At 44.6% G+C, this 121896-nt stretch overlaps 1 protein-coding gene across 7 annotated transcripts; it reads right to left on the reverse strand.

Annotated features, from left to right (window-relative positions):
- Nucleotides 1-60949: 60949 nt before the first annotated feature.
- On the reverse strand, nt 60950-119134 carry PAPOLA (poly(A) polymerase alpha). Of its 7 annotated transcripts, none has more exons than XM_044918323.1 (22): nt 118269-118401; nt 103415-103588; nt 102947-103013; nt 99345-99426; nt 97477-97586; nt 96755-96808; nt 94163-94274; nt 93366-93455; nt 93137-93275; nt 91529-91601; nt 90088-90208; nt 89054-89138; nt 84016-84069; nt 83377-83496; nt 81759-81868; nt 77387-77508; nt 73492-73634; nt 70734-70834; nt 70285-70505; nt 67121-67183; nt 65182-65256; nt 60950-63117 (listed from the first exon to the last, which is right to left on the reverse strand). In XM_044918323.1, exons 9-22 carry the CDS (start codon nt 93220-93222, stop codon nt 63022-63024), a joined length of 1470 nt encoding a protein of 489 aa, XP_044774258.1. In that variant the 5' UTR covers nt 93223-93275; nt 93366-93455; nt 94163-94274; nt 96755-96808; nt 97477-97586; nt 99345-99426; nt 102947-103013; nt 103415-103588; nt 118269-118401; the 3' UTR covers nt 60950-63021. The 7 variants fall into 7 exon arrangements, with proteins under 7 accessions (XP_044774258.1, XP_021535507.1, XP_021535506.1 ...); XM_021679832.1 differs by lacking the exon at nt 118269-118401 and adding an exon at nt 118922-119134 and having other exon boundaries at nt 60971-63117; nt 70734-70831; XM_021679831.2 differs by lacking the exon at nt 118269-118401 and adding an exon at nt 118922-119134 and having other exon boundaries at nt 60971-63117.
- Between the last annotated feature and the right edge of the window lie 2762 nt (nt 119135-121896).

The raw sequence follows: 121896 nt of genomic DNA on the forward strand, positions 1-121896 counted from the left end.
TTACCTGGGCGGTCACCGAGGCCCCCGCCGACTCTGAAGAAAGGCTTCTCTGATTCCATACCCGACATTCAGATCCCCCGAGCGGACTCCACATCTCCAGCTGACAGAGATTTGAGGACGGGCACAGAAGCCCTTCCACTGGAGTGAGGCCTGACCTGGTCTTCTGGCACGCTGCCCAGCGCTAGTCGCGACTCTGCCCACCCTGCAGCGGGAGGCCAGGCCGCACGACTGCTGGAGGGACCTCCACGATCTCAGTGCCCTTGACCGCACCCCACCGGGCCCTTCATGCATGCTCTAGGTGTGCGTGCCAATGAATGCCAATCAGCCTCGGAGGGCAAACCCTATGGAGATGCCGGCCGAGATGCACCAACTCTCTCGGGCTTTCTTCCCATACCTGGAAGGTGTGCTGGTCCACACCTGGCAGCCGTGTGTGTGTGTGTGTGTGTGTGACTTACACACCAGCGCCAGGCTCTGAGCGAGACCCTCCGCTCCCACTTCCTCCTCGGCACACCCGCGGGCTTCGGGCTTCCCAGAAGGAACGCAGCACCCTCTCCCTGAAGCTGTGAACGGTCTCTCACCCCCCATCCCAGGCGGCAGCTGGACTTCGGAAGGATCCAGAGTCGTTCCTCATCGAGGAAAGTGCCAGTCTCCACTCAGATCACCTCGCCCTCAGTCCCACTTCAGATCAAAGTGAACTTGAGAGACTATCAGCTATCAGCACAACCAACTGGATTTTGGGGGGTTTAATAATCTTACCTGGAGGTCCCTCAACCCTTTGTTAGGCTTGTCTTATAATAGGGCCTTAGTCCCTTCAGGCTGTAACAAAATACCACAGACCGTGTGTGCTCTATAAACAGCAAACTTTTCCGTCTCGTGGTTCTCGAGGCTGGGAGTCCACGACCATGGTGCCGGCATGGTCAAGTTCTGGTGAGAGCCCACCTCCTGCTGCGTAGCTGGTGCCTTCTCTCCGGGTCCTCCTCACACGGTGGAAGAAAAGACCAGGGCTCTCTCGGGAGCCTCTTTAATAAGCCACTAATCCTATCATGGGGCTCCACCCTCCTAAGCCCCTCCCAAAGCCCCCACTTCCTACTATCATCCCATTGAGCATTAGAATTTCCACGTGAGAATTTGGGGCTGGGGGGAGTGCAAACACTCAGATCACAGCAAGTGTCTACGACGGGGTTGGCAAATGTTTTCTGAAAAAGGCCAAATAGTAAATATTTCAGGCTCTGTGGGCCAGCCCGTCTCTGCGCTCCGTGACTCCCGCATTGTGGTGCAAAACACCCGAGACAATGTGTAAACAAATGGGCATGGCTCTGTTCCAATAAAACTTTATTTGCTAAAACACACGCCGCAGACCAGATTGGCCCACAGGCTCTCGTTTGCCAACCCCTACTCTAAGAATACAAAGAAGAATCGATCTATCTGTGGGGGGGTGTTGGGAGAGGGGACAGGGTCTCCTCATGTCTCCTGAAAGTTTGTAAAGCCAGACAAACGAGCCCTTGGTCAGAGCTGTCACTCCCCAGGGAAACCTAGGCCAGGGAGTGACTTCTAACCCCCAGCTCCCGACAGCACCGACCGCACCCACAGCCCTGCGTGTGGAGACCTGGGTGTGGGACCACTCTCTGCCGCTCGCCGGTGCGTAAGCCATCCACGCTCTTTGGTCTCCTCGCCTGTGAAGTGAGAATACTGGGGCATATATGCCCATGGTATCGTTATAGGGCTCAAACGAGATGGTGAATGGGGAAGTGCTCCCAATATCATAGACCCCAGAACTCCATCCCCTGCTTCCACACATTCAGCAAGGGCTAGCGGCCCTCCTCCCCAAACAGCTCCTACATCAGTCCCCTTTGCTTTACTGTGACTCACTGCCCTGGGGTGGGGGCCCTGTCGCCGCTGACCCGGGTCACTGCCTTGAGCTCCTCAGGGCCTCTCAGACCTACAACCCTACCGGGTAGAGGCCAAGGGCTCCACACCATAGCCCCCCAGAACTTCCCGGGATCCCAATAATGCTGTCCCCTTCCTGAGACCCTTTGGTGACTCCTCTTCACCCTGACCTGTCCCATGTCAGGGCAGCCATCCTCAGTTCCGCCCCCCCCCCAGACTCATCTTCTATTTGTGCCCCTGTCCCCCACGGTCAGACCTCCAGGCCTTGACCTGCGCTGGTCCCCCTGTCTCTAGGGCCTTCCCCCTGCTTAGTGAAGAACAGCTCCCTTGGCCCATGCTTTCCTCCAGAAAGCCTTCCCAAGGACCTGGGGCCAGTAGGGGTGACACCTGGCTTGCAGGACTGCCCTCAGGGTTCACAGGGGGCAGCAGAGGGCTCCACACCGGGCGGGCCTGGAGTCTACTCCCCGCTGTCCTCAGGACCGCCCTGCCCTGCCCTGCCCTGTGCCGGGCTGGTCCCGGCCCCCTGCACCCAGGACAGCAGAGGCTGGGTGGGGCGCAGGTTTGCCGAAGGGGAAGCACACTGCTGGGGCGCTGGGCCCACCCGGTCCCTGGTCACACGGCTCTGCTCTCTGTGCAATGGGGTAATAATAATCATGCCTCCTGGGGCAGGGGTGCATCACCCAGGGTGGGGGGCCCAAGCCTGCCCACTGCACTCTGGCCTGGGACGCACCTGTCACACCTGTTGTCCTCCCACCCCCCCCACCCCCCTACTGCAGGCAGGCCCCTCCACCACTTCCTCTCCATGGGCTGCTGGAGCCGGGCACACACACACACACACACACACGGGCTGCAAACTTGCTTCCATGGGAAGCAGGCATCCAGTTCTCCTTGCGGCTGCAGGGGTGCTGGGGAGGCCTATTGGTGAGAGCTGGTCTGGGGTCTGCACCCCTCACCCCCACCTTCTCCCCGGGTGTCCGGCCTGCGCCCAGCCCTCTACCCTCCCCTTCCTCCCCTTCCATTCGTCTCCCCTCTCCTCTGCTCTAACTTCTGCTTCCTCTCCTGTCTGACACCATCTCTCTGTCCCTCCTTTTGTGTCCTCCCCTCCCTCCTTCCCTTCCCTTCCCTTCCCCTCTCTTCTCTTCTCTTCTCGTCTAATCTCTTCTCTTTTCTCGCTCTCTCTCTCCCTGTCTCCCACCTCTGTGGCTGTTTCACTCCTATCCATCATTCACTCCCCTTCTCTACTCTCTGTCCTGTACAAAGAATTTTCTCCTGCTGCCTCCAGGCAAAGTTGGTGGAAAAGAATGAATTTTTCATTTGTTTTTCCATTATTCTGCTCCTGTACCCAAGAAAGTGGAACTCAGGGCCTTCCATCTGTGACTAGAGATACACCTTGATCTCCCAGTTTGGTTTTGTCATTTCCCCATGAAAGCAAGCCCCACTCAGGAAGTCACGCACCAGGCCCGGGGCATTGAACAGCAAACCGCGGGCACATAGAGGGGACTTGGCCTGGGGACTGGGGAGCTCCCTCCGGCCCAGTCCCCAGCAGGAGGGCAAGAACCTGTTAGAAAAGCTCTGAGTTTCCAAGGATGCAGGAGCTGGAAATCATGCTTCTGGTCAAGGATGCTGGCTCTGTGCACACTCACACACGTGTGCATGCTCACACGTGCACACACAGGCACACGCTGAAGGGAGATGGTGTGCAGGTCTCACCTGCCTCTCTGACAGACACGTGAAGCAGATCAAGTTGTTGAGTCCCCGGAGCCAGTACCAGGAGGAAGACCAGGACCCCCCTGCTGAGCTTCCCTTCCTTGCTCTAGTTTCAACAGAAAAACTGAGCCAGGACCAGCTTGATGAGGAAATCAAAGGCAGGAAGAATGTGACCAAAACTGAATCCTCTTACAACCTATGGCCCCTGATGCACATCTGAAACATAGAGAACATGGCATTCCTGAAAGTTCTCGTGACCGGTGTTTTACTAGATAATAAAGGGGAACCTTATCTTGACCATAGCCAGGCCTCGTGTGAACCTCACTTTCAGCAAACACAAATTCCTCAGAGACTTCGTTACCCCTCACCCCCCCTCGCTAATCAGTCCCTCCTCACAACCCCAGAGCAGCTCCTTCTGCCCACGGGTCCTGTCCCCGTGCTTTAATAAAAGCACCTGTCTGCACCGTGAAACGTCTCGAGAATTTTTCCTTGGCCGTCATGCACAACAACCCCACGTTAAGCTCCCCTTGATTTCTTTTCCGTTTACCCCGAGAATGTCACAGTTCTCCCTGCTCCTCCATTTCCCAAACTAGGACCTGGCTCCGTGCGACTGGATCAATTATCCCGGAGTCCAGTGGGAGCATCATGGGGACATCCAGTGCCGCCCCACGGGATGGGGACTGTCCTTCGCACCCCGTGGCTCTGTGCCCACCTCCAGGTCTCAGCTTCCCTGGCATCTGCAGCGAGAATGTTCCCCCGCCGCCCCATGCGGACAAACAGGTCTTCCTCATTATTCCCGATCGTAGATCTGCCTCATTCCTTCTTAGCCCCTCCATCAATCTGGATTGTTTCATGGACTTGTGGGTCACTTGTTGATTGCCAGACCCCCCACTGAAAAGCACGCCCTGTTAAGGCAGGAAACTTGCTGCTGGTGCAGCACCTGGCACCTGGTAGTTGGCCAGTCAGTATCTGCCGAATGAATGAATGAATGAGATCATCTCTACAAGCTCCTGCGGTTATTAATGACGAAACTGAGGCCCCAGGAGGACAAGCGATTTGCCCCAGACTGCACAGCCAGGGGGGGCTCCAGCCCCTCCCTGTGCCCTCACCCCCACCCCGGCTCTCTCCCCCCTCACCAAGGATCCTTCCACGAGAACTTCATACCCACCCGCCTGCTATCCTTAAGCCAGGCCCATATTTCCTTTGGAGTAATAATTAAAATAACATATTCACCAGCTGTTTTTTTTCCTGGATTTAATCTGCCCAGGCTCTGATTTGCATATTAAAAGCACTAATTAGCCCCTCCGAGTGCTCACGGAGAATGCAGTAACTGGTCATGTGGTCCCTGAAGACCATCCCCAGCGCTCTGGGCTGGGATTCGGATGTGGCCGAGCCCTGGGCAGGGAGGAGCCTTTGTGTCCCTTGCGTTTGGGGACCAGAGTGCCACACGGCTTCATCCTGTGGCTTTTCTTCTCTTTGAAGTGTCGTGTTTGATCTGTTAGCTTGTCTGTCAATTTTTGTTTTAGCACCTTTGGAATGTGCATTTGAACCCCTCCCGGCCACACCGGGGCTCAGGGCGGGAAGGTGGGCAGCGCTGGAGGAGTGGCACAGGGTGAGCCCCGAGGCCCTGCCAGGCGGGCTGTCTTCCTCCCCGGGCTTTCTCCCTCTGCCTCCCAGCGAGGAGGAGAGGGGCAATTCCAACATGCCGGCCCCTTTAAATGACTCCTTTACTGGAACCATACAAAGGAATAGCTAATTGCTGTTGTTATTTCCTTAAAAATAAAATCGGGGGTGGGGGGGAATGTGTGTGCAGGGAGGGCGAGGGGGCTGTTCACTAAAGCTGTCAGCCCATGAAGTGGGATTCTGGGTGGGCCTCCGGCAGACTGCATGCCCAGAGGTAGCATTCAGCGTCCCCCAAAGACAGCTCCGAGTGTTCTGCTCCCCCTGGGCTGAGACGTGAGATGGGGACCCACCTGCTCCATGCGAGGCTCTGGGAAGGAAACCGAGGCCTCGCCCTTGCAGGAGCTGCCGGGGAGCTGGTCCCAGGATTTCAGAAATTCCAGCCTGGCATGCCATGCCGCTCCCCCAGACCCTGGGTTTTCACAGCATCAGCCCCTCCCTGGAAGGCCCGGGAGCCTGCGGGGGCTGGGCCACAGCACAGAGAGCCAGATGGCGGCTGTGTGAGCACCAGGGGGCAGGGCCAAAAACCGTAAAAGGGAAGAAGGCGCTGGCAAGAGATCCTCTTTATTTCCTCCCCCGGCTCGGGGTGGGCTCCAGCTCCGACGGCTGGAGCTGCTCGGGCTTCAGGCGAGAGGGGGCAGGGGGCGCAGAGCCGGCCAGAGCCAGGCCTACCTCCCCGACTGATCCACAGCCCCTGCCTGCGGTCCCTGCCCGCCGTGTCCTCACCAGAGTGGGCGCAGGGGCCAGAACACCCCGCATCCCTTCCTCCTTGAGACGCTCCCACAGCCTTCCCTGTCCATTCCGGTACTTGATCCAGATCCGCTCGCTGGGCGTCTTGCCCGCGCCAGACAGGGGGGTGGGAGATTGAGAAGGCGGCTGGGAGGGCGAGACATGTGACCTTGACTCTGTCTGCAGCCACATCAGTTGCCAGAGGAAGCAGCCTAACTAGAGATGCGGGCTTGGCTTTGAAAGGAAAGTGTCAGAAATGCAGGCAGGAAGCTTCAAAGTCAAGTGTATATCTTGCAGTCAGCACAAAGCCTATGGGGAAGGGACAGGGAGAGGAGACAGAAGACTGCAGCTTAAGAATCTGTCTTGACTTTGGCAGGGGGATCACCAGAAACTCAAGGAAACATGGAGTCAGCTCAAAAGTTTTGCATCTTGCAGTCCAGGGACTGCGGGAGAGAGAGAGCGCCAGCACACAATGGCAGCCTGAGATCAGGTGGGGGTTGGAGTCCTCCCAGCCGGCGGGGGGCCTCATGGAGCCGCAGAGGGCCTGCACCGTGGGGAGGCAGGGCCAGGGCTTGGGGCCTGAGAGAGAGGTGAGGGTGCTGGGCCACGGGGGCTGCCACGTGGTGCAGAAGTTCCCCAAGGTTGGGGCTGGAAGACTGCAGGGAGGAGGCAGCAGGTGTGAAGAGAAGGGAAAGGGGTGCCCAGCAGAGTGGAAGCACTTCGAGAGTGCAGGCTTGACTCGTGAAGGGTATTCACAGCTTTCAATGAGGCCTACAGGGGATGGAGGGAAGTGGCGCCCCCTGCAGGCAGGAGCACAAGTCTGGCTATAAACCCAGTAGAGGGCAGAGCGATGGGTGGGTGTGCAGGACTCCCACCGGGGTGGGAAACCACCAGAGACACTAGGAGAGCAGGCAGGGGCAGGGGTGGGGAGGGTCAGGTGCTCGGTTGAGGTTTGCTGAGTGGCCCGAGGCCAATGGAGCACCGGGTTCCTGGGGAGAAATGGTAACCCGCCCTCCATCAAGGATCCATGTGTCAGGAAAATAAGACAAAGGACACCGGCCCTTGGGAAAGGCGACAGAGTGAATGAACACAAACAGTGGGACGGACCTCAGCCAGCACCTGGGAAGTTGGTGATCACAACTTACAGAGTCCGAAATTCCTCCAGGAGAGACAAGTGTTCTGGAAGCTCCTTTCCAGGAATGGAGGCTTTCCCCCTAGGCATTGGAATCTTTCCGAAGGGGGTCGGGGAACCCAAATCAATCTGTTGCTGAGAAATCCCCCCCAACTGCCTGTAAGACTCACAGATGGGCAATCCCAAGGACTGGCATAGAAGCCGAGGACAGCTCGACCACATCCGTTTCCTCTGAATATGCTCATCCCCTCCCAGATACACCAACTAGAAAAATCTGGTCTCTATGACCAAAGATCTAGACTGCCACCAAACGTAGGTCACTCTGGGGCACTGAGCATTCTGCTTTGACTTGAGGCTCATGGTTTCCAGGGGCCCTGCTGGCTCTCGGTCCAGTTGTCAGTCAGAGCACAGCCGGCTGGGTGCCCTGAGGAGGACTTAACGCCCAGGAACTGCGCAGAGGTGATGCTCAGAGGTGACTATGGGGGGCCGTGGGGCAGGGAGAGGCAGTGCCCTCCCCCTTGGACTTGAAATTGGAGGAAGCCAAGTTGAGAGGAAGCAGATTCACCCCTCATTTGACCCTGGGGGGGCAGGCAGGGGGTGGGGTAGGGAGATGCTTCATCAGTTGGGACAGAAACCAGGAGACCCAGGCTCAGACAGATGCCCACACGAGCACATTGTAGTTAGAACCGGGCCGAACACCAAGGACAGAGACTGTGCACGTCATGATTTTAATTTCTCCAAAGCAATCTCAAAAAACAAGGGACAGATCACCTTATCTAACCTTTAAGCGGAAGAGAGCCACAAGGGCCCTATTTGCAAGTTGGGCCGATATCTTGGCATTTCATGCTGTGGACCATGTTTTGCTTGGACAATACCACTGGCCCAGTGGTGACATGATTGCCTGCTATAGATGGCATGACCATGTCTGGTGGGGTTGTCTGGAGGGGACACCGGACAGGGCCGAGGTGTGAGGCCTACTTGGAGGGTGCAGGATCTGAGCCTGGGGTCTCCAATGAACTTGGAGGAACGTGTGACAGACACAGCCTGATGTTCTTCATGAGCTCCTGGAACAGCACTAACTCCATGCTCATAGAAGGCCCTGAGGGGATTTCACATCTTGGACACAGAAGGGTTTTAAGGAGCTACAGGAAGGTTGGAAATGGACCTCCCCAGACACATCTTTTCTGAGATGCCCTAATCTCTCCCCCGAGAGCTTCACAGCCTGGCCCAGCTGACCTGGTGCCCAGCACAAGTGGGAGCATTGATCTGGTTCTCCTCCCCAGGGAGCACCATCAGGCATCAAGAACTTGTCCGCAGAGAGGGCTAAAGAACTCTCTGGAGAAGAAGGGCCTAGAAACAGGTAGAACGGAGCCACTCTCCCCACCCCACCCATGAGGACCCTCCCCCATCAGGCTTCTCCTCACCTGGGTAGGTTGGGAGGGATCATGGGGCTGGAAGAGCACTTTGCCTCTTTGGTTGCCTTCCCACCTCTCTCCGTGTTGCCTGACAGCCATCCTTGCTGGAAGGGACTGTGGCCCTAAAGACACCCTGGGACAGCCAAGAGGGGAGGAATCAAGTTGCAGGTGGCTTGGGGTGGGCCAAGCAAGTGACTTGCTTAAGGTCACACAAGCTGATGCAGCTCAGGCATCCAGAGGTAGACTCTGTTGGTCAAAGGATGTCACAAGGCCAACCAAGAGACAAGAGGTAGGCGGAGCTGTGAACTCATGTGGCCATGTTTTCCCATCCACACATGCTCCACTATTCAGTGGCTCAATCTCTCAGTGTACCCCCTAGACCTGGAGAGACTCATCTATAAGCTGACAGACACGAGAGTATTCATGACAGCATCGTCTGTGATGGCAAAATCAAAAATAAAAACACCCATCATTGGGAGACTATAGCGATGAAAAATGGCGGGTTCATGCATTGGATGATGATACGGCAATCTACAAGATGAATGAGGTCTCGATTGACAACTTGGATGAATCAACAATCATGCTGATTGGAAGAAAAATAACTTGTGGAATTAAATGTAGAGTATGGTACGATTCTAGGGAAATTTTTTAAAACGCCAAGATAATACCATATGTTATTTGCCTGTGCACATACCCCTAAAAGTATAGCAGGAAATCAAAGGGATACACGCTAACTGGGTGAGATTTGGTGGCTGTGGGGAGAAGAATGGGCACAGAGGGGAGGCTGGACCAATGGTGACATGTGTCTCTAACCCAAGACAAAGGTGAGTGAATAGATGGGTCCGATCGGTGCACTTGAGAGCCAACTCACAGAGTAATTTCTTTGGCCAGGCCCTCTGATGTCCCGGGATATGGTCACAGCAGCAAGGCTCCTCAAGCAGAGCAGATTGCGACTCTATCTGCAGGACAAGGGGCATGGCAAAGCGCAGGGGACAGAGAGATTTCTGCCTGAACTCTGTGGCTCATGCAACACTCCAGCCCTCCCTGGGATGCTATGGGCGGTCTTCCTGCTCACATGCTCAATATTGCGGATATTATGAATATTGCTGATTCAATACTCACCTATTAACAACAGCACAGCCAAGGCCCTGGATGGGTTCCTTCACCTAGTTCAGTGCTGGGCTCTGGAGTCAGGCTGCCTAGAATCCAATCCTACCACTTCCTGGCCGTGTGACTGTGGACCAGTCACTTCACCTCTCTGAGCCTCGGGTTCTCACCTGGAAGGTGCAAGGAATACTAGTATCCAACCAACTGGTTTTGCTGAAGAGCAACAAAAGCCCACATCAGTGGAGCTCCGACTTTTTGCTTTACGTGCATTATCTCCCTTAATCCCTGTTTAATTCCCAGCCTGTGGGAAACTGAGGCTCAGAGAGGTGACAAGGCGCCAAGGTCTCCAGCCAGCAGATGGAAGAGCCAGGATTCAGACCCAGCTCTTCTGTCGGAGCTGGGGAAAGGAGGGGTCCCAGGAAAGGCCACCACCGGCCCTCCTCACCTCCCCCAGGCAGACCCTGGAGCCCCCTCTGCTGCAGTCATGCCTCTGAACACAACTGTGATGGGTGGCTGGAAGTAGCAGCTCACTGGTAACCAAGAGGTGTCCTGCGCTGCCCAGTCCACTGCCATCTGGCTGTGCCCCACCTGGCCCCAGCCCACAGGGCTCACACCTAGTCCTCCAGGGACCACCTCATGGCCAAACCCAGAGGTGGCTGTGCGGGCCTCTCCCGCCCGCTGCCGCTGAGCCCTCTGCTCTTCAGCTCCCAAGTGGCCGTCGCAGGCTCTCCCGAGACGCCTCCTCGGACTGCATTCAGGCTCCTCTCCACAAACCTGCAAAGCTGCCTAAACCCATCGCCCCGGTCCCCGACTCTCGGCCTCCCCGGGGTGTTCCCGCCCATGCTCACCCACGGCCACAGCTCCTGACCCATGGGACTCCAACCCAGGCCCTCCCTGGAGGTCCAGACCCCCACATGCGATGGAAGTGCTCCGCCTGGATGCGCACAGAAACCCCTGCTTCCTTAGCATGCCCAGGGCTGCTGACCTGTTCTGTCTCCCAGACGCCTGCCCAGAGTCCCCGGTCCGTATACCCCGTCCACCCCCCAAAACGGAAATCCGGGGTCATCCTGGCCTCCTTCCTTCTCATGCCTCACATGGCAAGAGTGGCCAAATCCTGTTACTCAACTTCTTAAACATTGTTCTCACATGTTACCTCTTTCCATCTCCTCTACTTAAGCGAAGCCGCCTCACCTCTCCCTGGACCACTGCGGCTCTATCCTGGGGGGGTGGTTCTTAGTCCGGGTCCCCCACCCTGGCCCTGGTCGTATTCCGCTGGCCAAGGGCAGCCCATTCTGCCACCGACAGGTGGGGGTCTAAGCTGCGTCTGCGCTGTGCTGGGTGCGGGGGCCCCGGCGAGACCAAACACAGGTCTTCTCTCCGCAAGCTCAAAGAGCAGCAAGTAAGGAAAGGATTGCCACCTAAACTACAAACCATGCCAGCAATCGGCACCGTGGGGGCACGCTGCACTCGCTTTTTGCAGGATCTGCCGGCCCAGGTGACAGAGGTCCTCCTCCCTGTCACAGGTTGAAGTCAACTTGCCTGTTGGCCTGTAGGACCCTCTGGGAGCTGGCCCCCGGCTCCGCCCAGCCGCGTTCTGCCCCCAGCACACGCGTAAATCTGCACATGTGCGCACACACACACTTACACACACAAAGAGCTGGCTTCAAACAGGCCCAGCCACCCCGTGGCAGCAGGCGGGGGTCTGTCTCCCTGCCGTTCGGGCCCCGGTACAACATCTTGCATCAAGGATCATGTCAATTTGTGAGCTCGCAAATCGGCACTTAGCTTGCCTGCCAAAGTCCACAGTCCTAAGTTTCGGTGGCAGAAAGACATTGCTGAAAATAATTGTGCCTGGCAGCACTGGGCTGGTTCCCAAAGCGGTCCGGGGCTCCAGCGCACGCGGGATCTTCGGTTGATCTCGGCAACAGCCAGATGCCTCCGTATCCTGCCCAATTAATCTGGAATGAGCTGGACTCTGATCATGTACATTCCCAACAACCTGCTTCGGGAAGATGGACCACAGAGCCTCTTGCCGGCCTCTTGCCCTCCTCCCTGACTCTCCGCCGTCCTCCGCTCACCCGAGGGCCCAGCCCCCCCAGGTAGACGGCACCAGGCTGTGGCAGGAAGAAGCAGTCCCACCGGCAAGCCAGCAGCAGAGCCCCCCCGCGCTGCCAGCCATTAGCCGCCGCCTCGGGTCCCACGGGCCGCAGCAGGCGGCGGGCAGGTTCCCGCTCACTGCCTCTCCCGGGAAGGAGTCCATGCACTGAGCCCTTTCTTGGAAGTGACTTGGGCCCGTTTCATGCGGTCGAAACTCCAGAGGCATTCCCGAGGCCTGGCTTCTGCAGGCAGGGACCCATTTCCCCCTCTTCGGCCCCCTAAAGACCCAGAAAGATGAGAGGCGTCAGTGGGAAAGAACATCCCCAGGTCCCACGGAGGTGAGGGGCACCGTGAAGGCCTGGCGTCTCTGCATCCAGGACAGTATTCAGAGGCCCACTGACGTCTTCCTCTCCTTCCCACTCTTCTTGGCCTCTTTCCTCCAAACCCTCGCATTCTGGGCCCGAGACCTCAGGGGTCCCCTTGGGCGACTGTCCTGGTTGTCACGTCCCCTCGTCCATCCCTGGCGACTCTCAGAGCGAGGAGAAGGCCTGACTCCAGAAAGGGCACCTGGGCCTGGCAGGCGCTGGAAAGGCCCCGGAGCCAGCAGGGGACTCGTTCTTAGGAAGTAAATGACCCAAGAAACCATTCATGTCGTGATCCTCTCAGGAACGCGCAAACTTTAGTGAACTCTCAGACGGGGAGCTGCTTTCAGTCTGTGCTTCTTGTGAAGGTGGTTTGCTCCTCTTTCTGTTTCCCTTTCTCTTCCCCTCCCACCCCACCCCCCCACCCCCAGTGTTTCCACCCCCAGCCAACAGCCAGGACTCGCCACCCAGCTTCTCTTCCCCCACTGCGGCTTGTCCTCGGATGCCTCCTCCAGGCATCCCCCTTGCTGCACCATCCCCACCCTGCCACCCTCACCCCACAAACGCGGCCCCGCAGCCCCTTGCTTCCCAGAGACAGAAGCAGTCTTTGGGCACCCACCTTGACCGAGAGAGATAGCAAGGGCTCACCTCCCACCAGCACCCAAAGTTCTGGTTTTTTCTGGACTGTGTGCATGGAGCTCAGGAACCCGGAGAGAAGTGGGGAAGGAGGCAGGGGAGGAAGGGGATGGGGTATTGCATGGTCCCCCGAGATGACCCACATCAGAGTCGAGCAAGGTTCCAGAGGAGGGGCTGACTCTGTCAGCGGGGCTTCCGGCAGCCTCGCCCGCTGTCCGGGACCCGGAGGGGCTGGCCCCGGGTCAGGCCGTCCCGGCACCAGCTCTTGCCACTGGCGCAGAACGTCCCCCAACAATTAAGCCCGGTCCCTTTGTTTCCCCTGCCCCCCCCCCTTCCTGGGGATGCCACGTCCCACTGTGCGGGGTACGCCAGGCACCCTCCCTGTCAGGCCGTTTCTCAGTGGTACTGCGGCGCCGTGGAGAGGAGCTAATTGGATTTGTTGTCACCTCCTGAAGCTGCCAGGAGCTCACGTCTGCTCTGGTTACGGATGAAGACATCACGGTGACAGGCTCGAAGACAGCTCAGCTGGCGTCCCAAGGCCTCTAATAGAGCCATGTTGATTTAATGTCCGAGTGGAGAGGTGCAGACAAGCTGTTCAAGTTTTCCCTTCCAAACAAAGCAGGGATGTACCATCCGTCATCTGTGGATCAGTAAATAAGCGTCCGTGGGCCTCCAGGAGCTCTTAACCGTCGCCACAAAAGAGTGACAAACGGGAATTTTCAACGGGAAGACGGGACTTTGAAACGGAGCGTCTCTCTGGTTTATGCTGCCCTCAGGGAGCTCGGCTAATTCCGCCAAACATAAATTTTACTTAACTATGTAATTATGAATGAATCCTATTAGCCTTAAAACCGCCCACTCGCTCGCTAAAGGTGCGCCCCTGTGTGTGTGGTCTCTGGCGTGGGGGGGTGGGGGGAGGCAGGGAAGGGGACGTGGAGAGGCACCGGTGGAGATGAGGTCTATTTATTTTCAGGGAAACCCTTCATCCGTTCAGAAGGCATTTAGTGAGCACACTATGCGCCAGGCCCTGGGTGAGTGAGGTACAGCACCTGCATTCAAGAAGCTCACACACAGGTGAGGGGTAGATGCATAGACAGGTGGTTACAGCCCAGGGCAATAGGTGTTATGAAGGAGATAAAAACAGGAGGCAAGGTGACCCTGAGGAGGGGGTCCCCTTCACTTTGAGGGTCTGGAATCAGTTCCCAGTAGGAGCACCTAAGCCCAGGCTCTGCTCTCGGAGGACGCAGGGGGTGGCCTTGGTCACCTCCTTCTCCACTCTGGGCAGCTGGGATCTGTAATGGGGTACACCTGGGGTGACCATTCCCCTCTGTCCAATGCAGCGGGGGTGGGCAGTCCTTTCCTCCAAACCACCGGGGACCCATTGTCCCTTTGGGCCTGCAGAGGCCTCAGGGTTTCAGAGGAGTGGATGGGTCTCATAGGGTCATGGGGGTTGTGGCCCTTGAGGGCTGAGCTCCTGGAGAGGGGTCTGCGGAGGACAGGTCTCAGAGCACACACTGCCGACCCAGCATATCATCCCCTGGCTGCCGGTTACGGTCAGCCCTCTGCTCCCCAAGAGCTCCCCAGCATCCAAATGATCTCCCCCAAGAAAATTCTCCTCTTAGATTGGGAGCATGCCAGGCCACTGACCACCCACAGACCATTCTCAGCAAGGCGGCCCAAGGAGGGGGAATATTGAAAATATTGAAGTCAGAACAGATGCTTTCTGCCAACCAGACATCACCTCCGGCGCAAGCATCTAAATGCCCAGCCCCAGGCCCCTCATCTTGTCCCTGTCCCCATCTCTCCTTAGGGCCTCACCCCACATGCTTCTCCCTTCTTTGGCCCTGATCCTTAATGGCCCACAGGGAACAGTGTCAGAAGGGGCTGAGGGCTCAACAGAAGGGAAGTCCTCAGGGCCATTCCCCACCAGAGAACCATCATGGGAAGGCATCTGCCCCACAACCAAGGAAGCAAACCCTATCAGAGGACCTATAAATAATCTCAGATGACGGAGTGCAGCCCCTGCATCTTGACAAAGACCTCCCAGCCTCTCAGCTGAGCGGTCCCCACCACCTCCAACCATCCCACAGTCATAGAAAAGTGGCCAGAACTCCATATGTCTTCACACGGCAGCTTGGGCGGGAACACAAACTGCTCTCAAGTTCAATGGGGAAGGAGCCAGGAAGTCACCCCGACACCCAGGAGTATCTCCCCAAGTCCGTTCCAATGCAGCACATGATGCCTGGGCAGAGCTGCCCCAGTAGAAGCAGCCTTGTGATTTAACTTGTCTCCCATGGAGCAGTCCTTGGGGAGGAGAGTGGGGAAGGGAAGGAGACAGAGACAGAGAGACAGAGATCTGGACCTACAGGAAAGCTTACAGCTCCACGAAGAGAAGGAAATCCCTCAGTAATGAACAACTAATAAGCTCGGTAACTCAGCCAAACAAAAGCAGAGGAGCGACATAATCAAACAATGGGGAGAGATGAAAACAGATATTGCTCAGCTCTAAGGGAAAAGACTGAAGCGGAAACACTGCTACAGAGTAATAACTAACTTCTAGACAAGGAACAGGAGACATGCTTAAAACCCAAACTGGTGCCATAATGGAAAAGCTTGAGAAAAGTCCGTGAATGCAGATAAAATCAGGAGATGGAAATAACTAGAAATAAGTTAATATCAAAAACAGATGAAGATGGTACAATGTAAGCAATGTGTGTCCTTAAAGTAAACAATCTGGCAAACGGAACTGAAGATGCATTTGAAGAAATAATACAAGAAAATTTCTCATAAATGGGAAATTTCCCATAAATGGATTTTTCAACAGATCACAAAAATATATATACAGTGCTCGGGAAAAGCTTAACTTAGAGCCATCAATATGAAAACATTGCACGATTAAATTCTGGAATATAAAGGATAAAAATGAGCCCTTTGGAGACCAAGATGGAAAAGGCAAATCACCTACCAGGAGAAAAATATCTAGTTGGCCAAAGATCTGCCTACAGACATGTTCAATGTCAGGAAGCACCAGACCACTAGCTCTGGAGTTCTAGAAACACCAACAGAATTATAACCTGAAAAGATGCTATTTAAGTATAATAGAAACCAGAGCTATTCCCAAACATGACAAAATTCTGGGAATGAGACTTGTTGTTGAAATCAACCAGTTCAAATAAAGAACCATAGAAGGAAGAAGTATGGAGAGAGACCCATGGTGGGGAATGGACCCATTTAAATATAGAATTGAAATTCAACAACTGAGGAATTATGATTTTAAAAGAGATTTAGAATTATAAATACAGAACTGGGGGTGGAGATTGGAGGCTGCGTGAGAGTCAGCCTCGGAGTGGGGCGTCCGATTGATGGAAGCATGGGAGGGCTAAGCAGGAAAGCCGGAGCACATGCATTTACTCGGTTCCAGACCCTCACCCAAATGATGGTAACAGAACAAAATATCTACATAGCCACAAGAACAAAGAAGACAGCAGTGATCACACAGTAGATGAGAGATGTCAACAAAATTTTGGAAGATAGACAGTTGATGGATCAGTGGTAATTGACTTAGCACACCAGAGAGCTCAAATTTAATTGATTTCAAAGGGTGGGGAGGAGGAGGGGGGCAACAAGAAGCAAACCTGCCCTCCCCCCCCCCCCCCCCACAGAAGTCTTGCCAGGCTCAGGAGCCAGAAGGACCAAGGACATCTGAAGTCTGGAGGATAAGACAGGACTAAAGACAGGAAGACTGGTGGAGAGTTGGCGTAAGGACAGCAAGATCACCAGATAGGAGGACCAGCTGTCCTGGTCACCTGGACCTGAGGGGGCCCCTCGGGATGTGGGAGTTTGGGTCGTAGGCAAACCAGTTGGTCATCCTACCCCAAGGTCTCCTCCCCATTCCCCCACCCCTACCCCTCTGTGCTCCTACGAAACTGCCCCTCCCACCCCTGGAGAAAGACGGGAATAAAGTTTACTCGGTGGTGAAAATGAACCAGGTGGTATATTCTACAACATCAGGCACAGTGAAGACCCTACTAAAAATGGGGGGCTGAGAGAAAGCTTGCCCGGAGTGTATGGTGGGATCCATGGCCCCCCCTCCTCCCTTGGTAGAACCTCAGCAGCTGGGTTCAGGACCCCAGCCCCACTCCACACACAGCCCCATCCCAGTAGGTTTGGAGATCCCCCTTCGAGGTCCAACAGACCCTGAGATCTGGGAACTCCCCAGGAGAATGACCGGAAGGCCACCCAGCCATCAGCTCGCAGGCCCGGCCCCTGCACCCAGAGCCTCGCTCTTAAACACGGATGGACGCTGAGGAGTGCCACCCTCGAGCGCCAGACTGGAGAAGAGCTTTCAATAGAAAGGTAGAAAAAGGAAAAAAACTATTTACGGAAACAGCAACAGAAACCATCGACAGGGCTACATCTGTTGAATAAAACTGGTTGCTAGTGCAACTATAAAAGGAACGACCAGGAACCAAGAAAGGGGCCCAAGAAGTTAAAGATCGGGCTGAAGAGATGCTAAACTCAGTGGACACAGTGGAGAAAACCTCCGCAACAAGAGAAACGCGAGAAGTGGAGGGAGCCGGGGCGAATCCGACTTTGCGGGAGCCGTAAGGGGAGCTGCCGTTCTCCTCTTCATCATTTTGTGCGCTTTCCAAATTCTCCACCATGGACACGTATGAATTTTATAGTCAGAAGAAAAAATATATAAAGATGCCACAGTCAAAAGCCTGTGGTCACACAATAGGCAGCCTGCTGGGAGCTTGCTCGGGGAGGGGGGGCCGGGAGGGGCTGGGGTAGGGGCCCCCGGATCCATGGGCAGCAGGGGAGAGGGCTCCCCAAAGCTTGCCACCACCCCTCACCACGGGGCTGAGCCTCCAGGAGGCAGGGAGGACAGGCACTGACAGGGGACCATGAGGTGGGTCACTTTTCTCCGTGTCCACAAAGAACAAAGCAAGATGAGCGCTCGGGAGCCACCTGCCAAGTGCGAAAGACAGGTAGCCATGCCTCCAGGTCAGCACAGAAGGTGTAGCATCTCACGCCACGCAGGGAGACTTCTGTCCCCGAACTCATCCAACAGGGATTAACCCAGTCCCAAGCGGAAGGCTGGGCAGACCCCATTCCAAGCCCCCGGCACCCTAACTCACCGGCATTGAGCAGGGGTTGCGGGGGAGCCCAGGAAGGGAAAGGAGGCGACTTCAGCTCCTCTGACGGCTCCTTTAGGCCGGCAAGTATTTTAAGAACAACTTCCAAGGTGGAAGGCAGCAGTGACCTTGGCTGCCATGGGTCACAGTGCCCATGCAAGACAATGGTAGAGTCTGTAGGAGGCGCCCTCGTGCTTCTCAGAGCCACCTGGAGGCCAGTCATCCTCTCTTCCTTCCCCTCCAACCTCCACCAGTCAATAAGGAAACTGAGGCTCAGAGAGTGGAGGCAACTGTCCCGGGAGGCCCAGCTGTGAAGGAAGTACAGACTCCCCGCCCAGACCAGCTACATCCCACCTTCCAGCCTCCAAGCCTTCCCGCGCCACCGCACTTCCTGGGGGACCTCACAAATGACCCACAGAGGCCATAGGCGGATGGGGACAGTAGACGTCAGTCTGGAAACACATGCCCAGACTTTCACCTGCCGCCGGGGGTAAAGGGGGACACCGTGCCCCTTCTTCTGCCCTGTCTCACGGCTCCCCAGGCTCCAAGTGCCCACCCAGCCTGACGCCCACCCCCAAGCCCCACTGCGTCCATGGGACAACCGAAGCCAGAGGTGAGGAGGCCACACTGCCTCCATTCGGGGCTTTCTGCTCAATTTCTGCAGGTGCCTCTGAGGAGAGAAGCAGACCCCACCTGCCTTGAGGCTCTGCAAGGCAGAAGCAGGGTCCCAGAAAGCAAGCATCAATCTTTCGAGCAGAATGCCTATGTGCCCTTAATAAGTCCCCGTGTTTCTTTGACACGGGCTAGAATCAGAGAGCCCGGTGGATCCCGAGGGTCTCTCCTGCTGGGGGCTTTTCTCAATTAGCAGAAAACCACTGCAGACAGACGTAGCTCTCAGGTCTGCCGATGTCCACGGAGCTGTAGGCACAAGTCTGGGGCTGAAGATCACACCTTGTCCGGATCTCGAGGGGCCAGATGGCTCCTGCCATCCCAAAATCTCTCTCTGAACTTTGCTCCTGAGACCCCCAGAGTGTTCTCCGAGAAGCCTTCTTGGATGACCAGAAAGGGTGGGGGTAATTTGCCATGGCCCCTGAGCACCTCCTTGTCCCACTGTGATGTGCCTCCTGGACCAGACCGGGAGCTCCGTGTGGGCAGCCATGGGTTTTAGTTCCTTTTGGATTCCCAGAGCTCAACACAGTACCTGGTGAGGAAGAGCTGCTCGGCGAAGATGGGGTGAACAAGGGACTCTCCAGTCAGCCCTCTCTCTCCTTCCCTGAGAGGTCAGTGGCGAGGATTCCAGAGCCGTCGGGACTCCTCAATAGTCTTGCTGCCAGGGAGACACTTGGACCTCAGGATCTTCCTCTACCTCACACTCCGGGTCCTAGCCAGCGCACCAGAGCCCGTTCCTGAGGAGACTACGCACGTCCCCCACTCTGCAGGAATGTGAGTGCGGGCTGAGTTGGCTGACGGGTCTCCCCACCCTGACCAGTGTCCCCACGTGTCCCACCACAGTGCCCTCCCCCATGGGGCCCTGTGGGCACAGACACCCCAAGAAGAAAGAGTCCATTTGGTTCCTGGAGGAAAGGGGTCAGCTTAGACACTCGCCAGTTAACAAGACAGCTGAGAGGCTCTCTGGGTCCAGGGTCTCTAGAGGAAGGAAGGGAAGGGCGAGAACAGGCAGAAAGAGGGGTCCGACACACGTGCAGCAGGACCTGCTGGACTCCCTCATGGGCGTCTCTCTTCATCGTCCCAGCCTCTGGTGTCCTCTCAGCAGCTCGGTGGCCACAAAGAAAAGCACTGGCCCCTTGGAGCCTCGTCTTTCTCATGAGCAAGTCATCTTGCGTTCAAGCTGCCCAACACGCGGTAAGAACATAGCCAAGGCCGCTCTGTGCCCAGCCGACCCCCGCCATCTTCTGCCTTCCCGAAGGCAGCTTTTGTCCGAAGTCTTTCTTGACCATGCCCCGCTCTGTCCTTGACCCCGTCGCAGTGCTCTGAGAGGGGCCAAGACTGGGCCGCGGCTCCCCCCTCACAGAGCTCCAGTGCCCCCAGCGCCTCTGGCTGGCCGCACCTGCGGGCGCCCTCCCCCAACTCCCGGGGCACCCTGTGAACACGAGGGCTGACGGCAGGCTCACGAAGGAACAACGGGCACGTTCCAAGTGAGAGCCAAGCCACGGCCTCTGCTGGTCCCTCTGAGCTCCTGGGCCCCTCACAGCCTCTCTTCTGCACACCCCCCAGCCCCAGGGAGGGGACACAGACTTGTCAGACTGGCCCTCGAATGGCACTAGGCACATCGGGTCCTTTCATCCGGTGTGGCTTCTGAAGCATGAATGAGCAAGGTGCAGAAGGAAGAAGGTTCTCTCCTCAGTGCAGAGGAAGCTTCTGGGGGACCCTCCTGGGATCACGGGCCCATGTGCTGGCACCAACCCCACCATGCCTGGCTTCAAGGCCTCATTAACAGAATGGAAACATCCATCCTCCCTCCCAGCGGTGCTGATCACCTCTCAGAGCCACCTGGGCCAGGTGTGAGGCCAGAGGTGGCCGCCACGGTGCTGGTCCCTGCGCTCATGGAGCTGACCTACAAGGGGGCCGGAGCGGACGTAACCCAGATAATTGCTCTCGTGATGAGGGCTTTAAAGGAAAATTCCAGAGGTTCTGGTCTGGAGGAGCTGGGGCAGGATGCTCAGAGCAGGCGACAATTAGTGACACAGACAGCCGGGGGCCCCCAACCCCCGGAGCAGCCAAAGGGTAGGACAGGGCAACGAGAGGGGAGGACGCGCTGATGTTCTCAGGTGCAAAGAGCTTGCCACGGAAGGAAAGAAACTGCACTCTGGAGGTGCGCCCCGCCGGGGAGGGCCAGGAGCCCGGAGCCAGGCGGGAGAGACCGACCTGGGCCCGGATGATCTGGGCTTTGTGTCCCCTGGAGTCTGCAATCAGGAGCTGCGGTCACCCGGTGACCCTGGGAAATCCTTCGTCGTCTCTCTGGGGCTCGATGTCCTCACGTGTCAAAGAGATGTGAGCACGGTCGCTCTTTCCATCCCGCGAATGAAGCACCGAGCCTCGGGGACGCGCTGTCAGCACTGGAGGAAGAAGCGGGCCGCCACCCCGCCATCCCCCTGCGGCGCGGATGAGAGGCCCGGCCCGCAGAGAGGAAGGGCCCGGAGCCTGCAGACGGGGGCCGGAGGGGCAGCTATGGGCCGAGCAGTGGGCCGGGCCTGGCTGCCATCCCGCGTCTGACTCCACGGGCAGGTCCTCTCAGCCTCACGTCCCTCCTCCGGGACACAGGAATAATGGTGCCAGGAGCAGGGTGTCGTGGGGAGGAGACATAAAAGCGAAGGCGTGTTTACCAGAGTGCAGAGTGCTGGCTAAACTGTGTTAAACTGGTAAACCACAGCAGCGTGGTGAAGGTGCGTGAGAAGTGAGAGCCCGGCGCACAAGGGGAGTGTCCGCCCAGAGAGCAGGTGGAGGAGGGGCAGCGCCACCTTCCCAGCTGCCCGCGGGGCCCCAGCGGCCTGGGGCCCACTGCTCCCCATGCTTTCCACCAGGTGGTTGGCTGCAATCGCAGCACAGCCCAGAAGCCCCGCACTCACCCCTAAAAAGACAATGTCCGAGTGGGAAAGTCTGGGAGACCAAGTAACCCTCACTCTGACCCCTGACCCTCTGCCCTTGCCCTTGGAGGTCTCTTGCCTGCCTCCCACTGCCCACCACGGGGGACTCTGAGAGACTTCGTTCCTTCCCTTGCTTCCCCGATCACACCCGAATCTGCCATAACTTTCCCCAAAGCTCTAACTAACCACTGAGAGAGGAAAAAAGGGAAATAAACACCAGAGTCCAAGGGGCAGGAATCGGGTCCATCCAACACAGGGCAGGGTCCTGACCCCAGAGAGCTGGCTGCACCCCCATGTTCTCCACCGCCTTGTCTGAGTGCTATTCCGTAGGTCCTACCTGGTCCCACCCCAGGTTGGGATGCTCCATGTCCTGGGAGCTTAAAGCCTATGGGAGATAGAGACCTGTAGCATTTGGGAGGCGCTGGGAGAGCAGCTGGCCCTGATGGGAGGGCAGAGAGTCCCTGGGGGGGGGTGGGGTGCCTGAGCAGAGCCTTTACAAAAGGGAGCGGGGCGCAGGAGGGAGGAGGGTCTGGAGCAGCCTGACCCTGCTCAGGGCAGGAGGCTGATGTCCCTGCTCCGCAGTCAGTCAGGGAGAGCGAACTCCCCCCTCCTCTGCCTTTCCGTTCTACTCAGGACCTCCAACAGATAGTGTGAGGCCCACCCACATGGGGAGGCCACCTGTTGTCCTCAGCCCATCAGTTCACTTGCTAACTTCATCCGGCCATGCGCTCTCAGACATTCGCAGAAATGATGTTGAATCTGGGCACCCTCGGTCCCAGTCAGGCTGACATAAAATTAACCATCCACGTGGTAAACAAGAATGACCTAACCAGGGCACCTGGGTGGCTCAGATGGTTAAGCATCTGCCTTCGGCTCAGGTCATGATCCCAGGGTCCTGGGATAGAGTCCCGCATCGGGCTCCCTGCTCCTTGGGAGCCTGCTTCTCCCTCTGCCTCTCTCTCTCTCTCTCTCTGTCTCTCATGAATAAATAAATAAAATCTTTAAAAAAAAAAAATTCTTTAAAAAACAAAACAAAACAAAAAGAATGACCTAACCAACTAAAGTGCCCATCAGCAGATGAGCGGATAAACAAAATATAAATAGTATAAATGGTATAAATAGTGGAATATTATTCAGCCATTCAAAAAAAAAAGGAAATCTTGCTCTTTGCAACAACATGGGTGGACCTTGAGGGCATTATGCTAAGTGAAATTCGTTGGACAGAGAAAGACAAATACTGCTGCATGATCTCAGTTATATGTGGAATCTTAAAAAATAAAAATGAAAACAAATCCAATCAAGAAATGGGCAGAAGACATGAACAGACATTTTTCCAAAGAAGACATCCAAATGGCCAACAGACACATGAAAAAGTGCTCAATATCGCTCGGCATCAGGGAAATCCAAATCAAAACCTCAATGAGATACCACCTCACACCAGTCAGAATGGCTAAAATTAACAAGTCAGGAAATGACAGATGTTGGCGGGGATGCGGAGAAAGGGGAACCCTCCTACACTGTTGGTGGGAATGCAAGCTGGTGCAGCCACTCTGGAAAACTGTATGGAGGTTCCTCAAAAAGTTGAAAATAGAGCTACCATATGATCCAGCAATTGCACTACTGGGTATTTACCCCAAAGATACAAAAGTAGGGATCCGAAGGGGTACATGCACCCCGATGTTTATAGCAGCAATGTCCACAATAGCCAAACTGTGGAAAGAGCCAAGATGTCCATCAACAGATGAATGGACAAAGAAGATGTGGTATATATATATACAGTGGAATATTATGCAGCCATCAAAAGGAATGAGATCTTGCCATTTGCAACGACGTGGATGGAACTGGAGGGTATTATGTTGAGTGAAATAAGTCAAACAGAGAAAGACATGTATCATATGATCTCACTGATATGAGGAATTCTTAATCTCAGGAAACAAACTGAGGGTTTCTGGAGTGGGGGGTGGGGTGGGAAGGATGGGGTGACTGGGTGATACACACTGGGGAGGGTATGTGCTCTGGTAAGCGCTGTGAATTGTGCAAGACTGTTGAATCTCAGATCTGTACCTCTGAAACAAATAATGCAATATATGTTAAGGAAAAAAAAAAGAAGAAGAAGAAGAAGAAGGTTGCGGGAGGGGAAGAATGAAGCGGGGGAAATCGGAGGGGTAGACGAACCATGAGAGACGATGGACTCTGAAAAACAAACAGGGTTCTAGAGGGGAGGGGGGTGGGAGGATGGGTTAGCCTGGTGGTGGGTATTGAGGAGGGCACATTCTGCATGGAGCACTGGGTGTTATGCACAAACAATGAATCATGGAACACTTCATCTAAAACTAATGATGTAATGTATGGGGATTAACATAAGAATAATAAATAAATAAATAAATAAATAAATAAAAACGAAAACAAAAAACAGAATTTATAGACACCGAGAACAGATCAGCGGTTGCCGGAGGTGGGAGGAGAGGGTGAGCCAAATGGGTTAGGGGGGTCCAAAGGTGCAAACTTCCAATTATAAAATAAAGAAGTCATGGGGATGTCAGGTACAGCATGGGGACTACAGCCAGGACTTGTTTGCGTCTTGGAAAGTTGCGAAGGGAGTATATCTCATCATAAGGGAAATACCGTAACTGTGTGAGCTGATGGACGTTAGCAACTTAGAGTGGTGACCATTTCACACGAGAACCAAGTATCAAATCACTGGGTCATACACCTGAAATAATATATCATGTCATATGTCAATTATATCTCAATAAAAAAAAGAAGGACTTGCCCTGCTTCCTACAGCTTATAAAAGAGTGGGGAGAGACAAATAATACGGAAACAAACAAGCAAGATCATTTCAGATAGGGATAAGTGGTTTGGAAAAAGTAAAACAAATATGGTCACCAGACAGTGGGTGTGGGAGGGGGTCAGGAGTGACGGTAGCCAGGGTGGCCAGGGAGGCTCTGAGGTGACATTCAAGACTCGTGAAGGATGAGACAGAGCCGGGCAGCTGGAACGGGAGAAGGAGGCACCATGCAGGGAAAAGAGCACAGACAAAGGTCCTGAGGCAGGACTGTGCCTGGCTTGTCTGAAAAGAAGACAACAGAGCTCAGGACATGAGAATGACTGGAGGGAGGGGGAGCCGGGAGGAGTCACATTCCTCAGGGCCTTGAGCCATGTGCATCAGTCACTGGTGCTGCCTAACAAATACCTCAAGCTTGGTGGCTTAAAACAACAACAGTCATTGATTTTGCTCATGGACGTGCTGCTTGACCAGGGCTCATAGGGAAGGCTTGTCTCGGCTCCACAAGGATGGGGTCTGGAGAGCTCACCTCCAAGACAACTGGCAAGGCTGGTTTCAGCCATGCCTTTCCACGTGAGCCTTTCCACATGGCTGCCCGGCTTCATCCCATGGTGGTGGCTGCATTCCCACAGTGAGCATCCCAAGAAAACCAAACAGAAACCATGCTACCTGGTACACGATCTAGCCCCAGAAGGAGTGTCTTTTCCACCATAGTCCAAAGCTCACCCAAATGGACAGAGGCCCCACCTCTTGGGAGAGGAAGGTTGGGGTCAGCTTGGAAGAAGTGTGTGGGGGGGATAGGACGGTTATGGTCAGTTTGGGAAAATGCCAGCCTCCCCATGCCGGCAAGGAGTTTGGGTCTTACTGTACATGTGACAGCATGCTGTGGCATGACAATATGACTAGATTTATATTTTTTTATTATTCTACTTATATATTTGAGAGAGAGCAAGCATGAGCGGGGGTAGAAGCAGGCTCCCCGCTGATCAGGGAGCCCGACTCAGGGCTCGATCCCAGGACCCTGAGATCATGACCTGAGCCAAAGGCAGATGCTTAATCAACTGAGCCCCCCAGGTGCCCCAGGATTTGCATTTTTAGAGGACCCTGTGAGCTGCTGGGGGAGAGTGGGTTGGAGGGCTGCCAGGAAGCCATTAGGCTATAGCCATAGTTCAGCCGAGGGATGTTGGCGGCTCTGCCCAGGTGCAGCGGTGGAGATGGGGAACCCCAGGAAATGCACACAGTTCTGTTTACTAGCTCATACACTGACCCAACCCTGATAGGTCAAGGGGGGCTATGCGTGATGTGTTTGGGGGTCGAGACTTTACCCTGGGGCAGCAGGGACCTGCTGAGGGATCCTAAGCCAGGAAGCAATATGATCAGGAGTGTGTTTTAAAGGAAACCCTCAGAGAATACAGAATTTAGGACAAAAGAATCTGACCTGGGTAGTAATGGCCAAGGGAACCAGGTACCCAGCCATCTCATGCGGTTCTGTAAATTCACCAAATGCCAGTGGGCCACCCACTGTTTCAAGCCCTACACCTGTCAGGGAGGCTTTCTCTGGGAATTCACAGAGCTTTGGGATTCTATCACCTTCTTGCCTCTCGGGGACATGGCTGTGGTTTCTGCCCGCCCAGCACTCATTCTCTTTGTATCAGTCAGCATTCACTGGGAGGTGCTGCAGTAACGAGCAATCCCCAGATCTCAGGGACTTAAAACAACAAACATTCATTTCTCCCATTTATTTCACACAGACGGCTCCACGTCTCTTCCTTATTTCCGCTCTGTGTGTCTTCTTTATTTTCAGATCCAGCCTCTATTTTTGACGGCCCCTACCAGAGGCAGAGGGAAAAGAAGAAGAGAGCTGGCAGAAACCCATAAGGTGAAAGCACTTCGCGCTTCTGCTCAGGCATGGCGAGCATCGCATCTGCTCGCGTGGCATTAACCAGAGCCAGCCCCGTGCCAGGCTCGAGGTCAGTGGGGTGGGAGACACCGCCAGCAGGTGGCAGAGGAGGAGGTGCATGATCCTCCGACAGGCGAGGATGATAAAGGGCGGGGGCAGTGATGCAAGCTACCACCCACTCCACCTGGTCACCCTTTGGCCATAGCTGTGGGTTCAAGGATGGGCACATGACCCGAGCCAGGCTGACCGAGTCAACGAGATTCATCTCTTAAGCCTCTTTTTTAGGCTGAAGAGAAAGAGAAGCACTTATTCCCGTTGGCATTGCTGAGAAGGCGGTGTGAGCCTGGAGCTCCCCACTACTGTCTTGGTGCCCCATGAGGACGACCTGCGTCCCGCAGCTACCTGTGGAGGAAGCCACCCTCGGTGTGTTTGGTCACAGGAATGTGCTGGAGCCGTTTGAGCCAGCTTTCTGTCACTTGGCTCCGAGAGTCCTGATGAAGAGCACAATCTACTCAGACCCTGTCTTCCACGACAACAGCTGAACTTGTCCGAGGGTGTGCTTTGCATCTCTAACATGAACTCCTTGGGGATAGAAATGCACGGTGCATATTTTTAGTCATCCTGAGTGTCTAACACACAGCTAAGCACACACTGGGGAGAGAAGCATTTACGGGGCACATACTCTGTGCCAGGCACTGCGCAAGGTGCTTTCACAAGACATAGATCATCCCAACCTTTGAGGAAACCTGTCAGGTAAATATCACTGTCGAGATTCAAAGTGGTGGAACTCTGTCCGTGCCCCTCCCGAGTCAGTAACAGAGCTGGGGCTGATGGTCCTACTGTCTCCTGGGGCTTCCTTTCCACCTCCTTATGCTCCAACTCAGGGTTCTGGCTGCCATAAAGGGGGTGCGTCATGCCTCCCAGGCTGGCCCTGCTGTGACCAAGGGCAATGAGGAGACCAGCCAGGGCCAGTCTGGACTCTGTGGGCAGCAGGTGAGCCTCTCTGCCTTGGCTCAGAACCCTAGGGCTCCCATCCCAATGCCCAGCCCTGGCTTGCCCCCTTGACCAAAGACCCCTGGTCCTCAAAAACAGGCACGAGAAGTTTGTATGCGCTCAATTCAACCACTTCTAAAACCAGCCCATCTTCGGGCCAACCTTCTGCACCTCATCCTGTAGGTCTGTGGGGCTGAACCAATCTCCGGTCCAAATTCTAAGCCCGTGCCAAGCCCCCACACCGCTATTCCCAGGCTGTCTCAAGTCCTCTGCCTTCCTCGAACTCCCTGTCCCCAGCATCCAACCCTCCTACCCTGAGATTATTAAATATAACTCCCATTTGCAGGAAATATGCAAAAACTGTTTATCTTTGGAAACTAAAATATATGAAACTGAGTCATCAGGCAAATTATATGCATCAGTAAGTGGTAAATGTTCAGGGCCAGCAATCCTGAAATAGTGCATGAAAGCCTTCTTGCTACTCCTCTTTCTGCCTACAGAGCACTTTTGAGCACAGTTCATCCCTGGCAGTACAAAGCCACGGCCCATGGAGCCTTTCATGCGGCTCCTGCCCACTCATAGGGGTGCTGGGGGGCTCCCAGGGCAGGGAAAACCCATGGACCACGGCCCCAGTGCCCTCCGTTATTCCCCCCCAGGGCAAGACTGTCAGGACATCTCTTCATTCCAGTTGTAACCCCAAGACCCCTATAGCCTGGCCCCATGGGACTAGAAAGAAGTCCAGTCAATGTTCCTCTTCTTGACGTTGCCTTGGTTCACCTGCCCTAGGGGCTGGCCCCCGACAGCAACTCCTCATACGGTATAGCTGCCCTCAGCCGCCCAGGGAACGACCCCGTCTGCCATCACTGGCCCTCACTGAGGCCCCCGGAGGGACAACAGCTCCTAGCACCTGCCCTCCTGTGCTGGGAACTCACGCGCTCTTTCTCCTCCCACAGACATGCACACCCTGTGCTTCCTTCCCCTCCCCACACACCCGCTGACCATGCACTTGCCCTTGCAAATAAAACATGAGGCCCCAGGCTATGGTGGACCGGATGGCAGGAGCTCCAAATTCAGGTGCCAACTGTCCCCGACTTAGATCTTCTCCGAGCTGTTTCTATCATCTGAGACCGGCTGGTCTTAGGCCCCTGCGGTTCCAGGACTGGTTTTCTCATTCTAACCAACTGGATAATCCCGCCCCTAATACAGATGTTCGTTCATTCATTCAGCAAACACCAGCCGGGCAGCTTCTGCATGCCCTGCGCTGGGCCAGGCCTGGGGGTGCTGCAGCTGCCGCCGGGAGCAGCTCGCAGTCCAGGGCCTGGGGCGCTCTCTGGTGAGGTGCAGCTCAACTCCCAGCCCACGTCTGCCCTCTCAGCCCTGCTCTGGCCACCGCTCCAGGCCACCACCGTCCTTGGCTTGCTTTCTGGCGGAGGCCGTGATTTCAGTGTAGCACAAGAATGAGGATCTCTGCAGCGCCGAGCTCCCATTCAGAGGCCCCACTTCTCTGGGCCTCCGTTTTCTCACGCAGAAATGGGAATCATGAAGACTCCCCAAGGGACACCGCGGAGCGCGTGAGATCGTGCATCATGTTTCGCACAAAGCTGGCCACTGCTGAGCACTCCAGTTGTGGTCATCGCTGAAGGGAGCCCTCCTTGCTGCCCCCAGCACTGGGCCGCACCGACCATGTCATGCTGCCCCGAGACCTGTGGCGTCCCTCTTACTGTGAGCTGCCAGGTCCCAGGACGGCCTCGTTCAGTGGTCTGCTGTCCTCCAAGCCATCCCTCCCAGGTCTGAGTTCTGTCTTTGGCCTTGGTTGTCCTCACTCGGAAACATGGCCTCATCCGATGCCACACCTCGCCCAGCTCAGGGCCTCCACGGAACCTGTCGTACTGTGAAGGGCTTCATGCCTGCAAAACTCGTCTTCCACAAACACAGAAGGCCACTTTCCCCATGCAGGATCGGCCGGGGCGATTGGGGCTGCAAATGACAGAAACGTGGCCTCACATACAGAAGACCCTGAGGCGGCACCAGCTTCACCCCTGGTAGGTCCGCGGACCAGCCTCTGCGTGGAGGGGATCGGGAACCTTGGACCGATCACAACTCACCAAGCCGTGGCCGGTGGAGAAGGTGGGCCCTGAACGAATCAGAATCCGCCAGCAGGGACAGACGAGGAAGAGACTCCGGGCAAGCAGCACGAGGGTGGGCCACACCTGCTCACACCAGAGCTTTGAGTGTGAAGGTCTTCATCTGCTGGCAAAGCACTCTCAACATTTCCTCATGGCATTGGGAAAATGAGTCCTATCAATTGGTAAAACCTTGACTGGACAGGATGCATCAGGCCCAAGAGCCACGGGCTCACATCAGCTCTGAAGGAAGCAGCCTTTTCCCCCCACGGCTCCAGTCATACTCTGGGCCTTGCAAAGTTGTCGTCCTGGAAAATGTCTAAGACAGTCTCTGTGAATCCTTCTCCTCCAGCCTAGGGATTACAACGGACTGGGAACGGAGTCACCAGGGAGGGCGAGGCCTTCCGGGATCCCCTCCCCCCACCCAACTTGCTCCTGGCACCTGATTCACCCCCCAACGACTCACTCTCAGCCCCGCGTCCCTGACTGAGGTCCACTCTCCGTCCCCTTAAGACAGGCTCTTGCACGGCCCTCGCTGGAATTACAGCCTCGGCTAGTGGGACAGCTTGGCTCTGGGGCCGCACCACCTGGGCAGGGATGCACAGCCCAGCCTTAGCCCAGGACCCAGCTCCCACCCCCACCTGGCCTCCATTAACCAGTCCCCATGCTACAGCCAGCTAAGGCCCCCGTTCTGCGGCCATCACCCAGAGAACGATCTGGGCGGCTCCAGGGCTCGGCGCCCAGTCAGGACCCAGTACCTATGGGTTGTCATGGTTACTGAAGGAGCAGTAGTATCCCAAGGGCAAGTGTCAACAGGAGTCAGGGTGTGCTCCCGACAGGACCTGCTCAGGGGGTGGTCCCAGAGGTGAGTGAGAAGCTAGAAGTGGGGCCAAGAATCAGGAACCCGGAGTCAGTTGGGAGCAGGGAGATCGGGCCCCAGGCTGTCTTGGTGTCCAGCCATAAGAGGACAGGTGCACCCTCTTCAGAACTGCGTGTTTCAGCCTGCGACTGCCACATCGTGGCCACTGGTGCTCTGTGGCTCCCTCTTTCTGGAAGTAGCCCCCCTGTACAGGGGCTGACCCTGAGGGGTCACATCCTGTGGTGCCCACCCTCCCCCAGGAAAGACACCTGGGTGGCTGGGCTGAAGACTCTGCCCCCCGGGATATGGAAACTGAGGCATAGTGGTGCCAAGACTTGGGGGCAGGGGGGACCAGAGTAAGTGGAGTAAGGACAAGCCTCCCACCTCCTGCTGCCTGGGTCCCCATGGCGGCCCTGGTTCCTGTTCTTCCTGAGCCAGCACCTCCCCCCATTGCACAAAACACCCCCTTCCTGCAGAAAGAGCTCTTTTGTTGGGTAAGACAGGCAGAATCAGTGTCCACGACCCAAAGAATCTGCACAGACACGGGGGCCTTAACCACACTCTGACTGTGCAGGTGAGAAAACTGAGACCCAGGAGGCCATGGGACTCCTCGGCACCACCCCTCCTCCCTAACATTCCCTAAGTCACGCGGGCCTCGGCACCTTCCGGGCCCCCTAAGCTCAGGCCTCCGCGGCCCTCGTACCCCGCGCATCCCGCGCACTGCGCCCCGGCTCCTCACAAGCCCAAGAGGACACAGAGCCTGTGGGGAAGGACACGGCCTCGCCATCTCTCGTCCCCTCCCCGGAGCCCCAGCCTAGGGGCTTTCCGAGCCGTCGGGGAGAGGCCCTCGGTGTGCCAACACACCTCCAGGCCCAGCCATGTCCCGGGGGGGACGGGAGCTGTAACACCCCCAGATATAGAAGCGTGGAGAAGCAGGGAAATGGCCTCTGGTGTGTTTACTGCTCCCTTAGCCGGAAGGAGTGATGCTGCTCTCAGGAGGACATAAACTCCTGGCAAAGTTGGGTTTTCCATGGTTTGCTGAACTCCTGAACACAGATGTCCCATTTGTGTTTCATTAGTACATCCGCCGCTTTGCGGCTCTTGACCTCTGCACTCGGCAATAATTACCTGGCTCGGGCCCATCCCCTCACCAGCTGGCTGGGGACCTGCTCTGCCCCGACCAGGGCTGTGTCTGCTGTCAGCCCCTTCCAGGCAACTGAACGGCTGGGCCCCTGCTGGGGAGGGGGAGGGGGCCTGCAGACTCGAGCAGACACCTCCAGAGGGAGAAGAGCCTTCCAGAGCCCAGGCACCCCGGGGCAGGGGCAGGCCCAAGGAGGAGGAGGAAGGGGAGGAGGGTGGGAAGGGGGAGGAGGGAAGCCAGAGAGACAGGGCAGAAGAAGGCTGGAGGAGGAGCCAGGGAGGAGGGGGAGAGGGGAGGAGAGGGAGGGGTGACGGGTGGAGGCCCAGGCCCTGGTGCAGAAGCCTCCTCTCTGAGCCGGGCCTGCTCAAGAGGGCCTGGCAGGCAGGGCTCAGGCCGGATCGTAGCTTCAGGCCTGTCGGGTGCAGCCGATGTGCCCGGCAGCCTCTCAGCCTCAGCACTGCGGCCGGCCGTGCAGGGGAGCTCCTGGAGGGACTTCGGCCAAATTTCAAGGACAGGCCACCTAGGCGCGGTTGAGGGGGGTCAGGGCACCCCTCCTCCACCCCCTCCCCCTCCCCAGTCTCCACTTACAGGAAGCCTCCAAGAAGGAAGGGATCAGGTCTAGGCCCTGAGTCCCGCTTGCTGCTGAGATTCTGATGTGTGATCAGCGAGGATTTGCTGAGAAGCTAATGCAGCTTCAGCTTCGGGCCCCCTCACTTGCCCAGGCCCCTTCCATGGTCCTGAGCCCGATTCAGAACGCATAGTTTTATGAGAGGACACCCCACATTGTATAAACTCCAGACCCTCCCCTCCCAAAAACCTGGATCTGCCCCAGGTATAAAGTTTCTACACCTTTTCATCCACACCGAGGTTTGGGCTCCAGACACTGAAATCAAGAGTAAGTCTCAGGTGGGACTGGCAGAGGCCAAGTCTTAAAATCAGAAAGGCATCAGCTTTGGACGCGGGATCCCTCAGAGAAGGGCAGGGAGGGCAACGGGAAGGGAGGGTCAGCGTTCATTAGCGCTTAATGTGTGCACACGACCGTGTTAAGCACTTGAAATCATCTTACTTGATCTTCCCAACAACCTGAGAGAAGCTGTCCTCCCATCTGGCAGGTGAGAAGTCTGGGCGCCAAAAGCGTGAGTGGTCCAGAGTGGAGCTGGGACCCCAGATCAGGCCCGCGGGCTTTGGGGACCAGGCTTCGCCTGCACAGGAGCTGGGGGGAGGCCCAGGGAACCTGTATGATCCATTGAAACTGCTGGCGTCAGTGAACCTGAAACTCTTCTCATGTGACTAGTACCTGGAAATTACCTGTGCAGTACACTTCCCGACCAATGACAACCTGTCAAATGTCTCTGGTAGTCTCTGTAGACTGCTGGGGTTTCTTGTTCTTTAACTATATAAATGTATGTTTAGAGTTGCCCCTTGAACAACACAGACGTTAGGGGCACCGACCCCTCCTCGAAGTCCAAAATCTGAGTATAACTATAACTTTGACTCCCCCAAAACTTCACTACTAATAGCCAACTGTTGACCAGAAGCCTTACCAACAGCATAAACAGTGGACTAACATACATTCTGTATGTTATATGTAGTATATACTATATTCTTACAATAAGGCAAGCTAGAGAAAAAAGATGTCATTAAGAAAATCATAAGGAAGGGGCGCCTGGGTGGCTCAGTCGGCTAAGCATCCAACTCTTGGTTTGGGCTCCAATCATGGTCTCAGGGTCAGGCTCCATGCTCGGCGTGGAGCCTGCTTAGGATTCTCTCTCTCCCTCTGCCCCTCCCCCTGCTCCGGCACACACGGTCCTTCTCTAAATAAATAAAAAGAAAATGGAAAGAAAGAAAAGAAAATCATAAGGACAAGAAAATGCATTCAACAGTGCTGTGCTGTATTCATTGGAAAAAATTTGCGTATGCGTGGACCACGCTGTTCAAACCTGTGTTGTTCGAGGGTCAACTGTACATCCACAAATTCAGTCTCACTTGTGATTTTGCTGCCTTTTAATACATATATCCCCATGAGTTCCTCAACCCCCAATCCGCCTTCCAGGAAGCAGGATTTCAAGCACAAACCCACCACCACCAAGGAGAGGAGAGAGAGAAGAAATGACCTAACCAATGGTGACAAATTTCACTTTGGGGCCACCTCCCGTAAGTCGGCTGTGAGGCCTGAGGTCCTGTGTTAGAACTGGCCTCTGGGCTTGGCAGCTGAGCTCTGCTAGCAATGAGTGCCCGAGACCCAGGGAAGGAGGAGAGGCAGCTTCCCCTGGCAGGTTATTCGTCAGCCCCTGGAAAAGCTGAGGCAAACCAGAAGGACAACCCTCCAGCCACAAAAATGAGTTTTGGCTTGAGATCTGTGACCAGACCCACATGCCCTCCGGCTGTCAAGGAGCTGGGATTCTAGGGGCCCTGTTAGCCGGGGTGGCCACGGCCAGAGGTGAGCGATGCCCAGCAGGGATGAAGACAGAGGTTCAGCCTTGGGCAGCCGGGGAGTTGGCTTCACCGCTGTGTCAAGAAGTCAGCCGGCCCACCCCGCCCTAGATCAGAGGGGCTCAGCCCCAAGCCCTGCCCAAGGAAGATCCACGTCCACCTCTGTCTCCATCTGTCCCGTCCCTGGGTCACCTCACATGATCCCCCTGGGCTCTGTTGGTATCTATCTAGATGTCCAAAGCAGTGCTTCCCCTTAATTTCTGCAGGAAAACACCGCATGAGGCCTTTGTCTGAGTGAGGGATTCTACCCAAGTCAGGGACTGCAAGGGATCCCAGCAGCAGGGAAAAGAGCTAGAGGTCCTATGGGGACCCCCTGTGCTTGGGGACCACTGTCTCAGGGCTGGGATCAGGGCGAGGCAAACAGGGTACTTGCTTTGGGAGAGAATTGAAGGGGGTGCCCCCAAATCAAGATAAGTCATATTTTAATGCAAAAAGTATTGGGGGGAAAAAATCCATGGTGAACAAAAATCAACATTTTTAACAGAGGATGATTCTTACTGATTCTTCCTTTTGCCTCAGGTGCCAATATGGCTCTGCATGGTTGATCCTGGCTTTGAAATTTTGATATTTTGTTCACCATGGGTTTTTTCCCGGCAATTCTGAGTTTTAAAATAGGGCGTTAAAATACTATTTCCCTTGATTACTGAGATTTGGGGGGCCCCCTTGCAATCTGTGCCTGGGGCCAGCACCTCCTTCCCGCCTCTCAGGAGCGCCCACACTTTCTTCCTCCCATTTTTTTCAGGAGCAGCTGAGCACCTTTCCCCACCCCGGCCCACAAACTCTGCTCCATCTTCCAAGACCTGAAACTTCAACATTCCTCTAGGCAAAGGACCACCCCCTGTGACAGGAACAAGGGAGTCAACGCGGGAGGGAATTCCCATGGAGGTGAGGCTCCTTGCACACCAAGAGAGCTGTTCTCCCAGTTCCTCAGTGGACAGAAGCATCCCCGCGCTCCCGGAAAAGGCTACGAAGGCAGATGGATTGGGTGAGCTGTCCTGAGAATTGAGCTAAAAACCAGAGGCCCGTCGACAGTAAGGTGAGGTCCTGTGTGCCTGGCTACCAGGGGAGCTGGAAGGAGAGGTTGCGTCTCCACAGCCGGTCAGCCGGTCCTCGGTCAGGGTCCTGACCCTGGACAGATTCCCTCCGCGTCTCAGCTGGGTACTGCACCCTCTGGGCAGGACGCTGCAGGATCCAAGGCTGGTCTGGAGCAGGAAGAGGGGTGATGAACCTAGCGTTGCCTCTGGCTCTGGGACTTGGCGGACTCCCCCATGGCTCGCACCGCCCATCTGCTCTTCCCGCCCCCCCCCCCCCGCTGTGTGGGGCAGCCTGAGAGCCCTGGGAACGAGTCTGGCATCCGTGCTTCAGGATTTCATGGGCCCCCCAGACCAAGAGAAAACAGGAGGCCCCATCTGGCACTGGGAGGACGCTGGTTGGGCCAGAATGGTAGGCAGGCCTGCTGGGGTCAAAGCCTACAGAGCCAGGCCCAGCGTCCCAAGACGCACTGTTCATCGGTGTGCGTGTGCCCGCGAGTGCACGGTGTGGACCAGGCACGCGGCCACCTCAATGTGGGGGTGACCATTCCCCATTCATAGCAGAGGGAACAAAGCAGAACCCGGGCCGGAGAATCCAGGCTCCAAAGCCATCTGGGCCAGCGTCCACAGAGCAGAAGAAGAGCTGGGGGTCCTAGTGTGCTGAATAAGCACAGACCATCCTCCCAGAGGGTGGTCCGAGCTCAAGGCCCCAAAGTCCCTCCCAAAGAGGGATAAGCGGCAGGCCCTCCAGGGGCCTCCACGGTGCTAAGGGAGAGGACTCCACGGCCTAAAGGCCTGGGTGGAGTCTTGTCTCTGCTGCTTACGAGCTTTGTCTCTGCAGCTTACGAGGTGCCCACCTCAGGGCATTGAGGAGGCTTCAGGTGTAAAGTGCGGAGGGCGGTGGCCAGCACATGGTGAGGACTCTGTGCCCACCACACTTAGGAGTGTCACGAATGTGTAGGAAAGGCTAGTCTCATCATTTTATTTAATTTATATGATAAATTGTTGCTGCGGCCACCCAGCGTGTTACGTTATTAGAGTAGCCCAAACTAAGACATGCCGAATCTCCCTCCTCTCAGAAGCCATTATCCCGGGTGAAGGAAGGGACAGTGAGGATCAGAAGGCAAGGAGGACCAGGCCATCGTGGTCTCAGTCATGAGCAGAGGGGAGCTCACGGGAGGACCCGTTCACACACGAGGCTCCTTTTGGAGTCGTCCTGAGATCATGAAATCCTAACCCAGGGCCAACAGTCTTTGAAACATGACCCAGAACCAAGAACATGGAAAGAAAATGGGATTAGAGAACACAGTATGCTGAGGATGTGGAGGGCTAGGGCAAGGTCACGTCCATGGCAAGCAAAGCCACCTATGAGCCTGGAACGTCTCGGATTCTGCAACCAGCCTGAGCCACTGAAGACATTCCAGGCTCTTCCTCACCCACATGGCAAGTTCCTGGACACCCGGGAGATGTGTCGGGCTGGAGCCATGAACGGGAGATGTGACCCAGAAACGGCCCAGCACCAGGAACACGGGCTCTGCCCCTTTCCAGCTCTGCCCTCTGGGGGGGATGTTTCACCAACCGGGCTGGGTTTTCTCTTCTGCAAAATGAGAAAAACGAGATCCATCTTATAGGACCGTTGCAAAGGTTAGGAAAATGTACATACACAGCTAGAAATGCTTAGAGACTAAATAATGTGGACAAGGTTCCACAGCGGGTGGGGGAGGACCCGAACACAGGCCTCCCCTCCCCAGCCCAGTGTCCGTCCACTAGGCCACCCTGCGTTCTGTGGTCTGATAATCCCGTCGCTTTATTCATCTGCTCGGACAGAAGTCACAAGCTGTGGTCTAAGAGACAGTTGGTTTTCACAGCATTTAAATTGTTTTATTTTGTTGCCAGCAGCTTTTTAAAAAAGAGGAAATTTCACATAAAAACATGGATGTCCACCTTCCCCCAAGAGATCACAACCTCTCCAACACCGAGCCGGATTCCCACATGGTGACACCTGGCAGGCCCGGAGAGGCCACCACCCCCTGGGGGCAGGTCACAGGCACGATTTTGCCACGCCCCATTATCCACAACTTACACCAGGCCTGCTCCCCACGGCCCCCCGTTTCCTTTCCCTACTGGCCCCAGGAGCATTTGGACACAGGGAATGCAGCCTTTTGCAGGGAAAGGCACTTGCCCCAGAAAAAGAGCTGGGCCTCTCAACACCAGAGCCGATGAAAATTGCAAAGCATCCCTTGAAATGTGTAAACGGTGATTAGCAGGCTGGAGACATGATTTATGAAGAAGGATGAACACAGGAAATGTGCCGAGCTTGGCTGAACGGTGACGTGGCCAGAGATGCACTCCGACCGCGGGCCTCGGGAAGGAGCAAAGTTGTTAGAGGAGCCTGAGGGGACAACTCAGAGACGCAGAACCTGAGCCACGGAAATTTTCAGCTGAATTATCAGGAAACTATCCCTGGAGTCATGAAAGCCTGGGCAGAGGAGGAGTCAATGGGGAGAGGGAAGGAAATGCCTTTCCTGTTTCTGCCTGACTTCTTCTCAAAAGCGGACACCAGATCATTTGGAGGGCACAAGGGAAGCAGCTCTGTGGACTGGAGGAAGGGGCCCCCGGAGGGATCTGACCAGGCTTCAGGCTTTAGCACCCAGAGTCAGGGTCAGCTGACTGGCCTGCCCCAGGATCAGGGATGGTTATCAAAACATGGTCATGGGATCCTGGTTTTGGAAGAACAACCTATTGGGTGGGTGTCTTCATCAAGACTCTTTTCGGTTGCAACAAAAACCCAACTCAATCTGGTTCATGTGAAAAGAAAAATTATTGGTTTCCATAAATGATCATTTCAGGGGTAGTACTATGTCAGGTGTGGCCGGATCTAGGGACTCAATGGACGCCATCAGGATCTGGTCTCTCTCCATCTTCGAACTCTGCTTTCTTCTATGTTGGCTTCCTTGTCAGGCAGCCTCTCCCCTGTGGTAGTGAGTTGGGGACCACCAGCTCCGGGCTCACATCCTGGAGACGTCAGGGGAAAGAAAGCACACTCCGTTCCCATGATCCCTGATCAGCAGGCATCCTGAGATCAACTCGTGTTGAAGCAATGTTGGGTCGCATGCCCATCCCCATAGTAACCAATCAGACTGATCTGGCGGTATAATGCCGTGGCTGCTATCCAGCACCCTGAACCCATCACGGCACTGGGGTGGGGGTGAGATCGGCCCCTCTCAATCCAGATGAGCTGCCTGTGGAGTAGGGATTCTCCATAGGACAATTCATGTTCTGTTTCCAGAAGTGGGAGGGTTGGACCTGAGAAGGCAGAAGCACACAGTAGGGCAGCAGAGCACAGAGGGCAGGGGAGGGGATCTACAGCAACGAGGCAGCCTCTTGGGGCCCACCCAAGCAGAGCCACCACGGAGCCTCCTGGGGCACACTGGAATTTGGGAATGCCACCAGCGGGGCTGCCCCAGGTCTCACGGTGCACTCCGGGATCCCTAGTGCCCCCACCAACCACTGAGGCTAGGATAGTTAACATTCTCGTCACTTGGTGAGGCTGCCTTGGGTTCTGAGTGAAACCGCAGCTTGATGAAGTCAATGCCCGCAGCCTAGAGGAGCCTGGGGAAGCTGGGGTGCAGGGGCTCAGGATTCTACACCCAGAAGGGCAAAGTGCACATCCCAAGGCACCCCCAGGGCCCCCCACCCCTTCCCAGGTAACTGTCAGCCTCGGCCTCGGGAAGGATGAATCCCCTTCTTGCCAATGACCGGCTTAGGTATGGGCATGTGGTTTTAGCCAATGAGAGGCGAGGGAAGCTGGACAGGGAAAGAGGCCTGGCCTTCTGGAAAAAGATGTCCTTGCTGACCAACAACAACAACAACAAAAATCCCATTTGAACAAACAGTCCCTTTCCCACCGTTGGCGTGTCTGGATGGCATGCTTGGACTGGGGGGAGGCAGGCTGGGCAGAGCCGTCGTGCTGAGGGTGGCCGGGGAGAGTCGGGGCTCCTCTGGCCATATTGCACAGTGGCTGAATCAGCCAACCTGGAGCTGCCACCTCGGGGAATCTGTCATGTGACCGAGTCCCCGTCCTTGCCTTTGAAGCTAGCTGAGCTGGGGTTTTGTTCCCTCCAGCTGAAAGCAGCCTACCGAATCCAGGACTGAGGGCAACTTGACTCAGAGCGGGAAGGGACACGTGAGGCCCAGGAGGGACGGGGACCCCAGGCCCCGCTCACAGGAATCCTGGCCACTGTCGTGGGCTCCGGTCACCAGGGGCGTGTCTTACCAAGGATGCCCTGCACTGCTCAGGGGAAGAATTTATCCCTTCTGGGCCCCAAAGGGAAATTTTTTCCTAAGTCACTTCCTTGTGCTGGTTTAAATCAGCCTCCCTTGGAAGGGCCAGGGACACTTCTTTTGTATGTGGTCAAAAAAAAAAAGAGCTCTCACCTCGCTGTCCACCAATAGGAGCAATTAAATTCATTCAACTGCAGCTGTCTGATGGCCACATTGATGCTAACAAACGTGCTCAAAGACGCAGGAGATGCTTTGTACGTACCACTCAAAGGGAAAAAAGGAGACAAAACTGTAGGTACAGCATGATCCCAATTTCATAGACATATACTTAATACACGCCTGTAGGAAAAAAGACTGGCAGGAAATCCAACAATGTCTCACCCTGGGTGGTAGAATTGGGGTGAAATTTGTTTTCAACTTTATATTTCTACATAGTTTTCAAATTTTCTGCAGCGAGTATATATTATGATCATAACCCCCAAACTAGTGGAACATTAAAAGTACTTGGCAGCGCCCGGAGAAAGCACCGGAAGGAGAGAAAAGTCTTCTGTTCTCCCCTTAAGGTCCGGGGCTCCAAGCACCCCCAGGCCAGTGCAGGCCATCCATCCGGGAGCTGCTGGGGAGTGCAAGGTCGGCCCTGCTGCATACAAAGGGGGAAGTAAGAAGCCCGCATTCCTGGGCCCAGGAGCCTCCATCAGATGCACCTCCCACCACCATCCAGGTTCTCCCTGGAACCAAGAGGCAGCAAAGCCCCCAGAAATGAGCCAGCTGCAGAGCTGACCCTACACAGGCCAACTCCCCAGGAGCCTCTCACACTCGGGGAGTTTGGCACGTGGAAGGTTAATTCTCTTATCAAAACTGTACAAAATCCTAATTTTGCAGAGTGGCAATTTGGGGAAAAAAAAAAAAACCCCAGCAATGGGAAAATGTTGGTTATGCAGCACTAGACATTCAGTTCTCAGGGGATCAATTATAAAAACACTCATTCAGCTATTTCTATTCAAATGAACACCTGAAGAGGGGGCCTCAATGGTTTTAAAAGTGTGTGGATATTACTGGATAAATGTTAGTCCAATAAAAGAGATCATCATCCGCTATTTGTGTACATTTAAGTTGACACTAAAAAGATCTTTGTGGAGGATCTCTGGCTGCTTCTTCTTCTGCACGCATCTTTTTATCTCCTATTCCCTTAACACTTTAAGGACTGAAGGAAACAGACCAAATGCGGCCAGTCCTGGGTTTCCTTGTTTTCTCCCTCTTTTTCTTCTCCGCCCACCCCCCACCCAGTGATTAAAGGGACACGGGTGCTGGGAAGGCCACACCTGATGTGGGGAGCCGAGGTGTCTCACACTGATGAATATGTAATGTCCGGCTTGGAGGTGCCGTCACGAACTCATAATAAGAATTCACGAGTCTGTGTCTGAAAACAGACATTTGCATTTGCCCTGCGGTCACAGTACATGGACCATTCTTATTCAAAAATTTATTTTTCTTCATTTTTCAAGGCCTGGAAATATTCTGGGCCCTCACTCCCCACCAACACCCACACAGGCGTGCGCCCTTCTTTCTGTGCTCTCTTTAAACAGAAATTAAGAGAAGGGAGCCCGGAGCCCCGCAGCCCCTTCCCCTGCAGCCACTGGACCTGGGCGAGGGCCCCCCAGCTCCCGGATAGAGACCCCCCCAAACCTGGTTCCAGGAGGTATTTGCGTGTCCAGGATGAAATGCAGAATTAAACAGAAGAGGAGCACAACAAATGGGGGGAGGGCAGGTTGGGGTTCAGCAGACCCCAAAGCAAAGTGGGCGGGCTTCGCCGGGCCCCTGCAGACACCTGCCGCGTGGGCAGGGCGCCGTGCCCGGGGTGCCCGCTGGCGGACGGCATGTCCCCGCCAGCGCAGCACAGAGCATGTGGCTTCTGGGGTGAATGCCCTGAAAAACAGCAGCCTCCTGGTCATTTCTGAAAAACGGACTTTTCGGAAGGGGCCTCTTACAGCCTGAAGCACGAAGTCCTTGGCAGTGCGTGAGGGGGGCGGGGTCGCCCTCTGAGCTACCAGGAACCGGGGTGGGGGCACCCCTCTTCACTCGGGTCTCTCCTCCCTTGCTGGCTGCTCAATAAAGGGAAACGCGCTCGGTCTCTTGCAGGTCAGGGTCTCTGCCCAGCCCGGGCCCCAGGTCCCCAAGGCCTCCGAGCGCCCCGACCGCGTGCACGCCCCGGCCCCGCCCCGGCCGCCGGCGCTGACCGCATGGACGCGGCTGCGTGCCGCCCCTGCCCCGAGCGGCCCACCGACCCGTTTCCGCCTCTCTTGCCCCGGAGGTCCGCCAGGCCGAGACCGAGACCACGAGCCCCGCGGGGCGCGCCTTCCCCCGGGCTCCGCGCGCACGCGCCGCGGCCTCCGGCGGGGGGTGGTAGGGGGCCTCCACTTCCCGGGGGCGGTGGCTCGAGGGGCGGCGGCCGCAGGAGGGGGCGTCGCGCTTCCGGGCCCCTGGCCGAGCCGCTGGTGACGGAGCCCGCGAGCCGGGAGCGAGCAGGTTCCTTTGTGGCCGCTGTGTGGCCGGAGAGCCGAGTCCCCATTGCAGGGCTGACAGTGACACCTGCAGTTTAACGCGCCGCATGTCACGCGGGCGGACGGGCCGCCACTCCTCCAGCCCGGGGCCAAACAGGCCAGGCGGGCCGCGGGTCCCCAGGGAATGGGGGTGAGGCGAGTCAGTTCTCGGGGCCTGCTGAAGGAGCCGGGGAGGCTGGGCACGCACCTGCCGCCCCCGGTTCGCAGCTCGGTGCCTCCAGAACCCAGGATGCCCAGCATGGTGCCTCTGCTCTGCCCAGGGCCAGCATGCCAGCAGGCAGCCCTCTGCCACCATACCCATTTCGCAGATAAGGAGACAGGACCGCAGAGGGGAGAGGCTTGGTCAAGGTCACCCAGAGGGATGATACCTGAGGCTGGTCTCCAGCCTCTGACCACAGAGCAGTGCTCAGGACCGCCGAGGCCCCCCGGCTTTCGACCAAGCCCCCTGCCTTTCCTGGCGTGGCCACCACGGGAAAATGCGCATGGAGCTCTGTCAGAGGTCATCTCTCGGCCACCATCCACTGTCCACCCTCCACGCTCACACGCACGCGTGCGCACGTGAGGGCGGCGGGTCCCCGTCGGAGGAGTCACTGCTCCGAATCCAGGGCCTGGTCCTGAGGCTGGCTCCTCTGAGCCCGGGCTCCACTTTCTCCCTTACGCTCCCTCGCAGAAGTCTGAGCCAGGACTCGGGGAGCCGGGAAGGAAAAGGAAGCGTCGCAAAGATTTCTTTATAACTTTTCTCAATATTCTGCTGATTGCTAGCTCAGTAGCAGATGTGGTATGCTTAATGATGCATAGACAAGAAGCAGCCCCTAATCCCTAAATGAACTTCTTATCTCTAAATATATACAGGGGAAGCTATATAAACTCCATTAGCCCCTCCGCTCTTCCAGCTATCCGAATGGAGGAGTGGGCCTGCTGAAGAGTGGCCGCCTAGGAGAGCCGGCAGGGGTGGGTTCGGGGCAGGGAGGGGAGAGGGCGGGGAGGCAGCGCCTACCGCCTCCGGGTGACGGGCGACCCGACTTCCCGGCCGTTCCCGCAGGGGCATCGGTCGGCTTTCCTGGAAAGCAGCTTCGCCGGTGGCTGCAGCAAGAGCAACGCCACCCTACACAGGCCCAGCCTCTCTGTTCAGTCGTTTCCTGTGAAAGGGGCCCGGATGGTCCCTGCAGACTGGCTGTTCTTCCTCGTCTCGGCCTCTGCAGAAGACACACTTGTGGTGAGATCCAGCAAGGTTTTAAAACTGAACTCTTGACCCGGGGAGTTACCAGAGCATTGGCCCTGGATCTTCTTCACCGTGTGCAGGCCCTGGGCCGGGGCCAGGGAGGGCCCAGGGCCAGTGGGGACCGATGGGAGCTCCAAGTGCAGGTGCGCGCCGGAGGCAGACCCCTGAGCTACAGGAACACGTAGGGGCCCCCGCGGTCGTGCCAGAGACAGGGCGGAGGCCAGCAGTGCGGAGGCTCCGAGGCAAGCGAAGGCCTGGCCTGTCTGGGGCTGGTAGGTAAGTCCAGATGCCCCGGAGGACAGGGGTCATGGGAAAACCCAGGGTGGGGGTGGCGGGGAGCAGGCAGGGAAAGGCCTCCGGCTCCAGGAAAGGAGCTCGATTTGTGTCCTGCAGGAGGTGAAGGGCACCCTCGGGCCTGTTCCCACAGGTTACTACTGACAAACCGGGGCTCCTGCTGCCAGGCCAGGTGGGTGAGCAGGAGCTCGGTTCCCGTTCCAGACTCAAGTCCCAGAGATCCCAAGAGGTCCAGAGATCCCAGGTCACTTCGAAGCTGTTCAGCCCAGCCGGCCTGCTGCACTCGAAGGAAACCCAAAGAAGCACAGCCTGCGGAAAAGAGAGTGAAACCACCCTCCACCCACCCCGTAGCCAAAGTAGAGCTTATGCATATGCAACGTGGGCCCACTCAGAAAGCTTTTCGATTAGTCGCGCGGAGGAGCCGTGGCCAGGGTGCGGAATCTATATGTCACCTTACGCTGCACACAGCTGGGTTCAGACCAGCACTGGTGCTCATATGCAAAAAAAGGCAGGATCTGTATTCATGAGGACTCTCCGGAGAAGCCAGGAGGGGCCGGCTCCTTCTCCAGTTCCACAGCCAGCGAACAAAGGGAGGCCCGTGGGGCACGCCGGCGGGGGGGTGGGGTGCAGGCGGGCAGGCAAGAGCCAGGCAGGAAAGAAGCCCCTGGGTCAGGAGGAGAGGCCAAGTCTTCATCAAATCACAGTTTGGGGAGGAAAAACATTCTTGATGGAAAAGGAGACTTCGAACCCAAAGGAGCTTGGAGTCCAAAGCTCCCCCAAGCACCCCAGTCAAACGGCCTCATTTTCTTGATGGACAAACTGAGGCCCAGAGAGGAGAAATAACTTTCTGAGAGACACACAAGCCGGTTTTAATTTGGGGTTGGGGGCGGGGGTTCCCATGCAAATAGATTTGCATTTCTTCTAACTTTTGTTCAGAGAGGTAAAGAAAGATCCAGGAGATCCTGAGAATGTCAGTCATGTCAAGGCTGTGCTTTTCTGCAATGAGCTGTGCTGAGAAAAAGTGAAGTCTAAAACGTGGTCCTTGCCCCCAAGATGCATACGCACTGTTTGGGAATAAAAAGAATGCTCCTGTTCAGAACAGTTAGCAAACAACTCAAAGTGACCTGGAAGAAGAACTTAAAATAAGAAATACGCTGCATGTTTTCAGAGTAAGTCACGTGAACACGGACCCGCCAGGTCTGTGGGATCCCCGAGCCACGGGGTCTGAAGCATCTCGGGGCCCGGGGTGGAGAGCCGTCAGCCACCCCACAACTACACCCCACATCTACCTTCCTCCCACTTCACTCTGAGCCCCCTCTGGCTCCCCTCTCCAATTCCCCTTCGTTGGGGTTTCTGGGAGAAATGTGCAGAAAGCTCACCGGGGCCGCATGGCTGGATGCAGAGAAAAGACAAAGCTCCCATGGTTCAAAGTGCTTGTCTCTTAAAAAGGCTACTGAAGCCCAAACCAGCCCTCCTTCCCCCCCCCCCCCCCCCCCCAATTAGCAAATCCATTAGCAAAGCAGCTCTGTGTGCTAGATACATGCAACCTACAAGCTAGACACCTCTTACCCTAACGCATTTCCTCACCTGTAAAATGCAGGTAACAAGGCCTACTTGACAGGCTTTCCGTGAGTACAGGGGATCAGGTGTGGACGACGTTTAGCTGAAGTTAAAGGCCTCTAGGATAATCTGGCAGACGTTAGCCATCGATGCCATGTGGGAGCCACGGAGAGCTTGGCTATGCCCCCTGAAGACGACGGGGCCACCTTGGTGCGTGGGCCGTGCGACGTTTCTGCCCAGAGTTCAGGAGCCCTTTCCGCTCACGGCTCCATTCAGAGACTCAGGGCTGATCCAGAGGGATGGAGTGCCCGCACGTCAGATGCCCAGGTGCACAGTTCCCACCTGTGGCAGAGGTGGTCTGCCCTCCCTCCTGAGTCTGCACCCTCTCGTGCCAACTCCACTGGGGACGGTCACAGGGCTTACTCTGAAGTCAGCTGTGCTCCTGGGAAGGACGAACTGTGAAGGCTGCATGTGAGTCCGGCACTGCTCTCTCCTGAACACTCTCAGCATCTAAAGAAATGAGCATCATTTTTCTAAAAATGCATCACAGGCCAAGATAGGGTTGGTTTTTTACCATCACATAAATTACACCTGAACCTCCCTGACCGCACTGGTCAGCCCCGGGCTGTGTTCGCTCTCGCCTTACTCGCAAGCCTGTTTAGCCCCTGTCATTTTACTCCACAGATGCTGCCATACCCAGGGAGGTGGTGAACTGGGAGACTTCAGGGAACCGGCAATTAGTCCTAATCCAAGGAAAGGGTTTTGACAGTGACCCCTGAGATCTAGGAGGATCTTCTAGTTACCGCCCACCTCCCCATTAGCTGGGCTCCCTGTCAGGGTTCATTCACTAAATGACAATAAGAATTGTCACGTCAGAGTCTCTTCCCAGTCAGGTGGGAGAGACCACAGGCAGAAACAGCTCCTGCCTTGAGGGCCCCCCTTGGCTTCCGGGGTCCTCTCCTCAGGGTCCGTCTGCTCAGGACTGGCCAGAGGGTTTGAATTCTGACCTGACTCCCTCCTTGCTGGTGCCCTTGAACAAGACACCGAATTTCCCCGAACGCTTAGGTTCCAGGCAGCTCCCACGGGGCTGTTTTGAGAACTGAATGGGAGCTACAGAAAGTAGCCCCCTTCCCCGCTGCATCGCCCTAAAGGCTCCCTTCATGGTGATGGGCTCCACCATCTGCAAGGTGTGGGACCTCGGACAGGTATTGCACTGCTCTGTGCCTCAGTTTCATGGTCCATCGAACGGGGACTGTAATATGTTCTGCTTCCAGGATCGTGGCTGCAGGCGCTCAGCAGCATCTAGTACATCAAGTCTTCATAAATGTTAGCTGCTATTCCCCCAGTATGTCAGGAGCTCCCCGGGGCAGGAACTGATCAGTCCTTCATCCCTGAACTTGCACCAGCAAGCATCTACCACACATGGTGGGATGTGGCTACAGACATGTTTTAAGACATGAACCCAGCTTTGAAGAGCTCAGTTTCTGGGTGGGGCAGGAAGGCAATACGGCAGGCGCTAAGAGAGGCTTAGCTGGAGGGCATTGAGGGTGGAGGATCTACCCCAGCCTGAACCATCTTTGTGGAGAAGAAGCCATCTCAGCCCAGCCAGGCACAAAAGGGATGGACAGTGAGCAGGTGGACAAGAGTCTCCAGGTGTAAGGAAGAGTGTGCAGTGGCCAGTGGGATGGGGTGCGCTCTGTCTCCTTCCTCTGACACACCCAGAACTCTCGCCAGGCCCCTGGGACTCGGGACGTGCTCAGGGGGCAAGCAGCCAGCCTGCCGCACATCCTCCATCCCGCAGAGGTGTGGCTCCAGGTCTCCAGGGAGGAGATGCGGTGCCCTCCCTGCAGAAGTAGAAGCAGAGCAGAACCAGCCCGCAAAGAGCCTAGGGCGGTGTGTGAGCAAACGGGACAGCCATGCTTGGGCCTCGCTGGATATACCAGGCCAGGCTGCTGTGGGAAAGCGTTACAGCCCCCCTCGGAGCCACGCACATGCCCAGGACCTCAGTGGCTTGGGTTTGGGATGGGTGTTTAGGCGGCGGGGGAGGAGGCGCACACCTGGGGAAGCAGGGGCCAGGAGGTGCAGGGTCTTGCCCGGCCACGCTCCCAATGCCTCCTTCTGGCAAAGGTGCCCAGAGCTTTGTCCTTCCTTCTCTCCTTCCCGCCGGCCCCTGCCCCTGACTCCCACAGCACACCCCCTGGAGCTCCTCTCCTGGCTGACATGTTCATTGTCCACTCCGTACCCTCCGCTTCAGCCTCCAGTGAAGGCTGTAATTAGAACCAGCAGATGGACGGACAGGAGGCATCGAGGATGGGCGCGTCCCCAAATGCCTGTTAGGTTGTTTTTCCAGTGTCTTCCATTCAGGTTACAAGTTGCCAAATGCCTTGGGACTGGGGTGCCCTTTGGTCAAACTGTATCGTCTCCCACCAGGGGTGAGTGCAGGTGTCTCTCCTGTCAGACACCCTCCAGACTCAGGGGCACTGAGAGGAATCCGGGCTTGACCTCTCTGACTACAGGGGTGGGGGGGCAGGGACTGGAGGTCAGTGAGCAGCAGAGCCTGGGCCGCAAGCAGGCTGTGGGCCGGTGGCTGGGAGGTGGCGGTGAGGGCAAGAGGGGGTGCCTGTGTTTGTCTATGAACATAGGAAGAGCTGTTTGTAGCCTTAATTAAATAAAGACTCATACATATTCAGCCTAGCAAAGCTGAGCCCCCACAATGAAGCATGTCCAGGACTAGAAGGTTTTCCGGGGGGACTCTGCAGTGATGCAGGCCCGTACCCGAGGAGGTCACACCATGACCCCCACACACGTGTCGGAATGGAAAGGGCACACTGCTCACAGCCTCTGCTGGCTTCAGTGACCAGCTGCTCCTTCTGCCTTGCAAGCCAGATGAACTTGTGTTTCAGGGACCTGGGGCCCACAGCAGCCAGGGAGAGGTGCTGCCAGCACAGTCCTGGGGGTCACAGCCCAGGCAAGGAGGGGGAGCAGCGCCCGAGCACCCAACTGCAAGTGTTGCAGCTCCGCACTGGGCCCCACGCCCCAGCTCACCGAACGGACCGGAGTCTCCATTAGGACTGTGGGATCTGTAACGCCCACCTTCGTGGGGCTGTGGAAGGATCCAAGGAGGTGGGGTCCACACAGCACTTAGTGGAAGCCTGGCACTCAAAAGATCGGTGTTATTCCCTATTATAGGGCAGGGGGTTTGTCCCCATACACCCAGATCAGGGAAAACCCGGGAGTACTGAATGCTCCAGGAGCACAGCTGAGCAAGGAGCGAGCTAAAGGGCTTGAAGCTGGATCTGGGATGAAATGAGGAGTGTGAGGGAGGGCATGGCAGTGACAGGGTCCCGAGTGTCCCCGCAGGGCTGGTGCCCTTGGCCACCCACTGACCCTAAGCACAACACAGGCATGTAGTAAGCAGTTCGGAGGCAGGATCAGGTACAAACCCAAGAGGGACTGAGCCCCCCACCCCCACCACCTATTAATTCATTTGTGCTCCTTTTTCTCCCCCCTTCTTAGGTCACAGCCTTGCTAAGAGTTTGGGCCACGTCTTGGTCCGTTGAAATGTTTCATGACCCTCATGAGCCTCCAGGGTCGAGCTACAGACCTCTGCCGGTGAACCTAGCAGCGCTGTGTCCATGCTGTTCCGGGCCCTGCCGCTCCACCATCACCACCAGCTTCCTGTTCACACGCACCTCCTTTCCTCCGTGCTCCCCAAGGCCACCGGGAAGCTGCATGCTCCCTCGACACTTCTGGGCCCCTGTTGTCACACTGTGACACACCGGGGCATTTGCATCTCTCTAGCCCCTCTTGTTCCCTGAGCTCCCCAAACTCTGGCACCTTCCCATTCTTCTGCAGTCACCGAGCTCCTTGCTACTTCAGAAACACGCTGCCCCTCTCACTCTGCACCCGGCTCATGCCGCCAGACTTCGGACACTTCTGTCCCTTTGGAAGCACTGGGGTATTGTCCTTCGGAGCCTTGCACTGATGTGCACCTCATCTGTCTGCCACCCCACTCCCTTGAAGTGTGGGCGGCCACAGGACAAGGGCTCTTGGCCATTTCATTTGGCACATACACTCAGGTCAGGGCCTCTAAGGAACGGCAAAACAAAAAAGGGCCAGGGCTTTGGAACCAGAGATGTTCCACCTATTTCTTACTGGCTCCATGGTTCCTCAACTCAGAAGAGTTGTCAAAGCAGCTAAGTGTGATGTCACTGGACATTCAGTGAGTCTCAGCAGAGTCCCTGCCAGCCTGAGTCCCTCCTGTGGCAGCACCCAGGGCACGGGGGGCCGGTGACCATTCGCCCGAGGAGTGAACGCTCCCAGGAAGCAGAACCGCATCGGCTACAATGACCTTATTACACAGCAAAGACAAAGCGGAGAGGGACTGAGGGAAGAGCTGGCTAAGGAGGAAGATTTTCTGAACTTACTTGCTTTTTCCAACCATCTGATAGGGGCATTCATCTCAGCAGGAAGCCAGTCGCCACGGGGAGCAGCCAGAACCCAGTCCTCCCCGGGAGAATTCCGGAGCCCCTGACCACTGCACAGCCTGGCCTCCTCTCCGCTACCCCTTGGGTCCAGACACCACCACGTTTCTGCAGTCCTTAAGGCCACACTCCAAAGGGTGGCTCCTTGGGGTGCACTAGGGATATGTTCCTGGGTTCTTCACTCAGCCTGTTCAACAGGCATGACTGTGTGTAGGGAAGATGCTGAGGACATTAAACTGCTTAATTGGTATGAGCTCAACTACATTTAAAAAAAAGTCTCTAAAAGAAAATATATAAGAGATTTAAAAAACTCTGAGAGGTAGGATTATGATGATTTTTACTTTCTTCTTTATAATTTCTTTTACTTTTCAAGCGTTGCAATGAATAGATATTCCTGTTATGATCAGAAAAAAAAAAAAAACTAACAAATTCCAGATAGCATCAGATTTGCCTAAAATCCAATTCACCGAATAATAAATTTGCTACCTGCCATGTTCACCCAAAATCCGCTCTGTGGACAGGGTTTACCAGAGTCCTGGCACTTTATATACAACGTAATGGACAAAGCCCTCGGCACAAAAAATTCATTTTTAGATACTGATTCCTATTTTTACCTTTTTTCTTTTTTCAACATTACACTACTGTTTTTATCTAATCCCTCGAAGGGTACTTCTTCCTTAATTTTGTGTTTTCAATAAGATTTTTTTTTTCAAATACCTTCAGATAAGATAGTTATAGCACCTCCTGAGCAACCTATAGGGTCTCAGTATTAATACTTCTATTTGCTCTACTGATGATTTTAAATTTTTTAATCTTTTGTTCTAGGAACTTGTGTTCATTGGTTTAAAAAGAAAAATATTTATAAGAAAGTAAGCATCCTAGCTGATATGAAAAATTAACATATTTTGAAAATCCACATTTTAGGCAAACCAATTGTTAAGTGAATTGGGTGTGAATGGGTCAGTTCACCCGAACTAGCCACAGCCTGAGCCGGGCTCACACACCCCCTATCCTTGCAGGTCTCTGCCCCTCCTCACCTGTGGTAGGCCAGCCTCAAGGGCATCCGATCAGCAGAAAGGACTTTGAGCTGTTCTCAAACTAGGAGCCTACACAAAAAAAAGAGTGAAAAACCCTGGCCTTTCCAGTGCTGATTTCCAAAGAGAAATACTAAAAAGCAACATTGTAGAATAGGAAAACACAAGGTGGTATTTCAGGATTACAGGTTCAAATTCCAATTTGCTGTATGACCATCGGCAAGGTATGTCACAAACTAATCCTGGCTTTCTCACCTGTGAATGGGGCCAACATTTACCGTGTCAGTACCAACCTCCCAGCTTGCTGTAACAATGAGACCGATGGCATGACACCAGCTACTGTCAGGAAGTTTCCTGACAGAAGGGTTGGCGCTCTCAGCAGAAGCAGACAGGCCTGCCCACTGTCCCTTCAGAAGCTGTGCTCTGCATCTGTCTTGGCACCAAAGCAGAGAAAGTTTTCTGATGAAGAGGTCACAGCAATTTGAAAAATAAAAAGGGCTTTGCCTGACTCTCGATTTTTTTTCCCTTACTCTGGTCCTGCCCCAGTTTTTTATCCAGAAGACAGCTTTGGGAATTAGAAGGGATGATTTGCAGATACTCCTTCGCAGTCTGCAACTGGCCTATGTGTCTGCCCTCTAACAAATTCAAATTACGTTTAACCTAGCACTTAAAAAAGAAAAATCTATGATTCTCTTTACACATTGCTTACTTGCTAATCTACATAAAATTCCAATAAGAAACAAAGAAATAAATAATCCTAGAATTTGTATGGAACCACAAAAGACCCCGAATAGCCAAAGCAGTCTTGAAAAAGAACAAAACTGAAGGCATCACAATCCCAGATTTCAAGTGATATTACCAAGGTGCAGTGATCAAAACCATGTGGTACTGGCACAAAAACAGACACATCATCAAAGGAACAGAACAGAGAACCCAGAAATAAACCTGTGATTATATGGTCAATTAATCTGCAACAAAGCAGGAAAGAATATGCAATGGGAAAAAGACAGTTTCTTCAACAAGTGGTGTTGGGAAAACTAGACAGCTACATGCAAAAGAATGCAACTGGACCACTTTCTTAAGTGGTTCACACTTACAAATAAACTTAAAATGGATTAAGGACCTAAGTGTGAGACCTGAAATCATAAAAATCCTATAAGAGAGCACAAGCAGTAATTTCTCTGACACTGGCCATAGCAACATTTTTCTAGAGGTTTCCTGAGGCAAGGGAAACAAAAGCAAAAATAAACTACTGGGACTACATCAAAATAAAAAGCACAGCAAAGGAAACACTCAACAAAACTAAAAGACAACCTGCTGAATGGGAGAAGGTATTTGCAAATGACATATCTGATAGTATCCAAAATATATAAAGAATGGATACAACTCAACACCCAAAAAACAAATAATCCAAGACATTTTTCCAAAGCAGACATCCAGATGGCCAACAGACACATGGGAAGATGCTCAACATCACTCATCATCAGGGAAATGCAAATCAAAACCACAATGAGATATCACCACATACCTGTCAGAATGGCTAAAGTCAAAAACCCAAGAAATAACAAGTGTTGACGAGGATGTGAAGAAAAAGGAACATTCATGTACTGTTGGTGGGAATGCAAGCTGGTGCAGCCACTGTGGAAGACAGTATGGAGTTTCCTCAAAATATTAAAAATGGAATTATCTTATGAGCCAGTAATTCCACTACTGGGTATTTACCCAAAGATTATGAAAACACTAACTCAGAAAGACATATGCAACCCTATGTTTATTGCAGCAGCATTTACAACAGCCAAATTATGGAAGCAGTCCATCGATAGATGAATGGATAAAGATGTCACACACACACACACACACACTGGAGTATTACTCAGCCATGAAAAAGAATGAAATCTTGTCATTTGTGACAACATGGATGGATCTACAGAGCATAATGCTAAGTGAGATCAGTCAGAGAAAGACAAATACCATATGATCTCACTCATATGTGGAATTTAAGGAACAAATGAACAAAGGAAAAAAGAGACAAACCAAAAACCAGATTCTTGTTTTTTTGAAAGATTTTATTTATTTATTTGACAGAGAGAGAGACAGCGAGAGAGGGAACACAAGCAGGGGGAGTGGGAGAGGGAGAAGCAGACTTCCCGCCGAGCAGGGAGGCCAATGCGGGGCTCGATCCCAGAACCCTGGGATCATGACCTGAGCCGAAGGCAGACACTTAACCGACTGAGCCACCCAGGTGCCCCAAAAACCAGATTCTTAACCGCAGAGAACAAACTGATGGTAGCCAGAGGGGAGGTTGGTGGGGGGATGGGTAAAACAGGTGCAGGAGATTAGGAGTACACTTATGATGAGCACTGAGTAATATATGGAACTGTTGAATCACTATATTATACACCTGAAACTAATATAACACTGTATGTTAACTATACCATAACTTTTTTAAAAATTAGAAAGTAAAATAAAATAAAAATGAAATCTAAAACTGCAAAAAAATACAAGGGATTCCTGATTGAGAGCAGGAAAAAGATAAGACAGAATTGGAGTAGTGATTCTCTGAGTGTATATTTTAATATAAATTTGTTGAGACTCGTATTTTATATGTGCATAACAAAATTCTTAAAATGAAAAAAATAAAAGCTGAAGCAATGATTTAAAAAATAAATAATGAGTTACATTTTCACTCAGAAACTCAGTGTTAGACAACTTGCCCATGATCACCAGGCCCTGGTGGACAGAAAGATAGGATTTGTCCTTCCTGAGACTGGAGCTTTTTCCTCTAATCACTGCACCAGCTTCACTTCTTAGTGCTAATTAAGCATCACACAACTCAACTCAAACTGCAACTTCTCTATAAGTTATGCTGTGCTCACCACAAATGTAACTACCGTCTGTCATCATGCAGTGCTGTTCCATATCCTGGACTGTATTCCCTTGGCTAGTGGTGGCCTCAGAAGCATAAGGCTCAAGACCTGATGCAAAGTGGGGGATAAAATTGAACCTAAAGGCCAAGGTTGGGCAATATCCAACCTATTAATCAGAAAAAAAATTACTTAACAGAGTTTTGGGGTTTTTTTTCCCTCCCCCTATTACCTAGGAACTTTCAGTAGGGCAGGTTTTAGGCTACTTGCTCCAACTAATGGATACAAAATTTGAAGAAATTGGTGACAGTAACTGGCTAAAATAATTATTTACAAATAAAATTCACCAAGCTGATCTGATACAAACTTTAAACTTTAATGGAATCTAAAACACAACCTCTTTCCCATGTTGGATTTCCTAAATCTTAGCTTGGACCAAAGCTCAAATCGCCACGGACCGTTTTGGCTAACCCAACCAAGAACTAAAATTGTTAGTTAAAACTTTAGGGCTGATGAGCTTTCCAGGGCAAAGGCTGAAATGCTAAAGCCTAGGTCTGAATGCAGCGCTGACGTGAAAACAAGCATTCCTTCCACTGCCACACAGAAAAGGTGTTCGCTAAATGTTCCAAATTACCTAATGTGATAAAATGGCAGTCCAGATGGATGGCTTAATGGGCCATTTTGCTAAATTCAATTTCCAGCATGTGCCAAGCCCGCACAGATCCAGTATCCTATGGAATTCGTACACTAGGGACTAGGCATCCCTACCCCAATGCCACCTCCCCCCTGAAGCAGCAGCTCAAGCCTTTCACTGAACAAAACCCCTAGACCTCAGCTCTTATTCTCCATAGGGCCTTAACCTTCCAGTTGGCTTGTGTCTGTTCACGCCTCAAACACCCAGATGGGATTCTCCTTCTCATCTTCTCCCCATGGTAACCAATATGGCAGGTTTCAAGTAAAACACCACATAAGTCAGAGCCCCTTAAATGCTTCTACTTCTAATCCTTCATTGATGGAAACTCCATTGCTTTGTATGCTACAATCTTGCGTGGTGACCAAAAATTACAAACAAGAATTCCCTAATAATTCTAAATAAAGTTTTCATAATTTCTGTGGTTTAGCAACCAGCCATTCCCAAGAAAAAGGTTAACAAAAAAAAAATGAACGTCCATTGGAATGTAAATTCCATGAAACCAACAACAAGTGTAGACACAGAATTTGAAAATAATTGTCAGGGGCGCCTGGGTGGCTCAGTTGGTTAAGCGACTGCCTTCGGCTCAGGTCATGATCCCGGAGTCCCGGGATCGAGTCCCACGTCAGGCTCCCTGCTCAGCAGGGAGTCTGCTTCTCCCTCTGACCCTCCTCCCTCTCATGCTCTCTGTCTCTCATTCTCTCTCTCGCAAATAAATAAAATCTTAAAAAAAAAAAAATTAAAAAAAAAAAAGAAAATACTTGTCAAATAAACAAGGGGAGGGCGGTATTATTTTCTTTAGGTTTCTGGCCTCACTTTACTGTACATTTATTTCCCCCTTTATCCCAAATGCATTACCCTTTTTAAAAATTTCATTCTTAAGATGTGCATACACATAAGACACCGGAATATTACACAGCCATGTAAAAGGATGAGATCTTGACATTTGGGATGATATGGATGGACCTAGAGGGTATTATGCTGAGAAATAAGTCAGGGAAAGACAAACACCATATGATTTCATGCGTATGTGGAATCTAAAAAACAGATGAGTAAACAAAAAGCAGAATCAGACCTATAAATAGAGAGAGTAAACTAATGATTGCCAAAGTGAGAAAGAATGAGCAAAATGGGTGAAAGGGAGTGGGAGAGGCAGGCTTCCAGTTATGAAATGAGTAAGTCACAGAATAAAAGGTACAGCACAGGGAATACAGTCCAGGACAGCACTGCATGATGACAGACGGTAGTTACATTTGTGGTGAGCACAGCATAACTTATAGAGAAGTTGCAGGGCGCCTGGGTGGCGCAGTCGTTAAGCGTCTGCCTTCGGCTCAGGTCATGATCCCAGGGTCCTGGGATCGAGCCCCGCATCGGGCTCCCTGCTCCGCGGGAAGCCTGCTTCTCCCTCTCCCACTCCCCCTGCTTGTGTTCCCTCTCTTGCTGTGTCCCTGTCAAATAAATAAAATCTTTAAAAAAAGAAATCTTATAGAGAAGTTGAATCACCATGTTGTACATCTGAAACTAATGTAACATTGTGTAACTATACTTTAAAAAGTTTCTTTTTTAAAAATTTCATTCTTAGCCATTTCAAACCCTTCTGGAAATGGAGAATTTTCATGCTTTCCTATAGCCTGTTCGCTTAACAATAGCCAAATCTAAAACTCTTCATTAAAAGTACTACAAGGGCAAGAGGGAGCTGATGGAAAATACCAGGAGTCCTCGCAGCTCATCTTTCTCCCACCCACCACAGCATCCAAGTCTACTTTGTAGGGATTGGTTTACGGGTCTGTGACAGAACAGAACCAACTCTAGGAAACCAACCTGGGGAGTGTGTCCAATAAACTTCTTGGGAGGTCCAGAGGACTACCAACCAACCTGGCCACATAAAATAGTCTGTGAAACGTGCTATACAATTCAAGGACACCAACAAGGCTCACTATACCACGGTCCTGCAAATGTTCCCTTTTATTTCCTTCTAAATCAAAGGCAAGTCGAGAACAATGTAGGATGGCAGGGAGAAAAAAAAAAAAACTTTAGGGTCAGACATGGAGAGAAATTACGACCTTTGACAAATTATTTAAGCTAATTTGTCTACTGTAAATTACTGGTGTATGTCCATGCTCTTTTTCCCTGTATCAGTGCATTTCCAGCTTAACATTAACCATTAACCTCAAGAATGCCTACTAAAAAGAATCTGATATAACCCTAAGGACAAGTTGACCCATTACTCCCAAAAGTACTATTTCACTTGATTATGATATACTCAAAGGTAGGAGTTTGAGCTAATTCCCCTCCAGCTGTCCAGTTGCTGGAGAATGCACGTTAAGGGTTAGATCAAAGTTTAAGGAACGAGTGATGTGCTAATGTCCGTCCTCTGGTCTGGTCTGGCTTCACAGTCTTACTGCACCAGCCATAAAACATCTGCCAGCATATGATTTTACTTGGGGGGAAAAAAAGAACAGTGAAAATTCAGCAATCTGTTTTAAAGGTTTCCTGTTAAAGGAAGTACAGACTGGTCAGAACTTGCTGCTAAAAGGAACAGTAAGACTACTACTGGGAATCAAGGAAACCACCTTGAGCCCAATCTATAGTTTTAAATAGGGCCCAGTAATGGAAATGATGAAATTTGGACTCCCCCTCAATGGAAATGGCTGAGGCGGTCATGGGTAATAATGGACTAGATGTTTCATTAGGTTCCTTCTAACTTTTGAGATCTTATGAACATATTTTTAAAGTTAAAAAAAAAATACCTCGTGATGTATATGTGTGTGTGTGTGTGTGTGTTATATCCATCCACCCAAGAGTTTTGGCAGATAGCAAAAATCATACTTGCAAAATTACCAAGAATTTTCATTGTCAAGAAACTAAAGTGCCCACATCTGGGTCACTTTACAAGACAAAGTTTCCTTAAAAGACATCTGACGAATAACATAATTCTCATATAACCTAGGAGAGTTAAAAAAATTTTAGGCAAAATCTCTATCTTTAAAATCAGTATTAGAGTGTCAAAAATTCTAGTGGACCATCAAGGAGACCACACAAAAAACAGCTTAACTGAATGACAGCAGCCTAAGCTTCTAGCAGTGATAGGTGAAAAATACACAAATTACATTAATTATGACTAAGATCATTAACAACCCGTAAACCAATACTTAACTACAGCTAATGCTTCTTCTTGAGATTGTCAAACTTAACTCAAGATTTTGAGGCTGCTGTCTAGAAGAAACTGGCTTTCTATAGAAACTGTAGTCATATTTTCTAAATAAAACAATTTTACTGAACCAAATTAGGATGAATTATGAGTGTTTTTAAGAATCTGTAAAAATAATGACTGTACAGTTGGGAAGTGTGTCCTATTTGCAAATAATACATCCTGAGCATTCATTCCATGAACTTAAGGATAAAAATGGGAATGGCAAGCAAGTCTAAATTAAAGAGATGTAGTAGTCTAATAGTGCAGTAAAGCTCCTTCTATTAGTCTTGGCACAGTGTCCAGGCACTGTCGGTTCTCTGCTGGGGGTGGCTTTCTTGGCTGTGAAGGCAGATCATGCCCTCTGTCACTCATGGAGAGCAGTTCTGCCCAACTGTCTCTTTTCAACAACTTTATCATCAATCTCTTTATTAACAGATCCACTGCAGTCAGAAAACGCAAACAAGGACCAATTCTCATGCCAGATTTCTGGAAATCACATAGCACCAGGCACCACACAGTGTGAAAGTTTGTAAGGAGGGTGTTGTGCCAAGAGAGAGACAGCATCCACAAGGAACAAGCATAAAGTTGGGACATTTTGCATTATTACAGTAAAATACATATACCTACTTTCTTATGCCTAAAATTTGAAAAGAACCCAAATATCCACATATGTGTGTATATATGGGGATTCAGAGGGGAACAGCAGTGGCACGAGATCATTTTACTCCCCAGAAATAACTGCTATTTTGCATTTCCATAAGTCTTCTTAAAGCAAAAATTGTATTATACCAAAAAAAAAATTTAACGATTTTAGGACTATACGACATTATTAGAAAATACACAAGACTGAGAGAACTGTCTGCAAGGAGCTGTAAGAAACCCATAAAACTAAAATTCTTGAATTATTCAAAATACATATTTTCAGATTGAAATCTGTTGAATCAGAAAATAGCATCTTACAAATTAATTAAATGAAACACTTCTAAAAGGCTTACAGTCTTTTTAAGAAACTTGGGCTTCCTTTTTTTTTTTTTTTTTAAATCAGGTCATAATCACCTAATATGAAATTAAAAGCATCCAAGTTAGGTGAAAACAGAGTATACAGTCTGGGTACTTCCAAATATTGAGATGCATGAGACTCACACTAGGTGATACTTTATCATTTTCACTATTAATTATATTACACTCAGCCTGAGACTTAAACTTAATGGTTTTCCCTCTAATCTGTTTATATTTCTATCCACTGATGCAATGGTTTGAAAAATATTCAACTATAGGTAAAGCAAATTTTATAAAATGTACTGAAGACTATGATAGTATGTAACTGAACTTACACTGTTCCAAATAATGTATTTTTGCTGTAGTATGTCTCAGGTCACTGGTCTTACGGCTGCGAGGTCTGTGCTCAGGTGGAAAAAAGCAACTCTGCTGCTAAGATTGTCAGTGGCAAGTTCAAGCACAGGTTTAATCAGCTGTGGGGCTCCTAGACCCTCACCATTTATTCCATGTTGTAAATCAAAATCCACATGCCCTTAGGCTTTCCCTGGTCAATTCTGGCACCTAAGGAAGAGGGAGGGTTGAGGGTGTAGCATAAATCCATTCTCACCAGTAAAAAACAAACAACACATACTAAACAAAACTCTAAGCTGGGTGGCAAGGAGGAAACTATTTTTGATTTAAGGGATTATCCTGTACCTTAGAAATATCACAGCAAAAAATATAAAGCTTTGATGAAAGCACACAACAGACTACTTCTATTTTTCATTTCGAAAGAGGATCCATTTCCCATCCTACCAGTGCAATTTAAAGATACCCAAAACAGAAGGAAAGTGAATGCACTGTCTTATTTAAAGTATACTTTCAAAGTTAACATTTTAAACAGTTGGTGGTTAAGCTGTAAAATCTAAACAATACCCTGCCCTTTGTAGATACGATTTTTAGCTATCTATAAATGTGAATCATTTTTTAAAAAGGTAATTGCAGGAAGAAAGAATAACTGAAATCACCACCTTTCACACAAACCTGAGCTTTCTGAAATGTGAACTTGAGCACAGCCTTCATTCTACCCTTTTGAGGAAAGGCCTGTGAATTGGGAGATGAGGAAAGAAAAAAAATGCACTTAAAATTCCATCCCGTTCAGCAAAATCCATGTATGATTGATCACTGATCAGCTACAATGATGTTCGCAGAACACTTGAGACAGAAGTATGTCTCTGAGGAAGAGAAGCAGAAGTTGAAATGACTTCCTAAGTATATGAAATCAGTTCTAGGATGAAGTATACGCAACCACTTCTAAAATACATGGCTCAGAAATACTGATGCTATCTTTCCTGCTGCCAATAAAGCTACGTAAGATGTCACAAGGATGTTTAAACTGGTAAGTATAGAGAAAGGATGAATAAATTGATTACACATATATAAAAAACAAACACCACACGGAATTAAACAGACCACTTGTCGCTATATGACTGAAAGTCATGTTTATTAGAGAACACACTTAATATTTCATGTACCAACAAGTTCAGCTCTTAAGACAGCATCCATTTGTGATTCTGGTTTGAAAAAAAAAAAAAAAAAAAAACTAACAGTAAAGGAATAAAGCAGAGAATTAAAAAGAATACCAAAACATACAATTCAGGCTAAAAGCAACTAATTTTCCTTGTGCTGTTCTTTTATTAGAATTAAAATAGGCAAAAGTATATCCAAAGGATTATTCAATGCCTTTTTAGATAAAGTTTCTCTTTTTGCTTAAATGCATTTAAGTGCACGAACAGTTAGCATTCCCAGGGCTTGGTCTACAAGCTTATGTATGTTAATGATTTACCCTTTCATACATCAATTACTACTTGGAGCTGCTGATCACTTATTGCCACCTTCAGTGCAGCCAGAATTAATACTACGCAGAGCTCTAAAACATTTTTCTGTGTGGAGAAAAAAAAACAGAGGTGTTAATTAGAAAAATACAAACTTTATTCCAGAATATACCCAGAGCCACAAAACACACCTTTACTTGTTTTACTAATTCAGCAAGATGCATGAAAAGCCAAAAGACCATGTGGGTGATCAAAGTCAGAAAGTGGGCTATTCAGTCCCATGTTCAGGTGTCTATCGAGGTAGAGGAAGTCCCGCAAGTTCAACTCTGTAGGTGTGAACAATGGAGCAAAGGGTAATTTGTACAGTATCTTCCCTTTTCCTAATACTCCCAAAAGCTTAATGAAAAGTCATCCCATGTTGCAGTCGTATATTGTTTTATATATAATAAAGGTATTAGAATTTGGAATTTCAGGATAATGACTTTAACATCAGGAGGTCCATCCCTCCACTCAAGGCACTTAAGATAGCCATACTCAGGAGCTGGCCATTACAAACATACAAAGCAGTTCCCTCCTAACCCATGAGTTTAGTATGCAATGCTGAGCATCTGGGGGTTTAAGAAAAGCAGTATCTGATTTGGGTTTGGTAAAATGAGAAAGAGAAGATCCTAGCCGGTTTGTGGTCTATAATCCTAAACTCACTGAAAAACAACAGTGCCACCTGCTGACATAGAAATAATTGAAAACCAAAAGCTTTGAAAAGGAAACGAATCAGCAGTACACTGTCTACGTGCATGAAACAAATATACAGAAAAGGCATATAGTCTACATACACAAAATAAATACTGTAGACAATAGGGCAGCTGAGAGTGAATTATTAGTAACTACATTCATGTTTTCCTCCCAAATGATCATTTATATGAAAAATAGTGATCACGGAAGGTATCAGTTAATACTAGGCTGCCACTAACAGCATAAATTAACCAGAAGCAAATCTTTTCTAAATGTAAGCAAAGTAAATTCTTTTGCAAATCTTCACTTATGGCCATACCATAAACTTAAAAGTAGAACCGATTTATCACTGAAAAAACAAGAGAAATAAAGTCAGTCAAAAGAAACCAGCCAACTGTGGGATTGTGCTGTTTTTTTTTTTTATTGTGTTTTCAATGGAGAAATACATCATCTGTTTACAAAATAGCTCTTGAAAAATACAAGGAGTACAGATACTATAAAACAAAGCAAACTCCAGTCATGAGACACTACATACATCATGCGAAAGCAACAGTCTGATCTCCAGGTTATGAAAACTAGAATTAAAAAGTCACTACACAGAAAAGGTCCAAGTTTCCAGCTTGGCAAAACTTGGGTGCAGTTACATGAAACGTTTAATAAACTGAATTTTTTTTTTCCCCAATGTGTAAACAAAATGACAACACTAAATCTGTGCCTGGCAATTTCAATCTAACTCTGAAGCTACACAAAACACACAGACACCTTGTACACTTCACCTGTTAGCATGACCATCTTTTTTTCTTAGGTGGTGGGAGGAAGGGCAAGGTGAGTGTGCGGAGCGAAGATGTGGGAAGCGGAAACACTGTCTACTAGACATCATAAGGTACGGTGAAAAGAAAGCCTCAATTAATGCATAGCCTAAGGGGAAAGACTACACTCCAACTTTGGAAAATTAATTTAGAAGGACAGGGGAAGAGTTTAAGTAACTGCAGTTTAACATGAAAAATGCACATGTGATAAGAATGGAGCACAATGAAAGATTCATAAACATGCTCATCAGAAAATCTGTTAGGTCTGCTTTGTCCAGATTAGGAAAGAATAACTAAGTTTATCAACATCTGGCACCCCTCATACTTCGTGAAGATGGATGCTCTGCTGCTTAATTATGAGGACTTCTTTTCTTTGCAGAAAGGAGTTCCTAACCGATTGATCGGATAAAACAAAATGAAAAAGGAGTAGAGAGCTGACTAGATGCCAAGTGCTTGCTAGAAATGATTTTTAAAATGTTTCTACATGTAAAATTTACTGACAAATTTTGGTCAACCATTTAAAAATAAAAATTAGTTTAAAATTCTTGGAGAAAATGCCTTTTTGCCCACGCTTAAAATTGAAAATCAACTTTACTACAGAGGAGTTCTGTGGAGTGTACAAAATTCCGCATGTCCAGAGATCAAATGGCCGTCCCGGATAGGGCATCATGCATTTTTCTTTTAGTCACCCTAAAGTTTCAGCCACAGGACCAAAATTTAGTGTTCTGTGCCACATGGCCACAGGATCATTGGTTTCACATCATGGCTTAAGAAAATACTGGCATTTTGTTTCTTATGAAATTAAGTTCTACCTTATGCATACAAGCAAAAAGGGAAAAAGAAAAGGGGGAGGGAGCAAAAAGCTTTGTTTCAAAGACAACAGATTGAAGGCAAAAGAATATGGAGCTTTAATAAGCTCAAAGAAAAATATTTGCTGGCTGATCGCTGATTTGTATGCATTCTAAACAATTCTATAAATAAAACCAATATATCATTTCTTAATCATGACCCCATCAAAACCAACTATTTCCTAATTATTCTTTCAATGTCAAATATACACCCTTAGAGTTGACATTTCATTTTTAAGGGTTGCAGCTACCGCACAGGGACTGAACTAGATGTCCTCTCATCCTTTCTCTGAAGTAGAACAGTACGCCACCGCACAATGGTATCCAATTTGAAGACTAATGGTAAAGGAAATTTTTCAGGAAAAAATGAAAATCCATCAAGCTGAAAATCTAAAATTAGTTCTACTTTCTAATAAAAAAATACATAAAAGTGCATCATCGAACAAGGAATTCTTATGCCAGTTTGTATTGCAAATTTTCCAAACAATGCATCAAACATAAACCCAATCCAGATGTCAATTATGGATACAAATATAGCTTGAGGTTTTTTTTTTTTTTTTTTTAAAGGCAGTAATTTTTTGAAATAGTTAATGCAACTGTTGCTAACACAATAATAATAGTACTCCTGGCTTCACATACTAACCTGGACTTCCGATCAAGTGCTGATTAGCCCAGTAAGGGAGGTCACAAAAAAAACCTAAATCCATTTTCAGTCATGTCTAGTCTTGTACCCTCCATTCTCCTTTTTTAGCATTTGAAGACAACAGGTTGAGTTGGCAGATATTGTTTATGGACCCCTGAGGTTGTTTTTACCGATTCAATCTCAGTTTTATTGAATTCTTGATAACAGGAATAGGATTTGCAGGGAGAGCAGGGATATCAGAAAGGTCTGTACTGGATGTTTTCTGAGAACGAAAGCAAAGAACACAACATTGTTCAAAGCACTGTAACTTAAAAATGAGATTTACTTTCCACTGCTTTACTTTCTAAGAAATGGATGGGACCTTACCACAGAAGTATTAAAAATTTAAAGAGAAACAAGAATGAAGTGCAAATAAACATGACTATTACTATAAAACTATCTGTTCTACACTTGTAATTTTCAAATAATAAAATATGAATGTTTTAGCAATACACAAACTCCTAAGTAATTTTAAAATACAACTTTCATAGACACACTCCTCTAAGAATGACCTGTCATATAATTATTAAAGTCATGTTAAACTGTATTTACTTGTAGTAACACTAACAGCTGTGATGGTAACTGGTGCTGGAGCGCCCCCGTGTGGGAGAACACACACAGGAGCGGCAGTTACCAGGACATTATTTTCTGACCCCTATACATTATAAAATTAAATCTATACAACTCAGCAATAATTTAGTTATTCTAAATTTTAGGAAAACTTCATGTTAAAAAAGTTTAAATACAAGGTTTCTTTAACATTCAAAAACAGAGAAATTTTTAAATGTTTTATTATGGGAAATTCCAAGCATCCACACAAGTAGAGCACATTCTATGATGAATCCCATGTAGCCATTACCGAGCTTCGCCAGCGGCCCAACCAGAACCATCCACCGTCCCCCCACCTTCACTCCCAAGCTTACTCTGAAGCAAATCCCAGAGATGCTACCATTTTGTCTGTAAGTATCTCAAGTTATCTCAAAACAATAAGGATTCTTTATTACACACAGCCACAATATTATAATCATCTCCCCAGAAAGAAATATACCTGTTGTATCTCCAAATACAGGGATTTTTTTTTTTTTTGGTAATCAACATCATCACTCTTTTTATTAACTGGGTGATTTTTCTCTCAATGGCTCTACAAATCTTTACATTAGAAATTAAGTTCTACCTCCCCATAAAAATACAAAAAGGCAAATACCCACAAGTACTCATCACCATAGGGATGAACTTAATAAAAGAGAAAACTAGAGAACAGTCCCCCAGAGTAATGTGGCAGGCCAAAAGACACGCAGTCATATCACAGGAGCTCAAGACCGACAGACTAATTTGTCCGTGTATCAATGCCAAGCACATTTCCTCATGTTGCTTTAGTTACTTCCTCCACCCCAAATTCTTATTAGATAAGTTCTGGAATAAATGACATTCCAGAAATTCAACATGATATTTCTCTCTTTAGAGGCTATGAGGGTTAATAGTTAGCAAAAACACATCTTAAAATTATCACATTAAAATGACTCTGAGCCACAAAGCAGCAAAATATCACTGCCTCAGTTCAGCAGCCTCACTGTGAGCATCAATGATCTCAGTGGTCTTGCAGAGGGTCACCAGTTCAACATCTACTTAAAGAAAATATTTACTTTGTGTCAGAATATGACCTAGACTTTGAAGTATACTCAATTTTTGAAAGGGTTCAAAAAGAAAATCATTGTTTCACAAAAATGAAGGGTTCACAAATCAGTATTAAAAAAAAGAAAGAAAGAAAAGATTCTAGGTGCCTACTGTATGTAAGAAGGGACTATCACAATTTCTAGGACAAATGAAAAATAATTTGAGAGAATTACGGGTTACATTAAATTAACAATTGAAAATCAGAAGTAAAATGTGAGACACATTTTAAAAAGAAAAAAATCATTTTAACCTCACAAAAAGATCCACAAAGATGTTTTTTAGTTCTGTCATGATTTAAAATTCACTCACTCTTTGATCTGTAGAGAAAACCTTTATATGAATACTGCATATTATGACTAGTGAGGATTTAAATAATTTGCAATATCAAATAATATATAAGGGGATGAGTTAGCATCTTGACAGTGCAAAACAATGGTTCTATCAAATCTGATGCTCTACCTTTAAACTACAATATACACATTGATAGGCTAGCACGTAACTACTGTTACAGAGAGAATTTTAATAGTCTTCTTGTATATGCTCATTTTAATTCATTACACCACACTAATCTTAACAACATTTACAAACTCTCCTTGCTTTTTGCACTTAGTACCTGAGAGGCCAACAGAGAAGCCGCTGTGTGAATAGTTTCTGATTGAGTTGTACTTGTCTCTGTATCAAGTTGTTCCTGTGAGACAAAGAGGACGGGGGAGGAAAGAGACTTAAAAAAAAGAATAAAAGAACATGACTGGGTTTGGTGGCTAATAAAGAAGACAACTTGGAAGACAGGAGGATCAAGAGAAAGATGGGACCACATCACAAAATCATGTAGTGAGCCTGGCCGCAGGCCGCCTCGCCCTTGTCACATACACATACGTTTCTATTTATCTACTTCATATTTATGGGCATGGCCAGAGTATCTCCTGGCTTTCCAGCTACTTCCAACTTGGACATTTGGAGCAAATAATAATTAAAGACACGCACAGGCACATTACGAAATGTTGCCCAGACAATAATTAACACACTACAAACCTAAGCCCTAGCTATGTGAAAAAAACAAAACCCAGTTAATATTATTAAATAAATTACCTTTTCCAAAGAATAAAAGCTGTTCCCACACCTTCGATTAAAAGTAGAAAAAAAGTCCCTAAAACATTCCTTTTTTTTTTGGTTTCTCCTCCCCTCCTCAATAATCAATGCAGGGATCTATTATAAATATTATGAGAAAATACCAGGAGAACCATGTCATGCCACTGCTCTCAACGTTTTTAAAGCTGTGCACAAAACAGAATACTACATATATACACAAACAAATGAAAATAAATATGTAAAAACCTGAATTTCTATAAAACATATACAGTAATAAAACAATGAAATGTCAATTTTCTCTTATGAAACAGAACGGGGTGAACAGGATGCAGGTAACAGAAATGGAAGTTCAGGCTTTCTGAAGCACAAACTGGGAGTTATGCATCGAGTTTTAAAAGTAAGCATACTATTTGCCTCAGTAACTCCTCTTTCATTAATTTATTCTAATAAATATAAATGGATGGCAGGTATTTACCTATAGTCAATACTATAGTAAGAAAGCACTTTCTTTTTTTAATAGAAACAACTGCTAACAACTGGGAACTGGTTGAATAAAATAGGGTTACAGCCTTAAGATAGCTTATTAATATTTTGTAAATTATATAATCACAGGAATAATTTTTCCTGGTTTACAGAGTGAATAAAGATTTGAAAGCAAAGGCACTGGTATGTATGCCCAAATAAAATCTATAGGCACCAAAAGAATACTTGCTCAAATGTCGATTATGGGAATAATTTTGGAAGAGGATTTCCAAATTTTCTACCTTAAATAAGAGGAAAAAGTTAAAAGCCTTCAGTACATTTCAATTTTTGAAAGAATGATGTTTGGACTCTAATACGGTTTGGCTAAACCACTCTCTCTCATCTCATCTACCTCATCTCAAGCCCCATGCACCCCAGAAGGCTCTTGCCAGAACCTTCTGCCAAAAACTGATTCTCAAAACATACCATACGCCCACCCAAAGAGTAAGATGACCTTCTTATCTTGGACTGCCCCAAATCCTACATATCCTTCAAGGACTACGTCAAATATGACATGGTCTTTCTACAAAGCCTCTTACTGTTTCTTCAGTCAGAAATAACATCCCACTGCTCCTGCCCCTCACCACCCCAGCAGCCTCAATTACTTTGATCTTCTGTGATAATATAATTAATTGCTTCTACCTCTTATCTTCTCTACTTAATTTTAAGTTCTTTTAAAGGCACACAACATGCCTCACTCATCACTTTATTCCGTTCAGTGTCCACCCAGATTACCTTGCATTTAGTAGGACCTCAAACATTTGAGAAATTCACTTTCAGCATTATAAATTAACATTCAAAAGGGACGAACACTTCTCTAAAAACAATACTGAACAACCTAAAACCTATAGAACAAAAGACAGTACAATATTCTAGAGACATTTCTATCACATCTTCTGTACTCTTAATTGGGTATGTATTCCAAGGCTAAATTAGTATACCTTTGTTTCTGTTTTATCATGTCCACTCAAAGCAAGACAGTTAGCATCTTCGCTTGTTTCATCCTGTTTTTGAAAAAAAAAGCTTTATTCTCTAAAATGAAAAATTTAGATTATTTGCCAATCAATGCTTTAATTGATAAAAATTTTTTAAATTATAAAATAATTTAACCTGTAAGATCAACTATGGCCTTAAAGTAGATCACTCATTCATTTGAAAAAAAAATTTTAATGTAACATATTTAATTTGGCTTCAGTATCTTCCAAACAAAGAATATGAAGAAAGCTGTTACTGTTGATCAACACCACCTAAATCACATTCCTAAAACCACTAAGTTCATAAAATATTTTTTGTAAGGAAGAGAAAAAAAGAGTTCATTGATCAAACAATTTAGAAACTTGGAATCCTATCGATAGACCCCCTTTCTGGGAAATTCACATACACATTAGCACTTTTTATAAAAGGTTCTGAGAAGTTCTATAAAGAATACCTCTTTGACTTTCCCAAACAATTAACCACAGAATCCCCCCACTTAGTAAACTTAGTAACATCCTGAAGAACTGGAGGTTTGGGAAATGCTCTCTTCCAGTCTTAATTTTTTAATTTATTATAATTATATTCAAAAACAACTCATTTTCGGTAAAGAAAGCAAAAGAGAAGCCAAAGATGGCTGTACTTTCCCATTCCTGCAGTGACTTGCAATTAACATCCCTTTAAGAAAAACTATTTTAACCCTAATTTCTCTGCTGTATTTACAAGGGAAAATTATAATTTTAAATGTAGCTTTATAACAAGACATAGAAACCATGTTTCTATGAGTAGAAGAAATTTAACAGTAATATAAACCAATTCTAATAAGGACCATATTTGTATCCTGCAAACGTTACAAACTTCAAAAACAGTAATGGTAACAGGGCAAGTATCAAACCTGATTGGATATGAAATTATTGCTAATACTGGTAAATATACTGATATATACACACACATATATATATATATAAATACACACACACATATATGGTGATAATATACTATAGTTGTGTTTTCAGAAATCTTTAGATACACACACAAATATTTATGGCTGAAATGATACGCCTGGGATTTGCTTCATAACAAGGGGAAAGGAAGTAGATGTGTAGATGAAGCAGGCTGGCCGTGAGCTGTTAACTGCGGAAGCTAAGTGATGCAAACAGGACTGTTCATTATAATTTTGTACATGTTTGAAATTTTCCATAAGAAAAAGTTTAAAAATAGATATATAGCATCATTTAAGCATACAATCCAGGGCAAACATTTGTCTATTTTTATTTTACACCTTCGCATATGATGCAAATTAAGCAGCAATATACCTCCTGACCACCCCTGAACCCCTCTACTGTCTATACACATGTTAGTGCATGATTAATTAAGACCAGTGTTTCTTTCTGGTTTGTTAAAATTTCTAATAACAAGTACTCATTAACAGAGAATAAAAGATCCGGTTTAGGAGAGCTCCAAAATGATGATATTCATAACAATCTTCTCCTTTAGCACCATGAGATTTAGGCCTGGGTTCTATTCCTGACTCTGACTTTAATTAGCTTTATAAATGGAAAACCACTGAAACTCAAGGTCCTCCTTCTGGGAAATGAGATCAGCCTGTAAGATACCTAAGATCCTCAAGTCTCTTCTATATCATAAAACTGTTTTTTGTTAGTCAACTCCATGAAGCCGCCATAAACAAAACCCAGACTGTGAGAAAACATTAAAAAACAAAACAAAACAAAAATTGCAAGGAAAAAAGGAAGGATTAAACCATTAACAGAAGTAAACAATGAATAGGCATCTCCAGTTATGCTTACATATACTTACTGAGATAAAAAGAAATGTGAATTCTGCAATGCTCTGCCAACTCCAAACAAGTATCAATAGACACAATGTGGAGTTCCACCAAAATCAGCACATTTTTAGGTTGCTGCACAACAGAGTCGTGCAGCACTGGGGGGTTTGAATAGAAGATTCCCAGGCCTAACTTCTGGAGTCTCTGATTCAGTGTATCTGGAGGAGGCCATAAAATCTCTATTGGGGGTGGGGGGAATCACTCTGAAAAATTCTGATGTACAAGCAAGGCAGAAAATCATTGCCTTAAGAAATAACTACGCAGACGGGTTTTCAGAACATGTTATAAAGCATGATATGATATAATCATTCTTCATTCAGCATCATTAGAGTAACAAAATTCATCAAATTATTCATATTTAGTTAATATTGACCATATCCAAAAAAATCTAAACCCAAAGGCTTCAGAATAAGCTGGGGAATAGAACACTTACAAATTAGAGATACTATTTCACTATTACAGATCAAAACACTCCCATGAGAAAAATCCAGATTTTTTTTTCCCTTTCTAAAGAAACTTTGGTGAAATGAGTAAACTCCTAAGTAACAAATTTTCAACCAAAAATCACAATGAAATTGGGAGTTTTTGGACTGTCATCTCTGGGGCAACAATGACTGTTCCACTAACAGGAAAACAACATGAGAGTGATTCCAGGGAGCAATGAAATTGTGTAACAAGGCTACTTACTTCTTTTTTATTTTAAAACACACACCAAAATCAATGTACACTTTTAATGGTTTCCCTAAAACTGAGACTTTGGCAAGGTAAATTGGCCACTATAAAAAGTGAAAGTATTGCTAGAAAATTTCCTGAAGGGTTGGAGGAAGTAATCATTCAAGGTCTCAAAATTAATCTGACTTTGCAACTATGGCCAGTTATTCAGTAAGAGTTCCTTGAAAACCTCATATTCAGTAGCCCTGTAATAACAAATACAGTGTAAGAAACTCCAAAACTCCATTTGGATCACAGAACTGTGTCCAAAGGGGCTATCAAAGAATCAGTACACATAAAAGATACAGCTGTGAGAGAATAAGAAACTGGGATGACATACTAAACTGTGTTATAGACTAGACAAGCTAAGTTTAAATGAGGCACAGCTTTATGGAAGAGGTAGTCACTGAGAAGAGTAGAAGGGTGGAGAGAGACTATGGCCCTAAAGCACTACCTAAACTTTTTCTAAAAGCTTTCTTCCTTGCTGCTTCTCAATTCTGGCTCACAAAGATTTTCTTCTACTGGACTTTAAAATAGGCAGGCTGGTATTCCCAAGACTAACTAATATATAGATACCTCTTCTGTTTTGGTTTTCTTAGGACTCTCTTCTTTATGAGGTGAGGATGTCCTCTTGACTCCTACTATAGGATTAGGTATTTTTGTTGCTGCATTTCCTGAAGGTCTAGGTGGTGGGTTTACCAGACGTGTTGAAGAAACAACTCTGGAGACCGTAGGCTTTGGTGGTGGTGAAATGGCTGGTTGTGTGGCAGTTTGAGGAATGCTTTCACTCGATGTACCTAAGTAGGTAAGTACATGAACACATAAAAATTACAATAAATCCTGTCAAAAGAAAGTTACAAGTAAAGCTTTCAGTCTCTGAATTTTATTTTATTTCATTGATAATTATACAATAGCATTAAAAAACTGAATTCGAACCACTTAATCAATAAAGCCATCTTTCAAAATGAAGGCTAACACCAAATACGGTGTAAGGATTCTCAAGCCTGTCAACCCCATCTCCTTACCCCCTGAGCTTTCACTGGAATTTACTTGTGGCACAGAAACTTCAGTAGCCTGTATGTTGGTCACAGATGCTGCTGTTACAGCTGGAGCAGGACTGTTTCTGCTAAAAAAAAAAAAAAGAAAAGAAAGAAAGAAAGAAAAAGAAAAAAAGAAAAAAGTGAAAAAGCAAACAGAAAAGTATAAAATAAAATTCCATAACAAAATTTAATATGGAAGTTATTTTCTAAAGGAAATGATTCTTTGGTTTTACTTCTATGTATATATTAGTAACTGACTTTATATGCTAAAACATAACCAACAACCCAAAGCACACACTCTAAAGCAGTGCTGTCCGACAGAACCCTTTGGAACAATGTCACATAGCTGTGCTATCCAGTATGGTAGTCACTATATAGATGCACCTACTCGGCTGGTGAGAAACTGAATATTTAACTTTATTTAATATTAATAAATTTAAATCACCACATGTGGCTAGTGACTAGCATATTAAACAGGACAGTTTTAAAAACAATCTGTATCTGATTTGGGGGAATAGACTTAATGGATTTGGGGTATAAGAAAATTCCATCAAAGGCTATAAATAAGAAAATGGTCTGAAAAATAGAAATAAGCTTCTGCATACAAAATCTAAGGATTTGTGACACCCTAAAAACCACCCAGTGGCCCAGATATACAACAAAGGCTTTCAAAGCCATCCCTCCTCTTCTATGTGCTGGATCCCACTCCCTCCTGTCATTTCAGGAAACTCAAATCATCCATCCTTTACTCTCCTATTTCTTCAACATTTCTGTCTCAGATAAATCCTATCGCAGTTAAATAATCTCATTTTAATTACCCCTTGAAAGAAAAATAAAAGCAAAAAGTCCTCTGTGGTTATTCTTGCTCCCTCGGCTATAGCTCACACTCTGCAACTGTGGAACAATGACGCCATGACAAGGTGGCGACACAAAAGGACTTAAGACTTTTGGTGCCTGCAAGACATTTGCACGCAACCAGGGCAATCAGCTTATTAAAGATTTGGAGTTCACAGGGTGCCTGGGTGGCTCAGTCGATTAAGTGTCCGACACTTGGTTTCAGCTCAGGTCATGATCTCGGGGTCCTGGGATTGAGCCCCATGTTGGGCTCTGTGCTCAGTACGGGGTCTGCTTGATTCTCTCTCTCCCTCTTCCTCTCGTGCTCTCCCAAATAAATAAATCTTTAAAAAAAAATTTTTTTTAAAAGAAAGAAAAAGCTTTGGAGTTCACTGGTACATAGAAGTAAATGAAGTCAACAAGGGCAGGTGATCCCACTCCCCCAAGGGAGAATACCAAGCGGGGACAAGTACCGTGGAGAGCGCCCTCAAGGGCACACACATCTAATGACTTAAACAGAAAGGGAGAGCTGGCCAGAGAACCACCACAGATGCAGGAAGAAAACCAGAAATAGCTGGCAAAATGGCTAGTGCATAATAAATACTGAAAATTTGCTAAGCAAATATACAACTGTAAACTTAAAATCCGGAAGTCTTACTTACAGAAGTTATTTAGTATTACATAAGAAACTAACATTGTTAAACTTCTGAAATTACTTAATACATAGTTACTATTTTACATGCATGTGCATAAACTCAAAGTACAAAAGGCTTCTATACAAATCCCTTTGAAGATACCCTAGTATTTCCATTAAAAAAAAAAAAAGATTCTGCAAGGATACACTGGAAAAATTTATAGAAGGTTAAACATAAATATGGCTTTTTGTGTTCTAGTTTTTGCCACTATAGCCATGTATTTCTTTCATAACAAAAATGTTTCTGTGTTCAATGTTTTCAAAGACACTTAATTTAAAAAAAAAAAAAAGTTTCCTATAACTAAGACCATCCCACAAAGACCTTCACCTTCCTTAGTAGGCCCCTTATATGTCCACAGATTTGTTCCCCTGCTACACAGATGTAAGCGGCTCCGGGACAGAAAGGTGATTTTATCCCTCTTGTCCATTCTCCCTAGCACACCATACAGTTCACTGGAGGCAGCAGAAGCCTCAATACAGAGCTTTCTTAAGATGGGGTTACGTCCCATTAAACCCATCATAAATTGAAAATACCTTAAGTCGAAAATGCATTTAATACACATAATCACCAAACATCACAGCTTAGCCTAGCCTCCTTCAAACATGCTTAGGACACTTACATTAGCCTACAGCTGGGCAAAATCACCTAACACAAAGCCTATTTCAGCATAAAGTGTTGCCTATCTCATGTGATTTATCGAGTATTGTATTGAAAGTGAAAAACGGAAGGGCTGCATGGGAGCAGAATGGGTGTTGGCGTAGTGGCTGCTGACCTATGAGCGCAGGGCTGACGGGGCGCTTGCAGCTCGCTGTCAGGCACGGCAAGTGACTATCGTACAGTATACTGTTAGCCCCAGAAAAGCTCAAAATTCAAACGTCAAAGTATGGTTTTTACTGTGTACTGCTTTTGCACCACTGTAAAGTCAAAAAATCTTAAGTCAAACCACGTTAGTTAGGGACCATCTGTATGTGAAATGAGGGATTACGGTGCTAACATTCATTCGCATCTGAATTAAGATACACCTGTCCCAAAAACGGAATTCAAGTATGACACAATAGGACAAAAATAAAAATTTTCCCCCCAAAATACGTTTAATTGCTATTTTTAAAAAATTAAAAGGGGAATAAATATTCTAAATAGATGACTCTAACAAGAGAGTTCATCAAATACGTTTAGTGAACAGCCACTCCACTTCATTCCCTCGCTTTCCTTACCCCTGAGAGCTGCCAGAACTATTCAATGGACTGGTCTTCATAGCACTAGTAGGTGAAGGCACAGACATGCTGTTATCACTGTCCATAGACAAGTCGAGGCTGCTGTCATTCAGAGGCGTCAATCTGACACCTTCTGTTGAATGCTGCAATTAATAAGATATTTAGTCAAATATATCTTTATTTTACCCAGATCTTTGAAACATGAACATCTTTTACTTTGATTTATGATTTCTACTACAAAGCATAAATCACTAAGTTCATGAAAACTCAGAAATGCCATGCTGACTTATAAGGTAAAGACTTCTAAGAGGCCTGACTACACTACAGTTCTTCCATGGGAGAAAAAAAGGAGAAAGGAATGCTATATTAAATGTACACATTTTCCACAAGACACGCTGCACGCTAAAAAGCACTGTAATGTGAAAACACATGGATCTTAAATCAGATAACTATAAATATATACAGACACATACACATATATATTAGGAAAAAAGTCTTAATGATAACCCAATACTAGCAATGAATTTATCTGGCTTTTGGGATTATGACCAATTTTTTTAAATCAATTTTTAATTATTCTACAGTGAACATAAAATTGTGTAATGTCAAAACAACTATCAAATAAGTACAGCGTAGTACCACTTCTAAAAATCTATAAATAAATGAGGCTCTCTCAAAACCAAGAATTTCTGGTGCTCTGACTGCCAACTTAGAATTTTAACATGGTACATCTAATAGTATAAATTACCCTGTGAAAACAGAAGCAGAAATAATTTCCTGAAAGTGAAATCTAATATCCACATGTAAATCCTAATGCTAGTCCTGCTTCTTAAAAATCAAAGCACTCAAAATGTTACTTAATATAGGAAAACCAAAATAAAGCTTAAACTACGAATGTTTCTATGGGATGAAAGTTGATTTCTAAAGAACTTAGTTTCTGTTTCTACAATCAATAGTATTGCAATATCAAATTGATTTCTTCAGGGTTTTTTTTTCCAGAATACTTTTAGACCTTGGTGCTCCACTTACCTACAGAAACATTTTAATGGAAATGACTGCATTGTTGACAAAAACCCATATCCCGTGTGCGTGTGTATGTGTGTGTACGCGCGCATGCGCGCGCTCTAGTTCCCCAAATGACAAAACATTCTTGATCTAGCACTACAGACATTACTTCTGTACATAAATCAATATTGATCAAGTGGGGAAGATGAGATTTGGCAGGATGGAGAGGAAGAGAAAGTAATGCCACTTGTTTATGAAGTCAGTTGTGAAATGAATTTTCTAATGAGCTTCTTTCCTATGCAAAAATGCTACCAATTTCACTCTCCACCAGACAAGGATTTGTACAGTAACTAAATTTTACTAATTCTACACAGTTACCTGCCTGACCAGGTGATCAAACACCTGTGAGACAACAGGCCACTGCTAAGGATGATATGTGAACCCGAAGGTTTTAACTAGCTGGTTTGAACACAAAACAGTTGCTCTGCTTTGCCTTTGTCTATATCAAGTTTGGCACAAGAGACTTCAATGCCAAGCCATCATATATGTTTTATCCACATTTTCAAATTAAAGATAAATAAAGACAGAACATACTACAGAGAGAAATAAACACATACGCTTTGCACTGAGACCTAGGTCCAATTCACATCTCCTACTATAAAACCATGGGCAAGTTTATCAGCCACTTGGTTTCTTCTATAAAAGACAGTATCTGTGGGTTGTTTTATCATTAAATATAGAAAAACATTCGTACAGGGCTTTGCAAATAGCAGTTAATAAAAGGAAGCTATTAATAAGAGTCTAAGAGAAAAGATTCATGGATCTAGATTTCTAGATACTACTACTAAAAACAAGAAAGTGCTATTTTACTAGCAGCAACTTAGAACTAGTCCAAATGATGTCAAATAAAGGACAGATATAATCATACTGTAGCCATTTAAAAAAATACTAAGCAGCCACATAGTATCTGTAATGTAATGTAATCTGGACACATAATAAACACCCAAAGAGCAGGTCATAAAAGGGTATGTACCATCAAAAACCTTTTAAAAATACATATGATATGTGGTTACATATGGGCACCGAATAATCTATGTAGAAACACACATTGAAAGATGAAAAGTAGCTATTACACGGTGATGAGAGTACAGTTAAGCTTTATTTGATAAATAAAATGTCTGGACTAAAGTTATTTCTGAACACTAATAATTTTTATTTCTAGAAGATTATATTTAGATAGGTAATACCTTAATAGAATAAAAATAAAATTTATTTAAACTATACTTTGTTTCAAAAATCAACAATACCATATATATAGGGGTTTTAAAAGGTAATCTGAGGATCAAGGATTCTGGAAAATCTAATAACCTCAGTTATAAATAGATGTGTTAATAAAACAGAAATAGGTTAAGTATTAAAGAACATAACAACCTATTTACATTGACTTCTGAAAACACATAAAATGGTTATGTATTTTTACATGTAGTAAATACACATTTAAGTATGGTTGCTTAAACTTACTAATAACACCAAGGGACAATCAGAAGACAAATGTCTGGCTTGACATTTTAGTTTAAAAATAAAATTACTCAATGGCAAACTTTATGTATATTTTATTACAAATAAATAAAATGGGTTGAGAAAAGATCAGTACCTTTTTGCCACTTTCTAGATTATTTAGTTAACTCATAAAAGCATTAGGATGAGAGGAAAACAAGTCACATAAAAGCTTTAATGTACTAAGTTACCTTAAAAACAAAAATGCCTTTTAAAACTGCATTTTAGACCAATATAAAAAAGCAAGTACATCTACCCCAAGTTATGGTGATAACAGAAACAAATAGGAGCATTTGCTATGTGCCAAGCACCAGCCAAAACCACCTTGTTATAGGTATTAACTCATTTCATCCTCACAAAATATCTAATGAGGTAGGTAAATATATTATCCTAATTTTAGAGAAGAAGCAAATCAAGAACATGATGTTCATGATATGGCTGGCCCAAGTCTCACAGCTGGGAAGCAGTGGAACCTGAAATTGAACCAACTTTACTCCAAAGTTCTTGTCCTTGACTTACATGCTTGTGCCATAATATATGCTATACTTTTCTTTCATATTCTCTTAAATAATATATTGTTTTACATCTTTTAAACTTGTAAACCTTATATAAAATTATTACATAGTACATATTCATCAGAACCTTTTAAATGAACATATTAATAGATGTAGCTCTAATCCATTCATTTTCACTGCAGTGTATATTCCATTATAGAAATAAGCCACCTATTCTTGAAATCACATATAAAAATGTAATTATCATCTATGCACTAAAATTCTAATATGTCCTTTATAGTAAGTCTAAATAAGAAAAATATGGCTGTAAGTTATTCAACAGGAAGCACTATTACCAGAACGACATTCTACAAAATATTAACTCTGATCACCTCTGTCTGTGATCTTTATATTCAATAACTTAATTTTTCAATAATACACATCTATAATTCTTAACAAAACAAAGCCATTTTTATAATAAGTCACATAATTAATTTATCCACATATTACCTAGTTTACTTTTTAAAGGAAAGGAAATGAGATACTGATGTGGGTATTAAATGGATAAGAACAGAAGACTCTGAAAGAGACCATAAGCTTACATAAAATAAGGATAGGAAGCATCGCCACTAATCTATCTGAGGTCTGCAAGTACATGCAAGAAATGCGACTGGGAGCAAAGTTTCACATAATGGAACTGCTCCCTGGAACTGATTTTTAAAATGCTGTGATCTACTTCAAGCATGACTTAAACTGAGTCTAAATGTTGAAGTATTGATAGATTGAATACAGTAAAAACACTATGTTAGTATGCTGTTGTAAGTACTTTCTAAATTTACCTTTTTCTTTTTCTGAAGAACATGATTAGGTAGTAGTTGATGGAGTTGCTTTCTTTTTACATGCATTGCAGCAATTTTCATGTCCACCTCAAACATCTTGCTGTTTATTGCTTGCCTATAAACTACACAATTAGGAAATTGTTACAAGAAATAGAAACATTTTAACAAAGGCAGTTAAACTCACCTAGGAGAAGCTATTCTAAGTAGGGATCCTTTTCTAGCAATCCTGTGCATAAAACTATCAGGCCAAAATTCTCTCTAATCTGACATAATCCATTGCCTGAGCAAACTCTAAGTACCTTTTACCACAAGGTCTATATAATGAATAAAAGGACAAAGTATACTAACTCTTCCAGTTCATTACTCTTAAGATAATAACTTTGAAGAGTAACTCTTTAAGAAGCAGAACTGGAAAAAAAAAAAAAAAAGGGGCTTCTTCATACCCTTTTGTGCTACCACTATTATTTAAAATTCTGGCTCAATTATGTAACAAATGTAGCAAAAGTCAAACTTACTGACTAAACCCAAAGATACCTTTTCAAGAACCTGCAGGATAAAACTTTAAGACAAGTAGTTAACATCTTCTCTTACAGAATAACTCAAATAATAGAGGTCACAGGAACAAAAAGAAAATGCTAAAAATAAATTCATCCAAGTAAGTTCCCAGAGAATCCCGAAATGGAAAAATCCATTCACTCAGTCATGTAACAAATTATTTATTGAGCACCAATACTGTATCACACGGGGGATACAGCAGAGAATTAAGAGACCAAAAGAACTTCAGAGCCTACATTCTAGTAGGGACAATACAATAAAGAGGAAACAACGACATAAAATATATTTCGTATCAGATGATGATAGTGCTATGGAGAAAAACTGAGTAGGGAAGAAGACAAGAAGCTCAGCATAGAAACTGAGAGGACATGAGAGAGTGGAGACCGAAATGAAAGTGAAGTAATAAGCAAAAATAACTGATGGAACCGCATTCCAGGAAGATCCAAGGTCAAGGACAAAATGTCCTCAGTTGAGAGCATGTCTGGAATATTTAAGTAAAACAAAAAGGCCACTGAGGAGAAGGAAAAGTCAAGATCCATAATTCCTTAAGAGCAATTCTAAAATCCCAAATGCTCCCGACACATTTCTTCCTATAATTGGCACCAAAACTCATCTGACAAAACCTAACCCTGATCTCACCTATTTGTGGCTATTTGGTCTCTACCTTTGCTTAATGTGAATCCTGAACAGTTCCCTGAAGAAATGTTACTGTTGCTGACTACCAAATGTTGCTCCAAGCCCCACTAGGAATTTTACTTACTAACTTTATTACCTTTCTGGCCCCAAGACATATGGAATAAAGGATTTTGAACTTATAACAGGAAATGAGGCCACAGACATAATGAGAAGGCCAGATTAGGTAAAAGCTTGCAAACCACAGTAAGGAAGGACTTGAACTTTCCAAAAGAGATTGGTAGCCATTATAGGCTTTAAGTAGGCAAGACATGATTTGGCTTAATATCATTTTGGATGCTGGCTGAGAATAACAATTATCCCATTAATAGCTGGGCTAGGACAGGCCAGGGAAACTGTAGTAATGGGAGTAATACAACAGAGCAATGACAAATGGCTTGAACTAGTGTAATACCAGTAGAAATAGCAATTAGTAGCAGGAATCTCAATGGATAGCAAAAGTAGAGGCAAAAGGATTTTTTAATGCATTAACATCAAGTTATGAGAAAAACAGGAGTCAAGGAGAACTCCAAGATTTCTAGCTTGAACAACTACAGGGATATAGCCACCAATACCTGAGATCAGAAAGATGTGAAGTTGGAAGAGACTGGAAGTAAGAATTTGAGTACTGAAAATCCCACAAAGAATGAAGCTGGCTTTCACTTTTCCACTCTGGAAAGCAGCATGAAGGTTCCTCAAAAGGTTGAAAATAGAGCTACCTGAGACCCAGCAATTGCACTATAGGGTATTTACCCCAAAGATACAAATGTAGTGATCCAAAGGGGCACCTGCACCCCATTGTTTATAGCAGCAATGTCCACAATAGTCAAACCATGGAAAGAGCCCAGTTGTCCATAAGCAGATGAATGGATAAAAAAGATGTGGTATATATATCCAATGGAATACTACTCAGTCACCAAAAAAAATAAATAAAATCTTCCCATCTGCAACAACCTGGATGAAACTAGAGGGTGTTATGCTAAGCGAAATAAGTCAATCAGAGAAAGACAATTATCAGATGATCTTGCTGATACATGGAATTTAGGAAACAAAATAGAGGATTATAGGGGAAGAGAGAAAAAAAAGAAAACAAGACGAAATCAGAGAGGGAGACAAACCAAAAGAGACTCTTAAGCATAGGAAACAAACTGAGGGTTGCTGGAGGGGAGAGGGGTAGGGAGATGGGCTAACTGGGTGATGGACATTAAGGAGGCACATGATGTGATGAGCACTGGGTGTTATAAAAGACTGATTAATCACTAACCTCTACCTCTGAAACCAGTAATACATTGTATGTTAATTGAATTTAAATAAAAATAAATTAGGGCGCCTGGGTGGCTCAGTTGGTTAAGCGACTGCCTTCGGCTCAGGTCATGATCCTGGAGTCCCTGGATTGAGTCCCGCATCGGGCTCCCTGCTCAGCAGGGAGTCTGCTTTGCCCTCTGACCCTATCCCCTCTCATGTGTTCTCTCTCATTCCTCTCTCTCAAATAAATAAATAAAATCTTAAAATAAATAAATAAATAAAAATTAATTTTAAAAAAAAGAAAAAGACAATCCCACAAAGGGGGCATCTGGGTGGCTCAATCAGTTAAGCATCTGCCTTTCGCTCAGGTCATGATCTCAGGGTCCTGGGATGGAGCCCCGAGTGGGGCTCTCTGCTCAGTGGGGAGCCTGCTTCTCCCCTTCCCCCTGCGCCTCCCCCCCACCTGTGTGGGCTTATGTGCACGAACGCTCTCTCTGGCTCTCTCAAATAAAATATTAAAAAAAAAGAAAGAGAAAAGAAAATCCCACAAAGTATTCCATTAAAATGTTTCAAGGCCCAGGACAACTAAACATTTCCCTCCCAAAATAAAAGTTCCTTGAAAATCTTGATGGTTCATTAGCACAGTCTTTGATAAACTCAACTGAGATGAAATGCACAAAACAAATTTTCTAATTCAAATATCTCTACATGATTTCTTAGTTTATAATTTAAGTTGACATCAGAATTTTTACTCTGGAAAAAAACACTTCTGTGGCATTAAGCAAGTGGAGTTACCACCCTCCAAATCACATCCTAAAAAATCTATGAGTGTTTTTGCTCTCACGGTTATTAAGGGTTACTACTTGCTGGGGACACTATCCTTCAATGTTCCTCACCATAAAGAATTGTACCATATTCTCCACTTATATTCCTAAAAATGAAAAACCTACTTATAAATTATCAATTATTTGAAAGAAAGCAACTCAATTTTTCATAAGAAATAGAATATTTTTAATCTGAATTTTCCAAGAAGGCAACTACCATGTGTCTCATTTAGAGTTGATCTTGTTTCATTTGAAACTTTAACTGCCACTGAATCACCAACAGCAAGGCTGCTGATGGTCAGAATCCCAACAGACAGCACCTAATCAGGAGCAGCTCCCAGATGTCACACTGCTAGTGATTCCACACACAGGTGCAACTACCTGACTACGTAAGTATGCCTTCTCGTCATTGGACCTGTATATTCATCACTGTCTCTATGCATATTCACCATTCCCTTGAAAAGTTGTGCATCTATATATAGCCTTCACTTCTGTGAACTACACCCATTTGTTCTTTAGATAAACTGTTATAACTCAGTTTTATCTCTCAGGGTATAGGTCAATCTGAAATATAGCTCTAAACACCCTATACCCGTGAATCAACACTTGAGTCTGTATTTGACACAGAGAATAAAATTTCCTCACATCACCAGAAGTCTAGCTGTGTAAACGTCTAAGCTTCAAGATTACTGAGGCAGTCAGACACAGACTCAGTCTTTTACACAATCAAATACTCAGATGGTTTCTAATTTCATAAATAACTGTGAACAAATTTAAAATGGTCCTACTTAACTTTAAATCTACAATACAAAACAAAACTAAAACCATTTATGGCAGCTCTTTCTGCCCATGGGTCCTGCCCCTGTGCTTTAATAAAATCACACACCCAAAAAACCCACTTATATATTAGACATTACTGAAACTAGTAACTAATCCAAAACATTAAAATTATTCTGATAATCACTGTTCAATATTCCCAAGTAAATTAACAGTTATTGCAAATGTCACTATGGTACACATGAAGACAAATTCAAATATGCAAGTTATGTGTTTTGATCATCCAAGGAGAGATATACCTGTATCTGTGAAAGACTGAATATCATAGGTGAGATCAACACTGAGATTTTCAGAGTTTTCTGTTTTTTTAAACACTAACCCAATCACCCACATCGTGCGAAATTCTTCCCTGCAAAGTAAGAAAAGTGTTACTAGTTTATCAAGACTTTATGAAAACGTTATCAATGTGGTTGACAACCTGAGGTATGTGGAAAAACTTGGAATACAAATGTATAAGCAAACTAAGTTCTAAACCAAAGCTCCATCAGAACTCCAAGTCCTCCCCCATGCCTGTCCTTCATATTCCTTTTTTTTTTTTTTTGTCCTTCATATTCCTATTACTAAGCAGGGTACCGACAGCCAATGTTAATGATGATCCCAAAGTACCAAAGGCACAACAAAAATTATGTTCAAACTAACAAGGGAAAAGGAGTAACGCATTTTAGAAAAATCTGAAAAAAAAATTTATTCTAGACATAAAATTTTAACTAGAACTTAATATATATTCCTTAAAATTTTAAAACTCAGTCGAAAAGGTGGCATGAGGGGCGCCCGGGTGGTGCAGTCGGTTTGGGCATCCAACTCTTGGTTTCGGCTCAGGTTGTGATCTCACGGGTCCATGGGTCATGGGATTGAGCCCCGTGTTGGGTTCTGCACTCAGCACAGAATCTGCTTGGGTTTCTCTCTCCTTCTCCCTCTGCTCCTTTTCCTCCTACCCCTGCTCTCTCTCTCTAAAATAAATAAATCTTTTTTTAAAAAAAGAAAAAGAAGAAAAGATGATATGAACAGTAATTTGACTACAGCGTAATAATAGGAACAATAATAATAATAATAATCTATATGCTAAATGGATCAGTCTTTTAATAATTAAGACTGCAGAAACAAAAAATTATAAAAAGCTCAAATAACAACTCTTTTGACAGGATTGCAAAAGGAAATAACCTGTACCAACAAATCAGAGTAACAGCTGTACCACCGCAGCACAATCTCAAATGATCGATTCGCCTGTATTTTTCAATCTTTCTTTAATGCTACTTTATTTTTTTAAAAAGCTCATTACTAAAACTCCCCTCACCTTCCAAATGCAAAGTAGAATCTCACATAAATAATAATACAGCAACAACTGAACCAGAAATTGACCTATGAAAGACCCTTAAAAGAATAATGTGAGCCTTTTATTAACAGATCTTCCCAGTGTTTCAGAATCTATCACAAATCAGATTTTTTGCAAGGTAAATTGAAAGCGTGTTCTCTCTTTTAAAAAGTTAAGATGAAAAGCAAGACATATTTGGGATAGCAGTTATTCTGACAACCACTGTATAATATGGGTGAGAAGAAAGAAATTTTAAGAAATGCTAAAAGGCAGATACACACAATTTGAACTCTAATTAGTTCATAGGTACCATCATTAGACTATTATCAGAGAACTATTTTAGTATTGATTTTTCTCAAGAAATAATTTGTCTCTTCAGTGTTTCTGATCTGGAAAACCTAATCTACTAATCTCAAATTGGTTTTGTGCCATATGTGATCAACAGAATGGTGACTCTAGTTATTAAAAACTGCCTATAGAAAGCTTCTATGAGTAAAAGTTAAAAAGGAGAGAAGGAAACTAGATTAAATTAGAAGACTGCTTACTTGTCAGGATTTTCTTTGGGTGCTGGAAATGACTGGGGATTCACATGAGCCAGTGTAATAAATTCATTCTTCTCCAAACTTCCAACCAGGATTCGGATTTTTGACTCCACCAAGCCCACCCTGAACAAATGTCACTTAGTATTAATGAAAATTCTGGTTAATTTAAAAAATAAAATAAAATGCACAAAGTCAAAATATGTTGCACAAAGCAGTAATATGAAGATCATACTTAAATACATGTGAGGGCAGTTCAACCATCCGAACTCCCATAGATAAAACCAGTCTTAGGCTCTAAACAAAAATGCTGAAGCAAAAACGGAGGAAGGATAATCAAGCCACATTTCAAACTAAGAAGGTTACAAAAGACATCCCTCCAAATATTTAAAGGAAAAAAAATCAATAAGCTAAAACAAAGCACTTTAAATATAGTTAATGATACATGGATCTCCGTAAGGGAAACAAAAAACAAAGTTGTATACGGATCCCCAAATTCCTACACTTCCATTACAAGTAGTAAAGTTCCATTTATGAATAAAACCAGACTGGATGGGAGGACAAACTTTCTCCCATCTGCTGTGTTCTGTAGCTATCTGATTGATTTTTGCTTATTTTCTCTGTAAAGTCTAATCTTATACTCACCATTCTAGGCGTTGTTTTTCTGTTGGTGCACTTGCTAGAAGTACAATATAATGCCTTTGGAGATAAAGATAACATGCTATTTATTTTATTTAACTGCTCTGTGCTGGATATTAACACCATAATGTAATAGCTTTGTTACAGTTACAGATCAGCAACAGTTTAGCAAGGGGGACTGCAATCTCAAGATGTACATAAAATCATAAAAGCTAAATACCACAAGTTTCTAACTATTGGTGAGTATATTCTTCTGAAAAAGAGTGATTTTATAAATTATCCCAAAGCAGCTTAATTCAAGAACAACGAATAAACATTAATTGATAGTTTGGTTCAAAGACTCCGGTGGAATGCTTTATATCTATAAGCTGCTCACTAAAATATAATCTACTATAACAAAGTTGTTTTAATAGAAATAATGCACCAAGGCTTTAGCCACAAAAACAGGATCACTAATTATACATATTACATCAGTAAGCTCAAAAATAGTTCAAACACACCATGCTTTTTAACTCAAATTAACAGGTAGCAAAAATTAAACTGAATACTGAAGACAGGCCTCATGATTTTTTTCAAGTAACAGTATAAATTTCTATTAAAAAGCAGACATGACTAGCATGAGAGCAAAGAAGAAATCTGATTTTTATGCAGAATCCAATTCCATTAAATTAGAGAAAAGGCAAGTTTTCATTTTACAAAATGCTATCAAAACTAAATACTATTTTAAGTCTTTTTAAAACAAACTACTTACAACTAAAATATAATTCATGTAATTTTATGATACTAAAAAAGTTCAGTCCGATATACTCTCCCACAGAATCCATTTTAGAGGTGCTGGAAGCCAAACTTCTCACCAGAAACTACCTCACAAAAAAGCAAACTGACATTACCTAGTATGGATACTAGTCTGAAAAACCAGAGTATGATGAAAATTTTTAAATTAGTTTACTCTTTTAAAAAAAAAGGGCTGAAACCCTTATCTTTCACATCTTATAAATGAGGTTTCGGACCAAAACCAAATACCTGACCTAGGCCAGGAAAAAACTATTAACCCCAGTTTAAATTAGCCATCAAAAAAAAAAGAGTGAGAAGGTATTTAGGCAAGGGACAGTGAAAATTTGGCAAGTTAAAGCATTTTAAACCATTTTAAACCATTCTTCCTTAAACTATTCCATTTGATTACACTATTTATGCTCATTAAGTATCTGAAAAATGGTTATGATTCTTCATAACTATGTAACCCAGGTATGAGACTTGTATATATACGTCATCTGTAATATAGGATAATGCCTCTTACTGGCAGGGGAAAAGTGAAGCTCAAATGAGCTAACTTCAAGGGCTTAATCAACTTACGGTAACAGAGGTAATATGTATAAATATGAAAACATGTAGACAGATATGTGAATATGCAGCTCAAATCCATACAGACCAATACTTCCTTTACCACCAGTTTAAATTTGTTCAGCATTATTTGGATCAAACCAAATATACAGAACAAACAGATGGCTCAAATAAATAAAAGTCACATAAAAGCACTAAAAGCTCATGCATTTTACATACACAGAAACCCACTCTGAGCGCCCTTAAATTCTTTTAAATGCACCAAAATCCTAACAAGCTCAGGAACCTGATTTCCAGTCCCTGGGAGATTGGAAATGGGGGGGGGGGGGGGGGGGGAAGATGGAGGAAGAACTCTCTGGACAGAAGTGTAACAACTTACAACAGGAGACAACAAACTATAAAAAGCAGGCATGTACACAAAAACAAAAAAGCGAAGTTGTCTGCATTCACCTAGGACAGGGATCAAACTCTCAGTCTCTACTCTTTTACCACACTATTAAAATGGATGTTCTTAATTACCACCTGAGTCTTCAACAAATGATGCACAAATGTTCTCTATTTACGAAGGCAAAACATACAATCCATTTGAACATAATTTTGTTGGAATTCAAAGTTTAAAGTTTTGAAGTTTAAAAAGTTCAACTTTGGCACTTATTGCAATGAGGGGAGCCTGGGGGGCGTGGTTATGTCCTTTACTCAGCCACATTTAAGCAAATTTAAGCAAAAAAGGGAGATACAAATACAATAATTAAGCTTAATAGAAATAACCTGCCATTAGGAATCCATTTATAAAACGGAATCCATTTATACTCATCCAGCTAAGAAACTGAAACCAAAATACCGAGTTTGTTAAGTTTTAAAAACCAGAACTAGTATTCAATTCCTAAGATCCCTATCAGAAAACAGACCAAAAGAAGTATTTCTAAATTTAGACTACATATATTTTTTATTGCTGCCCCAAAGAATGTGATCTCCAATTTCCAACTGCCACCATCATTTATTTGCTCAAGATACTCAAATGCCTTCAGGAGACACTTTGAAGTCTTAATGCAATAGTCATTAACTCTTCCCCAAATTTAAAGATTTCCAGCTTCCAATAAAAAATTTTACTATAAAAATGTATCCCCAATGAATTAAAACCTATTTAAAAATTCCTAAGAACAATTTAGTTGCTTTTATTACCTAAAAACTATTTACCCCCCAAAAACATTATATAAGTAGGTTTCCTGGCCATTTCATCACATTAATATTTTACCTGAGTAGATTATAGCTCAGATATGTTCACTAAAAATCTAATTATCTCAGAGAAAAATCCTTATAATTCCATCTTTAAGTAACTCAGGACCAAGAGTTAAAGTTCAGTATTTTATTAAGTTTTTAAAACATTTTAAGGCTAAATTATTCTATTCACACATACTCCTTGAAATTATAATTAATCTTACACCTTAGAGAACATGCTGGCCTCTTGCTATTACCTTTCCTTCCTCTTTTCCTAGTAAAATGGAATACCTGACCTAAGTATTCACATTTCCTATGTCAATGATGATTTACTTTATTGCTACGTGTCAACTCGAATTATCTTAAAGGAAAAACATGAAGAATGTCTTCTTATAGTTATTTAAAATTGCACAAAGCAATGTTACACCTTTTTCTTAAGGAACACTGAGATCTTCTGTTAGATGACTTTTCTGCTTTTTAAGAAAATGAAATTTACCCCATGCTTCCCTCCCTTCCAAGAATGACAGGCAGGTATATTAAAATTTTTTAAAATCCAATACATAACAAATGGCACTACTTTCAGGATATACTTCAAATAAGGCTTAACCAACTTTGACTCAAGAGAAAATGAAGCATTTCAATTCAGTTGTACAACCAATTTTGGGAGTATTACATGTGACACGTTAAAAGAAAAATTCAAACCTGTGACTATCTCTACATTCTAATGATAGTAAGCACTAGATATTATAAAGAGGAAAACTTCTGGAGAAGTTAAAAATATAAATAGGATTCGGTATAGATAAAACTAGCCCATTATTGTCATGTTTTCAAATCTGTTTTCTCAGGACTCACAGCTAAAACTTAAATTTTTCTGATATAATTTCCTCTATTTGTTGCTACCTCCTCATACCTAATCATGCTTGAAGTCATTTTTGATCATCTACAATGATTTGTTTCAAGAGAATTCAGTAAAGACAATAATCTATGATCTTTTACTCAGTCCACCGAAGACCTTATAGGTACTATTTGGCATAAAGGATAGCTTAAAACTTCTAAAAGACAAAAGATTAAGCAAGCTTAAAAAAAAAAAAAACCTTCGGAAGTTCTAGTAATGCAAATTTACTCAAATAGATGACACTATCAAAGTTTCAATTTCAACAATTAATCTTTCTTCAAATGAAGGAAGCCACTTAAGTACTTTCAAGAACTTCATTCTACCCACCTTAGTCCTATGAGGAAGTGAGACAGGAAAAAGAATGAATCTAGCTTAGTCTTTGATTCTCAGGGATTAAGAGATGCTGATATTTTTCTATAAAACCAGTTTCTTCCTTATTCTCCATACAAGCAATTATGTACTTTGATGCTGTAGTTTTTTTTTTTAATATCAGAATATATGTTTTATTAGTTTAAATGTTCAAAGGTACTTCCTCAACATCGGTTAAAATAAAAAACAGAAAATAAATTATCTGCCAAATGGAAAAGCACAACTTACGGGGAGTTAAGTAATAAACAAGAGCATTCAATGTTAAGCTATTTAAATATTAACTGACAGCACAGTGCTCCCAGAACACAACAATTAAGCTGGCTCCATATTGCTTTTTCATGCAAAAGATACAGAAACAAAACACAGAGACATCATGAAGGTCATCATTCTTGTTTTTAATTGGGGAAATAGCATAAAGCAATCTTGCTTAGATTATTACAAAACACAATCCAACACAAGATCAAATGGTCAGGAAAGTTTCAAGCATTAAAGAAAAAAAAATTTAAGTGGGACTTTGGCAAGTTTTCAGCTCAGGGCAAATAAAAGTGCAAGTCCGTTTTTTTTTTTTTTAAAGTAAGATTTATTATAACTTACAATTGTCATCAAAACCAACACAATCAGGCATTTAACCTGTACTAAGGTATTAAATCATTATATTAAAACCATTAGTAAAAAATATTACACCCACTTAGATTCCAAGAAATATCTGAAGGGGCTTTATTAACATTAGGGGAAAATGGTAGGCCAATCATGTGCTAGAACTATTGGAAACACTTTACTGACTCTATGTTGACATTTTATAAGCTCTGCCTATGGTTATATAGAATCTCAACAGTAAGTTTCCAGAACTGGCTGAAAATACTTCGTTTCCTAAGAGAGAACAGTAACTACAGATTTTAACTGCTCACTCCTTTGCCAAGGCATATGGATTGAGAGTTCTGGTGATGACTTAAGACGCCTACAGAAGTGATGTTGCTACAAACGTAGGAGTTCGGTTACACCAGGCAGCAAACTATAGGGGCTACACTTCACCTCAACAAAGAGAAAAGAAAGGGTTTACTAAAAACAGTACACCCTCTGTGACAGGAAGGAAAATTCTACGGAAGATGTTTAAAGGAAAATTTAAAACTACATTAGTCTAGCAAGAGGAGATGTCACATATGCTACCATTAAACCATTACTTAAGAGAGCAACATGTCTGACATGCCTTAAAATACATACTTGTACTTTTGAAAGAAGTTTGGAGCTTCAAAAAGTTTGGACCACTCTGCCTTACTCAGCAAAATTTCATCTGTGATAGCAAGACCTAAATTAAAAACATATTAAAATGTTGGCATGCTTCAGTCTAACAATCTAGAATTTTAAAGATCTTAAACATACCACATGCATTCACTATAATCCTAAAATCATTAATTTTAACAAATAGCAATTTCAGCCTATGACTTTAGAGCACAGAGATTTTTACATACATACACACTTTTCAAAAAGCTGGAGTTTCTGAGAGCCAGATTTCTGGTAAATTACCATTACTCTAAATACCATGTTCATAGGATGACTCTCTCCAAAAACTGAAGCACTGTAGTTAACCAAGAAAGAAAGATTTCCCATAAGCTCTAAGTCTTGCCTTTCTCAAAACAAGCTTCCTGATGTTTCTAAGCAACATTCTCCCATGAAGAGCCTCTTCAGACTACAGAAAAGAATTTTACACTCCTGAGTTTGATGTTGGTAGTGGTACAGCTATTTGTTTCCATGACTATTATCAATCAAATCAAATAATCCTGTTTCAGCTACTTCCCTCAAAGACCGTTTTTGGCAATGAAATTAGAACAGTACTACTGGGATTCAGAAAGTTTAGAGGTTCTTCCAAAATAATAGGCACTTTGGCCCCAATCCTGCTCAAAGCTCTTTTCAAGTATATAGCTTGCTAAAAGCATCTCTCAGGTCACCCAGTGGAGACAAACTGGTAGCATTTTAAAACTTTACATGGCAACTGTATAGCACTAAGGCAGCCCATAAAGGGCCAGCTAAGGGGATAGCTTTAAACTGATTAGCTTTCTAGCAGATAACCAAAAATACTTTGCCTCAAACTGAGTTTTTCAAGTCAATTCTCAAATACATACTGTAATCAATCAATAAACACCAAAACCCACTTCAGTGAATGCTTTCTTCATTTTAAACTGCATAGCCAACTACTCGGTCTACAATGGTATGTAGATCCTTCGTGTATAAAGGAGAGCATAAGGATAAACACTTACCTTGTTTAAACTCCTCAACCATGACCATCCGTGTTGAAACGGACACATTGTACGTGGAGTTCTGTTGTGGGTATGCTGGTGTAATTATAGGCATAAGATGGTACCTATCACTGGGGTTTACCTACATACAACAACAGCCAATCAGTTTCTTCAAGTACATATGCAACAGATACTTGGACTTTTTACCCCTTGTTAAACTGAACCAATGATTAAATTTTATTTCATTCATAGCTGGAGTTGAGAAAGAAAAACCATGTAAGGCGACATTGTTTTTATAGGAATTCTTCACAGAATCAGAGATTTGGTCTAAAGATTTGATCATTTGGGCATGACTATTTTGGCAACCTTACTAGAAATAGTGTGCCTGTCAAGCAAAAAAGGTTCTAGTGGAGCATCTATTGATGTTTAGTTTTTCTTTTTTCAACAACAGAAATGGGGATGCACACACAATTACACTTTTCAGAAATGTCATACTAAATAGTGTTCTGTGCAAAACAAATTTTAAACAAGATGGAAACAAAGTTTTTAATATACCATTGACTTATAGGAAGTATAAGCTTCTTAACACATGCTGAGGCTATATTATCCGTGTTATTTTAAGAAAAAATGAAATGATTTAATAACTTAATCTGTATACTAATGATAAGTGACATATTTCCACGAAGGAAACTGTAAATTCAAATCCCTCCAAAATTAAATGCCTGAGGCTTGGAAAACTTGAAAACAGACAGCTTGATGTAATTAACAGACTTAAAACTGACTTAATTTTCAATATTGCAGTAAGATAGGAAACTAATAGAAAAATAGAATTTTAAAGACCTAAAAAAAGCCTTACTGAAACCTGTATTTCTTTTATCAATTAACAAAGTGCATGTTGGTAACATTTAAACTGAGTAAACGGTAAAGGTTGTAACTTCCCAAAAAGCGGAACAGAAGCTCTTCTTTTATCCCAACCAGGTTTTTGTAATCTGAAATATCCAAACCAATTTTTACAATTACATCATAGTAATTAGAGTGATACTGCTTAGAAGTTATCTGCCACATGTAAACGTTAAACAGTTTTCCTACCACAACCCAATTTTAACAGAATATTTAGATCAAATAAAAAAATACAGGGATTTTGAGTATCCTTTTATTTTTTTTTTTTAAGCACAAATGCCCACACAAACTTTGACTTACAAGGTAGTTCTATATAGAATAAATTAAAATGTTAGTGAACTTGATATTATAAACTATGTACAATTAAAAGGAGTTTACAGGGTACATAATTATGCTTCTCACATCAGAGGACAATTATAGTTGAGGTTATCTAAAAGAAAGTGTAATACGGACATGTCCACTCATACATAAAAAGATGGGAAGTCTCCCTGAAGATTATGCAGATGATTTTTACTTGTTATTGCACAGTGCGAATTTGTAGGGGAAAAAATAATACACTAACCCTTGGGTCCCATACAGGCAAATTAAGATTGCATTCTTCAGGCTGTTTCAATAGCACTGGATTTGGCCATTCCCTGTTTAAAAAGATTGTAGCACTTGATAAGACTATTGGATATTACCATCTAAACGTATTTTGTTAAACATACAGCATTCGTGAATGTGAGCCTTCTTCATTCATTTTGCCCTCTTGATATATATAATATTTTATTCCTATCTGTTGATGTTAAGACAACTCGAAGTACTTTTTCCTCTAACTATGAAATTAACTTAAACCATTTGGCAGCTTTCTCAGGCTGGTAAGTCACACATCTTCTCTGCCTCTCAAAGAACTGATAAAGCACTATTTAAATAAAAAAGTACTATCCCAAGACATCCGATGTGTTCACCTCAACCTTCAACAGGATAAACCCTTCTTGAAAGACAAAAATCCTATTCTTACACTGGCTACATCCAAAGACAAGTGAGGGTGAAAAAGTTAACTCATTTAGGCAAAGGAATATGAATAATTAGAGACTGATTAGGAAAATTTTATCTCACAACCTAAAGATTCTAACATGAGTATGTGTGATGAAACTTTGTGACGTGAATAACATTGTTTTCAAGACGCATTCTACAAGTTAGCTACCTCAGTCTTTTATGGAAGAGATTAAAAACTGGAAAATATTTTCCATCCTTAGTAGCAAGCTTAGCTTCTTAGAAATATTATTTGCTATGTATGTGTAGCATTACAGAAATTCTGACATTCTTTAGTCAATCTCATCAAAACTGATTATATATGATTAAGCACTATCAAATCTGTAAATAACAGAATGTGTACTGAAAAGCGGGGCACAGTTCTAAATTATAAAATTATTTCCAGTAATTTAAATTTGTATAAAATAACTAAAAAAACTATTTTTGCAGAGGAGGAGGTACAGGGGTTGGCAGGTATAGAGCAGGAAGACAAATCTCTAAGATCAATTTGATTAAAAACCAAGAAACCTTTTAGGCCAAAGCAAATATGAATTGGCAATAATTTTTTATCTTACTTTTCTTAAATAATGATTGACAAATGTGAACATGCTGAAATGAGGAAGCTTTAAAAAACAAACTCTCCTGGGTTAATGACTGACCTCAAAGGGATGACAAAATTGCTATTTTTTTACACATTTATGGTTATTCTTAAAAGCTTTTTATATACATATTTAATATTTTACCAAAGATAAATGGGCAGCTGAAAGCAAAAAAATAATTCCAAGAAACTAATGACCTGTAGATTTGGAAAAATCCAAAGAGCGTAAGAAGTGGTATATATAAGTTTTATCCAAACTTCCTAAAACTGATATAAGTTCATTGGATTTTAGCAGACACGACAGCTAAAATTCAGAGTTTATTTAGAGGATAAGGAAGCACAAAAAAGCACCTGCCTTACTATCCTGGGAAAGCTAGGGAAAAGGAAAGGAATTTAGGTTTGCCATTTTATACACAACATGATCTCCCCAAAGCTACCTAAATGGCTACATCATGAGCTAAAATTTGAATCTGAAACCAGCTGCAGAAATGTCATAGAAATAAGACTAAACTTCAGTGTCTACAATCAATTTTATTTTAATATAATCTAAACACATACCATTTAGAAAATACCAAGAAAAATTTATGTACAAGAGTTGATGCTATTGCATTTGGATAAAGCTGGCAAGTTCTTGCTACTAGCATAGCCCAGGAAACACCACCGAGGAAACCTAATATATTGGAATAGATGTTGTGGCCTGTTGATAAGGGAAAAGCAAAAAGAAAAGTTAGTGTTGAACAAAAGTTGAAACATTTTTAATAAGCTAGCCAACAAATTCTGAACTCACGTTTGGCCCACAGTTTGATAGCTCTCAGAGTTAACCTGAAGTTGTCAATGTTTGGTACTAGATGTAAAATTTCATCGGTTACCCTGCAACCTGATTAACAGGGAGTGAAAAAACAGAACGTTAAACCATCAAAAGTTTAATGATAATATTTCTTTTCAATTTTCTAAGATTGATGTCAAACTTAAATAAAAACTTATTTCATAGGATCAGTAACATTAATTGAATAAAAAGGCAAATAAAAAATCTAGAACTCTTATCGCAAATAAAAAATCTAAAATTTTTATCTCCTATCACAAATATATCACAAAGAATCTGTAATCTGCCTGATCTCAAACTTTCATCATATAATTAAAACTTCTTCCAGTCAGGATATACTGACAAGGGTTTAATCCACTTAGGTTTGCAAGAATTGTTCTTGCCAGAGCACGGCAACAGCAATGTAAATACAAGAGTGTTCAAAAGTAACCCCTTTAAACACAACAGCTGAAAAGGTTACAAAGGATATCATGATCACAATTAATTAGGGTTATGCCGTTAAGCCTAAACCACTAGTAATAGAGCACAAATGTTGGTCTCTAAATGTCCCAGGAAGAAAAGAAATAACAGTGCAAGATACTGGTGAGTAAAATAAATTACCATATACCCCTCTGCAGTCTTAACTATTAAGCATATTTTATTTGACTCACTATGGGTAAACAGCGTGGCTATAAAAAGCTCCATTATAAAATCTGAGTTAAAAACTATTTCATATTTGACAAAAACTGCTACTATGCAAATGGAAGTAGGTTTTAACATACCGTTAAGACTTCTTATGCATCTTATATCTAAATTCTTAAGCAGACTGTCATCTCGTAAGTCCAAGTCTTCTGGAATAGTCTGCAGTGCTAGTCTTGCAAACAAAATATCAATCTAAAACAAAAACAAAACTTAACATTCCATATCCATCAAACTATTTTTAAGGCATTTCTTTAACAAAGAATACTCTTTAAGGCCAGGATCTTCTCATCAACTATAAACACGACAATGCCTCCAAAAGTCCAAAGTCCAATAATGTGTATCATAGGTATTTTAATCAGATGTTAAAACATGGCACCATGAAAGAGAACTTGAATAAATACCTACTTGTCATTTTAATCAGGCTTACTAAGTTTGATTTACTAAGTTTACTAATGCATCTACTGGATATACTAAATTTGTTAATGTATCTACTACTAGACTACTTAAAATTAACTGTTTAGTTCTCCATCTATATAAATTATGAATTGATTATATATTAAAGGGTGCCCAACTATAAGGCCAACATCCTTATATTTAGCCCAAATATACCTGCCAGTAAAAAGGGGGTTCCTTACATTTAAGACCTTACATATCTATAACATTACAAGATTCCCAACTTAGTTTTGACTAAATAGGAACAAAACAAAAACAAATACCAACTAATTTTGAAGGCTTACAGAATGCAACTGACAAACCACCCCCACCCCGCCCCGCTTTTAAGTAGGCTCCACGCCCAGTGAGGAGCCCAATGCAGGGCCCAAACTCCTATCCCTGAGATCAAGACCTGAGCTGAGACCAAGAGTCCGACACAACCAATGGAGCTACACAGGAGCCCTTCTCTTTTCTCCAAGGAAAGGTGAGAGTGTGAACAAACTTAGCACGGATTTGGTCATTATTCCTGAGGGTATGACTTCATGGTTCCAAAACTGTGGATGCTGCCAGAAGTAAGCCTTTTAGAAGATCACTCTAGAAGGCAGTATTTTAAAAGAGCTTATTGTGAAAAATCATTTAAAACATACACCTACAAAATAGAAAAACAGCTGTACACTTTTATAAATAATTAACTTGTGGTATAGCAAAAATGTTCCAATGAAAGTTTCCAAAGTCCAGTAGCTCCCCCCAATTTAGACAGAAATAAAAATTATGTGCTTACATAAACAGGTAACTCAACAAGCAAGTCAACAGAGACTGCCATTTTAAGTAGGATAAAATGATTTTTCAAATGTTCTAATGTAAACACATTCCCTAAAACAGTGTTATTTTTATATACAATGTATGGACAGGAAACTAACACATTAAATATTTCAAGTAACCATCTGACTTTCATCTCCATCCTGAGAAGTTCACACAATTCAGTTGGGTCTTCCACAAAAAAACCAATCCCCCCTTCTTTGGTAATGTTCTTTTGGGGAAAGCAGGACATTGCCTTACCTTACAGATTGTTTTATATTTATTTAAGCACTGACAGCAAAATCTACCTGAACTTGACAATCCTTTACTAAATTTAACATTTTATGTCTACTTAATTAAGGTTAATCATCAACTTTTCAAGAAAGACAGGGCTGGGCATCTTTATGCAGCAGTTAAAGAAGTTGTCTTTTTTTTTGCAAAACAATGAAGTATTATTCTTCCAGTTTCCAAAATTTTACAATCTTCACTATCAGTGACTTTCCAGAACTATTATATATGACAGAAATAACATAAATAAGTGAAGTTGCTTTACTATCTTACCAGCTTTGTTCCAACTGCCTTCACTACAACTGCTGTGGAGAACAGCAGACAGAAATGACTATCATCTCAAGAATCTGAACTCATAAATCCTCCCCTAGCAGAAAATATCTCAGCATACACACTATCAGGTCACAGTTTTCTCTCAACTTCTTAAATATTTAATTTAAATGATGTCAAGGCAAAATTCCATGTGCAAAAAATATTGTTATTACCTTAATAAGACTAAAAGTATATAAATTTGCAAATGGAAAACCTACTGAGTAAACAGTTTTGTAACAGCATTTCATAGTCAATGTTTAATTATTTCTGTCTATATTTTAGCTCTTAATTTCATGAGGCTCTTTGAAAAAAGACGAAGGAGCACGTGGGTGGCTCAGTTGGTTGCGCATCAGACTCTTAATCTCAGAATCCTGAGATGGAGCCCCACATTGGGCTCCGTGCTCAGCTAAGAATCTGTCTGAGATTGTCTCCCTCTCCCTCTGCCCTTCCCCCAGTACGTCTCTCTCGCTAAAATAAATAAATCTCTTTCAAAAAAACAAAAAAACAAAACACACACACACAACACTAAAACTGGGGTGCCCGGGTGGCTCAGTCAGCTAAGCATCTAACTCCTGATTTCAGCCCAGATCATGATCTCCGGGTCATGAGACTGAGCCCAGCGTGGAGCCTGTTTAGGATTCTCTTTCTCCCTTCCTACTCCCTCTAAAAAAATAAAATTAAAAAAATAAAAAGACTAGAACTGATATTCTACAAAGAACAGAGTCACTTCTATTTAAAAAACTTAACTGTTAATATCACATCAACTTAATTAAAACAACTTTTTAACCTACATCAATCAACATTACACAGAGCAAGAACTGTCTATTTGAATTATATCTTACCTCTATCCCATCAAAACACAGTTTGATAACTGGTACAAATGCCTCTTCAACAGCCTGTAAGAAAATTAAGTAAGTTCAGTGTCTCTCAAACTACAGATCAGACCTATACTAGTTTTAGAACTTTTAAGTGAATGAGACATTTGAAATTGTTTAAACATAATTTAGCATAACGCCTGACACACACTAGGTTCTCAACAACTAGCTTTAAGACACCAGGCTCTTGAATCAGATAAACCTAGGTTCAAATCCTTGATTTCTGCCACTCAGATATAATCGTGGCCACACTGCTTAATATTTATTCTTTTTGCCTTATTTCCTACTCTGAACATGAGATGAAATTTATTTTAGGCTTGTAAAGAATAAAATGCAAGCATACATGTTAAGCCCTTGAAAGGGTCTGGCAAATTGCAAGAGTTCAATAAATGACGGCTAGAGGGGCGCCTGGGTGGCTCAGTCGTTAAGCGTCTGCCTTCGTCTCAGGTCATGATCCCAGGGTCCTGGGATCGAGCCCCGCATCGGGCTCCCTGCTCGGCAGGAGGCCTGCTTCTCCCTCTCCCACTCCCCCTGCTTGTGTTCCCTCTCTCGCTGTGTCTCTCTCTGTCAAACAAATAAAATCTTTAAAAAAAAAAAAATAAAAAATAAATGACGGCTAGACCATAAAATTTGCTCAATTTCACTAATTTTTATAAACTCCTCCCCTTTCACCCCAAACATTTACGCACTCTTAAATCTTTTACTTCTTCCTGTAATTTCAACTTATCATAGAATGAGGTGAAAAAGTCACTTCGATCAACATGTCTTGGTGCAACACACAACGCATCAATATCGGCACCTAAAAAAAATTAAGCCCATCAACCACTAATTACTATTACAAGAAAATTATTTTGCATCTTATCATGGCAGTACTTGATGTTGAGAATCTGTTAACATTATACTAGCGAGCCTCTAAAAATGTGCCCTTCCCCTTAAAAAACATTACTGGTCAGTATAGGAAAAACATGATACTAATTGACGGGATATCTTTTTTCCTGCAGCATCCTCTATTTGTAGTGGCCCAGGTGACCTGGGAGTCAGAGAAAGGTGACTCAGATAGGACTTTTATGTTAAAGAGAGGGAACTATTCAAGAATATACCCAACATTTTGATGTCATTGTCATAGCCAAAACCAAAAAAGTGGTTTTTTTCCCCACACATTATGTGGTAGTGCTTACAGGCGTCTATCTGGCCCCTAAATGGGACCTACAGAATAAACTCCAAAAAGGACCACTGGCAAGAATCCAAAGAGGCACACCATGGTAAGATATTTGTTACTAATTTAGTGCTTGATAGGAGGCCAGCCTTGAGTGCATAGGGGGAACACAACAAAGATGACTTCAATCAATAACTGGGATCATAAAAGGGAGAGATCAATGTGGAATCAGGTCAACACAGTCATTTCCCTAGAAGACTCAAGAGCTAAGGCACTACTCTGAAGGCTGTATATTTAGCATATACGCAAAAGGGAGAAGAGCATACAGTGCATAGGACACATCAAAAGCAAATGCACTAACTACTACTGGCACAGAGCAGTGGGAGATGCAGAGGAGGAAGAATGCCAGAACAAACAGAACACTATCCTGGCAGATACTTTTTAACAAGGAAGTCAGTGTAATGGCTGAAGAATCCTAGTTCTGCCAAGATATGGCTGGGAAAAACTGTTCAAGCCTACTGTCTCGGTAAGTCTCAGACTTCTATTTGTTACATGAGAACAAGAGAACTGAGGAATAAATGAGATAATGAAGACCGAAAGCTTATTATTAGCTCAGGGCCCAGCAAAAAAAGTCCAATAAATGTTCTCTGCCGTGGTAACATTTTCACTGTGTATTTATTTGCATAAGGTAAGTACAAAGCAAGAAAATACTGACAGTAATCACCAATGGCTGCAGATACACTGTTGTGGTTTGGTTTTTGCTCAACTGTATTTTACAACTATTAAAAAAAGCACGAGGAAAAGAAAATCCACAGGTCTTTATAAGAGGCTTGCATTCATTTTTGTTCTGATTTCCTGACTTGATATTCTTCAGGTAGAGGAAATGATAGAGAGAGCAGCACTGTCCGAAAGAGCTCTCCACTGGGGAAAAAAGTTCTCTCTCTCCACTTTGCTGCACAGTAACCACTAGCCACCATGTTACTGATCTAAAAATGCGACTACTTCTACTGAGGCACTGACTTACCTCTTAAGCTGAAGTAGAGTTGACATACAATGTTGTATCAGCCTCAGGTTACAACACAGTGATTCCACAAGTCTATACACTATGTTCTGCTCACCACTCTAAGTGCAGTATACAAGGTCATTAACATACTACTGACTATATTCCCTATGCTGTAGAGAACTGCCTTTTCTAATTTACTTAACACCATATTGGTCAGTGCAGGTTTAGAAGACATCTTTTTTATCTTCTTAACCAACTTTAGGCTCCTTGAAGTATTCTATCTTCCACACAAACTCACTAAGCTGTATGCTATGCAAGTAACTGCGATGAATGGGTCGTTATGATTTTTAAGAACTAAAAAGAGTATTCCTTCTCAAGATAATTAAAACAGTATTTACCTTTTGTATGTACTCCTAATCTGTAAGATCCAAATGTAAAAATTTTTCCTCCAACATTTTCAATTACAGATTGTGGAAGATTCTGTTTAAACAAACAAGAAATGGATATTCTATCAGTGGAGAACAAAAGAGATTATTTCAAATAGCACTATACAATAATTTAAAAAAAAATAAGAATTCAGTGCAAATTTATGGAGGGTAAACAAACTCTGTAAGCTCTACCAAATACCAGGCCTTCATATATCAACCAATTTTGAAATAAAAGCAATTTCCAACTTTTAGTGAACGTTCTTTAGTGACCCACACCATTTTAGAATTTTGCCATATTTCTGGAAACTGCTATAAAAGAGGACTATCGTACAGGAGAGCACGTGATTCCATAGGAGTAATGTTAGAAGCAGATTTTATTCATGACCAATATGCTGCACATATCATGAATGTTAGACTATAACAAAAACACATATTCTGATTACTTAAAAAATTACATTCAATGATTATACTGAATATTCCACAGTACATTAAATTTTACCGTATCAAAAGTGACTTTAAGGCCAATACTGCTACATAATAGTTTAGATTTCAAAAAGGCTTTGGCGGGATGACTTTGAACAGAACTAAAACTTACTGATAGTTTCTTAGAGTAGAAACACCAAGAAAAAGGAGAAAGGAAAGCATTTAAAAATCATCTTCCTGACCCTGGTACTACTGTAAAGTACTATGGTGAGTACTTAATGCCACTGGTGGTAAGGATGATACCTGTCCAAACAAAAAACAATTTTAATGTGTGCCTGGTCAATGTTTCTCTTCACTTTCTAATTCCTCAGTAAAGTCTTATTCAGTACCAAAACACCAATCACTCCTCCTCACCTCCCCCAAGTAACATAAATGAAAGTGTTACTTCATACTACAAAAACCTTAAAAATAAATTGTAAAGATTCAGGGACTCCCTTGTTTTTTGAGGGCACATTTAATCATCACTTATACAAAAAGGACCATCTAGATATATGATATTACATGTCTTCCTACATTTAGAAATCTAAAAACCTCACTTGCAAAGTTGGCCTGGTTATTTAAATTAAGTCAGCAAGATGTTGCAGGAATAGGCCTACAAAGGGAGTTAGGAAGAAACTACCTGAGATCAATGATCTACGGACTTTTCTAGTAAAACAAATCTTTTGGATACGTGCACTCTAAACAACTGTCCACTATAGTGTGAAATATATGTAAGTATATACAATGAAATACAGCTAGCTTGGCTGAGGAACTGGATATTTAATTTTAGATCATTTAAACAGAAACAGCCACATGTCATTAATGGCTACTGTATATGAGCACATGTTTACACATTAGTATGTTTATAGCTATTTTAATAATTTTAACCCAGAAATTAAGATTCCTTAATTCAGGTCACAGAAAAATAAATTGCAAAATCTTTTTTTTTAGTCTCAGAATATTAGACAGCAAACAAGACAACTGAAGTAAAATTCAAATTTTATAGAATTCCCCCTCCCCAAATACCATAAATAAATTCATTGGAACTATCTATTAATCACTGCTTCTCAACCAGGGCTGACTCTACTCCTCCAGGAACAAACAGCAATGTATGGAGACATTTTTGGTCATAATTTGGAGAGAGAGAGGGCAAGGGCAGTGCATCTAGTAAAAGAGGGCCAGGGATGTGTTTTGCTTAAGATCTTACGATGCACAGGATAACACCCTAAAAAAGAATTATCTGATCCCAAAATATCAACAGTGTCAACATCAAGAAATCCTGTATCAAGTCTTAAAACTAACCAGCTGAAGAAGAAATTCTCTCTACAAAAGGCAGACACAGAAGAACAAAACGTATGAAGCCTAACCTCAGTCCCTTTCTCTAATCAACTTACTACTTACAGTTAGGCTATAAAGAAAAGGACACTGATAAATCCGAATAGGAATGAGCATTACTTTCATTCACCCAAACACATTTTCTTACCCTCAGTAAAACCAGCAGGAAGAACTGTATCAAGTATTACTGGTTAAAGAAACTTACTGAAGTAAATACCTGAAACAAAACTACGATGAGGCAGTACTCACATTTCACATTAAGTAAATCTAAGTTTTGTCTTTGTCTACTTGACTATGGCTTTAAACTTAAACATTTAAAAAATGCCATTAAAACAAGGCTGTATTTCCTACAGAAGGTTAAGGAAAGCCCAAGTTCAATAAATGAGTAAAAAATACTTAAACTTGGGACATCTGCTGCTCAGCTCAAAAAGAACTTTCTTTCTAAAATCTCATTCATGGGGCCCTGGATGGCACAGTCGGTTAAGGGTCCGACTCTTGATTTTGGCTCAGGTCGTGATCTCAGGGTCCTGGAATCAAGCTGCACATCCAGGCTCCGCAGGTGTATGCTTAAGATTCTCTCTCTCCCTCTGCACCACCCCCCTCCCCCCTCTCTCTAAAATAAATTTTTATAAATAAATAAATAAATCGCATTCATATCAGGAATTCTATCAATGAGAAACATGCAGTACACTGAGTCCCCCGTTTAGAACACTCCCATTGCTGAAGTTTTAATCAGTTGCTTAAAATATATATATGCTATTTTAAGAAAACAATATAAATTTGACTAAAACCAAAAGACTTTCTTTGTTAATCCCCTCTCTCAAGTTTTCAATCCTTGGTTCTCTTTCCATCAATTTTTCAGTTGTATTATAAATTAAATATGCCTTTTATACTGTCCTGGGGAAACTGCCACTATTTAAGCAATTTTTTCAATGTAATCTCTACCCCCAACATGGGGCTCACACTTACAACCCCAAGATCAAGAGTTGCACCCTCTACAGACTGAGCCAGCCAGGCGCCCCTATGCAATTTTTAAAAATGGGCCAAATGAATTCCACACACAACTCTAAGAATACATTTCCATTACCAGAAGCCCAGTCATAGATTCATCAACTGTATGTATAATTTTTCAGAATAAAGTTTAGGAACTCAGAGAATATTATAAAAAACTAAACAGATACTCAGTTTGAGAGTCTAGTATCTGAAAACCTAAAAATTGTTCATTGTCGTAGGATTGCTTAAAAGGTAGCAAGATTCTCAAATATTTAATATACATTTTTAAAGCACCTCTTCAGGGAAATATCTATTATTTCTGTGAAGCACAAGTAATTACTGAGTTTCAGCTTTAAATATTGCAACAGGGCGCCTGGGTGGCTCAGTTGTTAAGTGTCTGCCTTCGGCTCAGGTCATGATCCCAGGATCCTGGGATCGAGTCCCACATTGGGCTCCCTGCTCGGCAGGAAGTCTGCTTCTCCCTCTCCCACTCCCCCTGCTTGTATTCCCTCTCTCGCTGTCTCTCTGTTGAAAAATAAATAAAATCTTTAAACAAATAAATACATATATACATACATACTGCAACAAAAAAGTACTCATAAAATCACTGAATTCAGTTGTTTTCCCTGCTTTCAAAATAACTAGAAACAAAATTCTGTTATCAAATAGTCTAAAACGGACTTTGCATTAAAGACTCTAAATCCACTCTAATAAGAACAGCTTACTTAAGACTGCTGCTGTTCAGTTGGCAAATTATTTCATATACAAATAAGTCACCTTACCTTGCTTTCACTGATTTCTCGTATCCACTCTTTTACCAGGTTATTTAATTTCCCCAAAATTAAAATCCTGTTGATAGAGCAAATATCAATCAAGTATCAAGTTGTTTCATTACTAATTAAAATGAAAATCAGTTCTCAATAGGTGGTTCCCTAAATTTCAACCAGTTTTTAAGTTATCAGAAAGTAAGTACACAGTAGTTTACTGTATGTAGGCACTGTTACACTGGGAAAGGCATTCTTTAGCTGAGTAAGCATTCCCCTTCTGACAATTCTGTAATGTAATAACCAAAAGCATCAAAAATCAAAAGGGAATAAAATCCATTGTAGAAAAAAAGTTTTTTCTAAGCATCGCTCTTGTTCAATACAGATTTCAGGGAATAATTCTGACTGAGTAGAGAATGCCTCAAAAATTAGTTTATTACACTGATAAAAAATTATTAAAAGAAAAATACGTATGTGTATATTCACCTGCGCTGCAGTTCCTCTTCCTCTTCAAAAACCCCAAAGGGCTTCAGAGTCTCAATTAGTTTCTGTGTAAGCAGGCAGTCAGTCTCCTTGGGGGCTGCTAAGCTGATAGGAGAGGTAATGCCATAATGCTTCTGGGGCGGCTGTGTTTGTTGTGATCCCTGCGTTGTAACTGGACTACAAACAAAATTAGATAAAATTACTGCCAAAGAATTTCTACAATTTGAAACAAATCGTTTGACTAGAAAAACTGCTTTAGTAAAATGCATTTCTAAACACAGCTGGGGGGCGCCTGGTGGCTCAGTTGGTTAAGTGACTGCCTTCAGCTCAGGTCATGATCCTGGAGTCCCAGGATCGAGTCCAGCATCCCACATCCCCACATCCTGCATCCGGCTCCCTGCGGGGAGTCTGCTTCTTCCTCTGACCCTCCCCCTCTTCATGTGCTCTCTCTCTCTCAAATAAAGAAATAAATAAATCTTAAACACAGTTGGTTTCCTGCCATATCCAAAAAGACTCCTTTCAAAAGACATCTTACAGCAAAAAGTAACCAACCAAAAGCAAGTGACCAAAAAGAAAACTGTAACTCTTCCCACTCCAAGGATTTTAACTTTGTTATTACCTAAATATCTAAATAAGCTATAAGAATCCAGATCAAATATAATGGTAGAGAAAACACAACTTAGAATATGGTGAACTGAGAAACTACTTCTTGAAAAGGAGCCAAAATCTGTTATACTGTTATTTCTAAAGCAATGATAAACACACTATAAACACTATTTAACCAATACAAGAGATTCTCCACAAACAGAACTTAATATCTGACTCACAGTGAATAAAATTCATAAAATACAGAGCAAATAACAAAGATAACTTGCAGAATGCGGGGCACTGTAGTCTCACACTTAAGCTTATTACACATTTCTGGTGGGAGATTCGCACTTCAACAGTGATGCTAGTCTAAAAGGTTTTTCCTCCCCCATTTTAAGAGAAATTCCAGATTTTTACAATCAGTAGGACTTTACTGTAACTGGTTAAATACAAAAAGGCATGGCATACTTGAAATGCTTTAGAGGAAATTAATTTGACTCGAGTATTTTTTTGATGAAACTCATTCAAGTTTCTCATCCTCTTTGTTAAAATAATTTTAAGTCAATGGACAAGACCTCTAAAGAGAAGCAGCACAATTATTATATAAAAACTAACAAGTCAAATACCATAAAAAATGAAGAATGGGCTAAGAACCTATTTATTTGTCCCAAATCTGTTCCTTAAAAAATTGAAGTGTTTGTTTTACACACACACACCTACTTTTCTTTCCAAGTATGTATTTTTTTTACACTGAAGAGGAAAAAAAAAATTGAAGTTCAATAATCTACTTAAGCAATAACATGCCAAATCCAAGAATCCTATGCAGGGAAGTCCCATTATGCATTTAATACCTATCCACTGGATTCTGGTTTATACAGTGACTGCTGGACAGTGTTCGATATTTTGTCTTCTATTATCAACACAGAACTAAGAATGCCAGGAAAGCCATACTGCTTGTTTCTAAGTTAGCCAATGGTCTGTATATTCTCTAGTCAATGTTTCCTGGCCCAGTTATGCACTCTCTCAATTTTAATCCAGGTTAGTAAATAAATGTCAGGTATATTATCTGTTTCAGCAATTAATTCATGTCAGATCCTTCTTCCTACTCCTGTAACTAAACTGCAAAGCTATACAAAGGCTATGTTAATTCCCAGAGCTGGGGATCCACATGAACACAAAGCACTGTCTCAGACTAAGTATCTTCCATTAATGTTCTATTTTTCACATTTATGTAGCATCTTCTATGATTAAAATATACAAATTAACCTAAGTGTAAATCCATTCATGATGTCTTCGTTAGAACATATTTTTGTCAATAAACAGTTATCATCAGGTTCCATAAAAGTGACATCAAAAATGCAGCCCTAGGGCCACCTGGGTGGCTCAGTCGGTTAAGCGTCTGCCTTCGGCTCAGGTCATGATCCCAGGGTCCTGGGATCAGCCCCGCATGGCAGAGCCCCGCATGGCATCAGGCTCCCTGCTCAGTGGGGAGCCTGCTTCTCCCTCTCCCTGCCACTCCCCCTGCTTGTGCTCTCTCTCTCAAATAAATAAAATCTTTTTTTTTTTTAAAGATTTTATTTATTTATTTGACACAGAGAGAGATAGCGAGAGCAGGAACACAAGCAGGGGGAGTGGCAGGGGGAGAAGCAGGCTTTCCGGTGAGCAGGGAGCCTGATGCAGGGCTCGATCCCAGGACCCTGGGATCATGACCTGAGCCGAAGGCAGTCGCTCAACAACTGAGCCACCCAGGCGCCCCAATAAATAAAATCTTAAAAAAAAAAAGGTAGCCCTGAAAACTGCCTAACCATTTGAGAACCCCTTCACACCACACATACTCTGATTTCAGATAAATTAGATATTAAATGAAAACAGCACACTAAGTGATTATATTCTCCGTATTTTTCACTGCTTCAATATGAGTTTCTCCAAGTCAACTAGAACCCTTCATGACTATGACAGGATTATGAATACCTTAATAAACGATTTTAACATGAGTACAGCCAGAAATGAAAACAAGTGCAAGTTCATTCCAGTTAGTCTTGGTTCAAGCAAGGTGAGATTTCAAGTCAAGTGTGAACTGAATTCATGTTTTCATAACTTCAGGTAATAATTTCAGGTAAAATCCACTCTAGCGGATTGTTTTTTTGTTTTGAGCAAGTAATATGTTTCTCTGCATTCATTCCTTTCTGAAGAGGTTAAATCCATTACCAGTTTAGTTGGATCATCAACAAAATATGAGTACTCACTCTCTGTGAGGTTAAGGCTCACTTATCTTTCCCATTTTTTTCTTTCTCAAATATTCAGGTTTTTCACTGTCACACAAAAAACAATGCTTGGAAAGGCCCTGTCTACTTCAAAAAATATCACCAGAATATTAGGATACCAATTCATATTTCCAAATTCACACCAAGTCTGTTCACCCTAATTTGAAAAATATGTTGATTTCTATGAGTTTCCACATTAACATTTTGATGGGGAAACAAATCAGATGCAAATTACAGTTTTTATTCACTTTATTCAAAATATCGTCACATCATCTAAAATAAAATCACTTTTATTTGTCCCATCTAATTCAGGAAAAAACATCTACAGCATATGTCTACACATGTATACATATAGAACATATATTTAACTCAAGTACACATACAGAACATATACTAATTCGAGCGCCTGGGTGGCTCAGTCGGTTAAGCGGCTGCCTTCAGCTTAGGTCATGATCCTAGGGTCCTGGGATCGTCCCGCTTCGGGCTCCCTGATCAGTGGGCAGTCTGCTTCTCCCTCTGCCTCTCCCCCGACTCGTTCTCTCAATCTCCCTCTCATGCTCTCTCAAATAAATAAAATCTTAAAAAAAAAAAAAGAACATATACTAATTCAAGAACACATATAAAAAAACAAACATCATGGGGCGCCTGGGTGGCTCAGTCGTAGTCGTTAAGCGTCTGCCTTCGGCTCAGGTCATGATCCCAGGATCCTGGATCAAGTCCCACATCGGGCTCCCTGCTCGGTGGGAAGCCTGCTTCTCCCTCTCCCACTCCCCCGTGTTCCCTCTCTCGCTGTGTCTCTGTTAAATAAATAAATGAAAAAATCCTTTAAAAAAAAATCAATCAAAACCAAGTTAAGAGGAAAGAAATACATGTTCTGAAAGTTACAAGATACCTGTGCCTCCAATAAAAATGGCTTAATCTTAGCTTAAATAGCTGACTAGAAATTCCAGGCTGCCATATGCTTTGAATGTCCAAAATGTCCCAAGTAGAAACGCTAACCATGACTGTACTTTAAACAGAGAAAGTCAAGTTTTCCATTCAATTTTAATATTAGAAATCAAGTAAAGTGATAAAAACAATTTAAGGATCTTTATTTGCTGTTCTAACAAAACAAAAATACACATTCCAATACTGAGTAATTTAAAGGATTCTGCTTTATAGACCCTCTCCTGGAACAATACACCAGATAGCTATCAATCCCAAGAATGCAGAGTTCTTCCATTCTCGAACACATTAAACGTCTACCCGGATCTATCACATTTTTTTTTTAAAGATTTTATTTGACAGAGAGAGCACAAGCAGAGGGAGAGAGGGAGAAGCGGGCTCCCTGCTGTGGGACTCGATCCCAGGACGCTGGGATCATGACCTGAGCAGAAGGCAGACACTTAACCGACTGAGCCACCCAGGCGTCCTCTATCACTTTCTAGAGACATTTTTTACCAGCATTTAGTTTTCTTCAGACATTATTCTATTTTAAAAATAAAATTCTATAATTACATAAAACAAAGAAAAAACAGACTAGATACAAAGCTACAGTATTTGTGATTTATTAAAATTTCAGGTTTTTACTATGAAGAACACTTGTGCTTTTCCTGAGCAGTTTATTTTCATCTCATGAACACAGTGAAACTGGTGACCATCCAGCTCTCCCTGCTTGTGTTCCCTCTCTCACTGTCTCTCTCTATCAAAGAAATAAATAAAATCTTAAAAAAATAATAATAAATAATAAAGTTTTAATCCAATACTCAAAAGTCCATCCTTTCCCAATGTTAGGCTGTGCATAACATGACCCTAATTAGGATATTTAGGTACTTAGAATAGCACATTTTTGTGAAATTAGTGTATGCAGGTTGCTCATTTCAGCTCTATATTTCAAAAGTTTAGGCATCTAACTTGGTAAGTATACTCTGAAATATCGAGAACCACTCTGGCACAGTAATTATAAAGCTAACTCAAATAGTATAGTATAAGTTCCCATGATATGTTAACTGTTGTTTAGTGGCCACATATCCAGTCAAAATATGATCTTTGGATAAATTATACTAATAACCATTTCAAATCACTGAGGAAAGTACAGAACACTCAAATGGGTTTGGCTAACCATTGTAAAATCTAAATTCCAGATGCCACGGTATTTCAAAATATCGAATTAGAAATATTTCAAAATATTAAAACACTATTTTCAAAACCATATTTAAGACACACAAAACTCAAAAGCCATACAGAAAAATTTACCTACATAAAAATATTCCAGCTTTTATATAACAAAAATACATCATAAGCAAAGTTAAAACAAATAATAAGTGAGGAAAATACATGCAACCTATCCCAAAAGATTAATAGTCTCAATGCATAGAGTTCTTAAATCAACTAAAAAAAAGTTTCACTGCACATCAGGCAAGCAAATTAGGACAACTATTTTCCTGTCAGACTGCAGAAAAACAAAGTTGATATACATCTGGTAAAAATGAAATATCTATTATAAGCCTACAGTATTGGTAATGGTGTAAGAAAATGAGAACTCTTATCCATCACAATGGAAATGAACATAATTTTAAAAAGCAATCTGGCAATACTCATTAAAATAAAAATGCATGCATCAATTTTAAAAGTTTATGTTCAACAACTTCACCTATAGCAATCTATCTTACATAAATACTAGGACACAGGACTCAAACCAAAGGCCCTGAAGTTGGGAGACATGTTCTTTTTAATTCACAACACAGTTTCAATATATGAACTATAACACAAAAATCCAAATTTCCAGCCACTTGTGGGACAGGGGTACAATAAGACAGGTCAAATATGGGCCCAAAATCCTGTACAGCAACAATAAACTTGAAATGAGCAGTACCTATCCCAGGGTTATCCCCCATGGGCAGTTGGGGGACATGCTTGGTATTCGTAAATACCTCTGTGACTCCACAGGTTTTAGAATTTGACCCTTCTCATAGGAATAATACAAAAAGATGTCCAAGGTTGTTCACTGGAGCATTGTATACAATGTACTAACTGGAAACCACCTAAATATCCATATTTATCCTAAATATCCAATATAATATAGAACTGGTTAATCACACACAGTACATTCTTACAACATAACACTATGCCATATAAAAATCAGGGGATTATTACATGTAGTAGCATAGAAAGATGTCCACAATATACCAGCTGAAAAGAGCTGTGGAATATAATTATGATAATAGTATTTACTGAAACCTCAACATATTCCAGGTAGCATGTCAAGCACTTTACAATATTCCCAATTGTTCCTAACAACTCTATTAACTGTCTCCATATTACAGATGAATAAAGTAGAGAAACAACAGCTTATCTAAATTCACTGGGCCAGGATAAGAACCCAGGCTTCTAACCTCTATACTGAAGTGCCTTTATAGATCTTCCACAATAGATAGATTTATATACTTAAAAATTATTTATTTTTATGTCTACAGATACATAAAAACACAATTTTCGCTTTGTACTTTATAAAGGTTTGTTTCAAATTGTTCAATTATTTTTAATTAAATATTAATGATGTCATACTAAAGGTGAACATCATCTAATTCTACTATTTATTCACCATTAAATTAGGTTAGTGATAGTAAGGAGGCCAAAATCATGCCCTAAAATTACTCCCTGGCAGCAAGGGATACCAAATAAATGTTCAATTTAAAACAATAATTAACATTTTGATTATTAGATTTAATGAAGATTTAAAAAATTTTTTTAAATAATAGATTTAAAAAATCAGTTTATGCTAATCAAAGCACATTATCTTAAAGTGAAATAAACAAGACTTTAAAAAATGGATTTTTTTCCACACAATACTGCAATTAGAAATAGTAGTAAACTGGGCGCCTGGGTGGCTCAGTTGGTTAAGCGACTGCCTTCAGCTCAGGTCATGATCCTGGAGTCCCGGGATCGAGTCTCACATCGGGCTCCCTGCTCAGCGGGGGGTCTGCTTCTCCCTCTGACCCTCTTCCCTCTCATGCTGTCTCTCATTCTCTCTCTCTCAAATAAATAAATAAATAAATCTTTAAAAAAAAAAAAGAAAAGAAATAGTAGTAAACCACGGGGTGCCTGGGTGGCTCAGTTGTTAAGCGTCTGCCTTCGGCTCAGGTCATGAACCCAGGGTCCTGGGATCAAGCCCCGCATTGGGCTCCCTGTTCAGCAGGAAGCCTGCTTCTCCCTCTCCACTCCCCGGCTTGTGTTCCCTCTCTCGCTGTCTCTCTCTCTGTTAAATAAATAAATAAAATCTTAAAAAAAAAAAAAAGAAAGAAAGAAAAAAAATAGTAGCAAACCATGCTTTATTTATTGCTCCAGAAAACTGCTAAGGCATTCAAGGTTATCAAAATTCATCAATCCAGTTTTTCTAAAAGTACCTTTTTCTCATTTAACTTAATTTTGCCAGACAGTATAGCATTTATTAGGCTGAGATTTACTGAACTCCTAAATATGTATGAAAGCCAACACTAAAATCAGGAATACAAAGATAGTCTCTGCTCTCAGTGACAATCTCAGATTTGGTCTGGGATTCAGATCCTTAAAAAACAAGTAAGTGCAAAGTAAATGCTTAAAATAAATACTAGAGAAACAAAGAATCAAGGCTATGCCAAAGAAAATCATTAAGGAGGTATGTACTCCAAATGATTTTGATGGGGGGTGGGAGGGAGGGCAGTCTAGGAAGATGACGAACACAGAAAAGGAAAGGACAACAAATCACCGATGGTGTTTTCCCAAACAGTTAATGTTTAATGACTTTGCATCCCAATTTAAACAAAGCTCATACTATTGATGAATCATACATATTGGGCATATGGAATATGTTGTGGCCTAACGCTATCAACAAAGTCAAAATTCATAGCTACCAGCCAACTGAAAACATTTTATCATTTCTTCCTAGTTTTACTCAAGTTAAAACTGAAAGCTTAACTTGCCTGATAGTCTTCTTTGGAAGCAATCAGATAAAGCACAAAAACATATTTAATGTAACAATTCACCACAATATAATTTGCTGTAAAGAGGTCTTTACCTTAAACATAATGTGCCCATTGGGATTAAGCAGGAAAGAAAGGACACCAGACAGAAAAGGAGTAAAGGTCTGAATGTGCATTCAGTATTAATTCTTAACAGAAGTATAATCTCTTTCACAAGAAGTTTAACATAGGATGTTTTAATTTTACTAGTAGCTTAGTCCAGGCTATAACAAGACAATGTATTTGATCACTAAGAAATTATACAAAGAATCACTAATTCACCAGCCATGTGTTCTGTGTAAGTGGTACCAAACATATTTACAACCTCGCTATATTCTTAAAATATGTATTCCAGGTCTATCAGCCAGTATTTAGTAGGCAGCAGCAGAGGGCCCAGTAATAATTTATGCTCAAGGGGACCAAATTATGATGAATTCCAAGGCCAAACTTTGGATATGCAAGGCTGATTATGCAAGGGAAGGGTACCTGTTACTCAGTTATAAAAATGACCAAGTGATTCTTCCTTCCTTCCTAAGGGCACTTCCAACTGCCCCCTTGCCCTCTTTCTCCCAAAGGGCTAGAAGTAAAAAACGAGCCAGACCACAGTACTCATCCATCAGTTTGCCAAGTACAACTTGAAAAGCGGCCGGCCGTTTCATTGAATCTGGAAACCGTTCCTGCATGCGGCTCGGGAGGAGTGCCCAAACTGACCATCACTGGAGCACGTTGAACACAGAGGGACACACGTTAACCGTGTAAATTCTTGGTACCTGGACGAGCTAAAGGTTTGGCAGCTGTCGTCACGCCTTCTGCGGCAGACTTGGAAACAGCCACCCTTCCCCGCACTGTCTGTAAGTTGTTGTCCCCATAAACATTGTCCGCCCCCCCCCACACGCCCCGGTTTTAATCAAGTAAAGTCGGGTGTTGCTTTTCTATCTTGTGAAATGTGTACCATGGGATGGGAGGTTATCCTGTGCTAAAAATGGAGATTGACCATGTTTGAGGCACTGTTTTCCTTTCAGTGCCTACTGTCCTTCACTGTTGACCCCCCAGGAACCCCGTTCCTGTGTCACCTGAGGTGTCCGTGTTGGCTGTGTTTGCATTTCTATGTTGGTAGTTTGTGGCTTGTTTATGTGGGGGGGGGGGTTTAAAACATATTTTTATAAAAAGAATATAATTTAATGGTAATAATAACCTAAAACAAAAATGGAAGCTACTGGTTATTCTCTTAACTTTTCACAAGATTAAATATAGATTTTTCCTTTTTTTTTTTTGTTTCTTAAAGTGCAATTTGAGATAAACTGGCTGGAGAAAACATTTATAAAAATAAATACTTTTTTTTTTTTTAAGATTTTATTTATTTATTTGAGAGAGAGAATGAGATAGAGAGAAAGAACATGAGAGGAGGGAGGGTCAGAGGGAGAAGCAGACTCCCTGCCGAGCAGGGAGCCCGGTGCGGGACTCGATCCTGGGACTCCAGGATCATGACCTGAGCCGAAGGCAGTCGCTTAACCAACTGAGCCACCCAGGCGCCCCAAAAATAAATAATTTCATTTGAAAAAAAAGAAAGAAAATGTAAATAAAATAGAGAATCTGAAAAAGTATAAAGATATATTAGAAAAGAATAGTCAAAAATATGTTATCATAGTACCATAACACATTAACTTCAGGAAATGCAAGATGTTTCTGATGACTAAAACGACAGGAACACTATTCTTTAAGAACCCCAAAACTATAAAAGCCATCATAAAATGCAAGAAAAGCTGGTTTCTGGACAAAACACAGAGGGGACACAAATTTGAAAGACAATTCTGTGACAGAAGAGGTAGAAAATAAAGATACCTAGCAAAATCCCTGTATTTTTTCCTTTCCCAAATCTTTAATTTCCACCATTGAGTTGTTATATAATTCTGCAGACCTACAACCCAAAAATTAAAAAATCACACATTCCACAGAAGGCAATGGTCACAAAATGAGAGTACAGAGTGGTAAACCTGTTGTGGTCTTAAATAAATAAAGCTAAAAATACATTCTAAGATCTTAGGTTCTGTAGTACATTACACTTTACATATACTATATGTATATAATACATGTCACCAGTAAAAAAAAAAAAAAAAAAGCCTTGAGATTCAAATATTCTACACACAAGAAATATGATCTTCAAAATTAATTCTACTTAAGACATTTAAACAGACTCCAACTGAGCAGATCAAACATAGTCCCCAACAAAGTCCACGGGAGATGGTATAGTACTAGAATGAGAAGGGAACATGGAACCCACAGTTGAATTAACCCCCAATCTACAACTTAAGCACCCTTAGACCCTGGACAAGTGAGTACTTCAAGCCTCAATTTAACCAACTTTATTTTTATTTATTTATTTATTTGACAGGGGGAGAGAGGGGGAAGAGAGCACAAGCAGGGGGAACAGCAGAGAGAGAAGCAGACTCCCCACTTAGCAGGGAGCCCAATGCAGGGCCCTACCCCAGGACCCCGGGATCCCAGGATCATGACCTGAGCTGAAGGCAGATGCTTAACAGACTGAACCACCCAGGCGCCCCTCAAGTTAACCAATTTTAAAGGGAACTAATACCTCCTACAATGCTGCTGTTTTGTATATCATAAATTGAGAATGTGCAATTATTTAAAAGCTGCTGAATAATCAGAACAATAAACATACAGAACAAAAAAACATGCCTCCCACCCCACCAAAATGGGAAATACTAAGAATCCAAATGGCTTTATTCCGGCCAGAAGGCTTTCACCTGGGAGGGGCAAGGTAGGAGATGGGGGTGACTAGGGAATAGGAACTGAATTGGCTCATAAATTTATTCAATTCCAATACCTTATCTCCTAACTTCTCCATCAAAAAGCATGAACTGAGAACAGACTTAAGGTAATACACCACATTCCAAAACCACAGCCAACATTTTTTTTAGCAGCAAGCAATTCATTACAAATCTCTAAATCCTGGGCGCCTGGGTGGCTCAGTTGGTTAAGCGACTGCCTTCGGCTCAGGTCATGATCCCAACGTCCTGGGATCGAGTCCCACATCGGGCTCCCAGCTCAGCAGGGAGCCTGCTTCTCCCTCTGACCCTCTCCTCTCTCATGCTGTTTCTCTCTCGCTCGCTCTCTAATAAATAAATAAAATCTAAAAAAAACCAACCAAACAAAATCTCTAAATCCTAAAATCTGAAAACCAAAATAGCTCTGTTAGAAGTTATCTTGCCTAAAGATTACCCAATGCATTGTTTTGCATGGACAACAACAAAAATCTTTAAACCACGTGTGTGTCCATCCATCCAGACTGTCCAAAAACCACCCAGAAACGCTGCCACCACTGGAAATAGCAGCTTGGGGCAGCAGTCAGCTGTTCCTGTAAGGCGGCAATTCTCAAGTTTTCAAACTTTTTGGTCACAGACTCCTTTTACAACTCTTAAGCTTTATTGAGGAACCCAAAGATCTTTTGCTTATATGGATTATATCTGCCAATATTTACTACATTGGAATTATAACTGGGATAAATTTTTAAATGTTTATGTATTTGAGTAACAAAAAATCTATTACATGTTAACATAAATACTTTTTTAAAACTGTTCCCCAAAACAAAAAATTTAGTGACACTAATCTCACTGTTTTACATTTTTGCAAATCTTTTTAATTATGGCTTTATCAAAGACCGCTGTATTCCTCTATCTGCTTCTGCATTCAATCCCTTTGACAAGTTGTTCTGGTAGACACATATGAAGAAAACCTGGCATCACACCATCCTAACTGGAAGAGTATTTCAATAGCCTTTTCAAATAATTGTGGATATTCTTCTATGATACTACACCAAAACTCCACAAGTGTTTTATTAAAGATTAGTTACAGTATCAAAGCTGAAACCACATCAATAAATCCCTTATACTGCTGCATTAAAATCCATTGGTCTAGGGGCGCTTTGCAGGTGGAGCCTGTGACTCTTGATCTCAGGGTTATGGGTTCGAGCCCCATGTTGGGTGTACAGATTACTTAAAAATAAAATCTTAAAAAAAAATCCATTGATCAACACTGCACTTCGAATGTACCTTTTACCGATGTATGATTTTTATTACATCAAAATTAAGCTTCTCTTCCAAATGTTGACACATTACAAAATGTATTTTTTTTAAAAAATGGTATCATTAATATCACTACCAATCTTATCAGAAACATTTTTTAACTACTAGGAAGCTGTCAAGCTTACAATGACAGAAACAAGCCTTCCAAAATTCTAGTTTTTATCTTCAAATTTATCATTTGGCCACCAATGCTGTCAGCTGTTTTCCTTAAAGAGACAGGCTCACTTCATTTTCAGGAAAATAATGGTCCAAGTGTCAATACCCACGGTTCATCATTTGTTTTTTCAGATAAAAGAGCTCTACAAGAAAAACAGTAGTTTAGCTCACAAATCAATCAGACATGTGCTTTTCTCAAAACAACCATGCTACTTTTTAGTATACCACTTTATGTGTACTTCCCACTTTATCATGGCTTATGTAAGACATAAATTCGAGAGTCAGGATTTATTAAAATTAAGGTGTCTTACTGTTTCATCAAGAACTTTTTAAACTGTGTGTTATGCTTGTGATGAAGAAATATATGACTACTCGTAAAATATGGTGCCTCTGCCTCAATTTTTCCTAAGGCAAGAACAGCATTATCCACTACTGCTTTCACACCATCATGCAAATGTCCACAGAGTAAAAAAGAAATAACATTTCAGCACTATTATGAAATAGTTTGAATTTTATGTACTCCTTAGAGATCCCAGGGGTTCCACAGATCACAATGTGATCTGGTACCCATTACAACCCACCAAGAGGCCCCAGTTCTACCTGCTATGAATGACTTCATGAAACTTTTTTTTTTTCTGACAGCCCCAAATATTTGGGAGAAAAGCTACTGTCTCCCCCAAGTCTTGCTAAATATCTCTTCCAGTAACTTTTAACAACATTCTACGAATGTGGTATGAACACTAGGTCACTGATGATGGTTACTCTCCTCAAAATCTTTTCATTACACTTGTGATAGCCAGAACTGAGCTGATGCAAATAATGGATCTGTCCAGCACAGAGTAGGGCAGAAAGCAGAACACAGTTCCCAGAAACGCGTTATACTCTATCAATGCAGTGATTCTCAACAAGGAGAATCTTGCCAGGTTACATCTGGCAACATCTGGAGACATTTTGTCACTACTGGAGAGATGGGGGGTGGGGCTCCTGAAATCTAGTAGGTAAAGGCCAGGGATGCTGTTAAACACCTTACAACACACAAGCAGCCCCCTTCAAAGAATTATCTGACCCTAAATGTCAACAGTACCTACCAGAGAAACCCTGTATTAATGGATCCTAAAGCCTACCAATATTTTTGGAAGCTTGATCACCATGGCTCTTAAATCATACCAGCCTTTCAAAATTATACATATATTACATGAGTTTTAGACAAAATATGAACACTTGTTCACAATGTTGTAATGACTTAAACTTCAATAACCTATTTTGATTTAACCCATTCTGACAGCTCAACTACGGCCTATGCCACAATCCCACCCACCCAAATTTAACTGGACAGCATACTAAAGTGCAAGTGGAAATCAAGCACGGTAAGCCTGGGAATCACAATTCAAAACTTCAAAGAAACAAAATGAAAGGCAATTGTGACACCAGAATATGAAAAACAAAAAGAAAGCCAATCAATGAGGAAATAGGCCTATTTAACTAAGCAGTCTGGTCTTTTTGCTGTTGACTTAAAATATAGTATACTTAGGTTAAAAATGAGAGGGATATAATGAAAAACTGGGCATATTGTTCACAGTTCAAAAAACACATTGGAAAGCCAATTATCCAAAACTCTGTCTTCCATTTTATATATTTGAACTTCCAAGAAAATTTATGCTCTCAGGTCTTTAAAGAAAATGTACACCTCCCTTCCTCAAAGAAGGCTGGGGAAAAGTAGGCATAAAAGTATTTTTATTTTCTAGACAAAAAGATACAATTATGTTATTTCTAATTAAAACCTCTTAAATTGTTCATTTCCTATCACTGATCAAATTTTAATACTGACATGATTATCACAAAGTTGCTTTTCAAGCACAGCAATAATATGTGAGCTAACACAAAGAAGTCACATGGCATCACTAAAACATTTATTTTAATTGCTGCTGAACTGAAAAATGCCCCAAAAATCAGTGCTTCTAGTGTCTCTACCATTTCATAAAAGGATGAATAAATCAATTAACAGGGATCTTGCAGATTCTAAGATTTTAGGTCTGCATATTTAATTAAAACTAGGAAATATTCTCATTTACAGAAATTTGCTGATAGGTCTCTTAAAAATGACAGAAGTGGGTGAGGAGGAGCATGAAATTTTTTTCAAAAATACTGTGTAAAAAGCAATGGTATCTTAAAGCCTGTGTCAAAGTTAGAGCCTCACCTGTAAAGAGACACACACACATACACATAGGTAACTGTAATCAGTAATATTTGCGAAAAAGAAACTGTCTTTACTTAAAAAAAAAAAAAAAAGATAAACCTGAGGTGCTGTATTAGGTCTAGAAATCACAAAACCTTTATTTTGCACCTAACTAAAACTTCCAGTGTCAATTACATAGTTCGTTTGGGGCCTTCAAAGAAGAAAATTTGGTCCCCCGTCTCAAAGGAGCACTATTACACTAGAATGTTCAAAAATATGGAAGAAATGCAGTCTCACTATTTAGGCCTCTACACTGCTGGATACACGCAGAAAAAAAAGCTGTAATCTACTTTCGATCCCAACAATGAGTTCTCAGATTACACCTCATTCTTTGAAACAGACAGAATAGAAAAACTTTTTAAAAACGCTACAAGGGAAAGAAAGTATAAGACGCAGACCTAGGGAAGAAGGCAAGAATGGACTAGCTTTAAGTCTATAATCAGAAAAATTAAAAGTACCACTGGAGATGGAGGCAGAAGAAAGCAGAATGCATCCGACTATCGTATCCAAACAGAACAGACAGAGCAATACCTAACACAACGCGTTGCGAAGGACACCCTGGCAAGTGTCCCTTTGCTGACGGTGGGAAGCCTGGGGAGGACTGGTTCAAGCGGGGAAGCGGGGCTCGACGCTCAAAAACTGGGCTTTTAGCTGGTGCTCGTGCAAGCTCAGAGGTGGAAGTGGGTTAACTCTGCCGCACGATTTGGGCAGCTTGGAACGGGAGGGAGAGAGGGACGCAGCGGAGGTAGACCAGGAAGAGAAGCATCGAAATGAGCCGGGGAAACGCCGAGAGTGAACCTGAACGCCGTGTGCAGACCCCGCAACCAGCGGGGCCTTCCTTCCCCGCCACCGGGCATTGTTTTTTCTCTTTTCTTTTCTTTTTTTTTTTTTTTTTCCGGACGGGGCGGAGAAACGGGAGCACTAAGGTTCAGGTTCCCCTGGCCGTTCCGGAAGGGGAGGCCCCCGGCCCGACGGCCGCGGAGCCAGGAAGGGGTGGGGGGAAGCGGGAACCGAGCACAAGGGGAAGTGCGGCGGCGAGCGGGTGAGGAAACAGGAAGAGCCCCGTTCCCGCCTGCCTCCCCCACGGGGCGAGGGCCCGGCTCTCGCGCCACCCCCTCCCCCCTCCCCCGACGCCCCCAAGGCCCCGCCGGCGTGCGAGAGAAAACAGAATACAAATCACTTACAACGGCATCGTCTCCTGCGCCGGCACCGCCCAGTCACTTCCCCCCCGCAACCGCCGCCGCTGCCGCCCTGGGCATGATCCACTGAGGCGGGAGGGAGGGGGGGGGCCTGCCTCAGCCCTGGGTCCAACCCCACTCCCGCACCGCTCCCGCCGCTTTAAGCGCTTCTCCTCCTTCCCCTTCGTCCTAACATGGCGCCCGAGCGCTACCACAGCAACGTTCTAGAACTGCTGACGCCGCCACGCACGCCGTGCGCGCGCCTGCGCAAAGGCCGCCCGGAGCCGCGCAGCCTCACGGGAACGGTAGTTCTTGAGGCGGCCGGCGGTCCGGCAATTTCCGCCCCAAAGCCGTCGCGCTTCCGCGGTGGGTGTCAGGTGTCGGCTAGGAAAGGTGCGAGAGGCTCCGGGAGGCTGGCTGTTCCTCGAGCGGGGTCGCTCCTGTCGCCGGTGAGCACCACGCGGCACCTCACAATGCGCCGCCGCTCTCGCCGCCCGAGGTTGCGGCGGCCGCACTTCCCCTTGAACGGCGTCCGTGGCGGCGCTCGGCGGGGACCGAGGCGCCCATGCATGCCGGGTGTGCCGCCCGACGCGGGGCTTAGGACGCGGCCGCTCGTGTCGGTGCCTTCGGTGGCCACAAGTTACTCGGCCTCTTCCTGCTGTTCAGCGAAGTGAGAGTAAGACCTGCTCCCTGGGGTCGTGTCGACTGCTGTATGGGTTGGTTGATGCAGGAGTGCTTAGCACGGGCTGGTTGTTGGGACTCCCCCTCCCCTGTTAGACTGAGGTTCCCCCTCTTGGGCTTTCGGCTGACTTGTCCACCAAAGGGTGTACGCAGGCGCTCAAGAAGTGGTGGTTGAATGAATAGACTTGAGAGGCAGCACTGTGATGACAGCGAGTTCTGGAACACGAGCTGATTTTACTAGCAGGTGGTGCCCTGGAACTTCCTGGTAAAGCTGCACTTACGTAGAACGATCGATGGCAGTAACCATTGGGATTTTAGCAAAGACTGTGTTTTGCAGCCCTGATCTATCCCTGGGGCGGGACCTAGGAGTGTACTCCCCACCGCCAGCAAAAGCTGGAGTCTTCGTGCTTGAGCCCGACTCTGATGATTCATTCCTTCCCTCTGTTAATTAGAACGCATTCTAAAGTGTCACACAGAAGGTTTATGGAGGGGCGGGAAGGAAATAAATACGGCGAGGATAAAGTTCTAAGTTATTTAAGTAGATTAATATGGACTTGTATAGCCTCAGGAAATTTGGCAAAGGACTTACCTGTTTGCACAGAACATCTAGTAGGACAAGCGGTCTAGAACTAAAGGGTCAGTGGGAGAAGCACGGCCTAAACCTGCATTGTCCAGTACGATAGCCATATGTCATGTGACTTTTGAGCACACTTGAAATGAGGCTAGTCCATTTAAGATGTACTGTAAGTGCAAAATACAGATTTCAGAGATGTCAGTGGAAACAAAAGAATGAGATACCTAACTGATGCATTTGATATTCGTTATATGCTGAAATAGTATTTTGGATATATAAAAAAATTCATTAAAGTTAATTTCATCAGTCTCCTTTTAAAATGTGGCCACTAGAAAATTTTAAATTATATGCATGGCCCTCATTTCTGTTGAACAGCCCTGATTGGGAGACAGACTTGTCCTTGATTCTCAGATCTTCTACTTGTTCCCTTACCCTCTTGTCATCAAGGTGGTTTTGGTTGGGGGCCCAGTAGCAGGCCTGCCCTTAAAAGTTTGAAAATCTGAGATCCAGAGAAATCAATAAAATACATTAAGGCTGTGGTCTTAAAATTTGCTCATAAAGCTAGGCACTGATGATGTATGTTATGAATTAAAGAATGGGAACTTCTTCAGCTCATGGCTGTCCTCTGCCTGGCATCTCAAAAGGCAGTGAAGGATACATGGTCATGAAACCTCTGTGCTTTCAGTCTCCAGGTGCTCCACACCGATTTTGTTTCAGCCTTCTCTAGAATGGGGCGAGGCAGCTAGATAGCACAATTAACGAATATTTATTTAATACCTAGAATGTGCTAGATGCCATATTACTTTCTGAAGACAGTTAGAAGGAATCAAAGTAGACTTCCCAAGGTGACTTTAGAAATGTCCTTATAGGGTGCCTGGGTGGCTCAGTTGGGTGTCTGCCTTCAGCTGAGGTTGTGATCCCAGGGTCCAGGGTCCTGGGATCAAGTCCCGCATCAAGCTCCCTGCTCAGTGGGGAGCGTACTTCTCCCTCCTCTCCCCACTCATGCTCTCTGTTGCTCTCTCTGTCTCAGGCTCTCAAATAGATAAATAAAATCTTAAAAAAAAATAAGGATAGAAATGTCCTGATGTCAAATCTCTATGTTATATACCTGCAGCTAATGTAACACTCTGTGTCAACTACAAATCAATAAAAAAAAATTGTTTTTTTTTATTTTTAAAGATTTTATGTATTTATTAGAGAGCATAAGCAGGGGGAGCAGCAGAGGGAGAGGGAGAAGCAGGCTCCCCGCTGAACAGGGAGCCTGATGCAGAGCTCGATCCCAGAACCCTGGGATCATGACCTGAGCTGGAGGCAGACACTTAACCAACTGAGCCACTCAGGCGCTCCCCCCAAAAAAATTTAATAAAAAAAGCTTAACAATTAAAAAAAAATACGCTGACAAAAAAGTTAGGACTTAGTAAGGGGACAGGAGGAGAAGGGCGTAACAGGAAACAACTTTTCAAAAAGAAGGAAAGTACAAATAATTTAAAGTTTATTTGGAGACAGGGAGACTTTTGAAGTAACTAGACCACAGATAGTGGTGGAAATGAAACTGCAGAGGAGTGGGAGGCGGACAATGAGGGGCCTTTGTCCAGCAGAATGTTGTGCACCTGCTAGGCACCATCACTGTGCTAAAGCTGGGAGGTTGCTCTCCACTACGAAAAATAGTCAAGATCCCTGACCCAGTTAGACCTTATGTTCCTGGGAAGTGGGGGGCAAATAATAA

This window comes from Neomonachus schauinslandi, chromosome 9, assembly GCF_002201575.2.
Source record: "Neomonachus schauinslandi chromosome 9, ASM220157v2, whole genome shotgun sequence".
NCBI classification, from domain to species: Eukaryota; Metazoa; Chordata; class Mammalia; order Carnivora; family Phocidae; genus Neomonachus; species Neomonachus schauinslandi.

Bases quoted from the DNA above. Each gene is read 5' to 3' on its own strand.
- PAPOLA (XM_021679831.2), bottom strand. The intron at 99,427-102,946 runs GTAAGGTGACTT...TTGTTTAAACAG, and splicing joins GAGAAATCAGTGAAAGCAAG to AATCTTCCACAATCTGTAAT. The intron at 83,497-84,015 runs GTGAGTATAAGA...ACATTTGTTCAG, and splicing joins GAAAAACAACGCCTAGAATG to GGTGGGCTTGGTGGAGTCAA.